The sequence below is a fragment of the Panthera tigris genome, chromosome C1 (genome assembly GCF_018350195.1).
Source record: "Panthera tigris isolate Pti1 chromosome C1, P.tigris_Pti1_mat1.1, whole genome shotgun sequence".
Lineage (NCBI taxonomy): Eukaryota > Metazoa > Chordata > Mammalia > Carnivora > Felidae > Panthera > Panthera tigris.
This window is the reverse complement of record NC_056667.1, coordinates 28,694,743-28,816,256: the sequence shown is the minus strand read 5'-3', so window position 1 is coordinate 28,816,256 and position 121,514 is coordinate 28,694,743. Positions and strand designations below refer to the sequence as shown.

The 121,514-nt window shown below is 48.3% G+C and overlaps 5 protein-coding genes across 12 annotated transcripts; 3 read left to right on the top strand and 2 right to left on the bottom strand.

The window, feature by feature from the left end:
• Window positions 1–13,349: 13,349 nt before the first annotated feature.
• On the top strand, window positions 13,350–38,905 carry GNL2 (G protein nucleolar 2). Its single transcript, XM_007092481.3, has 16 exons — window positions 13,350–13,543; window positions 15,388–15,472; window positions 16,457–16,551; window positions 18,306–18,445; window positions 21,018–21,202; window positions 24,946–25,012; window positions 25,874–26,032; window positions 26,809–26,922; window positions 30,813–30,941; window positions 31,689–31,793; window positions 32,580–32,738; window positions 32,951–33,064; window positions 36,232–36,680; window positions 37,009–37,085; window positions 37,901–37,986; window positions 38,661–38,905. Exons 1-16 carry the CDS (start codon window positions 13,480–13,482, stop codon window positions 38,811–38,813), a joined length of 2,181 nt encoding a protein of 726 aa, XP_007092543.2. The 5' UTR covers window positions 13,350–13,479; the 3' UTR covers window positions 38,814–38,905.
• Window positions 38,811–47,623, bottom strand: DNALI1 (dynein axonemal light intermediate chain 1). Of its 2 annotated transcripts, XM_042996619.1 has the most exons (7): window positions 47,444–47,623; window positions 46,748–46,893; window positions 44,311–44,480; window positions 42,950–43,128; window positions 42,451–42,615; window positions 40,481–40,556; window positions 38,811–39,582 (listed from the first exon to the last, which is right to left on the bottom strand). In XM_042996619.1, exons 1-6 carry the CDS (start codon window positions 47,522–47,524, stop codon window positions 40,521–40,523), a joined length of 777 nt encoding a protein of 258 aa, XP_042852553.1. In that variant the 5' UTR covers window positions 47,525–47,623; the 3' UTR covers window positions 38,811–39,582; window positions 40,481–40,520. The 2 variants fall into 2 exon arrangements, with proteins under 2 accessions (XP_042852553.1, XP_007099430.2); XM_007099368.3 differs by lacking the exon at window positions 38,811–39,582 and having other exon boundaries at window positions 40,442–40,556.
• Window positions 47,624–48,934: 1,311 nt separating this feature from the next.
• Window positions 48,935–58,760, top strand: SNIP1 (Smad nuclear interacting protein 1). Its single transcript, XM_042996617.1, has 4 exons — window positions 48,935–49,225; window positions 50,486–50,588; window positions 56,907–57,505; window positions 58,425–58,760. Exons 1-4 carry the CDS (start codon window positions 48,996–48,998, stop codon window positions 58,687–58,689), a joined length of 1,197 nt encoding a protein of 398 aa, XP_042852551.1. The 5' UTR covers window positions 48,935–48,995; the 3' UTR covers window positions 58,690–58,760.
• Window positions 58,761–65,976: 7,216 nt separating this feature from the next.
• MEAF6 (MYST/Esa1 associated factor 6) lies at window positions 65,977–99,595 on the top strand. Of its 7 annotated transcripts, XR_006221249.1 has the most exons (8): window positions 65,977–66,112; window positions 67,322–67,437; window positions 70,245–70,332; window positions 70,483–70,528; window positions 85,426–85,618; window positions 90,375–90,432; window positions 91,057–91,090; window positions 91,661–92,357. XR_006221249.1 is itself a non-coding variant. In XM_042996612.1 (7 exons), the coding sequence occupies exons 1-7, from the start codon at window positions 66,023–66,025 to the stop codon at window positions 99,314–99,316; spliced, it is 807 nt and encodes a 268-aa protein (XP_042852546.1). In that variant the 5' UTR covers window positions 65,977–66,022; the 3' UTR covers window positions 99,317–99,595. The 7 variants fall into 7 exon arrangements, 6 of the variants coding, with proteins under 6 accessions (XP_042852546.1, XP_042852547.1, XP_042852550.1 ...); XM_042996612.1 differs by lacking the exons at window positions 90,375–90,432; window positions 91,057–91,090; window positions 91,661–92,357 and adding exons at window positions 97,094–97,319; window positions 99,269–99,595; XM_042996613.1 differs by lacking the exon at window positions 90,375–90,432 and having other exon boundaries at window positions 91,661–92,543.
• A 1,031-nt stretch (window positions 99,596–100,626) lies between these two features.
• ZC3H12A (zinc finger CCCH-type containing 12A) lies at window positions 100,627–109,618 on the bottom strand. Its single transcript, XM_042996609.1, has 6 exons — window positions 109,486–109,618; window positions 108,187–108,658; window positions 103,644–103,783; window positions 102,925–103,159; window positions 102,374–102,480; window positions 100,627–102,195 (listed from the first exon to the last, which is right to left on the bottom strand). Exons 2-6 carry the CDS (start codon window positions 108,576–108,578, stop codon window positions 101,321–101,323), a joined length of 1,749 nt encoding a protein of 582 aa, XP_042852543.1. The 5' UTR covers window positions 108,579–108,658; window positions 109,486–109,618; the 3' UTR covers window positions 100,627–101,320.
• Window positions 109,619–121,514: the final 11,896 nt, after the last annotated feature.

Genomic DNA, 121,514 nt, shown 5'->3' with positions numbered 1-121,514 from the left:
CCAAGTGTCCACTGGCAGCCTAATGGGCCCCGGGCCCCGGACTCAGTGTTTGGTTTCCAGGGGGAGCCAGGCAGGGACCTTGCCCTCACAGAAGTAGAGGTTGGTAGGGGTGACAGTCATGGACCAAGGGATCCTTCCGATAAGTGTGTAATCACAAATGGGTGGAGTTGAGGCCAGGCAACCCCTGGCGCGTACACATAGCTATGAAAGTGAATTAAGGTGAATCGAAATAAGACTTTATCTCAGGGAAGCTTTTCAGAGAAGGTGGTATTTGAGTCAAGCTCTGGAGGGTGAGTAGGAGTTAAGACAGAGAAGGAATGGCGTTCTAGACCAGTGCTGTACGACAGAAATATCATATGAGCCACTGATGTCATTAAAAAGTTTTCTAGTGACCACGCTTAACGAGTAAAAAGAACGAAGTAACAGGCGAAGTTAATTTTAATGATGTCTTTTATTTAACCAAATAGATGCGAAAATGTTACCTCTTTAACATGTAATCAGCATAAAAATGATTAACAACATCTTTTACATTCTCTTTTTCAAACTAAGTCTTCACCACTCTGTGTATGTTTACACTGCACAGCGTATCTTAATTTGGGCACGGAATTCTCACCGGAAATACTTGATTTGTATTTAGATTTCAGAAAAATTGAAAAGTAGATTCGCATACTGAATTCCTGGTTCAGGAATAGTTAATGGTTTTCCAACTATTGAACTGAATATGTTTTAAATTTTAAATTGAATAATTAAAATTAGATAACAGTAACGATTCAGGTCTTCAGTTGTACCAGCCATGTTTCGAGGGCTCACTAGCTACATGCTACTGTGTTGGACAGCAGAATTATGTATAGGGGGCACTGTACATGCAAATGTCCTGTGGCAGAAAGGAGCGTGATGTTCAAGGGACTAAAAAAAAAAAAGCCAATGTAGCTGGAAGGCCTGGAGGGCAAGTGAGGTGAGAGGATTCCAGAAAGATCTCCCAGAGCTGGGTCTTTATTCTGAGAGCCAGGGGAAGCTGCTAAAGGATTTTAAGCAGCAGGCCAACATGCCCAGATTTGCATTTTGCAAAGATCCTGGAGGCTGTCGTGTACAAGACAGATTGGAGGGAAGCTGCCTAGGGGGCTGTTGCTGTCATCCAGGTGAGAGGTGTTGGAGACACGGACTAGAGGAAAGGGAGACATGTGGATAAAGTCAAAAGGCATTTGGAGAATAAAGTTGGCAGAGTTTGGTGATAAACTGGATGTGGAAGAGAGAAGAAAGGGAGAGGAGGCTTCAAGGACGAAGTTCCCATTTCTGTCTGGAACACTCACAGGTGAGACGGGGAACCCATGAGGAGGACCAGTTTGGGAGGAGAGGGTTTGGACCATGGTGAATGTCAGGTGCCTCTGAGACATCCCGGTGACCATGGCGAGTAGATGGTGTGTAAATGCAAATGCAGGTCTAGTGTGTCCGGGGCAAGTCTGAGCTGGAGCATAAACTGGTATAGAGCAGATAATTGAGGCTGTGGGTTTGGAAGAGGTCGAATAGAAAGAGAGCCAGGGGAGGAGCGCGCTCAGGACTCAGCTGTGTGGCCCTCACAAAGATCAGACAGTGGGGAATCAATCTTAGAGGACGCACAGCAGAAGCAGATGAGAAGGACCCAGGGAGCCAGCGAGCAGGAGAGAGATCACGGGGACCTAAAGTGCTCAGGGACCACGTAAAGGAGGACTGGAAATCAACCGTTGGACTTACAACACATGTGCCAATAGTCACCTCAGCGAGAGCCATTTGGAGGGGTCATGGGGGCAGAAATCGGTAGAGACGGTTCCTCCAGGAAGTTTACCCCAGAAAAGGGGAGAAGCAGGACAGGGGCTGGAAGGAGAGATGGGGATGGAGAGAGTCCTTTTTTTTTTTCTTTTTTTTTTTTTAAAGGTGGGAAAGACTTGAACATGTTTAAAACCCACTGGGAAGTGTCCAGTTGAGAAAGAGGTCGAATCCACAGGAGAGCAAAGGGGAAATGAGTAGTGGGAGACCCCTGGCGGAGAGCCAGCTCAACAGCCAGGAGAGGTGTGTGCAGGGGAGGGAAGGCTAGAGGTCTGGAAGGTGGGGGAATCTCAGGTGCGCGCACCTGACACCCTGCGGGATGGTCTCTCTGCCTCTGCCCCTGCCCCTCCCTGTTTCTCTGACAGTCCTCCTCTCTCCCTCTTTTTGTCCCCCTATCTTTCTCTGTTCCCACCTCAGCCCCTGATTCTAGTTGTGCACGCCGTTGTTTCTCTCTGTTCTTCTGTCTCTCTTCTGGGCACCAACCCTCAGCCCCGCCACGTCTTGGCTGCCTCTGGCTCTGATTGGTCCTGATCTCCCAGATCCCCTGGGTCCCCAATATGCAAAGCGTAGCCATGGATCAGCAGCCTCGGAGCTTGTTAGAAACGCGGAATCTCACGCCCCTCCCACACCTAGAGACCCTGAATCTGCCTTAGAGCCCCGAGTAATTCACGTGCATGTTAACTCACGGGCATGCGCGTTGCCTTCAGCGCGCCTCTAAACACCCAAGCAAAAAATCAGAATCTTAGCAAGATGGAACGATCTGAATCCTCCTGCATCTCCTGTGTCACCTTGGTGTTACTCTGAGACCTTCAGCTTCTCCGCATCCACTCCTTAGGCTGCTCCTGAAGCTCTAGGCCAACGAGGAAAGGACCGTGACGCGGGCTCCAGCGGGGCCTGAGTTTCCACACCTGCAGAATTACGGGTGGGAGGGAATTCTCCTGATACCAATAGGCCGGGCGCTTCTAGATATGACCTCTTCTTGAAAAGTTAGCCCCGCCTGGACCTACCCCTGTCTGTCTTACTCTATCCTTTAAAGACTAAGAATGTGGTTTTGAGCTGGTGGCGGGGTGTGGGTTCCACACGGTTGGGGAGGGGGCAGTGAGCTATGCATGGCCCTAGATGGAGCCCACCTGAGGCTGTGGACCATAAGGCTTGACCAAAAGGCACACCTGGTGATTTTCAGGCACACCGGAAAGAGGGAGTGTGGTTGAGATTCCTAACCCTACCCCCACCACCCCCACCCCCCCGTTTAGGCAAACACAGCTCATGATTTTTATGTGGCCATTATGTGCCCACATTGTCATGTGGGAAAGGTTAGTTTTTTCCTCCACAAGGTCGCAGATCTGCCCAGACTAATACATCTCTGTCACCTTACCCAGTGCCAGCGTGGGTATGTTTCAGACCAGGTCTCTAGAGAATGGATTTGTTTTCCACTTCAGGATGTTGAGTGATGGAGTTGTTTTCTGGATTTTTTAAAGTGGTTTTTCCCCCTCTCTGGTTGGTTTTGTTTGGTTTAGAAGGGCGGTGAGGGAATTTAGGAAAAGGGTCAATTTCCTGGGCCTTGATTCAAGCCCTTGACCCGGGCCCAGGCCTTTAGGTGCTTGATCTTGTTCTCTGGCTTCCCATAGCTGTAGTCAGACCAGACTTAAACGGACGACAGGTGGAAACCCCAGCGAAAGGTGTCAAAGGAAGGAGAAAACAGCCAGCAAGGACAGCTTCCATTTTGGAGGATTAAAGAGATTCGTTGCGAGGGGGGTTGGAGTACAGTCTGGCTGGTGAAAGCCAGAACAAAAGCCTCGTTATAGGGGAGTAGGGAAGATCTGAAGGTGAGATGCCTCCAGGGTTGCTGAGGCCGAGCATACCAGAGCTGGGTGCACCTGCTTTGGTGTGGTGTGCCTCCTGGCTCTCCCAAGGAAAAGAACCGACACAGGGTGAAGAATAAACAGGTTTTGGCTGGAGGCTTGCTTGAGGCTCCTTTAGCATCGCATAGACCCCGGGTGAGCAGCCACTGAAGGGGATGGGGGCAGAGCTACAAAACTCTGGTGCCCCCGTTTCTCCGGCACCTCGAGCCTGCCAGGTTGGTGGTGAGGATAAGGGACCCAGGCCTGGGGCTAGAGAAGGTGGCTTGGGTCCTACCCTAGAGCCCTTCCAGAACTTAAGTAGGAAATTGCGAAACAGAGCTACATTTTGAAAGAGAAAGTATGTGAAATATGGTTCCTCCCTCGCCTGTTCGCTCTCCCGGAGCTTGGTGCAGGGAGGTGGGTGAAATGGATTCCTGGCTAGACGCAGCCGGCTGCGGGAAAGAGGGCACAGCCAAGCCCCCAAGGGCCCCTCGGGCCAGGCCACCCCAGCTGCCAGCCTTTGATTATTGATTATTGTGATTGGGATGTACTTTTGCCATCTGTTGAGCATCAGCCTGGCCCGTGGAGAAGGCCAGCTCCTTGCTCTGGCCCAAAAGGCTGGCTTCTGAGGGCTCCCTCTGCAACCCAATACGTACCATGGGCTGCTGATTAAATACTTGGAATGTCTTCAGGTTGAGCGAGGCCTATCCATAAAATGGGAGGCATTTTGGCAGTTCCAAGGCCCCTGGCACCCAGTCTTGGCACTAGCCCGGCTGTCTTCTTCAAGGAGCTGGGGTGGGCTTCCCGCCAGCATGCTTCCCTGGGAAACATCGAAGTGAGTTAAAGTCAACAATGAGTTCATCTCCAAAAGGAATAAGCCGGCAGCCTTCAGGGCAGGGGAGCAGGAGGGGGGTGGGGACAGGGATTTGGGGGCAGCGGAGGGGGTTCCGTGATGCTGGAACAGCCAGACCAGATCCAAGCCTGTCAAACAAGCCGGCAGCTCAAGGAACAAAGAAAAGTGCTTTCCCAGGCCAGCCCTGGAAAGCTCACTTGGCAAAAAGGTGGTCACAATAAGGGTGTCACGATCCCGGGGGCCAGGGGAAGCGTCCTCTCAAGGATTGGGAGCTGGAGCAAGACACTGGCGTGGAAAGAGGCTGGTGGCGGTGGGGTGAGCGGATCCGTGAGCTCTGGCTCTGCTGGCCCCGGGCCTGCCCTGTGGCCACATGAGGATGGACGCTTGAGCAGTTGAACTCCACTGTCTCGCCTTGCAGGATCCAAGCAGGAAGATGTAGGTGTCAAGGCCAAGCAAAGAGCAGGCTCAGATTGCAGAAGCCGGCCACTTCATCTGGGCATCTCAATCACTACATTGATCTCTGAGGGCTTTGCATCCGGCCGGTGGTGCCTGATTTGAGCCAGTGTCTCCCTTCTTACCTCCTTACCGCCGGGGGGCATGCTGAAACCGCACCCTCAATCCGGCTGCCCTGGATTCACTTGATCCAACGCGCTGTGGGACTGGGGAGCCAGCGGCAGAGTAAAGCCCGAAGTGAGCCGCACTCTGGGACTGGGCTGAGGCCGGAGCCACCTCCCTTTGGGCACTGAGTGGAGTTGCGGCCTCCCTGGCCACCTCAAGGGCTGGGCTCCCAAAAGCCTGATGACGGCCCAGCAGCTGCTTGCTGAGATACATAGAACCCATCTGGTTCAGACTCCAAATCCGCCCTGGGGGCTGGGAGACCAGCAACACCTGCCTCGAATATAATACTTGGTCTTTCTCCCGGGGGCAGGACCATCGCCAGCGATAGACTGTGTTCGACATCTGCCCTCACATTTGTTCTACAAGGTACTTTATTGTACGAGGTATTTGCCTATCACGCATATTTATAATTCTTTTCCTGCCACCAAACCAACAGAATGTCCACAGACACTGCATCTCGATTTCTCACAAACACATTCTCATCAACATTCCCGTGGCTTGCCCTTCTCCTATTTCCTTCTTAAAAAACCCCAAAACCAAAAACCAACCTGCTTCATCCTTCTGGTCCTACTGATTCCTTTCCACGATGGCCGATTTGGATATTTTGACTCTCCCAAGAGCTTTTTGGGCCCTTCCTACCCTTTCTTTCTTTCTTTCTTTTTTTCTTTTTTTCTTTTTTTCTTTTTTTCTTTTTTTTGATATGCAGCCACAGTTTCTTCCCAGCCGTGGCTCGCCCGGTCTATATTTCCCCTGTATATTTGACCACTTGCATTTGTGTTTTGTTATGACAGCCTAGACGTTTGTTGAACGAATGCAAAAAAAGTGAATGAATGCGAAGGTCCCGCTTGAATGGGTTTGTTCTCACATTATTCCTGGAGATCATAATTATTGATAGTGACTACGCTCTTTTTTCCATCTGGGATGAAAAATGAGACCAGCGTCAAAGTTCGTCAGGACACTGAACCAAAAGCAACCTGACCTTGATCTTTTTGTCATGTGGCCACGACTGGTTGGGACAACCCAGCTTTCCAGTCATCTCTGGCCACTCCCATGCCCCCCTCCTGTCTACTCATCTACTCAGTGATGCCTGATAGAAACTATCTTTCCAGTTGGGGTGCCTTTGTGTGCCCGTTCTTTCCCCCTGAAATGCACTTCCCCCATGCTCTCATCTGTGGATCTTCTACTTACATTTCATGGTGAGACCAGATTATTGTGTGAAGAAGCTCCCCTTACTGCGAGTTATTCCCCTCTCCGTATGTCTACGCCTGTGCGCCTTTACCACACTGGTGTCTATGCCCCCAGCCATACACCAGCCCCTGAGAGCAGGGGGCTGCGGGATTCATTGTTGCAATTCCCTGTCCCCACCCACCTCCCACTAAGGTGTGGATGCTGCAGGAAGCATACTCATAATCACCGTGGCAAACATTTATGGAGTCCTGACACTACTCTCAGGCCTTTACTTGCATTGCCTCCCTTAATCCTCAACGCAGTCCTGGGAGGTGGACACTGTTATAATGCCCATCCTGCAGATGACGACACCGAGACAGGAATTGGGGAAGGTGTGTGACCCAAGGCACGCAGTTAATAAATGGTGGAGCCAGGATTGGAACTCAGGAAGTTTGGCTGCACTGCGGCCCCGCTGTGTGAAAACTCACATTTTTGCACGTGCTCTTCCTCACCTGTGGGCCAGGACTCCCAGCCTGTCCAGGTCTCATCTGTTTAGTAGGAAGAGGGATGGGATCCAGGGGCTAGATCACATGAGCTCCCACATAATGCCGGAGGGTCCTCACGGGCTCTCCACTCCAGCCCCTCACTGGTGTCTGTTGCTCATGAAGCTGCTCACAACTGCCTTATGACCGCATGGCTGCCACCAAGCGTGCCAGCGTCGGGTGCGGGGACTGCCTTGGGATGCTCTGCTCCTACAGCTGTACACCCCGAGATCAGCTGAAGATTCCAATGCACCAGGACCACTTTGGGCAAAGCTGAGAGTCACTTCTCTACCTGTGCTGTGCTTTGTCTCAAGGTCATCGAAGGTAGTCTCATAAAGACCCTGGGCAGAGGGGCTCTTTGGATTTCTGCCGGAAGCTTCATTCTCCTCAGGGCCCAGAAAAAACAAAAACAAAAACAAAAAATCCCAGGACTCTGCCAGGGGACTGACAGACCGGTGCTGCTCCCCTCAGATCTCCTTTCTCCTATCCAAGGCTCCCTCTGCTCCCTCGCCAGGAAGGTTAAACCTCTATAAAAGCTCCCTCCTAGTCCACTAAAGCATCAGCTATACTCAGGTGTGCATCTGACCCCCTCATTTGAATCCCCCAGGCAGAAAAAAACCAAAGGTACCTCCATATTGGGACAGGCAACGTTCACTCTCAGAGGACAATGGCAACTGACAGCCAGTTGTAGTCAGTTACATGCTTATTCAACGCACAGAACACGCACCAGAACCCTAGGACGGGGTGTGGGCGAGCTCTCTCTATAAACATCCATATAGCTACTCATCTCTGCCATTGCAGTGCAAAAGCAGACGTAGGGGCACCTGGGTGGCTCCGTCGGTGCGTCTGACTTCAGCTCAGGTCACGATCTCGCACCTCGTGAGTTCAAGCTCCGCATCGGGCTCGCTGCCATCAGCCTGTCAGCGCAGAGCCTGCTTCAGATCCTCTGTCCTCCTCTCTCTCTGCTCCTCCCCCACTTACACTCTCAAATAAATAAATAAATAAATAAATAAATGCAGTTGTAGATCATGTGTAAGCCAAGGCCGGAGCTGAAATTTACATTTCATGTATTCCTCAGATGTCACAAAACATTATTCTTACTTTGATTTTTTCCCACCATTTAAAAATGCAAATTCCTAGCTCACGGGCCATAGAAAAACAGGCGGCTGGCAGGATTTGGTGGGCAGGCTATAACAGTTTGCCTACCCCTGCCCTTGGAGATGAGCTGTTTGGGTTTGTTGCTGTTGTTTGTTTTATTTTATTTCATTCAAGAGAGAGAGAGGGCAGGAGCGGGGAGAGGGGCAGAGGGAGAGAGAGAGAGACTCTTAAGCAGGCTCCACGCTCAGCACGGAGCCCCACAGGAGGTTCCATCTCATGACCCGTGGGATCCCTTGACTGGGATCATGACCTGAGCCAAAATCAAGAGGGGGACACTCAACCGGCTGAACCACCCAGGTGTCCAGGGCGACTTGGTTTATGCCCGGTGCGCCAATGAGGTGGGACAGGATAGGGAGGGCACAGCAGAAACCTGAATCCCCAGGTCCTGGGCACAGGGTCCAGGCATCCTGGGGACTTGCCCAGCTCTGGCTGGAAGCCAAACACAACTCTAAAGTCTCTCAATGAGAGGAATTTAGAAGATTCCTCCAACCCGGTCGCACACTGAGTAGTCACAAGGATTGCTTTTCCCCTGAGATGAGGGGGTGGTAGACTTGTCATTTTTTCATCCAGACCCCAAAGTGACCTAAATCAAGATTTTGATCTGTTCTTCCTCTGCTACTTGAAACGGTATTCATCCTAACTTTCTTTTTTTTTTATTTAAAAAAAATTTTTTTTAACGTTTATTTATTTTTGAGACAGAGAGAGACAGAGCATGAGCAGGGGAGGGTCAGAGAGAGAGGGAGACACAGAATCTGAAACAGGCTCCCAGGCTCTGAGCTGTCAGCACAGAGCCCGACGCGGGGCTCAAATTCACGGACCGTGAGATCATGACCTGAGCCGAAGTCGGCCGCTTAACCGACTGAGCCACCCAGGCGCCCCCATCCTAACTTTCTTCTACACCTCAGCCTGAGTCTCCATGTTGGGGGTCAGATTTTGTTTCCAGTCTAGACTAGACCAGACAAGGGGACAAGAGGGATGCAGGAGACCAAGGGAAACCTTAGTGTCTTGCTGGGCAGACGCTTGCCTTTGGGCAAGACTGACCTTCTGACAGAGAGAGGCCCCCCCCCCCACCGGTTTCAGGAGTTGACTTTTCGGATTCTTTAACGTGACATTGTTCTTCTGCAAACAATCCAAGGGACACGGTTAACATTTCTAAAAACTGTTTTCCTAAGGAAAAGGGGGGAGGCCGGCAGGAGGAGAGGAGGTAAAGAATTACACAAAGATTTAGTCTAACGGCTTAAAAATCAAAAGGATCACTGGACAGATAAGACATCAAGTGTAATAGGAAACACACTGATCCTGGGGAGATGACTTAATACGGGCCCTTCAGTCTCTCTGGAGCTTAAACAATTATCTACGATTTGGAATTATGCTTTAAATTCCCACATCGGTGTGTGTTCTGGATGCATTTTTCGGGACGTAGCCAGCAATCTTGAGTTATCTAAACCAGGCTGAAAATTACAAGTCATTAATAGCCTTTCACGAAATTGCGTCTCAGATTTTTCCTAAGTGGGATACGCTGAGGGCCACAAGGATTCTGTGATAGGAAGGAGCAAACTGCTGCTAGTTATTTTTCTGAAGCCTAATCGAGGGATCTTTTTGAAGAGCTCCTTGTCTGGCAATAAGATGAATGCCAAGACCAATATAGACCATGTTTTTCCCACTTAGACGTGGTGATGAGATACATCATTCACGTGGAGAAATTTCTTGAGTTTCTCAGCTACTTTTCATAGCCATTCAGCCCACCGGCTTGCTATACCCTGGTCTCCAAACTTCCCAGGCATCTTCGACTGAAAACCGAGGGCAATTTGGCCCATCAAACTCCCAGTTAATACACCTTAGTTTTCCACTACTCCCTTATAAACGGTTGAGCTTAGGTGACCAAGGACTCTCTCCTGTTGTTTTGTGCAAAAGAAACAATACAACCAAAGTCTGAGCCTCTCTTCCGGGTGCTTCTCTGTTCTTCCAGGGTCCCAGAGCCTCTGCCTGGGGGTTAGTTAACTGTCTCACATCCGGCAGCCACCACCCAGGGGCCCAACCTTTGGCCTCAGCGGGCGGGGGGTCAATTCATCACCGCCTTGCCAGAGGAGAGACACAGGAGACTGAACGGAGAAGCCTCCTCTCTCAGTTCAACTGGGAAGGATAAACCAACAAGCTGGCACTAATTAAGAGCTAATGGCCTTACAGTGGAGCGTTGCCAAAGGATAACGACCCTCAGGCTACAGCATAAATATCAAGGCATTTGGGACAGAGCCAAGACATATATTTTCAGAGTACATTAGACACCGCTGCAGCCTTCCTTGCCCTGGCTCTGCAAGGAAAAAAAAAAAGGGGGGGATTTAAGGTAGGTGGGAAAGGAGTGGGGTTGAACTGGAGCTGCCTTCTGGTCAGCTGGTCAGAAAGCCCGGTGTGGGGGGGGAGCTTTTAGGAAAGAATTTGCTTTTTTGATCTCTAACTTTTGTGTGTACCACAATTACCAGCGGAGCTCGTTAAAATGTATATCCTGGGGGTATCCCCACCCGCAGGGGGTTTGGTTGCCGTAGCTCCCAGGTGAAGCCCGGGAGTCGGCATTTGTAATCAGTTTCCCCCTTGGTGATCCTCCGACCACACTCTGAAAAATGCTACTTTAGAAGCTGCCGCTACTGGCTCATTAGATCCCAGAGAGAAGGTTTTCACAGAATGAAGAAGGACGTGAGGTCGAGCAAGATTCTCGGCCTCCTGTGAAAACACCAAGCCAATCTTTCCTATCAGAACGTGGCACAAGACTGCTTCAGAGAGCTGGCGTGTCTCCAGCAGATTCCTATGTAGGGATCTTCTTATTCAGACCAACCTGTGGTCACTGGGAGCAAGATTCCAGGGAGTGAGGATCTAACCATGGGTCTGGAGGAAGAGAGAAAGCACCCATCTGCATCTTCTGTACGATGTCTGCAATGCTTTCATACACTGTAATTCATATGCTCGTACTGTAACCTTTCAGAGTCGTTAAATAAATACATCTGCTTAAAAGCTGAGGAATGATAGGCCTGGAGGTGCATCTTGCCTCCTTTGGTCACCACGACACGAGGAAGGGGGGGTGAAAAATAGTCACTGTACTACAATTTGCAGTGAGCAGGGCGGGCAAACCAGACCAATAACTTTGGCTTGACCTTCCTAGATCAAACGTCTTATCAGCTGGTCGAACTGAGGTTGGTTGTTGGGACCGGCAAATACTTGTGAAAGGATTGATGGATCAGATTATAAAAATAGATGGAAAGTTCCGACGATAAACGCAGCTGACTATGGGAACAGGAGAGAAACAACCCACCATATCATCTGGGAAAATGAAACTCCTTGGCAAGACTTCACAACAGCCTGATTCAAAATTTCATAATGAAATTATGTCTCTGATCAAAGCCTGAATGAGCTCATGGGCTGATTTTTGCCATTCGTGTTTATTCTGGTTTGAACCAAATTGAGGCATCAGAAACACATTATGCTAGTCTGTACTCCAGGAGTGGGCTATTGCACCGGCGTTTGGGGGAACAAAGGGACAGTGTGAGGAGAAAGGGGACATCTTTGGGTCCTCACTGGGCATGAAGTTGTTTCTGACTGGCTCTCAGAGACTCCTCCGGGACGCCATGTCCGGGTCAGGGTCTTTGTAGCAAAATTGTGTTTAATCTCATGATACATGTCCTTGGGGCAATAAAAGTGAATGTCAAGGAAGAGAAGGTATTTCCCCGCTGTAGTCCAGGACATGCGCTGTTTTTGCTCTAGAACGAATGTTTTTTGTGGCTTGTTTGTTTCAGACTCAGAGAAATAAAGACTCAATCATCCTACCCAAAGACTATTCACTTAGTACCAAGTTGTTTTTACCAAGTAAGCTACACCACAGGTGGGAATCCACCTTCCTCCTGCCTGGCCACCTCTTCTCTGGCTTCTCCTCAAGGCACAGTGAAAGATGGGCACTTCCTGACAACTTGAGGTGCCAAAAACAGAGGGAGGGCTTCTTGATTGAAACAAGGGCATCTACAGACGTTTCCATATTTTGGCGGTAGAAACAGCAACTGCTGGGTTTTCCTTACTCACCCTCAGGGCAAGAGGCATTCCCATCTGCTATTAACTAAATGTTTGTGTCCCCCTAAAATTCATCCATCATAGCTGTAATTTCCAACGTGATGGTGTTTGGAGGTGGGGCCCATGGGAGGTAATTAGCTGTCTGCAGGCTGGGGAGAGAGTTCTAGGAATATGACTCTGCTGACACTCTGACTTTGGACTTCCCAGCCTCCAGAACTGTGAGAAATGTTTGCTGTTTAAGGCACCCGGTCCATGGGTTTTTTGTTTTTGTTTTTGTTTTTGTTTTACAACAGGCTGAGCTAAAATACCATCTATCTATTCCCTCACTCAGTGAATACTTATTGACCCCTTACTGTGTATCAAGTGCTATTCAAAGTCTTGGAATTACAGTAGTGAACAGACCTACAAAGTCCCTGCTCTCAAGAAAATTACATTCTAGTTTTAGGGAAGCTCTGATAAACCTGTAAATATCATAATGTCAGCTAGTGATAAATGTCATGAAACAAGTAACACAGAATAACTGCAGAAGGGCGGGAGGCAGCTGATTTGGAAAGATCAGACAGGAAAGTTTTCTCTTAGTAGAAAGGATTGCCAGATAAAATCCCAGATGCCCAGTTAAATTAGAATTTCAGATAGACAGTGAATTTCTTTTTTTTTTTTAGTAAAAGCATGTACCAAATATTGCATGGCACATACACTAGGAATTATTGTTTATCTGAAATCCTAATTTAACTGGGTATCCTGTATTTTTATGTGCGGAAATCTTTCAAGCTTACCAGTAGGTGACATCTGAGCTAAGAACGGAATGACCTGAAGGAACTAGCTGTTCAAAGTTTCAAGGAAAGAGTGATTCAGGCGGAGGGATCCAGAGTGAATGTCAGAATAACCACTGGGAGGGAGGTACAAGTGAGGCTAGATAAATAGGCGGGGGCCAGATCGTGCAGAATTCTGTAGGGATGGCAAGGAGTCTTGAATTTCTTTCTCTCTTTAAGTGTGATGCGCTATTGGAATTTTAAGAAGGGTGACAAGGTCTGACTGCTATTTGGCTGCTGTTTGGTCAGCCACCTTTGGAAGGGTTAGAGGGCAACCTCAGAAGATAATTGAACTTAAGCTTGTGCCATTGGCCTGGGAAGTGAGGGTACCTAGGAGGCCGCCAGGGAGGAGCAGCTTGGCGGTTGCTAGGGAGCGAGAGGGGCGGGGCTCTACGCACCGCGAAGGCTAAGCGGCCGGGACGGGGGCGGAGCCAGGAGAGCGGCGGCGCGCGCCGTGCGTTCGCAGGAAGTCGTGCCGGGAAAGCGAAGGGCGCGAGCGGAAGTGACGTCGCCCGCGCCCACGTGGTCCAGCGTGGTTCCCGCGGGTCGTTTCGGCCGGACCTGGAAAGTTACGAGCTCGTTTACTCGACAGAGGCCGGACCTAGCGCTCCGGTGCCCGTCCCGTCGGCAAGATGGTGAAGCCCAAGTACAAAGGACGGAGCACCATCAACCCCTCCAAGGCCAGCACAAACCCTGGTACGGGCGGCGAGGCTCGCGGAGGGTGGAGCTTGGAGGAAGCTTGGTAGGGAGGGCTCTGAGGGGATCGAGGGGGAGGAGGGATACCCGGGTGGCAAATAACTTGGAGTGGCCTCGAGCCGAGTGGCTATTGGGGACGAGAAGGCAGAAGGTGGTTTTTTCATTCGCAGGCACTGAGGAGGGCTGACATCTTGCACGCCTCTCAGGGCCAGGTGCCACGCACCAGTTCTAAAGTCGGGGAAAGTGAACCCTTGGGCCTGGCAGCCATGGGGCACCTCCAGTTGTGAAATGCAGAGACCAGGAAGCTCTGAGTTGGAAAGGGCAGTTATCTCGACCTCCTCTTGTGTTCCTAGGTGGATCAGCCTCTCTCCCAATATGTTTCAGACTTGTATGATTAGGAGTTAATTGGATAGTCAGATTAAAAGTGGTGTAGGCCGACCCAGCTGGCATTTTACACTTGACCACACTTGCCTGCCACTCTGGCTTTGACCATTTAAATGAGAAAGGGATTGTACATTTGGCTGTTGGAGTCATCCTAACTGGTAAAGCGCACGGAAACACTGCAGGTGGACGGATAATGATCATTTCAATAAAGATGTTTTTGGAGATGTTTGTGCGCTTTGCTGAGCTTCCACTTGCGGGATGAACAAGATAGTCTTTGGGGGAGTCCCTTCCATTGGAGAGAGACAGAGCATGAGCAGAGGAGAGGTAGAGAGAGAGAGGGAGACACAGAATCCAAGGCAGGCTCCAGGCTCCAGGCTCCAGGCTCCGAGCTGTCAACATAGAGCCGAACACGGGGCTCGAACTCACCAGCTGTGAGATCATGACCTGAGCCGAAGTCGGACACCCAACCGACTGAGCCACCCAGGTGCCCGTAATAATCCTTTTTTTAAAATGTGGCTTAAAGTTTTTGATGACTTTAGTTGATGTTGAATGCTTTCCCTGGATTGCTGATAAATTATGCAATTTCTGTACCCTGGGATCTCAGAATGTCGGACCCAAAAGGCCCTTAGGGGTTACAATGTTGTAGGTGAGGAGCCAGGGCCAAAATTGGGGAAGTGGCTCATCACAGTTGGCAAAGTTGGTGAGTAGAGCCGTCAGCACTGGGATTTCAGCCTGTTTTCTACTGCCTCGCTTCAGGAGTAGGCAGGTGACTTGAAGACATCCCCAACGGGAAGAGCTAGGCCAGTATTAACATGCTTATTTGTCCTTCTCTCTCTGAGATGTAAGGCAAGATTTGCCACCTATGTTGCTGTTGATGAAACTAAACTCAAACATTAGGAAATTAAGAAACTGGTACATAAGGAATACTTAGGTATCAAAATATGTAGTCTCCGTGGTGCCTTGCATACAGCAGGCACTCCGTATTGGTTCCACAGAGGTAGGTGTCTTAGTAAGAGCACAGACAGTGGTCTAATGCTTTTGTTTAAATTCTGGCTCTGCCGTTTAGTAGCTGTGTGATCTTCGGCAAGGTGTCTGGCCACCTGTGCCTCAGTTTCTCAGCTTGCAGAATGAGGATAACGTGTCTCTCCTGATAGGGTTATTGCATGGATTACATGAGATGATGCCTGTACTGTGGATCATACAGTGCCACGATTAATGCTCACAATTATTAACTCTTATCAAACACAGTCATATTGAGGGTCAGAGGTTAGGTCAGCATTGTCATACCATGTAGCTTCCGGTGATCATAATTTTGTCGGGACGACGTAGGGGAGAGTAGATATTTTGCAGTGAGGCAGGGCAGCAGCTTGCCTACTTTGAGCTAGTTGGTATGTTTGAGGCAATGAGCATATTTAAACTTGGTTATCAAATAGCTTGCGGTCGACTTCTGTCTTCCCTAGATCGAGTACAGGGAGCAGGAGGCCAGAACATGAGGGACCGGGCCACAATCCGGCGCCTGAATATGTACAGGCAGAAGGAACGCAGGTGAGCATTGCACACTGCCATGCCCCCTCTCCCTTCGTGCCCCGGACTTGTAGCTGAGACCTCATAACCTATGACCTTCCCACACCTGCTTTCCCCAAATACCAGTAGTGTATTTTCAGATGTCATCTTATATGGGTGTTGTTATGATAAATTGTAAGGTTCCGGTTAAAGGCGTGGGTAGTGGGTGGTGAAACAGTGATTGTGTCACAAGACTGTAGGACACATCGAGGTTTTATTCCTCACAGCCTCGCCCTCCACGAATGGCACATGAAATCTCAAGTTACATATCCCTCAGCTAGAAATCTGGTTTTCTTTCACAAAGCATATAGGACTGTAGTTATGAAAGCAGCCAGAAAACTTGTTTTTTAATGCGAAACTTTAGATCACAACATTGTGGCACTTGGAAACTCATCACAACTGGGAGTTCTGCTGAGGCAGCCTCTACCACAGGGACTTGCTGACCATGGCATTTTGCTAGCTGGTCTTAATTTGTTTGGTAATTAGATTCTTCATCCATTCTGAAAGATGTGTTTAAAGCACAAATGTCAATGAACTTAATCTTCCTTAGTCACCTACTCTGCTGTTTGTTTTAAAATTTTGAGTTCCAGCATAAATCACCCTCCACTTAAAACTCGTTTAAACCGGCCTTCAAATAATTACCGCAGAAACTCAAGTATGTGGCGTTTTTTTTTTCCTTTTTAAAAAAAGCAAACAAACAGTAAACAGATTTTCAGACATCAGCGTTATTTGTTATTCATCCAGCAGAAATCATTACGTGCTCTGTTGCAAGAGGTTTAAATGGCTTTTGGACAATCTGTTTCAAATGTAGAAGTACTTTTTGTTTACTGAAATCTGTATTTCATGATCATTTAAAACCAGAAAAAGAAAAAAAGGTCCTTTTGATGGAAAGGGTATTCTGTAAACCAAGCTTTTCTGTTGCCTTTCTTCTGTCATCGACCAAAATCTGTTATTTCCTCAATTTAGGAACAGTCGTGGTAAAGTGATTAAGCCTCTGCAATATCAGTCAACCGTGGCTTCTGGCACGGTGGCAAGAGTGGAGCCAAATATTAAATGGTTTGGTGAGTACTGTCACTGTTCCCTGTCACTTTGTTCTACCGAATGTGCACTGTATGGAAAAAGGTAGGCCTAAAAGGGGTCTAAAAGGCAGAAGCTTTTGGGCGAGTAGTACTGTCAGGGGTTATAGGAGAAAGGGATGAGAAGTACCCGTAGTGGCAAAAGTGCTAAGAAAAGTAGTGGTGGCAGATTCCAGAAACAAGTTCTTCTTCTTTTTTTTTCCTCTTTTTTTTTTTTTTTTTTTTTTTTTTTTTTTTTGAGAGAGAGAAAGCGCCAGTGGGGGAGGGCCAGAGAGGGAGAGAGAATCCCAAGCAGGCTCTGCCCTGCTAGCACAGAGCCCACTGTGGGGCTTGAACCCACCAACCACGAGATCATGACCTGAGCTGAAGTCAGACGCTTCACCGGCCTAGCCACCCAGGCGGCCCCTCAACAAGTTCTTTGTGTAAAGAGCTCATTGTTCATTGTAAGTGAACCCTCTTAAACAGATAAGTCCGTCCTTGGTGACCTGCTTTCACAGAACCTGAGAGCTGTCATCTCGTCCTTTCCGGTGGCCCGGAGGGTGCCTTGCAGGTAATGCCTGTGCCTTTAACTCGAAGCACAAGTGCATTGGCTGGAAGCTCCTTTGAAACAGTTCTTCAGGGGCACCTACACTGGCCGTGAAAGGGTCTCTTGTTGGCCTTTCCCGGGAGCGAAGAGAGCGGAGTCAGGGCTTCTTGCTTTGGAAAGTCGGCCTCCAGTTGAGGCCGGGCTTTCTCTCAGTCCCTGCTAGGTGCGTGGGCACGTCAGGTCACACCCCATGGTTTGCTTGGTGTTTGACCTCTGCGCGTGGAGGCAGAGGACCACTACCTTTGAGTGTCTCTCACATCTTTTGAGGGGATACCCTCTAGGAAGCGGCAACACGGGAAGGTGTGCGAGAAAACGTTTTAGAGAGGTGTTTTAGCCTCTCTGGAGACTGTGACTCTAGGTCCAGACCATCTGGGTGTGAATCCTAATTCTGCCATTTTTGTGACCGTGGGCAAGTTATTAGGCTTCTCTGTTGGTTGACTTCCTTGTCTCTAAAATGGGGATAAAAATAGTCCCTATTTTCCTAGGGCTGCGGTGGGGATTAGGTGGGGGAAGACGTGGGCAGTGTAGCAGCCAGCGGCCCCTTAGCCCTCACCATCTTGAGTTCTGTATTTGTGCTGCCCATGCTGTTTCGTTGAATATGTGTTTCAGACTCCCTCACTTACAAGGAGTTCCCCAGCTAGTGTTATGTAGCTTTATTTTGTTCCCTTGCATGGATTTATTGGTGAACTCAATAGTCCCTTCAAACCCTCATAACCCTAAAGGCAGTAATTGTGACTCAGGTTCTGTGCTTCAAGATTCCCTTTGTATATGAGTACATCAGCTGTGATTGGCTCCAGATTGCTTTGCCAGATCTTGCAGGAAGTATAGGATAGTTGTCAAATCTCAGTTCCATTCAGTGATGTTGATTTTTCAGTTTCATCCAGTCAGGAAACTGGGCTTGGAAAACTCTTGAAACCCTTTGTGTGTGTGGTTGGTGGATTAGTTCATAGTGTATGAGTGCAGGAGAGGCAGTTTTTTTGTTTTATTCCCCCCTCCCCCCTTTTAAATTTGAAAATGGCTACATGGGACAGATGTATCGGATGTTTGGGCAAGCCAGGGTAACAGAGTCTTGCCTTTCCCTGTGTCTTTGGGAAGAAGGATGCAGAATCAAAAAGGAGTTGTTTATAAATGACAACATTCTTCCATAAAACAGGAAACACACGTGTGATTAAACAGTCGTCTTTACAAAAATTTCAAGAGGAAATGGGCACAGTTATGAAGGATCCGTACAAAGTTGTCATGAAGCAAAGCAAGCTACCCATGTCTCTTCTCCACGATCGGATCCAGCCTCACGTAAGTTGGAGGATGTCCCTGGCAATGGGATTTCATGGGCACACTCCACACCGATCCAGCTCTAACATGTTTGTCTTTTGTGTTTTTCCATAGGGAAGAGTGGCTTTAATGCAGTACTGATGAACTTTCTGAGACTTCTTTCATCTGTGTTAGGGCCTTACCTAGTATGAATGGCGTTGTGTCAGGAGGGCGCATTACCTGGTGGATCAGAGCGCAGGCTTGGGAGTCAGGTCCCACTTAGCCTTTGCTCTCCCCCTTCCTAGAGCCTTAGGTATCTCCATGGGCTTTCACTTCCCGGCTGTAAAGTCAAGAAAACCGACCTCCTTGGGTGACCAGATGAAGCATTTGGCATACAGTGAGGTCATAGCCCACTGCCGTTAATTAGAGCTGACTAGATCATGGCTATTACTAATACTAGTTGTATTTTGGGTTTTTTTGGGTAGGCAAACTGGTTTGAGTGGTAACTGCTTCACACTTTGGGGAAATGTAGAGTTAGGACTGGGTTGGTAGGAGGGAGGCCTTTGGTGCTATGTACTTTGGGCTTCTGTGAGACCCTTGGAATTCTTTCTAGTGAAGGAAAGGGTGCTGGGCAGATTGGTTCTTAACCACTGTGGTTGAAGGACAGTGAGGACTGAATCCTGCTTGAGTGGAATGAGTTTCACACAGAACCAAAGAAATGGCCTCATGTTTGCACGCTTTTACTTGCATCGAATATTAATTCTCAGAAATGTAGCCAGTACGTAAGCCTCAGTTCAAATGTACGGAGGGGAAGGAAACATTGACATGCATGCATGGATTAAACAGTTCAAAGCAAATTGTTTACTCGCAGAACAAAATAAAAACCAAGGCCTGGTTATTGCCTCAGGTTTTGTCAATTATGCTTTGTTTTATGACGGACTAGAAGAATGGCACCTATTAGTGGAATGACTGTTTTCTTTCAGGGAAACACATGAGTGTAATTCATGAACCACAGACAAGTTGCTCATTTCCCTTGTTCTCTTGGTCTGTTCTCCCTAAAGCCATCTTTTAACAAACTATTGAATCTTGTTTACGAGGAGAACAGAGAGGGCTTATTATGGATTTATTGCTTTGTTGCTCATTCCGGTTGTTCAGTGCTTCTAAAACTCGGTGCCAAGTATCTGATCTATAGAGTGAAGGATGGACAGCTGCACCAGTCAGCTGGTATTTTGATGCAGATAATACTCAAGAGTACGGGATGCCTTTACTGCTTTGGCCTTGAAAAACCTTCCCTGTTTTATTTTAGTGTGGTATCTACCGCTCCTTATAAAGTTTAATCCTAGGTCCCTGCACAGGGGAGTCCAATCAGATATGCTTTAACTTTTACACTGTCAGCTACATGTGCGTTATAATTACTATAATTCTGTAGCAGTCCAGCAAAAATACTGTCACTTATTTGTGTGCTTTGTTAAATACTGCTATAGCTGCATGATGCTCGTTAATATACGGGCACACACACACACACACACACACACACACATCTGTGTGTGTACTGTACTTGATAGGTTATTTATGAGCTTTCCAAGAATAACTTTGGTCACGGTTTTCCCGCTGACATCAGTACCTGGTTCCCCTGTAAAACTGAACTAAGAGAGGGGTTAGAGAATCTAAAAAAAATGACAACAGCTTAAGGATCTTTAGGAATTGGAGGGGGCGATCAAGGTCAGAAGCCATAGGGGCCGGTCCATCATCTGTGTTTAGTGGCTGGTGCTCACAGAGGAGCTTTGTACTGAGTGGCAGAGGGTGATTTTTTTTTTTTTTTGAGGCTATACTCTGCCGTCTGTTAACGTTCTGTTACGTGTTAGATCCTAACTCAAACTTCGACTTTTATCCTACTTCAAAAATTCCTATGCCCGTAACTCCTTTACAGGCACATCAAGTTCTAGTTAGTATCAGGTTCCTTTTATCACATCTAAACTATTACTTTGGACTTCTGCTAGATGTTTTTCATCTGAAGGCTTTCCATGTGCATTTAATAAAAACGTTACCTAAATTAGGAAAAATGTTATCTGAAACTAAAATGCATCTTACAAAACAAGCAATTCCTTTTGGCCACGAAAGAAGTGAACTTCCAAGAAAAAGTTGGCATTTACAGTTGGTTTAAAAAAGAACACAAATTTGAGTATAATTGTCCTTGACAAAATCTGTGAATTTGGCGAATTTTATGCACTTGTTTGAAAACTCAAAAAAGCAAAGAAAAGATAAGTTAATTTTTATCATTGTGGCCGTAATTACATATGACTCAAGTTTATGATAAATGAAATAAAGCAGAGTTTTTGGCAAGTCTTACACAACTATTCATATTTGCTTTGACTCTTTGTATTACTTTTGTATTTCTCTAAGGAGGCTTATAGAACTTTAGGATTGGGGAACAAGTGCTTTTGCTATTTAAGCATTTCAAATTTGAAACCAGGCTGCATCCCTGTTGTAGTTTTCGGTATGGGTTGAGCTTTGAAAAAACAAAAGCGGAAAGCCTTTCCTGGGTAGGTTTTAAACTTTCTGTTTTTGCTCAGTGCTTTCCTTAGCTTTACGCGAAACTCTGTTTTCTCTTTAGAACTCCAAGGTGCACATTCTTGACACCGAAAGCTTTGAAACTACATTCGGCCCTAAGTCACAGAGGAAGCGACCAAACTTATTTGCGAGTGATATGCAGTCTCTTCTAGAAAATGCAGAAATGTCCAGCGAGAGCTACGACCAGGGCAAGGATCGTGACCTGGTCACTGAAGACCCTGGGGTGAGGTACGGTTTGGGTGTCATCTGCTCTCATCATTTGCTCTTCTGCAGCAAAACTTTTTTTTTTAGTTTATTTGGAGACAGAAGATGCGCCAGGGGAGGGGCAGAGAGAGAGAGGGAGGGAGAGAATCCCTAGCAGGCTCTGCATTGTCAGCGCAGAGGCGGACTGGGGTTCCAACTCACAAACTGAGATCTGGCCTGAGCCAAAATCAAGAGTTGGACACTCAACAGACCACTCAGGTGCCCTGCAACAAAATATTTTTGTACCTTTATTTTACCTATATGAAGCTTGGTGCTTACCTCCTAGATAGTGATCTTCTTCCCTTACACTAGAAAAATTTGTGACGTTGGGGCCAGATGGAAAATAATTTCTGAGGTGGCTTGTTTTCTCTGGGTCTCTTTTTTTCATGATTGTTTTTTTCTTCATAATAATAGCAGTAGATTCTGTCGTAGACAATTTAGAATATACAGTTAAATTAGAAATGCAACAAAAACTAAGAACTCCTAGTCCCACTGACCATGTTATTAAATTGTTAAAATCATCAATGTCAGGGCTTCCTTAATCAGAGACTCTGGACCACTGGGGGTTCATGGATGGCCTTTGAATTTCCTGTGACCTTCTGAAGATAATGTGGAAAATGTATGTACATGCATAGAGGTGGCAGTGTTTTGTCATTTTTATGTTTGCGGAGGGGGAGGAGGATTGATACCTTTTGTCATATCATATTCTCATAGAGTTCATACCCAAAAAGTACCAAGAATTAGTCACTGTTAGATGTATCATTCTGGATCTTTTTTACACTCAGTTTTCATTTATAATACCTTAAGAGTGTTATTGGTTTTTTTTAATTTTTAATGTTTATTTTTGGGGGGAGACAGAGTGTGAGTGGGGGAGGGGCAGAGAGAGAGAGGAAGACACAGATCTGAAGCGGGCTCCAGGCTCAGAGCTGTCAACACAGAGCCCAACTTGGGGCTCGAACGCATGGACCGTGAGATCATGACCTGAGCTGACGTTGAACACTTAACCGACTGAGCCACCCAGGCACCCCCTTAAGAGTGTATTTTAACTTGCCCCCCCCCCTTTTTTTCCTTAATGTTTAAATGTTTTTTTACTTCTGAGAGAGAGACAGAGTGCAAGCAGGAAGGGGCAGAGAGAGAGGGAGACACAGAATCTGAAGCAGGCTCCAGGCTCTGAGCTGTCAGCACAGAGCCCGACACGAGGCTTGAACTCACAAACGGTGGGATCATGATCCAAGCCAAAGTCAGACACTCAACTGACTGAGCCACCCAGGTGCCCTGAACTTGCTTTTTATTTTAATATATTTTTATAAATTATTAAGAATAAATTTCCATTAAAAAAATAGATTTCCATGGTAGTACTCATCGACAGTTCCGCTGTGGAACATTTATGCTGTTTGTAGTTTTGCCCTGTGGTAAATAAGGCTAGGGTAAAGCATCCGTGTGACTAAATCTTTCTCCTTAATTATTCCTCTAAGATACATTCTTATGGGGGAAATGGCTGTGTCAGAGAGCATGGGTGTTTTTGACAGGCAGCTGCCCGGTGCCCTCCAGAAAGCGTTGCCGTGTCCCCTCTTCACTGCGCGTGAGTGTCCCAGATGCCTCAGCAAAGAGGTGCTGTTGCTCACCTGCACCAGGGCTGCCCCAGTGCGGTCGGCGGCCTGTTTTCTAACTGTGCATCTCCTGGAGAGCAAGTCAGGCCATCTGAGGCCAAGCAAAAGAGGTAGCGAGTTCATTTCTTCTTAGACGTATTTGGAGGGCGCCTAGGTGGCTCCTTAGGTTAAGCATCCAACTTCGGCTCAGGTCGTGATCTCACGGTTCGTGAGTTCGAGCCCCGCGTCGGGCTCTGTGCTGACAGCTCAGAGCCTGGAGCCTGCTTCAGATTCTTTGTCTCCCTCCTCTCCCTGCCCTCCCCCACTGGTGCTGTCTCTCTCTCAAAAATAAACAAACATTAAAATAAAAATAAGTATTTGGACTTTGTGTGCCTCTGCTGATGTGAATTTTTCCCCCTCCCAAAGGTGCAGTATATAATGGGGGGGGGAGAAAACTGGTTTTGTTTCCAAGACACTGGGTAAATATCTGTGAGGCTAGTGGATAAACAGATTCTCAGCCTTATCAGAAAAATTTCACTTCATATGGGAGTGTAGATTATGGTTCAGGTCTTGCCAAATCCTTTTCATAATCTTCTATGACATGTTGCCTAATTACAGTTGCTTTTTAAAATATTTGTTTTAATTTTTCCATATTTTTTATGTGTGATGTATGGTTTAAAATTTTTTAATTTTGTTTTTAATTGATATACCATTCTCTTTAAAAAATTTTTTTTAATGTTTATTTTTGAGAGAGCATGAGAGGGAGAGGGGCAGAGAGACAGGGAGACACAAAATCTGAAGCAGGCTCCAGGCTCGGAGCTGTCAGCACAGAGCGCCTGACGCGGGGCTCGAACTCATGAGTGGTGAGATCATGACCTGAGCTGAAATCAGATGCTCAACTGACTGAGCCCCATAAATTTTTAAATGTTTTAAATTTATTTATCATGGTAAGTGTACTCTTTAATCCCCTTCACCTATTTTTCCCATCCCCTGCCCCCCACCTCCCCTTTGGGTAACCATTGGTTCTCTTTAGTTAAAAGTCTGTTTCTTGGTTTGTTTCTCTCTTTTTTTTTTCTTTGTTAGTTTGTTTTGTTTCTTAAATTCCACATATGAGTGAGATCACATGGTATTTGTCTTTCTCTGACCGACTTATTTCACTTAGCGTTACACTCTCTAGCTCCATTTTTAATTTTTTGAAGAAACTCCATACTGTTTTTTTGGTTTTAGGTTTGAGAGCAAAGAGAGCGCAGTTATGGAAGGGCAGAGAGAGAGGGAAAGCGAGAGAATCCCAAGCAGACTCTGCACTGTTGGTACGGAGACCGACCAGGGCTCAGACTCACGAACCATGAGAACGTGACCTGGGCTGAAATCAGGAGTCAGATGCTTAACCGACTGAGCCACCCGGGCGCCCCCTCCATAGTGTTTTCCAAAGTGGCTGCACCAGTTTGCATTCCCTCCAGCAGTACGTGAAGGTTCCTTTTTATCCGCATCCCTGCCAACACCTGTTATTTCTTGAGTCACTTTATTTTAAATTTTACATTTTTTACTGTGGTAAACTGGACATACAATTTTATCTTTTCAGGCATTTTTAAGCCTGCAAGTCAGTGGCATTAAGTACGTTCACGTGGTTATGCAGCCGTCCCTGCTCCGGGTCTACTGCCAGAATCCTTTACATCATCCCAAACTGAAAGCCTTTACCCATTAAACAGTAACGTCCCCTCCCCTGCTCTCCCCGGTGCTTGGTGGCCACCATTCTACCTCTGTCTCTTAGGAGTCTGACTACCCTTGTGAGAGGTACTTGATAGTAAGTGCAGTCCTGCAGTGTGTGCCCTTTCGTGTCTGGCTTGTTTCATTACCAGAATGTCTCCAGGGTCATTCATGTTGTAGCCTGTGTTAGTACTTTATTCTTTTTCGTTCCTGAATAATACTCCATTATGTTTGCAACACATTTTTAAGTGCATTCATCCATCGATGGACATTTGGATTGGATATAATCACTTTTTAAATTAAATTTACTCTTGGTCCGTCTCCAAGTAGTTTTAGTGCCCTTTTCCCGTGGCACATGGCCGGCTCTTCCCTAAACATCCTCTTACTCTTTGTAGGGCTTCACTTGCTCACTTTGAGTGTTTTCTCATTTAGAAACGAAGCCCAAGAAGAGATATATAAAAAGGGACAGTCCAAGAGAATATGGGGTGAGCTCTATAAGGTAAGACTTGCAGTTCTTTCTCGTTGAGCGTTCCCCCTTGGCTTTCGTGATTTTCTATGAGAGAACTAATCTTGATGTATCGAAGATCTGTCAAATAAAGCACAAACTCCGCTGCCCGTTCTGTCCTCATTCCCTCACAAAAACGGGATAGGTGTGCCCACGTATGTACTGCCATTGTTCTCGATAACTGCATTCGATTTCTTTTTATTACTCACGTAATAGTAACAGCTGCCATACACAGACCTTACATTTATCGTATGTGGTGGAGCCGTGTGGGGATTTTTAAGTTTCGTAGTCCAGCCGGTCTCGTTTACAGGCAAGAACACAGGTCTAGAAAGATTGAATTCCTCACCCGGCTCACTCAGCTGGTTAGTGGGAGATTCTGTGTCCTGAGTCCTGGTCCAGCACTCTTCAGCTGGCTGAGTTTTATGTCCACATGCTAGAGATCAACCTTGGTGACAGAGGCTTTCAAGCACACTCCCATAATCCAACAGTAACATAACCGGAAAGCAGCACCCTAAAGGCAAACTAAATTTTTTAGGTTTTTGTACAATACACAAAAGCTGTGGCAGCGGAAACTTTTAGAAATCTGAGAAGTGAATGGTTCCATTCAATAATCGATAGTAATCACGAAGTAAGGTGGGTTTCACCTAAGTCAGTTTTCCTGTTTGAAATTCAACAAGTTTCTTACACTCACAGGATGGAGAAAGTTTTGAATTCTGATCACTGGGCATCAGGTTTGGCTACTCCTGTTTTGAAGTCCTCACTATTGCTTTCTTTTCCCTGGGTTCCCTTAGATGTCATCCCTCTCCCATTTCTCATTTCACTAAAGCAAATCACTTTTGCGTCTTTGAATTGCAGGTGATAGATTCCTCAGATGTTGTAGTTCAAGTTCTTGATGCTAGAGATCCGATGGGTACCCGTTCCCCTCACATTGAGACTTACTTGAAGAAGGAAAAACCCTGGAAGCACCTTATTTTTGTTCTTAACAAATGTGACCTTGTTCCAACCTGGGCAACAGTAAGTACGGCTGCTTATCCACTGCCAGACTGCCAGGCCGCTCAGCTCCTCGTAGGCTGAGTTCTCTGTAAATGAGTCAGTTTCACGGTTTTTAGGATTTGAGACAGTAAAGTATCACACTTCTCGCATAGTAGCCACGGAAGTGTTTTCACTGAAAACAGAAGCAAAATGTGCTTCACTGACAGGGGGCAGAGTTATCTCTTATCCCCTGATGGTTGGTGAAGGCACAGTTGCCAGTATCCCCTGGACGGATGATGAGGCCCCTTTGCATGGAGACAGCTGCCACAGCTGCTGGCCTGTCCCATATTATGTCACATCAATTGCATTTAGTCGCAACGAAGGCATTTTTGTAATTGTTCTGTCCGTGTTCGTAGACAAAAGACAAAGTGTTAACTTTCATTTAAAAAAAAACCCAAAAAACATTTGAGGCACCTGGGTGGCTCTGTCGGTTAAGCCTTCGATTTCGGCTCAGGTCATGATCTGGTGGTTCGTGAGTTCCAGCCCCGCATCGGGCTCTGTGCTGACAGCTCAGAGCCTGGAACCTGCTTCTGATTCCGTGTCTCCCTCTCTCGCTCAGCCCCTCCTCTGCTCACACTCTGTCTGTCTCTAATATAAACATTAAAAAAAACACACACACACACATTTTAAAGAATTACAGCTACCATTTCCTAGGACAGCTGTGTATTTGAAATGCAGTCTGTTACTCAAGCTCCGACTCTTCCTGTATTGTGAATAAACAGGTTACAACTCACCAGCATCTTCTCTCCCCACTTTAGAAACGTTGGGTTGCTGTCCTCTCCCAGGATTATCCGACACTTGCCTTCCATGCAAGTCTTACCAACCCCTTCGGCAAAGGAGCATTCATTCAGCTTCTCCGGCAGTTTGGAAAGGTACTGGGACCTGACCCATCTCCAGGAACATGTAGCTGCGGGGCTGTTAAAGCATTTGTCTTGCCAGCATGTGGCAGAGGGGTACCCACCTCACCTCCCCCATCATGCCCATGAGAAGTGTGTGTTCCTAGACGTATGTGTTCCTAACGTGTGTGTTCCAACGTAAAAATTCCTAGAGCCTCGGGGTTATAAGGGATTTTGGAAAATGTTTTCTGGCTCAACCATCGCCCCTATCTTTGACCGGCATTGCCTCCCTTTCTGCCGTGTCCCTGGCACCTGACGGTCCGTCTTCTGCTTGAGAACAGACCCCCTCCCCATGCTGTGTTCCCCATCCTGGGTTTGTGAGCCTACCATGCCACTTCTGCCCTCAGGCCTGTGCAGTTTCTGTCCCCTCTGCCTGCGGGGCATCCTGCCCGTCCCTGCTCCCGTGTCGTTCTCTGGGAAGCCCCGCAGCCAGGTCGCCCTTGTAGGTATTCTCAAAGCTTCACGTTCTGTACCTTCAATTTGGTGTTCGTGTGTTTAGTTCATTCTACCTTGGGTTCTGACAAAGTACATGTGTCCTTTGTCCCACCCTTCCCCGCTTCCCAGGAATGAACATGTCCGACCCGTGGCTGTTAGTTACCTTTAGTATTTTCTTCCGTATTTTTTATACATGCTTATTGTGATTCTATTTCTCGTCTCCTCCTGCCCTTCCACCTGCCGTTTTAGATATTTATATGTTAAGTCTCTGCTGTGGAAAATGAGGACTAAGTTTCTTATGGCTGTTCTGTCCCCACACGTACTCCCCTCTCTCCATTCTCCCTGCATCGCTCTACATCATCTGGCCAGATTGTTCTTTCCTTCAGCGTTTACGTGGTCATGACTGTACGATATCAGTCGCCACTGATCCACACAGCACTCTGAATGTAATTCCTCTCTGATGGAACCTTCTGTTTTCTCTGGCGTTAATTAGTTCTGTGTCATTTGTCACTAATGTGTCACCAGATCCTCTGCTAGAGTGGGAACTTGGAGAGTGTTCGGCCCCTCCCTTCCCATCGGGACCGGCTACAGAGCCTTCTTCCTGGGGTTCCCTTTCACTGCCACCCTGAGCATTTCATTGGGATCAAGGGATCCCACACAGGATCTTCTTTCTTGGTTTTTCGTCTTTCCTGGTTTACTCTTTCCTTTAAATAGAACATATTTTCCAAAAGCTTCTGGAGAAGGAGTGCTTAGAAGGAACATTTTTTGAGACCTTGCATTTCAGAAATACCTTTATTCTGTCCTCACACTGTTTCTCCTCAGAATGCCGAGGGCACCAGCGCATCGTCTTCTGGTGGCTTCTGTTGTGCTGTTGAGTAATGGGACCATTCCAACTCTTGGTCCTTTGTGGCTGGGAGCTCTTAAAAAAGAAACTCCTGTTTTAAAATTGCACATTGATGTGTTTTAAGGTGGGTCTTTTACTGTTCAGTGAGTTAGGTGTTGGATGGGACTTTGCCTGATGTTGTCCGGTATTATTTCTTGGAAATTCTCCCGCCCTCTACCCCATCAGCTCTTCTCTGGTTCAGGAATTGGGTGTGCTCTCTTGGTTTAATTCTTGAATCTTCTTTTCTTTATTTCAGTGCCTTTGTGATGTTTTGCTCTATTTTATGGGAAGTTTCTTTGACTTGATGATCTAGCTGTTCTGTCGCAAAATTTATTTTGCCTCTCACTTTTAAGAATTGCCCTGCCCCATTTTTGTTTCACAGATGAACTATTTTCTGTTTCTGAGAATGGTAACGATGGTGGTATTTTGAAATTTTCCTCTCTCTCTATATTAACTCTGTTTCCTGCCAGTTTGTGTTTTTCTGTCTGTAGTACTAGAGTCACACTTCACATGTCTGGTTATTTTTGCCTGTCTTCATATCTAAGGGTGAACCACTGAAGAAAAGTCTCGTAGGGGTTCCTGGATGGTTCAGTTAGTTAGTATCTGACTCTTGATCTCGGCTCAAAGTCATGATCTCACGGTTCGTGCAGTCTAGCCCTGTGTCGGACTCTGTGCTGACAGCGCAGAGCCTGCTTGGGATTCTCTTCCTTTGCCTCTGCCCCTCCCCTGCTTGCTCGCCTGCTCTCTCTCTCAAAAAAAAAAAAAAAGCCAAAAAAAACCCAACCAACCAATAGAAGTTTTATTCGGGGGGTAGACTATTGAATACTGGACTTCCCTGTCAGGTGACTAGGTAAAAAGCCAATATTTTGTCGGAGGGCACTCTAGATGTCAGTGTAAGTTTCCCCGTAAAGGAATCTTCGAGTCTCCAGCTCGGGGATGTATATAATCCCTTGGCTGCAGGGTTCGGGAGCTCAGTGGGAGTAGGGACCTGGGGGTCTCGTCAATATTTAGACTTTCATGGGGTGCCTTGGTGACTCAGTCAGTTGAGTGTTGACTTCAGCTCAATTTGTGATCTCTCAGTTTGTGGGTTTGAGCCCCAAGTTTGTGCTGTCAGCACAGAGCCCGCTTCAGAGCCTCTGTTCCCCACTCTCTCTGTGCCCCTCCCTCGCTCGTGTTGTCTCTCCCAAAAATAAACATTAAAAACATATATTTATTTATTTAGACTTTCATTTAATCACATTGGGAACACTTGCTTTCAGCTACTGTTATCCACAAGTCCAGGTTCCCTTTTAGGTCTAAGAATGCAACATTTTCAGAGATGTAGGGTTTCCAAAAAATCAGTATCTGGTAAGGTTCTGGGGCAGAGAACCTAGGTGCCCCTGGGGGGGAAGGCCGGGGTGGGGTGGTGTCACTGCTCTGCAGACTTCTCGCTAGTCTTGATTTCAGACCCCCTCAGTGGTAGCTGTCCTGCCCATACCCCATTTTGTGATTCTTTGGCAATATTTTTTCTGGGTTGTAAATTTTCCTAACTTTGTCACTTAGCTTTCATCTTTGTAGTGAGCCAGGTTGGGTACTACTTAGCTGGTAGTGATTTATTAACATTGTAGGTTTTTATTTATTTACTTATTTTTTTTTATTTTTTTAACGTTTATTCATTTTTGAGAGATAGAGACAGAACATGAGTGGGGAAGGGGCAGAGAGAGGGAGACAGAATCTGAAGCAGGCCCAGGCTTGGAGCTGTCAGCACAGAGCCTGATGCGGGGCTTGAACTCCCGAACTGCGAGATCACGACCTGAGCCGAAGTCGGACGCTCAACTGACTGAGCCACCCGGGTGCCCCTGTAGGTTTGTTTTTATTGTCTCATTTCCAGCTCATTCTTTTGTTTTATATGCCTGGTTCTGTACGTTCGTATATGTGCTCATTCCCACTGCTGTCATCCTAGTGGAGGTTGTGGCAGGAGCGAGGCCAGTGTGGACGTTGGGTCCGCCATCTTGAATTAGAAGTCCTCAACTAGCCTTAGGCAGTTGTTGAGTTCTGTCTCCTTGAGACTTTCACCCAGTGGTCTAACTTCTGAGGTTGTTTTTTGTTTTTTTTTTTTTTTAACTTCTGTCATTTATTTTTGGCAATGCAGATGCAAAATGTGCAGAGCAGAGGAGGGGTGGGTCATGGGATTGCCAGTTGGTGCCATCTGCCGAGGTTCTCTTCCCTTAAGACATTTTATCCGTGGATGATGTTCTAAATTGATGACTAACAAGTTCTTTCTTCCTTTGCTTCTCGACCTACATACTTTTAACCTTAAAACATTCAAGAACAATTGCACATGGACAACTTGAGGAAATGAGTCATGTCTGATTTATTAATAAGTGTATGTGTGCAGCCCACTCAGGCGATGTAGGTGGCGTGTGCCTAGGTTTTAGATCAAGTTCTAGTAACGCTTCTGCCTTATTTTCTTTATATTAGCAAAGTAACACAACCTGTTTTTCTCAAGGGATGTTCATGACCGTGTGTGTGTGTGTGTGTGTGTGGTGTGTATTCTCTTTTTGAACAGTTGCACACTGACAAGAAGCAGATCAGTGTCGGGTTCATTGGCTACCCAAATGTTGGCAAGAGCTCCGTGATAAACACATTGCGCTCCAAGAAAGTCTGCAGTGTGGCCCCCATTGCAGGCGAAACAAAGGTACGTCCGGCTTTAAGTGCCTTATTTACTTCTCCATATTGTATTTCCCTAGAGGGTGATTGTTTAGAGCATGGAGATTTCTACCTACTTCTCTTGAGTGAAGGCTACCATTGGGAGTTTGGTCTCCATATAATAGTTTGGAGTGTTACCAGAGTTGTCTCTGCCCATTTTGGTAAGACTGAGAGTAGTTTCTGGTTCGTATGGCACTGTGTGCCTTTGGCACGATGTGGGAAGTGCCGTTCACATTTAAGTCTCCTTTAAATGTTCACTCCAGCCTTTTTCTTTGATAAACAAAACTAACCCAAGAATATTTGGTGCAAGCGTTATGAAAGAAAACTCAGATGTTATGGTAGATTCTGGCAGTTTGGGGGACATACCCTGAGATGCAGAGTGAGGAGCAACGTGGTTCTCCCGAAAGGAGGAGGGGCCGGACAGTATTAGACTCCCAAGAGTACCTTGAAAAACCAGAGAAGGTTTACTGGATTATTATCACGCGATACCACACGGAGCTCCTGCCTCTGCCTTCATTTTAGACTCTTGGCTGGTGGAAGCTGTAGTCTGTACTTAGAGGAAGCACCTTGTGCGTGGCCCAAGTAGAGGAGACGCTTTATTGCTTCATCACTCAGCAGGTTGCTTCTCTTTGAGCCCTGACCCCACCCCTTTCTAGCTTGGTGAGCATCAGAGATTTGTGAAATCGGGCTCTTAAGTTTTGACCCAGGGAAGTCTCTGGCTTTTTACTGACTTCAGGTCTGGCAGTATATCACCTTGATGCGTCGGATATTCCTTATCGACTGTCCGGGTGTGGTTTATCCCTCCGAAGACTCAGAGACAGACATTGTGCTAAAAGGAGTGGTGAGTATTTTGGTCCTGACGGGCTCTTTGTTTGCCTTTTGGGGGAAGCATTCTGTGGGGAACACTGGATACCTTCGCGTTTCACTCGTTTGGAAGGCGGTTTGGGGTCAGCCTGTCTGACCAAACTTGAGGAACGTGATGCTCTGCAGGGCGGCCTCTCCATTCCGCTAAAGCCTGTTTGAGGAGTCAGTGGAGCCACGGGCATATCTGGTCAATGTCATCCCACAAAAGAGTTTGTAGTTTACACACAGGATCCAAAGGGAAGCAGGGCCTGTTTATGTTTAGTGATAATTCATCTTCGAGGGTTTATGGGTTGAGTCATTTTGGAACTCGGGCAGGCATTTCCTCACTTGTTTCTGAATATGACCAAAAACTTTAAATGGTTCCACTTGACCTTAACCAGTGCTGCTGGCTATACGTCCTGCGCGCATTCCTCCCCTCTTTGCTTAAACTATCGAATTCTCTTTGTGTCCTGGGATTGGCAGGCTTTTAACCATTTCTGTACGCGACTAGCATGAAACAGTCCAACTTTGAGCTGCTTGCGGAAGGAACCACACAGTTAGTTTGTGGTGAGCTGGGATTACAGCTGAGTGCCGGGCTCCCTGGCTGGACGCTGTGTGGTGGTGTTCCTTTCCCCTGACCACGTCTGGCCACCTCGGAGACCGGCCCCTGCCAGGCTCCCCTTGCATCGTGGTGTTGAAATCTATTTTCAGATACTGTTACAGATGTGAACTTCACTGCTTCCATATAAAGCTCGTAAGCCAGAAATTTCCTCTGAACATCTAGGTTCAAGTTGAAAAAATTAAGACTCCCGAAGACCACATTGGTGCTGTACTTGAACGGGCAAAGCCAGAATATATCAGCAAGACATACAAGATTGATTCTTGGGAGAATGCTGAGGACTTTCTCGAGAAGCTAGCTTTCCGGACTGGGAAGTTACTGAAGGTGAGCGAGGGTTTGTGAGACTTGAGACCAGGGCAGGTCACACGGCAGACATGTGTATGTGGCGAGGACCTTTTTTGTGGGTATGTGTGGTGGGAGCGGTCCGAAACTTGGCAGGCCGGTGGTGACGAGCACCTGGGGCGGCTGACGTGCCCCCACACCAGCAGGTGCTTTGGCCTGTGAATTTAATGGGGAGTCTTTCTGTGGCATTTCAGGGTGGAGAGCCAGACTTGCAGACTGTGGGTAAGATGGTTCTCAATGACTGGCAGAGGGGCCGGATTCCTTTCTTTGTCAAGCCGCCCAACGCAGAGCCCCCTGAAGCCTCCCAGGTAAGAACGGGGCAGACCTGCCTTTTGGAGAGCACGCTTCCTGCCCTAGGCGTGGTGCCTTGATTGCCTCCCTTTGTGGAGCGCCTTTTTCCTGTGTGGTCTGTCCGTGCCAGTGTCTCCCCTTCCATAGAGCCGTGGCTATGACCTTGTGGGGGGTGGCAGTGGGGGTGGGGGTGGCATTTGGAGACCAGGAAGCAGATGTGTGGTGGAAGTCCGAGGTTAAAATACCAGCCTTTGGGGCCTCGAACAAAGAGGGCTGTAACTATAAGTGCTTTTCCAATACTGGGTCTGTCCTTATGCTTGAGGAACAGGAACATTTCCAAGATTGACTCAACATTTGTGAGGCCCAACAATATGCCAGGCCCAGGGAATATAGGAATAAATAACTTTTTTGTCCTCAAGAAGCTGGTAATTAGGGGGAAAAGGAGAGTGGTACAGTTTATAGTCCGGGAAAGAAGTCTTAGATTTGGGGCCTCTGGGCTGAATTGAGAAGCTTCCTTCCTGTTGGATTTCCCTCCCCCTGGCAGTGGACCACCACAAGGCTCCAACCGTGGCCCTTTGCTTTTCTGTTTCTAGGCTCTTTTTCAGAGCTCTGCCAAGTCTTTTGAAGAGGGGGCTTTAAGTTTCACTTCCATGCTGATCTTTCGGGTTTGTGTAGCTTTGGTTCATTCCCTCTTACCTGAAATCCGTTCCGCGTTTCAGTTATTAGCTAGAAACTTCCAGTTGAATACTTTCTCCAGCATTTCAGCATCACCATACCTGAAACTGGTGTTAACTTTCTTCCTCTCCCCCTAAAGCCACCAAACAGCCAAAAATACCCAGTTCCTGGTTCACTCATTGATTGGTTCATTCAGCAAAAGCGTCCTGAGGATCTCCCGTGTGCTGGGCACTCTGCTGGGCACTGGCGGTATTGCAGTGAAACTAGAGGAGTCCCTGCCTATCGCACTTCTGTGTATACGGATGCCGGCAGAGGAGCTTGTGGTTTTTTCTGATACCAGGTGCATTTCGTTTGTCCGCACCAATTCTGCAGTGCTCTGACACCCGCTGGGTGTCCAGTAATTCAGTTCTGGCACTATCTCCGAGAGTTAGCACAGGCCCACAGGTCTAGGGTCCGGCCCCACAGGATGGTCCCCGCTTCAGAGGCCAGCTGCGGATGGGCTTCCCCAGCCACCCACACTTCTGTCCAGCCAGCTACAAATTCAGGGGTTCTCAGGTTTGGTAATGTGCTGAAACAACTCACAGAACTCAGAAAAGGGTTTGCTTACGATAGCCAATTTATTGTAGAGGACACAGCTCAGGAACAGGCAAATGGAGATGTATAGGGCCAGGAGTGGGGTTGTGGGTGGCCTGGAGTTCCCGTGGCCTTTCTGGGCATGGTGCCCTCCCAGCATATCAATCCATTCAGCCCAGAAGCTCCCCAGACCCCATCCTTCAGGGTGTTTTGTGGAGGTTCTGTTACGTAGGTCTGATTTTTTTTTTCTTTTAAATGTTTTATTTTTGAGACAGAGCGTGAGCAGTAGAGGGGCAGAGAGAGAGGGAGACACAGTATCCCAAGCAGGCTCCAGGCTCTGAGCTCTCAGCACAGAGCCCGACGTGGGGCTCGAACTCACAAGCCGTGAGATCGTGACCTGAGCCGAAGTCGGACGCTCAACCGACCGAACCACCCTGGCACCCCTACGTAGGCCTGATTAACTAAAGTATTGGCCATCAGTGATCAAACTCCATCTCTAGTCCTTTCATCAAGTGCTTGGTCCGTCTGGTGACCAGCCCCCATTCTGAAGCAAGGCCCCACCATGAGCATCTCATCAGATAAACTCTGGGGTGGTGGAGAGGGACTCGTTATGAATAACAAAAGACACCCTTCTGTACCCAGGAGATGCAGAGGGTTTTACAGTTCTGGTGCGAAGACCAAACATACGTTATGCTATAGGGACGGATAGTAAAGAGATAAATCCATTCCGTCGGGAGGTACTGGTGACTGTGAGGAGGACAGGACCAGGGAAGTGGGTTTGGGAGATGGGAGAGTGTTCTTGTACGTGGGGTGGCTGGGGGTGGCCTCTGAGGAAGTGGCCTTTTGGTGGAGCCCTTAACGGTAGGAGGCAGGAGCCTTGCGGGTATCTTGAGGGGAGAGGGGTGCGGGCAGAGGCTGCCCCCCACCCGGAGCACCTGAGTGGGAGCAAGTGTGCTGCGGTCGCGGAGTGGAGAGGTCGTGGGGCTGGACCCGGACCCACGTGGGCGAGGGCAGGGCGACGTGGTGGGAAGCCGCTGGACGGTCGTGAGTTCGCCAGCTGCTGGACGTGAGGGAGGAAGACGTCGGCAGAGTCTGCTCTGACCCTGTGTGCACACGGTGGGGCGATCTTGGACTCTTAGTGTCTGGTCGTTGAGTGTGTCAGATCATTAGTTCCCCCAGTCTGCAATTTTCTTCTTTTATTCTTCTTGGTAGTGGCTGACACTCCTTCAGAACGCAAACACTATACCCTTAGCTGAGGAAAAAGGTATAAAAACGTACCTGCGAATTTTGTATGCAACTTCCTGAATTTTCTGAATTCCTGACTTATTTAGCCCTTTGTGTAGCCACCCTTGCCTTCGGAAAAATCACTAAAGTTCCAGGAGTCTCCGTTGCAAGGTTAAAACGATACTACAAGCACGTAGCGCCGGGATAAAGCCTGGCACGAGCTTCTCCTTCACCTTTAATTACCTCAGACAGGCGTGTCCCCCGGCTCAGCCCCTCCCGGTCACACCTTTCCTCCCGGGGCCTGTCCCTGCACCCCGAGCAGCGCTCTGCTTTCGCTCTCGGGCGGTTGTGCGCCCCCCTCTTGTGCGTGCTTACCTCAGCACCCCCGTCCCTTGCCCTCCTCAGGTGGGGCGGAGGGAGTCGCACACTGTGGGGAATGGCTGATAGTGTGACTGGTTAAACACCCACAGTTGGCTCTTCCTTGGGCCCCGCAGCCGAGTCCCTCTGATCCTTTAGTGCCGGCTTCTGGGCTTGACGCACCGTGGCTCCCGGGGGATGAACGACACGACTCCATTGTGGGGTTTTCAGTACTTTCCTTAGTCCCGGGGAGAGGACTCGCTCGTTTGAGAGCCAGGTGTGAGGCCAGAAACGGTTTGCATTTTCTGATCCCGTCTCTCTCCCCCACCTGCACCCCGTTGTTTGGCCTCAACAGCTCCCATCCTCCTCGTCGTTGGAAGTCCCCACAGAAACAAGCCAGAAGAACCCAGAAGAGGAAATCACGGCAGCTGTAGGCGAAGCATCGGAGCCCGTCACTGAGAAGGAAAAAGAGAACAGTCGCTGTGACGCTGACTCGGAAATGCAGCAGATCCTGGCACGAGTTCGGCAGAACTTTGGCAAAATCAATGTCGTGCCTCAGTTTTCGGGGGATGACCTGGTCCCTTTGGAGATGTCGGATATTGACGAAGAGCTTGAGAGCTTTTCCGAAGGGGAGGAGGAGGCACAGGAGCTACCAGGAGACGAAGAGGAGGAGTCTTGCCCGGAGTCCCAGGAAGAACACGCGGAGAATGACACCAAGGCGGTTATTAAAGCCCTGGATGAGAAGATCGCTAAATATCAGAGATTTTTAAACAAAGCCAAAGCTAAGAAGTTTTCAGCAGTCAGGTAGCAGCCTCATCTCACCAATGGCGGTTTGCTCGTTCTTTTCTCAAACACTTGCCAGGCGTACTGGAGCCACGGCTCTATGGGGCGTGAAAGGGAGTTATTGCCATTTTTAAAAAGTGATCTGCAGGTTTTTAAGGTGCAGCTCCGTGAAGTGTGAGAAGCTTTAGTTCAGTCTTTGGCAGAGGCCCAGCGGCTTTGGGCAGGCTGGGGGTGGCAACCGTGCGCAGAAGGTGGTCCACAAGGTGGTCACAGCCCCCCGGGTGGGCACGTGATTTGGGCAGTCGAGGGGGCTGGCGGGCAGCTTTGTTACCTGGCTTTTCTGTTTCAGAATATCCAAGGGACTAAGTGAGAAGGTTTTTGCAAAATCTGAAGAGCAAGGAGCAGCTAAAGAAGTGGAAGATACAGGTAAAATAGTTCAACCACTGGCATGCGATTTGCGTCTTCAGAACTACGGGGAATCGAACTTTAATCTCTCTGTCCTCTCTCGTGCCGTCATCCACACAGATATTTATCGTAACTGGCACCATGTACTGTTTATGATACAGGTTGGATTATTCACTTTTTATTCTGCACATTTCTTGGGATTAATTTAGGAAGCTTCCTGTAAGAAGAGTACTTTAGTAACGTAGTCTAGGGGTGGGTCAGCAGATTTTCTGGGGGGAAGGGGGGTGGATCAGGTATTTATTCTTTACTCCGTTGGGAGTCAGAGCTTCTTACATCAGGAGTGCGTTTCTATGACATAAATGCCCATCCTGCCATGGCCCACCAGGACCCTCCTAGCCTGGCACCCTCCCGGCCTCACCCCACTTTGTTCTTTTTGTGTTTTTTTCCAGAATAGTTTTTTTTTTTTTTTTTTTTTTTTTAATATTTATTTATTTTTGAGAGAGACAGAGACAGAATGCGAGTGGGTTAGGGGCAGAGAGAGAGAGAGGGAGAGATACAGAATCCAAAGCAGGCTCCAGGCTCTGAGCCATCAGCACAGAGCCCGATGCGGGGCTCGAACTCATGGGCCGTGAGATCATGACCTGAGCCGAAGTCGGACGCTCAACTGACTGAACCACCCAGGCGCCCTGTCTCACCCCGCTTTGTGCTGTGCCCACCCACGCTCCATGCACACTGGTCTTCCAGCACGTCAAGCTCATTCCCACCCTAGGATTCACAGACACATTTTGAATAGAGAATTCCTGTCTGTTTTCTTTGTGCTCATGTATTGTTTCCAGTACCTACCAAAAAGGGAAGGAAGCGGAAGGCACAGAGGGAAGAGGACCGTTCAAATAAAACTCGCAGGATGCTTACATCTAAGGAAGTACGTGGTTTTGGTCTTGGTTTTGGTCTTAAACTTCACCCAGGTCTAGAAAGTAGAGAGGAGAAATCCATTTCCTAAGAGACGACGCTCTCTAAAAGTGATGGTCTGGAGCTGAATTCTAGGAACCCCAGTCCTAAGTGACCTAGTTGAGGTTAGACAGGATCAAGAGTTGGCCCACTGGATGAAGGTCCTTGAGTTCATGTCTTACGCTTTAGGAGTTCTCATCGCTGCTCTCAAACATGTAGACTGTCCTCTAGAAAGTCCTCTGGTTTTATGTGGCCCCTTGGTTTTCTGTGATGAGCAGAGCCGTTCAGGCCGACAGATCCCTGCCCTCTGTGAAGTTCAGTGTAGTAACTGGCTCTTCAGAGCTGGAGTGGGCCTTCTTGGGAAGGGAAGAGCTTGTTCCTGGAAGTGTTTACCCTTAGACCAGAGGGCCACTGGTCGGGAGCTCAGTAGGAAAGATTCCAGCATGGGCGACCCGACGACAGTCTGTAGAGCTGTCGCGGGTTGCAGTGGGAGGGCACACTTGGGTCTGGGAGGGGAGCCCTCCCTTGTGAGCGCTGTTTCCACTGGTTGGGAGAGCAGCATAGGAATGGGGCACAGAGGAACAGAGGGGCCTGTTCTGTGACTTCCGCGATTGATCAATTTGTCTTCTTTGCCATTTTTTTTTACAGCGGAGGCGAGCAGCGCGGCAGCAGCAACCCAGGAAAGTCGGCGTCCGCTACTATGAGACACACAACGTGAAAAACAGGAACAGGAACAAAAAGAAGACCAATGACTCAGAGGGACAGAAACACAGACACAAAAAATTCAAACATAAGCAGTAACATTTTAAAAGTTTATTAAATTATACAGAAATAGGCAATTAGAAACTGTGTTCATTTTCTTCATGCCCGGTTGGCATTTCTAAGGCCATGATGCTTTTGTTCTGAGGTTTGACAGTTGAAACCATTCACCAGTGCTGGTGAAAACAGTCTGTCCACCCCCAGGGCTTTCCGTGATGGGGTCCACTGGCACTTCTTGGTTCCTCCAGAGCGTAGCCATGTCCTGCGCGTCTGACGGAAACAGATGAGGTCTACAGAATGGAGAGCGGCATTTCTCTTACACTGGCAATTAGCAGTTTGAAACAGAAGCGTAAAAACGAGAAAATCTCAAGGATGTAATGTACACGGCCTAAGCTTTAAAATACGAAGAAGTGACAGCATCTTCAGTTGTCTGTCGCTGTGTCTGTTAGCTGGCCACATGACGTAGGTGCTTGACGTCCAAGGAGTCCTGGAACCAGCACACCTCAGCAGAGTTCTGTCTCGCGACGGTGACAGCCCAGCCAGGCTCTTATGGTGGGGTCTTAGAGTCCCCTCAGGGCACCTGGAGGAGGGTGAAAGCTGTGACTTCAGATCTGAGATTAGAGCTGCGTGGGGCATGTTTGGGAACACAGCTCTTCCGGTAGGAATGCGATTCTTCCAGGGAGCCTTGGAGCCTTCACTGGGATGATGTCGGGTCAAAGCTCCACTAAGGAGAGTCCTTCTTGGCTCCTTGGGAATGCAGCTTGAGGCATTCCAACCGAGTGGACACGTCAGTGCCTCCTTAGGTGTGTTCCTTGTGAAATTTAAATGAATGATGGAGTCATCTTGCTGCACTGGCCCACCCGGATTGCCCTAAATTAAAGCTTTGTTTCGCTAACTTCCTCTTCTGGGTTTACGGGCCTCCAAACTTTGGATTTAACTTACAAGGAATACTAAAGTGCAGTCTACACGCCATAGCCTGACCATTAATAATTAGAGCTGTATGTAAGGTCTGGGTACCTCTCCAGTTGTTAAACCCCAGCCAGTTAGGGGTGTAGGGTCAGGGGTTGGTTTTCTGCAGAATAAGATGAACAAATCGGCGGGCAGGGGCCGAGGTGCAGGCAGCTCACCGGGGACCCTGTGACTTGTATTTCTTCCCAGCAAACATTTACTTTCTCAGGGCGGGTTTGACTCCGCCTTTGGCGCCTCCTCAACTGGGCAAACTGGGGAAGTGGGCGTGGCGGGCTAGGTGGGCAGGGATAAAACAACATCATATAAACCCAAATCTCCAAAACGAGCCACTAGAACTGCACTGGGGTAGGGACGGTGAAAGACACCAAGTAAGGGAAAGACAGGCCCCAGAAGCCCAAGTTCGGGTCTAAGATGAATCGTGGACCAGGACCAGGGCAGGGAGGCAGCTTCATTTGGCTAGAAATAAGTGCCAGCGTGGAGCAGTGGCAGGAGGGCCGTTGCCTCGCCTGCGAGGGACGGGGCAGAAAGCCTGACTGCTCGGGTTGGCGAATCCCAAGGTTGGCCACGTACAGAGACTGTGCCACCTTCCGCTGCCCGGCCGAGAGCCTGGCTGCCAGACCTGGGTGTTCATGACACTGGGGCCATGTGTGACTTCTGACAAACGTGTGGGTGGTGATCAGGGGAGGGTATGGCTTGTTCACTCAGGAGACTAGCTTTTTTTTTTATTACAACGGGCTTACGATGGGGTAGCAGTGCTTGCTGAGGCCCATATGGAAATTATCACTTCTTTGGTGCAATAATGCCTTCCAGTTGGGCCTGAAAAACAAAAGCAAACTCCGTTAATTATTTGAAGTTTGCAGCCTAACAAATAGCTGAGAGGTGATAAAAGGCTCTGGGAAGAAGAATCCGACGCGGCCCCTCCAAGTGTTTTTCCCTTCATTCCCAATTCCATGTTTTCTAGATTAGCTGGTGTCTGGCTTGGCACACGGTCTTGCTACATTAGGAGAAACCGGAGCTGTCCTGGTTTCCATACAATAATGGCTCAGTGTAGAACATAAAGCATTGAAAAGGAAATTGAATAAAAGTTGTTGAAATAGTGGTTTCTCGTGGCTCAGATTTCAGGCCTGAGATGCTAAGTTAAACATTTGGCTCTCAGTTTTGGGATCCTGGGAGCTCTTGTGCTGGGACAAGAGGTTTGGGAAACAGCAATTTTTCAGCCACCGAGACAACTTGACACCCAATTAGAGAGAATTGCTACCAGTAAGTAGGGAGCTGTCCATCTTGTATGTAAAGCTCAAGGCGCTTGGGAGTTATATACTCTGCTCCTCCAGCAGCCGGTAACATAATTTACTATCATGGTGTGTGGACAGATCTTTAAGTAGGTCTATCCTGGGGACTGCAAACACTGCTTTATTTGCAGTGCAGCTTGGAGCCAATAAAAATAACTCACTTCTAAAGAGTCCTTCACCCAGGGGATGACAAGGTTGCTTGTAAATGTTAGAAAGATGCCAAGATATTCTGCTCTGCTCTGCTCTGGCTGCGGGTACTGTAGGGGGAACTGAAGAACTCGGGCTGGTGATCAAGGAACGTGGCAGATAAGGCACGCGGCTTCAGAGGCTGCTAAGTCAACAGATTCGTGGCCGGCTGTGAAGTGTCTAGCTTTTCTTGGTGAAACTCAGCAACGAGAGAATCTGTCATCCTGCACTAGCGGTTAATACAAGCCCTCTTTATCTCAAATGCCTGTCCTTGGTGTAGCCCCAAGAGGCCTGCCAATCGCAAGAATGTAAGCTTTCCATGAGACTAGGGAGGGGAGGGAGATCCACCCAGGGGCCCCTGCGGCCAGGGCCGTGGGAGACGGCCACTCAACAACAGGTCCCCTATCTAGAACAGTGGTGCGCAAACTTAGGCAAGCACCAGAATCACCTGCAGACCCGGCTAGGTTGTTGGGCCCGAACCCCCAAGTTTCTCGTTCAGTAGATCCGGAAGGGGCCCAATAATTGGTATTTCTCCAAGTTGCCGGGTGATGCTGCCGCTGCTCTGGGGGCACAGCCTTTGAGAACCTTTAGATCCCACGGAGAGCCCGGAGTTTGGGAGGCCTGGCCCCCATCTCAGCTCAGCTGGATAAAAGTAAACCACCGGCAAAGGGGCTTGGAGGAAAAATACCTACAGTTGAGTTCCTCTGACCACACACCCGGGCAGGGTTTCTGACTTCAAATGGTTCTTCTCCTTCCCTGCCGGCCCCAAATGCTGTGCCTCAGAGGGGGCTGCAGGTGGGACGGCACCCCCACAAAAGCCTGCTGAAGACATCCCTCCCACTCTAGGAAGGCTCCAGAATGCCAGCCGTAAAAGGAGAGAAGTTCCACTCTGCCATATCCACCTCTCCTGGACGCTGGGCAACTTTTCCAAGGGCAACAAAACCATCCACTTGGAGGGGCTGAGGAGCCAGGCTGAGGGGTCGTGGAAATTCAGAGCCCCCCTCCAGAGACAGAAGGGTGGAGAATCTGTGTAATGACTCCTCACCCTGCATCCCCCCGCGCCCCCCCCCCCGGCTTCCTTTAGTCCTTGGCAGTACATGTGGACAAGTATTCGGAGTCCCCTGCAGGAAACGGAGCCGTGGGGCCAGGGTGGGGGGTGGGGGGTGGGGGGGTAGGGGGAGTTTGGGGGAGGGGGCGGGCAGGAGCCCCTCCACCCAGGCCTGCACGGGGCTCACCTTCAGCTGCTGATTCGTCCGCTTGAGGAACTGAATCTCCTCATTGTGCTTCTTCTCCTCCACCTGTCTCCTCTCGCTCTCCCGCTTCTCGGTGGCCTCGCATTTGGCCTTCTGCTCGTTCACTTGCCTCTCCAGATCTTTCTTTTCCGTTTCCAATTCTGCAATCTGAGGACAGAACCTCCCGTCATCCTGGGACGTTGCCAAGAGGATGGGGCGGTGTGAGTGCCTGGGCCTCAGAGGGGACCTGGGACACAGCTGTCCAACCTGAGACGTGGCCCGGGTCTGTACTGCCACCCAGTGGGAGGTCAGTGACTGGCACGGCACAGCCAAGAGGAGCCAGCTCTGCCAGGACCAGGCTGAACCCCGGGGGGCGGGGGGGTGTCCTCTGAGGGGATGGCACCCTCGGTCGTCAGAATGTCGTCTGGAACGACAAGCATGTGACCCTGAGGTTGACAGAAGAGTCACAGAGGGCTGAAGCTCCAGGGTCAACCCCACTCACTTTCCTCTCCATGTCTGACTTCCCCTGTTCGGCCTGTAGCGCCTTCCTCATGCCAAAGGCCACGCTGCTCTCGTACAAGGTCTGGTAGGCGGCGATGGTCATGCGGATCTCGTCCCGGACTCGTAGCAACAGCAGTCCCCTCTCCGCACAGTTGATGGTCACCTCCCGGATCAGCTCATCTTCCAAAGCACACACACACCGAGGTCAGGAGGGCAGGCAGGAGGGAAGTGCACCACGTCTCCGGCTAACCACCCACCCTCCTGGGGAGGGTGCTAGCGTGTGTCCTCCTCACCTGGAGACAGAGGCCCCAGGAGCCCTGCCATACAGCCACTGCTCTGAACTTGGCACTTGGGGGCCCGGGACAGAGGGAGACGGGCGCCCCCAGGTTTGTTTGCGGCCGTGAGGCCCCTCTCTTCCACCCTCAGGCAAAACCTCCAGGGTACTAGTCATGGAAATTGGACTTTTCAGTTTGAAGGTGATGACTGCTTTATTTTTATTTTTTTTAATGTTTATTTTGGGAGGGGGACAGAGAGAGGCAGAGAGGATCCCACACTGACCGTGCGGAGCCTGCCATGGGGCTTGATCCCACGACCTGTGAGATCATGACCTCATGAGTTGGACCTCAAGACTCGGCACTCAAATGACTGAATCACCCAGGCGCCCCGTGACGTCTGCTTTCAAGCAGCAGGGAAATCCTGTGTGCCCTCTAGCTGGACGGGCTTGGGGCTGGAAACAGTAGGATTTAGAGCCTGCCCACCCATCTCTTCCATAAATGCCGACCTGGAGAGCAGACCGTAATCATACTCACACCGAAGGGAGCCTGCCAGCCCCTGCAGCTGCCTCCGGGTTTGGAGGCAGTCTGAACGTCAGAGTCCACAGGGGCCAGTGAGTTTGGTTGGGGGACAGCCATTTGACACGATCACTTAAATCGTTCGTGACTGTCAGTTAACAGTAAGTTACCCTGAAATATTTCCCCGGCCCAAGGGCTGGAATATTGGTCGATGGATATGAATCTAGCACGTTAGTTGTTCCGATTTTAAAAAATCAGCATATGCTTATTATAAAAATCTTTGAAAAGAAAAAGACTCAGAACGGAAGTTCTCATCTTACCTCCGAACATTTGCCGAGAGGTTAGGAACCGGGTTGTCAGGTCGGCGGGCAAAGAGCGGGAAGGAGGCGCGTTTGGCAGTTCCTGGGTGTGGGGCAGGTAGGGGGACACAAGACGACTCCGGGATGGGGTGGGCTTGCAGCTCAGGGACGCTCAGGGCTGGGGATTGTGCTCGAAGGGAAGGGGAGGGGGCGGCAGATGTGCGTCGGATCCCCCCCACCCCGGCCTCCACCGCGCACGCCACGCCACTCACCGAAGCACTGCGAGTACAGCTCCCTGCGCACGGGGCAGATGCCCGTCTCCCTGGCCTGTCGCTGCTGCAGCTTCCGGTCCAGCTGCTCCTGCAGGTGCACTACATCCATCCTGGTGCTGGGAGCGCTGGACACCTGCTGGATCCATAGCTGCGTGTCTTCCACCCACTCCCTGTGGCACAGACACGGCGAGGCTGAGCAGGCCCATCGACCACAGGGTCTTCGGGACACGAGCAGAGGTGGCCCTTTGAGCTCTCTGGCTGAGTGGGAGCGAGGGGGCAGCTCGGTCCCCAGCCCGCCGCAACCCTCTACCCCCCTCTCTTCCTTGAGGAGCGTATGGCTCCAGAGCCACACCCACTAAGCCATCTCCACGGGGCCCCTAGCTGTGGGCCAACTCTACCTTCCTACGTCTCCCCGTGAAAACATCACCTGTGTTCCAGATCTTAATCTAGCGGGTTGAGGACAGATTCATGGGCATTGTTGCTTGGTTGGAACAGAAGGCCCAGTGAGAATTCCCCCACTGACTTGTGGGGTGGGAGGCACAGGGCACCATGAACCTTGCCAGCCATGAACCACTGCCAGATGTGTGCAGTGGGGAGGTGTGTGCCTGAAGGTGTGCCTATGTGGCCCCCGCCCCCAGCCCCCACTATAGTAGACCTCGTGTCAGAGGCATGGCCAGGTTCCAGAACCACGAGGAGGGAGCCTGAGGGTAGAATCACTGTGGGGGGAGGATTTCCATTTACTTATTTATTTAAAAAATGTTTTTAAATGTTTATTTTTGAGAGAGAGAGAGAGAGAGAGTGCACGGGGGAGGGGCAGAGAGAGAGGGAGACACAGAATCCGAAGCAGGCTCCAGGCTCTAAGCTGGCGGCACAGAGCCCGATGTGGGGCTCGAACTCATGAACTGTGAGACCATGACCCGGGCCGAAGTCGGACACTTAACCGACTGAGCCACCCAGGCACCCCGAGGATTTCCATTTTATTGATGGGAAAGAACCACCTGAAAAATCACCCCTCCCTTCTTTGACTTCCATCTCAGACGAGACTGCAGTCTCTCTTTACATCACAACCTTCAAAACCGAACTGTCAACTGATTCCATAAGAATCATCAACAAAGCATGTCAGATAGTGATCAATGTGGCTGCGGGAGGAAGAAGCAGGTTAAGGGGATGGTGAAGAAGGCAGAAGGTGCTCTTTTACAAGGATCCGCAAGGAAGGCCCCCTTGAGGAAATCACAGTTGAGCAAGACCCGAGGAAAGAGACAAAGGGAATGAGGTGGACGTCAGGGGAAGAGTATCCTTAGCAGTAAGAACAGCAACCGTCAAGGCCCTGAGGGACGGTGTTTCAGAAGCAGTGAGCAGACACCCCTATGGCATTCGTACACTGAACAAGGAGAATAACAGGGGACGAGATCATGCCAGGGCTTCCGGGTCATTCTCAAGACTTTGGATTTTAGCCTGAGTCACATCGGAAACCAGTAAAGAGTTCCTGGTAGAAGACTGGCATGATCTGGCTTGTGATTTCGGGGCTGTTCGGAGGATACATCGTAGGGGCAAAGAGTGGAAGCAAGGTTTTCAGACAGGAGGCCACTGTAGGTGACAAACAGTGACTAGGAACAAGATGGTGGAAGCAGAGGCAGTGGGAAGTGGTTGGATTGGGGATGTCCGGTTTTTATTTAATTTTTTTTTTGTTTTTTTTTTTTTGTTTGTTTGTTTTTGATTCAGAGAGAGACAGAGCATGAACGGGGGAGGGTCAGAGAGAGAGGGAGACAGAATTGGAAGCAGGCTCCAGGCTCTGAGCTGTCAGCACAGAGCCCGACATGGGGCTCGAACTCATGGACCATGAGATCGTGACCTGAGCTGAAGTCAGACGCTCAACCGACGGAGCCACCCAGGCGCCCCTGGGGGGGGGGGGGATGTCCGTTTGAAGGCGGAGCCAAAACAAGTTGATGAAGGATAGGACGTGTGATGTGAGAGACCAAAAGGAATGCAAGGTGGCCTGAGCTACTAGTAGAAAGGAGAAGACTGGGGACGAGTAGGTGGGGAGAGGGACGCCTTGTGATTTCGTTTGGACATGCTGAAGGGTGAGATGTCTATGAGGCACCTTCATGAAGATAATGAGAAAGCAGTAGAACATATGGGTCTGGAGTTTCGAGGAAAGGACAGGGCTGGGGACAACACATTTGGGAGCCATCAGCATATAGATGGTATTTAAAGCCGCAGGCTTGGGTTAGAGCACTTGGGAAATGAGGATGGCAGAGAAGAGGTCCCCCCATCCTCCCAGGATCCAGCCATCTGCAAGCTCTAGGAGTTCTGGGATGCTGGGAGGAAATCCTGGCCAGGAACAGAGACAGGGTGCCTCTTCCTAAGTTGCGGAGCACTGGAATGCAAAACCTTGGCTTTCTGTCAGCCACCGCTCCCACTTTTTTTTGTTTTTTACCTTGGGGGCAGAATGGCATTCAAGATTTCTTCTGCCTGCTTCGTAGGATCTGGGACACAGGATGTTGAGGGAACCTTGGTCTTTGGGGGCTGTGGGACCGGACCCGAGGGTCCAGGCTGCTGGGGGCTGACTTTCAGCGGCCGTGCCTGAGAAGAGACAAGATAGGGCAGGAGGTCATTCAGGCACTGGAATCCACACATCCAAGCCCTCGGGGTTGCTCCAGGTCTACTCAACACCCCTCCCCTCTTCCCAGCTCACTTCCCCCATCTCTCCTCTGGTCAGAAGTTGTGTCTTAGCGGAAGGAAGCCATGAAGAGTCTTTGGTCCCACCCTGACCCAAGGCTTGTATCTCCTGGAACGACGTTTCTGGCAAGGGTGCTCAGCCCTCTGCTTTCACGCCTCTAGTGATGGAGCAGTCACCACCAGATCCGTTCTTGGACCAGGCTACTTATGAAAAAGGGTGAGCCCCATCCATCTCTTTGACTTCCTTTCTCATCCTAAATCTGCCCTCTGGGGTCCCCCATCTGGGTTTCTTGTTCCGCTCTCCCATCCTCCTTCCCCCATCCCAATTCCCTTCTCTTCCAGTTGCTGCAAACCTTATCCCCCGGGAGTCCCCCTCCTCAACGCCGGGACCTTTCTGTACCCGAGCTTCCAGGCTCCCCCGCCCCCTGAGACGCCCCCTGAGACCCCTCCTTACTTTGGGGCTCCGCTTCTCCGTGTTTCGGCTCACCAACACCGGGGTGTCATACTTGAGCAGAGAGTCCGCAGGGGGGATCATGGCGGCGACGGGGGTAGTAGTCCAGCGGCAGCCCCTCAAATATGCGCCTTGTTTGCCGTCTCCATGGAAACCTCCTCTCCCGGCCTCATGGCCTGGGCGGGGCCTCGGAGTGGGGCGGGGCCAGCAGCGCGCGAGTTTCCGAGCAGCCTTCCGGAAGAATTCTCCTTGTGCTTAGTTTGTCAGGCCTCCTGTTCAGCGAGTCGCCTTGATACTCTTGGAAGCAGGCAAAACAGGAGTTCAAGTTCCTGCGCTTCATCTTGCTCGCAAGTTGAATGAGGTGGCAGGTCACCCTCTCAGCCCCCCAATTTTGTCACCTGCAAAATGGGAGTCATGTGACTCCTGAGTGAAGGGTTCAGGAGATTTCCAGAGGAAGCCACCTAGTGGGCCCAAGTTTTATTTATTTATTTATTTATTTTTAAATATTTATTTCTGAGACAGAGAGAGAGCATGAGTGGGGAAGGGGCAGAGAGAGAGGGAGACACAGAATCAGAAGCAGGCTCCAGGCTCTGAGCTGTCAGCACAGAGCCCCACGCAGGGCTCGAACTCACAAACCGTGAGATCATGACCTGAGCCACCCAGGCGCCCCTAGTGGGGCCAAGTTTAAGAGACTCTTAAAAACAGAACAAACTGAGGGTTGATGGGGGTGGGTGATGAGTATTGAGGAGGGCATCTTTTGGGATGAGCTCTGGGTGTTGTATGGAAACCAATTTGACAATAAATTTCATATTAAAAAAACTAAAAAATAAAAATAAAAAAATAAATAAAAAAGTATTTCTTTTGCGGGGACCCCTGGATGGCTCAGTGAGTGGGGTGGAGCGTGTGACTTTTGATCGCGGGGTTGAGTTCGAGCCGCACCATTGGGTGTAGAGATTACTTGAAAAAAAATTTTTTTTAAGTATTTGTTTTTAACGAAATGGAGAAATGACAACATAACAGAAAGTCCAAGAACAGAGGGGTAAATACTAATGATTTGCCCACTGGCTGCCAGCTGCGACTGAATTTCCGTCTCTTTTTAAGTTCGTGTTTCCAAAGATAAACGTAATCACAGTTTGCGCACTATTTTTTATCCCGTTTCATTCGTTGAACAAGTCAGGGATTCCTCTGTCACAGTGTGTAAATAGCATTGAGAATGGCGACAGACCACCGATCGGCTGGCTAAACAGTTTCCTCCTGGTGGGCATTCAGATTGCCTCTGTGTTTAGTAATTACTAATAATGCCGCCACAAACAGCTTCGAGAGTAGTTTTTCTCCAGAAGTTTGCTTTTGACACCTTAAAACTCCCGCCAACGGGACCGGGCCCGTACAGCCCCGCCCTCCGCCGAAGAGTCGCGATCACGTGCTTAGCTCTCCGCCGCGAGGGTTTCTGGGAGAACACGGACCCGGAAGCGGAAGTCCAGGGGTCACCCGTCATTTCCTTTAGTGAGAGGAGCGCAACGGCTCTCGTTTTCCTTTGCTCGGCTGATATCTCAGCATGAAGGAGGTAAAGAGCGAGCGGGAGCGAGGGAGCCGACGGAGGCACCGCGACGGGGACATGGTGGCGGCGGCGGCGGTGGTGGTGAAGGTGAAGCAGGAGCGCCTCAGCCCGGAAGCCGTGCCTCCCGCCCACCGCCGCCCAGATTCCTCTGGCGGTAGCGCGTCCCCGCCGGCCGGCGAGCCGGGCCGCCCTGGTCACCGAGGGAACCGAGCCCGAGGAGGTAGCCGGTAAGTGGGAAGGCGCCCGGGACGGACTTGGGTCGGGCTCATTGAGAAAGGACAGGGCTAGCGTGAGAAACACACCTTGAATGCTGAGCGCAGCAGCTTGGATTTAGTCCTAAGGTGGTGGAAGTGACCCGGTCGTGCTTGTGCTAAAGAATGTTTACTCCGGTACGTGTCACTTGCGTTAAGCGCCTGATGCCTAATGGGCAGGATCCCCGCCCCGTCCTTCATCCCTGTGCCCAGCACGTGCCCGAGTACGGCCCAGCAGATAGCATTGATCAAGTTGAAATAAAAGATTTGCCCCATCTGTATACAAATGGAGTGCTGTCGTTGGCTTTCCACTGATCTGCCTCCAGATGTTTCCCGTCGAGAGCCTAAGCGACCTACCTGGTAGAGGTTTAGAAGAAAAATGGTCTCTTGATAGACCGTTGATTTATTCTTTCAACATAGTTTTTACTGCCTGTTAAAGACTGTCCTGGGTACTGGGGCCTCAAAGGTGAAGGAGATGGGCGGTGTCTCCCCTCGCGAAATTGATGTGCTCTCAACTTGAGACAAAGTAACAGAAAATAGTGTCAGTTAGTAACCAGTGTTAGGAAGAGGTTAAAACAGGAATGGGATAGAGCTTGAAGGCAAGTGAGAGAAGGCCTCTCTGAAAAGGTGCCATTTGAGTTGAGACCCAAATAAGAATAATCTAGCCTTGTAAGGATCCAGGCTGAGGAGACCCTACGTGCCACGAACCTGAAGCAGAATGAACGTGATTGTTCTAGAAATAGAAAAAAGAGCACAAACCGTCTGGTGATCAAGGAGAGCGTGGTGGGAGTGAGGTGGGAGAGGGAGGAGATAGAGCCAGCGGACTTGGTGACGGGTGGAGGTGATTGTTGGGGGTGGGGGTGGGGTGGGTAGGGAGCCGCTGGTGGTGACAGAAAAGAGAGTCAAGGGTGTCTTCTGGGTTTTTGGCTTGAGCAGGGTGCATGGTGGTGCCAGTTACTGAGATGGCAGAGACCGAGGGAGGAAAGGGTGTCGAGGGGTTGGGACGCAAGGATTGTGCTCTGTGAGGACGTTCAGCAGGCAGCTGTGTATGTGGGTCTGGAACGCCAGGAAGACGTCAAGGCTTGGAGAGTGGAGCCCCTGCCTCCTTTAGTGTGAAAAGCAGAGGCGTTCACAGATGTGCTGTTTGTGTTAGTAGGTAAGCTTGATACTTGAAGTGAATTTATATGGGGGAAGGGAAATTGAGATAAAACCCTGTGTGTGCCATGCTCTGAAAAGGTCCCCAGCCAAAAAGAAAAACAAGTCCTCAGGGAGAAGAAGCAAGTCTCCACGAAGTAAGAGAAGCCGAAGCCCTCACCACTCGACAGTCAAAGTGAAGCAGGTAAGTGCGTTGAGATGTTTTGCCTACTAGGTGCAAATCTAGAGCCTCTTCCCATCATAACTAAAGAGTGCTTTGTATGTGTTTTACCTGTACCTGTGATGGGCTTTTCTAGAAACTGGCTTTTTGTGCTTGTTTTCTGCTTGTTTATTAAGCTAAACTTTTTTGTTTTAAGATCCTTGTTGATTCACATTCAGTTGTAAAAAAGGAAACGCAGAGGTACTCTCTTTACCTTGTTACTCCCGCCGGCACCGGCACCGTCTTACAGAATTCGGGGACAGTATCACAAGGAGAATGCTGACGTCGCTGTAGTCAAGACGCGAAACATTTCCGTCACCACAACGACCCATCCTGTTGTCCTTTTATAGTCCCGCCCACATCCCTCCCACCCTTAGCCCTCAAGTCCCGGCAACTTCTCATCTGTTCTCCAGTTCTATAGTGTTGTCACTTCAAGAGCGTTATGTAAATGGAGTCATACGCATCACCTTTAGGGCTTGGCTCTTTTCACTCAGCACGGTTCTTCCGTTCAGGTTGTTGTATCTGTCGGTAGTTCGTTCCTCTTTATTGCTGAGTGACGCTCAGTGGTGTGGGTTTAACCATTTGCCCACTAAAGAACATCGGGGTTGTTTGCAGTTTGGGGCTGTTACATAGAAGGTTGTGATGGCACATTTGTGTACGGGTTTTTGTGTGGACATGTCTTCATTTCTCTGGGATCAATGCCCACGAGTGCAGTCGTTAGATTGTAAGGTCGTTGCCAGACCGTGTTCCGGAGTGTCTGGCTGCATTAGTTTGCTAGGGCTCCCATAACAAAACACCGCAGACTGGATGCTTGAAGCAACAGAAGTGAATTTTCTCATAGCTCTGGAGGCTAAAAGTCCCAAGTTCAAGGTGTCAGCAGGTTTGCTTTCTCCGGAGGCCTCTTTCCTTGGCTTGCAAATGGCTGCCTTCTTGGCTGTGTCCTCACGTGGGCTTTCCGTCGTGGGCTCATCCCTGGTGTCTCTCTTCGTGTAAGCATAGCAGTCATATTGGATTAGGGCTTTGCTGGCATTTTAACTTAACCATGTCTTTAAAGACCTTATCTCAAAAAAAAAAGAGAGAGAGAGAGAAAGAAAGAAAGAAAAGAAAGAAAGAAAGAAAGAAAGAAAGAAAGAAAGAAAGAAAGAAAGAAAGAATACAAGAAATTCCACAAAAATGGTTACATTCGGAGGATGGGGTTGGGACTCGACATGATGCATCTTGGGGGTACACGATTCAGTCCATGACCGTGGCCGTGCTGCTTCACGTTCCCACCGGTACTGTGCGTGACCCACTTTCTCTGCATCCTCCCTGCTGCATTCTCAGCACGTGGTGTTGAGGTGTTTTTGTTTCAGCCATTCCAGCAGCCGTATAACGATATCTCATTGCGATTTTAATTTGCATTTCCTTGATGGCTAACGATGCTGAACGTCGTTTCATGTGTTCATTTGTCATCTGTATATCCTGTCTGGTGAAACGTCCCTTCGTGGCTTTTGCCTGTTTTCTAGTTGGTATATTTGCTTCCTTACTGGTGAGTTATAGACTTCTTTGTATATTCTAGATACTAGGCCTTTTTGGGTATGTGATTGGCAAATACTTCCCTTCAGTCTTGTATCTTGTCTTTTTCTTCACACAGCAGGGTTTTTCTCAGAGCAAAAATGTTAAATTGTCATGAAGTTCAGCTTGTCAGCTTTTACTTTTTATGTTTTATGGATCGTGCTTTTGGCGTCATGTCTAAGAACTTTATGCCTCGCTCTGGATCCCGAAGACGTGTTTTTTTCCCTACAAGTTTTACATTTAAGTTCATGATTTGAGTTTGTTTTGATATAAGGTGCAAGGCTTGGGTTGAGGTTCATTTTTTGTCTTGCCGTCCTTGAATATCTTTTGTTCCTTAATCAGTTGGGGGTATGTGCATGGGTTTATTTCTGATTCTGTGTTCTGTTCCACTGATCTCTCTCATTCTGCCAATACCACACAGTCTTGATTATTGTCACTATATAGTAAGTTTTGAAATTGGGTAGATGGATTCCTCTTTGTTTCTTCTTCTTAAAAATGGCTTAGCTTTACTAGTTTCTTTGTCTTTCCGTATAAATTTTAGAACAATCTTGTCTGTGTCTAAAAAAAAATCTTGCTAGGATTTGGATAGAAATCACATGAAGCTGTATTTTGGGAAAAATTGGCTTTTTACTAGATTGACTCTTCCATGAACACTGTATGTGTCATTTGTTTGGATCTTTTTTTTTTTTTTTTAATTCTTTTAAAGTATGTATGTATGTATTTATTTTGAGAGAGAGCGCACGTATGCACGTGCACATGCACGAGTGGGGGTAGGGGAGAGAATCCCAAGCAGGCCCCACGCTCAGCACGGAGCCGGACTCAGGGCTCAATCTCACAAACTGAGATCGTGACCTAGGCCGAAACCAAGAGTCATGTGCTCAATGGACTGAGCCACCCAGGTGCCCCTATTTAGATCTTTGATTTATTTCTTCCGTGTTTATAATTTTCAGCATTCAAGTTCTACGTAAATTTTGTTAGATTACACAAAGTTTTTTCTTTGGTGGAGTGATGGTGAGTGATACTTTAAACTGCAGTCCACATGTTCTGTTCGTTGCTAATGTATAGAAATATAATGAGTTTTTGGGGTGCCTGTTTGGGATTCTCTCTCTCTGCCCCGCCCCCTGCTCACGTTGTGCTCTAGTGTTCTCTCTCTTTCTCAAAATAAATAAACTTGAAAAACATATATGTATAATTGATTTTTGTGTTTTTGTTATATCCTGTGACCTCATTGAACTCAACTTCTTTATTCCAGGAGGACTTTTTTGTAGATTCTTGGGGTTTTTTTTTTATATAGACCATCATATCTTCATATAGAGGCAGTTTTATTTGTTCCTTTACAGTCTGTATGTGTTTTATTTCCTTGTCTTGCCTTATTGCATTAGCTAGGACTTCCAGCACTATGTCGAATAAGAGTAGTGAGAGCAGACACCCTTGCTTTGCCCTCAATCTTGAGAGACAAGCATTCAGTCTTTTTAAAGAAATTCTGTTAACAGCATGCAATAGGCATTAATAAAATGTATTTTCGTGTTAATTTGACAGGCTGTGGGTCAGCTTTCTGCTACCTTAAAGATACAAGGCCAGGCAGCCTTGATGGTCTGCATATAAATTGATCAGGCCCTGCCCTAGCTGTCTCAGGATACAGCCACGAGAACCACACCACCCACACTAGGCCTGTCAAACCACTTGTACTTCTTCAGGTCTTTGTTTTTTTCAGTGCACAACTGGCAGCCCTTTACCTGTGGTTTCTAAATGAACATTTTACAATAAATCCTGAGACTTTTATTTATTTTTTATTGTTTTAATGTTTTTTATTTATTTTTGAGAGAAAGACAGAACGTGAGGGGGGAAGGGGTGGAGAGAGAGAGGGAGACAGAATCCGAAGCAGGCTCCAGGCTCTGAGCTGTCAGCACAGATCCTGACGTGGGGCTTGAACCCATGAACCGTGAGATCATGACCTGAGCCGAAGTAGGACACTCAACTGACTGAGCCACCCAGGTTCCCCAAATCCTGAGACTTTTAGAATGGAACTTTGCCGGGGCACCTGGGTGGCTCAGCCAGTTAAGCGTCCGACTTTGGCTCCTGTCACGATCTCAGAGCTCATGAGTTTGAGCCCGTGTTGGGCTCTGTGCTGACAGCTCAGAGCTGGAGCCTGCTTCTGATTCTGTGTCTCCATCTCTCTCTGCCCCTCCCCTGCTCATTCTCTCTCTCTCTCCCTCTCAAAAATACATAAAAACATTTAGAATGGAACTTTTCTGTGCTTATTGTTTTTGAAGTATCTTTATTTGCTTATCTGTGCTAACTTCCCTCCTGACCTTAAATTATCTCTTTAAAAGCTAATTTCTGTGTATTAATCAGCTGGAAACTTGGAAGTGACTTTCAAGCAAAAGGGCTTGACAGTTGAAACTCAGTGACTTTCACATGGGTTAATCCTAAGGAGGAAGGCACACAGCCTGTGACTTAGGCATGACTTGTGCTTGCAGGTATTCTTTTCTCCACCACTGAACGACCATTTAATAAATAAATTTATCGATTGCGTGCTCATTGTAAGAACACCCAAGTATGTAAAATGAAAGGTGAGAGTATGGCATATGTAATGTGTGGTTACTTCTCCTGTTATCCCCAATTGCAGCCCCCAACAGAAAAATCACCTGAGTCCCCAAAGGCAACCATTTTATTTCTTACTTATTTTATTTTCCTTTTTTAACTTTTTAAATGTTTATTTAGTTTTGAGAGAGAGGGACAGAGCGTGAGCTGGGGAAGGGCAGAGAGTGGGGGGGAGACACAGAATTGGAAGCAGATGCAAGGCTGTGAGCTGTTAGCACAGAGCCCAACATGGGGCTCAAACTCCCGAACTGTGAGATCATGACCTGAGCCAAAGTTGGCTGCTTAACTGACTGAGCTACCCAGGTGCCCCAGAAGCAACCATTTTAATAGTTTGATATTTATTCTTCAAGACTCCATTACTTTTTTTCTTTATGTTTTAGTATGTGTCTTAACTTGCAGTTGTTTGGGGGAGGGGCAGAGGGAGGGGCTTAGAGGATCCGAAGTGGGCTCTGTACAGACAGCAGAGAACCCGACATGGGGGCTTGAACTCATGAACCACGAGATCATGACTTAAGCTGAAGTCAGACACTCAGCTGACTGAGTCACCCAGGTGCTCCCATACAGTTTTTTGTTTTAATGTTTATTTTTGAGAGAGAGAGAGAGAGAGAGAGAGAGTGTGTGTGTGTGTGTGTGTGTGTGTGTTTGAGTGGGAGAGGGGCAGAGAGAGAGGGAGACACAGAACCCGAAGCAGGCTCCAAGCTCTGAGCTCTCAGCATAGAGCCCAGTGCGGGGCTCAAACCCATGGACTGCAAGTTCATGACCTGACCCGAAGTCGGACGAAGTTGGATCATGAACTGACTGAGCCACCCAGGCACCCCGCAGAATTTTTAATTAAAAAATGGAACCATATTATATATACCATACTGCTTATCAATAATTGAAATTTTAGTTATTTTGTATTATCTGGTTATGTAATTTGTCATATTTTTTTCTTTAGTTTTTGCTAATTTTGCTTGGTCTACACGTATTTGAAATGAAGACTGAGAATTAGTCATTGGAATAGTGCGTGTATACAGCCTTATGGGAATTAGAATTCACAGGAGGTGGGGGTGATGACCCAGAGTCTGTGGCTTGTTGTGACTCATTTAATCAGGGATAAAGGACATAATGAGATTAGTCCTGGCAAATGTACTCAAGGTAAGTGGTGGCGGCAAACTTGTGAATATCTTAAGGTAGGAGGGATAGGCATTGGAAACCCCCTCTTGATGCTTGTCTTGGAGGCTAAAAAGTCTCAAAAACCAGAGTCCTGCTCGGAGTAAGCAGGCCCACTCTTGAGAGTGGGCGGCCAGGAGAAGGCCTTGGGAGCCCGGGAGGCGGTGAGAACTCAGTGCTCAGGTGTACCTTTTTACCCTTTCCGGGTGGGGTAGCCTTGCTTATAGTGTGCGGGGCTCTGTCTTGAACTCTGATGCTTTGGTTATTAGTAAGGATAAGCTTATTATATTCATGTGTTCATTAGATACTTAATTGTTATGAAAAGACATGTTAATATCTTTTGCCTATTTTTTTCTGTTGAATTATTTGTGTTACTGATTTATTTTTTTTAATGCTATATTAATAGATGTTATATGTTGCAAACATTTTATATCAGGCTGATTTTCAATACTGAGTCTTTTTCAAGAAACCGTGGTATGTTTCTTCATTTTTTCAGGTTTTTAAAAACCATCTATCAGTAAATTTTTATAGGTTTCTTTTTACATGCCTTGCATATTTCTTAAGTGTATTCCTGAGTATTGAATATTTTTTATTATTGTTGAAATGAGATCTTTTAAAATTATAATTACTTTTTTTTTCATTTTTGACACAAGAGGAAACTATCTTTCTTTCTTCACATGTTTATCTTGTACGTGACTACTTAACTGTCTCTGTTAGCTGTATTTTCTGTATGTGCTTCCTTACAAGTTTGCCAATAGCTCCATTTATTTCTAGGGCTCTGAACTTGGGCTTGCAGTGTTAGAGCTGTAGTTGGTGACAGCATGGAAATAGTCTGTGTAGCCTTGCAAGGGAACATAACCACCGCTGCCCACCTTATTTCTGTGGGACATTTTGCTCTGAGTGCCAAAGTCCAAATCACAAATGACTTTTTGAATGCAGCTTGTTCACAGGTTGCGGGCTGCCTTTAATTTACTGGATCTTTTTGAATTTCAGGAACGCGAGGATCATCCCCGGAGAGGACGGGAAGATCGGCAGCACAGGGAACCATCAGGCCAGGAACACAGGCGAGCTAGGAACAGTGACCGTGACAGACACAGGGGCCATTCCCACCAGAGGAGAAGCTCTAATGAGAGGCCTGGGAGTGGGCAGGCTCAGGGACGGGACCGAGACATTCAGAACCTCCAGGCTCAGGACGCAGAGCGGGAGTTTTACAATGCCCGACGACGGGAGAATCGCCAGAAGAACGAAGTTAGTGCCGGCGGTAATGAGCCTCAGGAGTTGGCTCCCCGACCTGGTGGCAACAGTAAGGACAAAGAGGCGCCCGCTAAAGAAAAGCCAAGCTTTGAACTTTCTGGGGCACTTCTTGAGGATACCAACACTTTCCGGGGTGTCGTCATTAAATACAGTGAGCCCCCAGAAGCACGGATCCCCAAAAAACGGTGGCGCCTCTACCCCTTTAAAAATGATGAGGTGCTTCCCGTCATGTACATCCATCGGCAGAGCGCCTACCTCCTGGGCCGGCACCGCCGCATAGCGGACATCCCAATCGATCATCCCTCCTGCTCAAAGCAGCACGCGGTCTTTCAGTATCGGTGAGTGTTTGTAGGAAGAACCAGGAGTGTGGGTAGACGCCGACAGTGTCAGGATTACTAACATTTGTGTACACATGCTTGCGGCAGAATGCCACACTCCTCGGATCTAATCTTTGTCTTAGATTATGTGTGTGGCATCTGTGTTAGCCGCGTCTGTATTTGGCAGTTTGTGGAGTGCGTCTGTTACCGTTTGGTGCTCGTGACAATCCTGTGAGGAGGACAGGTCACACATCAATATCCCCATTTGACAGGTGTGAAGACTGAAGGTCAGCTTCGGAGTTAGCGCCCTTGACGCTGGAGTCAAAATGCACTGCTTTATTCCCGTTGGGACAGGAGATAAGACAGGTTGAAACATGGGTGAAAGAAGCATCGTGTTGATTATAAACAGCACAAAAGTGTTTCTTCTTTTTCTTTTCCTTTTTAAATTTTTTAACATTTATTTATTTTTGAGAGAGAGAGAGAAAACGAGCAGGGGAGGGGCAGAGAGGGAGACACAGAAACCGAAGCAGGCTCCAGGCTCTGAGCTATTGGCACAGAGCCTGACACAGGGCTCGAACCCATGGACCATGAGATCATGACCGGAGCCAAAGTCGGGTGCCCAACTGACTGAGCCACCCAGGCGCCCCTAAAAGTGTTTTTTATTAATCACAACAAGAGGTCTTGGATTCTGATGTTAAACTTTTGATCTGCTATGAATTTCCTGGTCCACTCCCTCAGCAACCAGTTCCCACCTTTTCTACTAAGTATATTTATTAACTTGCTCGTAATTTCAAAATCCAGGGCCATACCATTCCCTTGATTTCCTGGAGTTGACTCGAACTATGTTCAAGCCAGGTAATTGACATCCTGTGTTAGGAAAATACGGGAGGGCCTCGAGACGGGATTTTGCTCACAGGTTTCTCTCTTTTATCTCTGCTAGGCTTGTGGAATATACCCGTGCTGATGGTACAGTTGGCCGAAGGGTGAGGCCCTACATCATTGACCTTGGCTCAGGCAATGGAACATTCTTGAATAACAAGCGCATTGAGCCACAGAGATACTATGAACTAAAGGAAAAGGACGTACTTAAATTTGGGTTCAGCAGCAGAGAGTATGTCCTGCTTCACGAGTCCTCTGACACCTCCGAAGTAGACAGGAAAGAAGATGAGGATGACGAGGAGGAGGAGGAAGTATCTGACAGCTAGCAAACTAAGAACCAACCCAAACTCTGGAGAGACCTCTTCTTTCTTTGAAGGTTTTGGGATTGACTCAGAGAGTACAAGGGTGCTCTCTGTAATGCCTCTTATTGCCTTAAGTCTTTCCTCTGTTGCTGACCAGCCTATGTTCTAGTATAAGAAAACTGACCTATGTTCGGTTGAACTTTTTCCTGTGGCGCATCAGCCACTCGCCTATGGGCATTTGTTTTCAGAACAGTCTCACCAACACATCGTGTTTCAGTAGAAGCATTGTGGCTTTAGTTGGTGCTTCCAGAACTGCTGCCTAGGAGACTATAAACCCTTGGATAAAGGGGAACTGTGGCTTGTTCTCTTTGTACAGTTACTTTATTTATATAGCTGTTAAGCTTCGTGGACTGGGTTTGTTTTTGTTTTGGGGGCAACCCCCTGAACAGAGAATCTTACTAAGCTTTGGTTGTCACCAAAACAGCCTCCAGTATATACCAAAGCTTTGACCTGGTTGAGCTCTTGAGTCACAGAAGTTGATTTTTGCACTTCATTTTGGGGGGGAGGGGTGGGAATGTACCACATGACCTCATTATTGATTATTGGACTTGAACAGATGCTTTATGGAACCTGCTTCAGCATGGACTGTATAGGAAGGTCCTGGCTTCTGCCAGTGGGTGCTGATGTAATGTCACAAGAAGCTGAACTGGAGCATAGATCTGTTTCTTGTGAAGAGTTCTGATTTCTCCATAGAGCATGTACAGAACAATTTTGATCATCTGTTCAACTTTGCATTTTCATTCAAATGTTATCTCCTTCCTTCTTTGCAAAACAGTGTCAGTTTCGTAGCAGGGTCCTTGCTTTATTCTAACAACATATGTATATGTCTAAAGGAGGTTGTGTAGTTTACACATTTCATCTTTTCAAAAACTGTTCAGAGAGGTTGTATTTATCTTCCCAAGGCCAGAAAGCAAGGGAATTGCCCTGTTTCCTAATTTTCCACCAGAGGAATATGTGTAAGTAGCAGAGTCCTAACTACTTGCATATATCGTGTGTTTGTGCGTATGTGTGTATATATAACATTGCGTGTGAAAGAGCTGCATATTGATTTTCATATGGGAATGTTTTGTGACGTAAATGTAATACTACATTATAGGCAAAGGCCTCCCTGCATTTGAAGAGCAGGTTTTCATTTATATGTATTTTTGGGATAAAAAAATAACAATAATAAAATTTGTAAATACAGCCCCATTTCAAAAGGTTATCCTTTCCTAGCATAGAGGGCCTTGTGTTTATAGGGCCATTTGCAGCTACGGGAATCTTAGTATTTGCGAGGTAAAAATAGCTAGTTGCAGGGGCTGACTTGGGAGGGGCAGGGGTGACACCAGGAAGAGTGAACTTGGGACCAGCAGCAGCTCTGCAAGCCAGACCCTCACATGTCAGCGAGTGAGTGCTAGTCCTGTTGAAGCAGCAGTGTTTTCTGAATTAGCAGTGAAGGGGTTTTCCTTTCCAGAACAGTTCGTTGGGGCAGGTTATACATAGCAGGTCTTGCCCCAGTTGACCCCTGTCCCTGCTCTGTTGCCCTCAGGTGGTCACCTGGCGGGAGAAAGGAGCGGCAATGCAACTTGGTGCTGCCGTCTGCCTTCCTCTTTGAAAAGTATGATGTTGTTAGATTGTCTTCTTCACCATTGTTTTTCCGTTGAGGTCCCACCTACCCATGTGGACTTGGGGCTAAGTGCTGACTAGTGTGGAGGAGGGACAGCTGACTAACATTTATGCAAAAGAAAGGAGATGTTCCCTTTAAAGAGTGAATACGAAAGGAGGTCAGTTAGATGTAGGGAAGCTCTAACAACGAAAGAGCAGTTAGCATTCCCTCCGCCATGTGCTCCACCCTGGCCCCTGGCCACGGTAACTGCTACCTTCCCAACTTTCCTATCTGCCATAGACTCCTAATTGCACCTGTGCCCGTCTCAAAGGTAAGTTTTGTTTTGATGGATCCAAACTGATGGCTTTCTCTTGCTGGGATTAGGCAATAACCTGGCCTCCAGGGCCTCCTGTTCAGTTTGTGCTCCTACTACTGCTTCTAGGTAGCCTTGGGCTTCGCTGGAAACACCATCGTGCTGGGCAACATGATAGATGACCACTTTGCCTATGTTCTTCAAGAAGGGGTCCCAATTGTGAAGTAAACTTGCTTTAGCAGAGGAATAACTTCCTGCATTCAGAGATTCTTGATGCCAAATATCTGGGCATCCTTTTGAATTTTAATTCCTTTAAGCCTGGGTGGCTTAGTTGGTTGTCTGACTCTTGATTTTGGCTCTGATCATGATCCCAGGGTCATGGGCTTGAGCCCCACGTCAGGCTCCACACTCAGCGTGGAGCCTGCCTGGGATTTTCTCTCTCTCTCAATCTCTCTCTCTCCCACTGCCCCTCTCTCTTTCTGTCTCTCTCGAGAGACCCGGCCCATCTCTAAAACCAGATATCACCAGCGGACTTCTCATTTGAAGTTGACATAATCCTAAAGCTTTCCTCTTGCAACTTCTTTATTCTCCACCTGGGCTGCAAATCATCGCTGTCAAAATCAAGCCATCTGCAAAACAGCCCTTTGTTTCTGAGCCCCTCCCCTAAATCCTCTCTGATGATCTACAGTTCTGCTGTGGTATAGGACAGAATCTGCAGATTTTCCCCATCAAGCCTCTCCCTAGGCCCCTAGTTCCCTATTAGTACATGGACAAAGGACCCCTCGCTCGTTGAGTGCACCTGGTGATGTAGCTTTCAAATACTTTGATTGTAACCTGGTGATAAGTAAAAGAGTAATCAATTCAGATAACTGGAGTTGTATTCTTGTATGGAGTATGCCAGTATACAATAGAGCTTGATTTTAAAAGGCTTACAACTGAAATACAGATTTCAGGTTGATAATTATTTGATACGGTGCACAGATGGTTATATTTTTTAACATCCTCCCTTTGTGGAAATTAGTTGTGGTGTGGATGTGGGGAATGCGATGAGATGATGGCATGTTAGTGAAAGCCTAAGCGGGGCACACATACAGCACGCCAGCAGTGCCTGCTTGTGTGATGGCGTTCTGAGCCCACAACATTCCTGCGTTTGTGCGTTTGTACAGGTGAGAAGCCTGCTTGACTTAAATTAAAGCTTTGCAAGGTAAAGCTTCATCTGGTCTCTTGGGTAAAGTTTCCATTTATTGAATGGGAAACAGTTGAAAAAGACCGTTGATTTGCTCACATTTACTCCAAAGTTGAAGTGAGTTAATCCAACAAACAATTGCATAAGCATACTATGCTAACAGTTGGTTTACAATTGTGAGTTAGAAACGGCAGTCATTTGGAGGTGGGCTGTACCTTGTGTGAGACTTGGCATTTGAGGTGTGCCTTAGAGCACAGGTTGATTTGGAACCCAGTAGTAGAGGTTGGCATTGTTTCAGACTGAGCAGTCCAGGGGACAGCAGGACTGGAACGGAGTATGCAGAAGGAGTCCTGTAAAATGAACCTGTTTACCTGAAGTCCCACAGCCAGGCAGGGGTAGAGCTAGGATAAGAAATCACCTCCGTCCTGGTTCAGTGGTCATTTTCTCTAGACTGTTCCTCCTGCCTCCCTAACAGTGCTTAGTAGATGGATTTGGAAAAGACAACTGGTTTATTAGGCTGCTTGATACGTAGTGGGTTCAAAGATACCACAATGAATGAGCCTTTCAGGGGTAGAGAGTGGCTCAGGAAAATCTTAACCTCACCACGTCAGAGCTGCTCGGAAATCATCATGTTCATTCATAAAAATATACAGACATTCAATAATCAGGTGCCTAACAAGTGCCATGAGCCAATACTTCAATAAGGAGCACTTTCTATGTACAAGGCACAATTTTAACCATTTTCATAAGCATTAACACATACACTGACATCCTATAACCCTGTGATGCACGCTTGTGTTATCCTATTTTGCAGATGCAAAAACTGAAGCACAAAGAGGTTAAGGTCGCACTGGGATTCAAACCCAATCTGGTTCCAGGTGCCACACTCTTAGCCACTGTGATACACTGCCTTTTGAATAGTTGTGAAATGTATAAGGTCTGGCCATTGCAGAGCAACATAACCAGCAGCTACAGGCTACTACTAGATAGGAGAAGAATTGGGGATTGTGGAAGCATAGTGGAATGGGATTTAACAAAGCCCTGGGAGTCAGGGAGGTATGAGCAGTTAGCCAGAAGAGGTCAGTGGGGTTGAGGAGAGAAAGGAATATTTCTAGGCAGACAGACTGGCACTTAGAACTGCCTGAGGTGATAAACTAATGAGGTTTTGGAAGCATTCGAAGTTCAATAGGGGAAACAGATTTCTGGTGTCTGTTCATGATGAACTAACTTGTTTGTTTGTTTTTTAACTCTCCTGCTGCAAGAAGCCGAAACCTCTGGATAAAATATAAGCAAAAAAACTTCTGAAAGCATCCAAGAACGGACAAATTAGTAAAAATGTTTTCAGGCCGCAAGTGAAGAAAAACAAGAATCCAGGGAAAAATGGAGCACAGGTGCCTGGAAACCACATTTGATCTAAAGGCAAACCACATTTGATTTCAGCAAATCAGACCTTACCCTAGGTTGAATGGGACAGAATCAAAATCCAGAGCCCACATACGATGGATAGACTGTTAGAAGATGTTTCCCCCAAAAAGCTGGCATGCCAAAGGGCTATCCTTGTCACAGTAAAAGAGGTGATCAGAAATCAAATCCTCCCAGGGACTTGCAGCCTGAGAGCTCAGAAAAATTCAAGCCTTGAACTTGGTTTAAGATGACCCTGTACTATTGATGCCTTCCGGTGTATGATAGAAGAAATGAAATTACTTTTTGGAGGAAGGGATTTTTTTCTTTATCTCCCCTCCCGTTCTTTCCACACTCTTTTCCTACGGAGATAGAATTACTTTTTTAAAGCATAAAAGAAAAGGTACTGTAGGTGAGAACCAACAGGAATAACAAACTGGTTCTCAGAAGAGTTTAGATACTTGATTGAAGATACTATAAAATGTTCATGGTTACTGTTTTCAAAGAAACAAATGGTAACTTGCAAATTCAGGGAATAAGAAATGGCAAAAAGTGAAGTGGAAAACTTTTGAAAGACCAACCAAAACTTTTAGAAATGAGAAATACAATCTGGAAACCCATCAGTGGATGGCTTTAACAGAAGCTTCAGGGAGAATTAGTGAACCGGAAGATAGAAATTATCCAGGCATATAAATTTAACAAATCACATGGGCCAATATCTCAAACACTGTAAATTACCAAAATTCACCTGATAGGAAATAGAGCATCTGAATAGTCCTATAACTATTTAAGAAACGGAATTTATAATTTAAAAAGTTTCCAAAAAGAAAACTCCAGGCCTAGATGGTGATGGTTTCACTGAAGACATCTACCAAATTTGAAGAAGAATTAGGACCATTCTATACCATCTCTGCCAGAAATTAGCATATCAGGCAATACCTTCTTAACTCATTTAATGAGGACAGTATTACTTTGCTATTGAAGCCAGATAGGAGATACCAAAAAGGAAGAGAGAGAGGCAGAGAAAAAGAAAAAAAACCCTACAGACTATTATCCCATAAATTTAGCCATAAAAATCCTGGATATTTTATTAGCAAATTGAATCCAGCATACATAAAAAGAACTATACAACATGGCCAAGTGAGGTTTATTCCACGTATGCAAGACGGCTTCAACCTACAGAAATAAATCTATATAATCCACTATCCCAAGAGGCTAGAGGAAAAAAATCATGATCATGTCAACTGGACGTAGAAAAAAGCATTTGACAAAATTCAATACCCGTTCGTGATAAAACTATCGGTAAACCAGGAGTAGAGGGGGAACTGTCTCAATTTAATAAACAGCTTCTACAAAAATCCTACAGCTAATGTACTTAATGGTGAAAGACTGAATACTTTCCTCCTAAAATAGGGAATGAGTCAAGGATGTCCACTATGACCACTCTTACAACTGGAAGTCCTACCTAGCAAAGTAAGACAAGAAAAAGAAAAAGCATACAAATTGGGAAGGGAAAAATAAAAGCCCTTATTTGCTGATGAAATGATTGTCTATGTAAAAAATCCTAAGGAATCTACAATAAAACCCTCCTAGAATTAATAGGGGAGTCTGGCAAGATTTCAGGTTACAAGATCAACACACAAAAGAAATTATGCATAATGCAGCAGAGAAAAAAGATGGGGAAAAACACAGTGGGTTAACAAAAATAAAGGATTATTAGGTTTAATCCGAGTTCCAGAAGGAGAGGAAAATGAGGCAGAGGAATATCTGAAGAAAACAAGCTGAGAATTTCCCAGAACTAGTGGAAGATACCAATCCACACAGACTGTAGAAACCCAAAGACTCCCCCCCACCCCCCCCAAAATCCCATTCATGATAGTGAAATTGCAGAACCTTGAAAAATGGGGAGAGTGGAGGCTGGTGAAGTAAGCAAGGGCCAAAGGAAAACAAAGTTAACGATACAGGAATTAATGATAAAAACGAGTATTTGCATAATCGTTGTTACTTGCCGAGCCCCTACGTGAAGGGATTTACTTCTCCCGGCAAGGGTACTGGGTAGGTACTATTATTACCTCCATTTTACAGATGAGGGATTTTGACTAGCGAAATGTAGTTACTTGCCCCAAATGGCACAGCTATCAATGGTAGAGGCAGGATTCTGAACGAGGTAGTTCTGGCTTTGGCTTGTGATCTTAACCACTACCCAAACTGGTCTCTCTAAAGGGCAACAGGAAGCCATTGAAAGATTCTAACCAGGGGAGTGACACCACACCTGCTTTCCAAACACTGATCCCCTCCGCACCACTGTGGATAAAGATCAAAGAGAGCTAAGGGTGGAAAGAGGAGGCTGCGGGGATAATGGGGCCAAACACAGGGCCTGGACGAAGGCGAGGTGGCAGACAAAGCAAGTGAGCTGCTGGCTCTTCCGGAGGCGAGTCCTCAGGACTCGGGGTTTTGCACGGGAGAGGACAGCGACGATGGTATTCACGTTTCCCACTTGGGCAGTTCGGCGGACAGTGAAAGTCGTTCACTGAAGTGACCTGCCAGGAGTCTGGTTTTGGACAAAGTGAATTTGTGGTGTCTGTGACGCCCCGCCGGCCACCGAGGGGGTCCAGAGCGGCTAGGACCCAGAGCAAGGCCCACCGCCGTCTCGTCCAGGCGGGGCGCGCGCGAACCCGAGGCCCCCGACGCGGCGCGCCGCGCGGCTCCGGAAACCGCGCGCGCAGGCGCAGTGCGGCGCGGGCGCCCCCTGGCGGGCGGCGGCGCGCAGGGACCGCCCCCCGCCTGGCGCCGCCGCCCGCCTCAGCCCAACATGGCGATGCACAACAAGGCGGCGCCGCCGCAGATCCCGGACACCCGGCGGGAGCTGGCGGAGCTCGTGAAGCGGAAGCAGGAGCTGGCGGTGAGAGAGCGACAGCGGGGGCGCTCGGTGGGGGCCCCGCGCCTGCCGCCGCCTCCAGGGCCCCGCCCGATCGCTCCAGGCCGTTACTCCCCGGGCGCAACGCGGCGCCCGGGAGCCCGGCGGCCTGAGGCCGGCTGCGCGTTCTGCGGCCCGCCGGTGCCTCGGCTTCTCTGCTGCGCGGCTCGAGAGTCGGGAGCTGGGGCCGGGGGGCGGGGCAAGGAGCAGAGAGGGGGAGGGGGCCGGGACAGGCGGGGGCGTGGAGGCGGGAAGGCACCTGAGGATGGGGGGCTTCAGTGTGGGAGCTCGAGAAAGGTGTCTGTGAGCTTTGGGGTTGGGAGCGGTTGTGTCCTTGGCCTTTGCGGGGTGGGTGAGGGCGGCAGGTCCATGTTCTTTGAGGGCTGGTGTCGGGCGTGTCGGGGGGGGCCGTAGGAGACCGGTTCAGTCTTGCCAGTGGCTTGGAGGGGGTGGCGTAGAGGCGAGTGTGGGAGGGGGACACGGTCATCCAGTCTGGCCTTTGGAGGATGGAGGGGCGCATGTCCTTCTGAGGATTAGGAGATCCGTTGGATGGGGTTTTTGATGGGCATGGCTGTGATATTTTGGGGGAACATCCAGAAGCTGACAGGCGAGGGGAAGGGATTCAGCCCAGGGAATTGAGAACTGTGATATGCACCCCGGGTCCTATCCACCCTGGTGGCCACCCCCTCCCCCGTGTTTTGGCTTGGGCACGGGGGAGGGCCATCTCACCTGAAGCTACCCTTCCAGGTTTCCATGGCAACTGACAGCCCAGGGCCGGCCTTCTTTCTGAGCCCGCGGGGAGGGGAGCGAGTTGGCGCTGGAAGGCTCCTCACCCTTTCCTCTCTTCAGTAGCAATACCTTTGCGCGTGGGGGTGGAGACTGCCCGCGTTCTGCCTGAGCGGGGGTTCTTGACAACTGGGTTTCCATGAACCCTCTGAAGAATCTGCAAAATTTTGTGCATTTTTCTGGAGACAGGCTGTATCCCTTCCCTTCTGTTCTCCAAGGGTTCCAACAAGACAGGTCTAGATTGTCTTAATCTAAAACAGCTTTCCTCTCCCCATGTCATGTCTTTCCACCAGGGCTTAGCGTAATGGAGCTTGAGTGTCTAAGGCTAGTGTCCGAGGATTTGATTCTGTCGGGGTTAATGTTTGCATTTAAAAGGCATTATCCGTTTCCTTGTTTTTCCTCTCCCAGGAAACACTGGCAAACTTGGAAAGACAGATCTATGCTTTTGAAGGAAGCTACCTGGAAGACACTCAGATGTATGGCAATATTATTCGTGGCTGGGATCGGTACCTGACCAACCAAAAGTGAGTGTCAGAAGCCTGTGGTGTTTGTATGGTGCTCTAGTAATATATGCGTTTTGGGCTATATGTGTTCTTGGTAGCAACTTTGCAGGGAGGCAGTAGCAAAGTGCTGGTGTGGAAGGCAGTCTGGGGTTGAGCTTAGACTTTGGCTCACTGAGTAATTGTAGACAAATCCTACGTCTGGGAAATAGGGAAAACCTGCTAAGCTTTTTGAAAATTTTCAGATTTGAAATATTTCATTTTTTTTTTAATGCTTATTTTATTTACTTTTTTAACGTTTTTTTTATTTATTTTTGAGACAGAGACAGAGCATGAACGGGGGAGGGGCAGAGAGAGAGGGAGACACAGAATCGGAAGCAGGCTCCAGGCTCTGAGCCATCAGCCCAGAGCCCGACGCGGGGCTCGAACTCACGGACCGCGAGATCGTGACCTGAGCTGAAGTGGGACGCTCACCGACTGAGCCACCCAGGCGCCCCTAATGTTTATTTTTGAGACAGAGAGACAGATCGTGAGTGGGAGAAGGGCAGAGAGAGAGGGAGACACAGAATCGGAAGCAGGCTCCAGGCCCTGAGCTGTTAGCACAGAGCCCGACACGGGGCTTGAACTCACAAACCATGAGATCGTGACCTGAGCCGAAGTCGGATGCTTAACTGACTGAGCCACCCGGGCGCCCCGATTTGAAATATTTCAAATTGAAATAGAACTGTGCACACTTGATATCCTTCACCTTCATTCATCACTTGTTAACATGTTGCCACCTTTGCCTCTCTCTGTCTTTTTTTTCTGATGCGTGTAAACATACACAAACCTATATATACTTAAAAGTTTTAAAAGTCTTGATATAATTACAGGCACATGGGAAGTTGCAGAAATATTAGAGAGGTCCGTGTACTCTTCACCCACTTTTCCCCAATGGTTGGGTTTTATGTAACTACAGCACAATAGCAAAACCAGGAAATGGACATTGGTACAATGTGTATGTGTAATTCCGTCACTGTGTGTAGATTCCTCTAACCACCACTGCAGTCGAGATACAGAAGTATTTCATCGCTGGGAAGCTCTCCCTCCTGCTACCCCTTTATAGTTCTATCTTCCCTTTCCCCCATACTTTTTGTTGTTGTTAGCCATTCAAGTGGATATCATGACACTGTACCCCTAATTATGTCAGCAATTACCTCCTAAGAATATTTTTCTTACCTAACCACAGTTAACCACACATAGAAAATTAGCATTACATTAATAGTATCATCCCCTACAGCCTTTATTCACATTCTCCTAATTGTTCCCAGCATGCTTGGCTGCCCTTGTTTCGATCCAGGCAGTTTTCGTGTATTGTATTTGGCTGTTATGTCTCTTTAGTCTCTTGATAATAGGACAGTCTCCCACCCTTGTTAGTGGTGAAGTTGTTGTTGATGACACTGTCTTGCAGACTGTCCCAGTTCCAGATTTTTCTTTTCGTGACCTCATGAGGGAGCCTTTAGACGTTTCTGGCAAAAATGATTTGTGTGCCTCGTGTGTCATTTACCTCTGTTATATTGGGAGGCACATGATGTCAGATTGCCCCATTATTGGTACTGTTAAGTTTGAGCATCTGATTTCTCTGTTGTTAAAAATTCGTTTTTTCTTGGGGCGCCTGCGTGGCTCACTCAGTTGAGCGTCCGACTTCGGCTCAGGTCATGATCTCACAGCTTGTGGGTTCGAGCCCTGCGTCGGGCTCTGTGCTGACAGCTCGGAGCCTGGAGCCTGCTTCGGATTCTGTGTCTCCCTCTCTCTCTGCCCCTAACCCCTCACATTCTGTCTCTGTCTCTCAACAATAAATAAACATTAAAAAAAAATGTTTTTTTTTATTCATTTTTCTCTCTGTAATTCGTAAGTAGTTTGGAGGTTGCACTTGTACACAGTGTGAATATATTGCGATCCTCCACATTTTTATTCAGCAATGTTAGTATCTTTTGTTGATTTTTACTTGAATCACTTAACAGACTGCTGATTCTAATTTTATTCTTTGTGTACATGGCTTACTGGCATTTGGAAAGATGAATCTTCCCTTCTTATCTTCTCTCCCTTTCATTCTGTATCTCCAGACCTCTCTCTTTAGTATCACTACAGACCCATGGATTAAAAAAAAAAAAAAATCAGCGTATTGGAATCTAGTACTGTCACTTTTGCATTGTAGAGTCTTTTTTTTTTTTAGTATAAACTTATTGAAATATATACAGAGGATTGCACACATCATACATACACAGCTTAGTGACTTTTCACAAAGCAAACACACCCGCCATTATCCTCTTTGATGCTTAGTTTGTCCCAAACGCGGCCAGCGGGAACCTCCTCCTGCTGATGCCTTTGTCCTTTCGACATGACCCTATCAGTCCTTGAGCATTTTGGTTCTGTTCTGTCCCAATGTGGTGTCTCAGACTCACCTTTTCCTTATCCCAGAACTGATACCAGCCCTTTCTTTAAGGAACCCTGGTCTGTTCTTCAGTTTTTAAAAATTAAGCTTATCTGACAGAAACATTTCATATCACTCGTCTGTGCCGGTTGTTTCGAGTAAGTATTAAAGTAAATACATATTAAAATGAAAATGGTCGTGAACCAATGGAGCCTGTCCCGCGTTGGAAGCCATTGCTGTCCCTTCAGGCATTCAGGATAACGGACGTTTTGGTCCATCCACCTGGTGTGGAGGCGTTCCGTCCAGAGGCTGTCTCTCTTCTGTCTAAGAGAGACAATGAGAGAGAGAGAGTTCTTACACCTTACATCCAGGGCCGTCCTCCGCTTGCTGCTTACGAAGCTTCTTGTGTGTGTTTTAGAAACTCCAATAGCAAAAACGATCGAAGGAACCGGAAGTTTAAGGAAGCTGAGCGGCTCTTCAGTAAATCCTCAGTTACTTCAGCAGCTGTAAGTGAGGTGGGGGGACTCTTTTCTGTGGCCCATTGTTGAGGGAAACCTCAGTTAAATTCCTATGAGTTTTCCCTTTCCCTGCTGTCCGAGTGCTCTCCTGAGGGCTCTGATAATTTTTCTAGTAACGGGTGGTTTCTTGTCTTTTAGGCAGTGAGCGCGTTGGCAGGAGTTCAGGATCAGCTCATTGAAAAGAGTAAGTTTATTTATTTATTTTTTTACTGTTTTACTACTTTATTTTTAAGCTACAGGAGCCCTTGTATTTAACTCGTATCCAACTGTAGGTCTCAAGACTACATCTCTCATACTTTTGCCTCTCCTTTCTAGAAGATAAGCACCCTCTAGAGTCTCGTTAATCGTGTCCTTTTGTTTATTTGTTGGCCTGTTTGTTTTTTGAGGAAGAAACTATCATGTCCCTCCTGCCTCTTCTGTCATGCAGAGGGTGACTTCCCCTGCTCAAAGACACAAAGACAGGTCTTCCCCACTGCTAAGTGTTAGGGGAATTTTTTTTTTTTTTTTTAACTTAGAAAGAAAACCTTTTCTCATGGAAAATTTTGGATATATCTGATAAATCTCCATGTTCGCAATTTAATAATTCTTAGGAAAATCTGGTCGTGGGAACAGAATGTACCTGAGTGTTCTTAAATATAAAACAGAGAGTAGATAGTATTTACTTTGTAAAGACATTGTATCATGCTCCAAACATAAGCCATACAGTCTAATTCTCTGCTGATGTCAAGTGATAGGATATAGATGTATACATTCATCTTTCCAAGTCAGACTCGGTGTAGCTGTGTTGAACACTCTTCCTGTGCACTGAATCACTCCAAAGCATAACCTGCTTTTTGTACTATGGCTGTGTGCTTCTTTCAGATGATGTATCTTGTAGAATCTGGTTCTTGTGTCTGCACTGGGCCAGTGATTTGGAGGAGAAGGGATTTTGGTAGTTTGGGAATTAGAACTACACTGTGACTTTGATTATTACCTCTGGGTACAGATTTCTAAATATGTAGAAAATGCTAGAAAATGTCTGCGAGTCATTTCCACTCAGATTTTCAGGCTCAAACATTTTATCTAAGGTGGAACCGTTCTATTCCCTTCAAAACTTGTCTGCCCAGTTTTTTTCTGTTATAGTACTTCCGTTCCCCCTCATTCAAAACTCTGTAGGGATCTTTGACTCCTTTCTGCCATCCTCAACAATTATAGCAAGTCCTTTTGATTTTTCTCTTGCTATGGCTCAAATACGTTAAATCCTATTTCTTTTCAGTTAATGCCACTTCTAGGACATAGAGCTAGTGTTATCTGCTCTCTGAAGTCACAAGACTGGTTAAGGAACAGCCTGGACCCCACCGCTGTGAGCGGAGATGGAATGATTACTGACTGCTCAGTTTTCACAAGAGCCTACAATCCTCCTCCTGGCTTAGTGCGTAGCTCAGCATCTGGCCCTGTACTTCACTAGCCACACAAGTACACACCTAGGTACTCGTGAAGGAATGACGCTCAATGCCACTGCTTGCAGAAGCTTGGCTGAGACCAGCACTTACGTATTAAAGATTTTCGGAAACAGGTGCAGGCCTCCATTCCCCTGAGATCTTCCCCCTGGACCTGGGCCACGCCCCTGGGATAGATCCTGTTGGTCTTCCTTGGTCTTCCCTCTAAAGCTGCATTTGATGAATTACATTTTGGTCCCGTTAAATGTGCCACTGCATTTATTGTAATACGATGTTGCAGATGTTTATTACCGTTACTAATTATTATGTCTTTTAGGACTAGTTGTTTTCCCCGAACAACTATTTGGTTTTTAGTGAAAATCTGATGATGGACTTGATTTGTGTAGGCGCTAAAATGTTTTATTTTTTAATTTTTTTTAGCGTTTATTTATTTTTCAGAGAGGGAGACAGAGTGTAAGCAGGGGGAGGGGCAGAGAGAAGAGAGACAGAGAGACAGAGAGAGAGAGAGAGGGAGGGAGACACAGAATCGGAAGCAGGCTCCAGGCTCTGAGCTGTCAGCACAGAGCCCGATGCAGGGCTTGAACCCACAGACTGTGAGGTCATGACCTGAGCCAAAGTCAGACGTTTAACCGACTGAGCCACCCAGGCACCCCAGCTGCTAAAATGTTTAAAGCCAAATGTGTGGTTCTCCTCTAGAAAGCAAATCCAAACCTAGACCATGCATTCTGGGAATGAATCTTTACTACTGCATCCAGCTTATGGACGTCTTCTGTCCTTCTGTGTTTTACTCGTCTCATTTTAAATTTATTGTATGTGGGGCGCCTGGGTGGCTCAGTCGGTTAAGCGGCCGACTTCGGCTCAGGTCATGATCTCACGGTCCGTGAGTTTGAGCCCTGCGTCGGGCTCTGTGCTGACAGCTCAGAGCCTGGAGCCTGTTTCAGATTCTGTGTCTCCCTCTCTCTGACCCTCCCCCGTTCATGCTCTGTCTCTCTGTCTCAAAAATAAATAAACGTTAAAAAAAAAAAATTAAAAATAAATAAATAAATTTATTGTATGGATTTTATTATACGAATCTTGGTAAGCGGCTTTGGCTTCTTTTTGGAATAGGGAATTACATAAATACTGGAGTTCATCAATTCAAATGGTCAGAACCCCTTTAAAGTAATTCTGCTGTGTTCTGTCTCACCACCTGTCATTACCGTTTCCTCCTGCTATTTCTTTAAAAAAAATTTTTTTTTCATGTTTATTTTTTTTAAGAGAGAGAGAGAGACTGAGAGACAGAGCTCAAGTGGGGGAGGGGCGGGGAGAGAGGGAGACACAGAATCCGAAGCAGGCTCCAGGCTCCGAGCTGTCAGCACAGAGCCTGACGTGGGGCTTGAACTCACGAACCACGAGATCATGACCCGAGCCGAAGTTGGACACCTCACCGACTGAGCCACTGAGCACCCCTACTCCTGCTATTTCTTAAGAGTCTATTTCCATCTTGATTTTCTACAGTCAACTACAATGTGTCTAAGTATGAATTTCTTTTTAATTATCTGGCTTGGGTTTCGTTGAACTTCTTGTAGCTGTAGCTTGGTATTTTTCATCAGTTCTGGAAAATGCCCAGTATTCTTCAGATGATGCATTTGCTGCATGCTGTCTCCCCTCTCCTCTCCCACTCTACTTAACTGTATGTTAAACTTTCTCATTTTATCCTACATGGTCTTTTATTCGCTCCTCCGTGTCTTCTGTCTTTGTCTCTGGGCCGCCTGCCAGTTTACTAATTCTCCTTTCAGTTGAGTCTGACTTGCTGTTAAACCTTTCCTTGATTTTTTTTTTTTTAACGTTTATTTATTTTTGAGACAATGCGAGAGACAGAGTGCAAGCAGCGAGGGGCAGACAGAGGGAGACACAGAATGTGAAGCGGGCTCCAGGCTCCGAGCTGTCAGCCCAGAGCCCGATGCGGGGCTCGAACCCATGATCCGTGAGACCATGACCTGAGCCGAAGTCGGATGCTTAACCGACTGAGCCACTCAGGCGCCCCAACCTTTCCTTGATTTTTAAATTTTTTATTACATTTATAATTTCCAAAATTCCACTTAATTATTTCTAAAATCTGCTATGTAATTTTTCAGTAGCTTTCCCTGCAGTTATTTTTAAACTTGTCTTTTGTTTCTTTAAGCAGAGTAAGCCTGCTTGTTGTACAAGATTCTGTTTTTAATTCTGTACATTCTGTGTTTAATGTGTAATTCTGTGGGGGCGCCTGGGTGGCTCAGTCGGTTGAACGTTTGTTTGACTCTTGATTTTGGCTCAGGTCATGATCCCAGGGTCGTGGGATCGAGCCCCATGTTGGGCTCTGCACTGAGTGTGGAGCATGCCTAAGATTCTCTGTCTCTCCCCCTTCCGCCCCTGCCCCACTTGTGCGCGTGCATATTCTCTCTCAAAAATAAAACAATAATAACAATTTCAATCTGTGAAGTCTTTTTTAAAAATTTATTTTAACGTTTATTTATTTTTAAGAGAGAGAGAGAGAGAGATAGTGCAAGCAGGGGAGGGGCAGAGAGAGAGGGAGACACAGAATCTGAAGCAGGCTCCCGGCTCTCGGCTGTCAGCCCAGAGCCCAATGCGGGGCTCGAACTCACGGACCGTGAGATCATGCATGACCTGAGCCAAAGTCGGACTTTTAACCAGCTGAGTCACCCAGCCTCCCCAACCTGTGAAGTCTTTACAGACCTGTTTCTGTTGTAGTTTGCTTCCAAAGTCTAATTTCCCTGTGTGCTTATCTTTGACCGTGTACCGCTCACTGTAACTTAAACTATCTGTTGAGTAATTTGAGAGTGAGGATGAAGTTGTTATCTTCCAGAGATTTTATGTTTTCTTCTGATGGGTGGTTGGATCACTTTAAACCCAGTTGAAGGTCCCTGAAAGAGCCAGGTGATTCAAACCAAGCTTTCATTCCACGAGGGGAATGCTCTCCTTTGCCTTTTGCACTTCTTCCTTTGCATAGAAGCTCTCCAGTGTCTCCAGATTTCTGTGTAACAGATCTTGTGGAATGACTCTTGTGTTCTTGTTTTTTGATGGTGATGAACTGAACATTTTTTTCTGTCTTAGATTTTGAATTGCACATTCTTAGATCTCAAGGATTTTGGAGTTTTGTACTTTTGGCATTTTGTTTCCAAACCATTCTGAAAATTTTCTTTTAAAATGCATTACTTTTGGGCTTCCTGGGTGACTCGGTTGGTTAAGCATCGGACTCGTGATTTCTGCTTAGGTCACGATCTCACAGTTTGTGAGATCAATCCCCACACTGGGCTCTGCTCTGGCAGCGAGGAGCCTGCTTGGGAATTTCTCTTTCTGCCCCTCCCCCTCTTGTGTTCTCTCTCTCTCTCTCTTTCTCTCAAGATAAATAAACGTCTTAAAAAAAATGCATTCCTGTGGGGCGCCTGGCTGGCTCAGTTGTTTAAGCATCTGACTTCGGTTCAGGTCATGATCTTGTGGTTTGTGAGTTCTAATCCCGTGTCAGGCTCTGTGCTGACAGCTCAGAGGCCTGGAGCCTGCTTCAGGTTCTGTGCCTTCTGCTTTCTCTGCCCCTACCCCACTTGCACTGTCTCTCAAAAAAAAAATAAAGAAAGAAACATTAAAAAATAATAATAAAAATATGCATTGCTTTCTGCTTCCTTTGGCCTACCTACCCAAACTAGGATGATAGAGTGGATTAGCATGGTTCCCAAGGGGAATTTTAGGCAAATTAGTGAGGCGTTGTGTGTTTTTGTAAAAAGAATAAAGTAAAAGACAAGCAGGCAGATTTTATCCAGTTTCCTTTAAAGGATCAGCATAGTTGATACTGTTTTATCAGACTCTTCTGAAGCTTTCATCAAACCACATCTCCCCTGAGTGTTCTCATCATTCCAGTGGATAAGTAAAGGGCCGCATGAAGCATTATTTTGGGTATCTTTCTTGCCTCCTTTAAAGTTTTTGTGCTGAAAAGAAGTTAGTGCCTAGCACTATTCAGTAGGTGTTGTTGTTGTTGTTTTAATAAGTAAAGTGTCTCATTTGCAGGCTTATTACACTTAATCAAAATCTGGCATTCGTTTCTTTTTCTTTTCTTTTCTTTTTTTTTTTTTTGAGAAAGAGTGAGTAGGGGCAGAGAGAGAGAGAGAGAGAGAGAGAGAGAGAGAGAGAGAGAGAGAGAATCTCAAGCAGAGCTCCACGCTTAGCACAGAGCCTGAGGTGGGCCTCGATCCCACAACCCTGGGCTCATGACCTGAGCTGAAATCAAGAGTCATCTAGATGCTCAATCGACTGACCCACCCAGACACCCCCAAACCTGGCATTCTTTACTCTAAAAACGAGTTGCCTGGGGCGCCTGGGTGGCTCAGTTGGTTAAGCGTCCGACTTCGGCTCAGGTCATGATCTCACGGTCCGTGAGTTCGAGCCCCGCGTCGGGCTCTGTGCTGACCACTCAGAGCCTGGAGCCTGTTTTGGATTCTGTGTCTCCCTCTCTCTCTGACCCTCCCCATTCATGGTGTCTCTCTCTGTCTCAAAAATAAATAAACGTTAAAAAAAAAATTGAAAAAAAAAAACCAAAAAAACCCGAGTTGCCTTCTTCTGTGTCGGGGAGAAACAAACAGGTGTCTTTTCCTGGTGACAGCGCCACAGGGTTGCCTGACTGCTGCTGTACTTTGGGGTGCTGTAACCCAGCCCTTTTGGCCTCACTCCTCCCCTGCTTCCGGGAGCCCAAAAAAGACCATGATTCTTACTCTGTGGTTGCACTTGGTGTTTTAGCAGTGTTTAATCTAGTCTCCCTGGCTACAGTCCCTATTATAAACCATTTGTAGCCTGATAATCCTAAAACATGGGTTTATACAGAGAACTCAGTAAACATTCACTGTTCAATGTCACTTCTCTGTTTAGAAATGGCTCGATGACTTCTCCTTATGTCCTGGTAACAAGTATTTTATGCCAGATTGTCTACCGTGTTAGAATTTGACTTGCGTATTTATGGATCTCAAGGATATTGAGATTGGAACACTTATTGTGTTGCAGACACTATGCAAACCCTTGCATTATCTCATTTATTCTTTAAAGCTACTTCTTGGGGATGAGTACAGATTATAGACTCCTTGAAAGTAGGGAACATTGCTGGAGCTCCAGTGTCTGGTCCAATGCCTTGTCCATAAGAGATACTCAGTACAGAGAAGTGTCCTATTTTACAGATGAAGGAACAGGGTCTGAAAGATTCAGCAACAAGTCACATATCTTAACCATCACCTCATACTGTCTCCCTAGATCAGATCCCTAAATCTGACACTCATGGCTCTTTTTTTTTTCTTTGTTTAAGTTTATTTACTTATTTTGAGAGAGAGAGAGAGGCAGAGACAGAACCCCAAGCAGGCTCTGTGCTGTCAGTGCAGAGCCCAGTGTGGGGCTTGAACTCATGAACCATGAAATCATTCATAACGTGAGCCAGAGCCGAGAGTTGGGTACTTAACCGACTGAGACACCCAGGCGCCGCCCAGTCACGGCTCTTCACCTGTCTTTCCATTTCTCCTCTCAACCCTCAACGCGTCTGCTCAAGAGATACTTGATTCATTTGTCCAAAATGTACCTTATGTTTCCTCACCTCTGCACTTTTGCTTGTGCTATTTTTTGTACCTATTTTGGCTTCTCATTTTTCAAGGCCCAGTTTAAATTCCACCCCCTCAGTGAAGCTTTCCCTGAACAATCCGCTCTTTCTTCTCTGGCTCCCATGATACTTAATATCCAGATCAGTCCTTCGGGACATCTGTTACTCCCTGGGATGTTACCTCTTCAGAGAGGTAACACAGGTGGATTCTCCATTCATAGGGCTTTGATTTGATTTTCACTCTTTTGTATGTGTTTCCACACAGGTACTTATAGAATATGACCAACTGATCCATTTACCCAGTACTCCCGTAGCAACTGGTCCAAAATGAGTAAACAGTTGTTTTGCCCATTAATCTCCCTTTTTTTAGACAGAGCTTCACTTCTTTTTTGTCTTTTAAGTTTATTTTATTATTTATTTTGAGAGTGAAAGAGTTCAGGGGAGAGGCAGAGAGAGAGAGGAGAGAGAGACTCCCAAGCAGACTCTGCACTCACAGTGCAAAGCCCAGTGTGGGGCTCGAACCTACGAACCGTGAGATCATGACCTCAGCCATAAATAAGAGTCCGACGCTTAACTGACTGAGCCACCCAGGCGCCCCTATTAATGTCTTTTAATAGAATTGCAACATTGGCCAAATTTGCTCTAACTTGCCATTCTGTCTTGTCTCCCGCTTTTTGAGATAATCTTTCTCTCCCTGTGCCCAGCCCCTACTCAGTTAGTCCTGTGCTCCTTCTGTCATACAGCTGTGAGCCAAAGCTTTTATGACCTCATGGCCCAGCAACCCATTCCTGCCCTGGCCAGTGCCTTCGCCATTTGCAGTTTGAGAGATGGCATTTTTTACCTACATAAAAATAGGACTGGCTTTGGGAGAAGAAGGCTGTCCTAATCATCCTTCCCCATTTTAAACTCGTCTTTGTAGATTTCATTATATATATTTTTTTTAATTAGAAAAGTAATTTTTTCAGATTGTACTAAGTCAAACTGTTTAGAGGTGAATGAATGAATGAAATGAATGAATGAATGAAACAGGTTAATTACCTCATGCTCTACTTCACCCCCAACTTTCTGAGGTAATCAACGTTAACAGCTTAACACTATTCCTAACACATCTGGGACACACACACACACACACACACACACACACACACACACACATACACAGATGCAGACTCACAGGGTTGGGGATTTTTTTTTTAACTTGGAATTTTAACTATGTACATAAAGAGGATTTTTTTTTTTTTAAAGAAAAAATTGGCTCTCCCAGTGCATATTACCTGCTTTTTCCCTTAGCACATGCACCCCTGCAGGTTGAGTGTGCATAGAGCGAGACGGTAGAGTCGTGATGAAGAGCGTGGGCTTTGGAGCCAAACTGTCTTTGAGTGTGAATTCCGAATCTTCACCTTATGAGCTGTGTGACCTTGAGCAGCTTTCTTAACCTCTAGCCTCAATTCCCGTCTCTGTCAAATGGTCATCTTGGTTGTAGAGGTTTCTGTGAAGGTTGTAGATGTGATATATTTGAAGTGTGGAGGGAGTGCCTGGGTGGCTTGGTTAAGCGTCCCAGTTCTTGATGTCGGCTCAGGTCATGATCTCTCAGTCTGTGAGATCGAGCCCCATGTCGGACTCTGTGCTGACTCTTGTGGAGCCTACTTGGGATTCTCTCTCTCCTCTCTCTGCCCCTCCCCACCCCCTGCTTGCCGTCTCTCTCAAAAATAAATAAATAAAGATTAAAAAAAATTTTTTTTAAGTGTATAGAACAGTGCCTGGCTTATAGTAGGGACTGTGTTAGCTATTGTTATAATCTCACCATTCTTTTTATTTATTATTATTATTATTACTTTAATGTTTATTTATTTTGAAGGAGAGAGAGAGCATGAGCAGGGGAGGGGCAGAGAGAGAGGGAGACAGAGAATCTGAAGACGGAGAATCTAGACTGTCAGCACAGAGCCCAACGCGGGGCTCGAACTCACGAACCATGAGATCATGACCTGAGCTGAAACCAAGAGTCCGATACTTAATTGACTGAGCCACCCAGGCAACCCTCACATTCTTTTTAAAAGCTGAAAAATACCGGGTACCTCCTCTGTTGGTGAGAATTCACATTGTCTCCATTTTCCCCGCTAAACAAGGTTGCAGTAAACTTCCTTGTCCGCTTGCTTTTTTGTAATGGACTTTATTTCTACAGGATAGTGCCCCAAAAGTGGCACTACTGTGTCAAAGGGTGATTTTCGTGATATAGCACAGTTACTTTCTGTGGTGTGATGGGAAATATATATTTGGTGTTTGTCCCCTGTTCTGGCACACAGCTCCTAAAACCCTTGGAATCTCCAGAGCGATAAGAATGACTAGCAGGTGGGGTGCCTGGGTGGCTCAATAGGTTGAACATCCGACTTTGAATTTTGGCTCAGGTCGTGATCTCTCAGTTCATGGGATTGAGCCCCAAGTTGGGCTCTGTGCTGACAGCAGAGTCAGCAGGGGATTCTCTGTCTCCTTCCCTTTCTGTTCCTCTCCCACTTGCACATGTGTGCGTGCATTCTCTCTCTCTCTCTCTCTCTCTCTCTCTCTCTCTCTCTCAAATAAATAAATTTTTAAAAAAAGAATGACTAGCATGCAAAAGAAATGTTTTTTAATATTTATTTATTTATTTTTGAGAGAGAGAGAGACAGACAGAGCAGGGGAGGGGCAGGGAGAGAAACAGAGGCTCTGAAGTGGGCTCTGCACTGTTAGTGGAGAGCCTGATGTGGGGCTTGAACTCACAAACCTGTGAGATCGTGACCTGAGTTGAAGTTGGACACTTAACCGACTGAGCCACCCAGGTGCCCCCAAGAGAAATTTCTGTATGCTAATGAAGATGACTGATGGCTGGGGGCCCCTAGAGAGCTCCAGGATGGGGGCTTAGAACTTTAAGCTCTACCCCCAAACCTCTGAGAGAGGGGAGAGGAGAGGGGCTAGAGACTGAGTGAATCACCAGTGGCCAGTGACTTAATTAATCACGACTGCGTAATGAAATTTCCATTAAACCCCTAAACGGTGGAGCTTTTCTTGGTGAATGGCAGGGTGGTAGGCCCAGAAAAGGCATGGGTACCTTGCCCCGTGCGTCTCTTCTATTTTGCTGCTCCGGAGCTGTACCCCGTATAATAGACAACGTTAACAGTAAGTAAATCATGTTCCTGAGTTTGTGTGGCTACTGTAGCAAATTATGGAAGCTGAGGGAAGGGGTTTAGGGTACCCCTGATTTATAGCCGGTTGGTCAGAAGTATGGGAGGCCTGGGAGTTGGGACTGGTGTTTGAAGTGGGGCACTCTTATGGGATTGAGCCCTTAAGCTGTGGGTCTGCCCTAACTCTGGTAGTTAGTGTCAGAATGGAATCCAGTTGGTGTCTGGAGAATCGGGGAATGGGATTTTGGTTTTGGAAAACACCCTAGACTTTCCAAAAAGAGTGTCACCATTTACATTCCTAAAGGCATAGCTTAGGCCTGTTGTAGATATTGTTGGGTAAACTACGTGGAAAAGTGAGTACTTTATTTTATTTTATTTTATTTTTTTTAAGTTACATCCAAGTTAGCATATAGTGCAACAATGATTTCAGGAGTAGAGTCCTTAATGCCTCTTACTCATTTAGCCCATCCCCCCTCCCACAACCCCTCCAGTAACCTCTGTTTGTTCTCCATATTTAAGAGTCTCTTCTGTTTTGCCCCCTCCCTGTTTTTGTATTATTTTTGCTTCCCTTCCCTTATGTTCATCTGTTCTGAGTCTTAAAGTCCTCATATGAGTGAAGTCATGATATTTGTCTTTCTCTGACTAATTTCGCTTAGCATAATACCCTCTAGTTCCATCCACGTAGTTGCAAATGACAAGATTCCATTCTTTTTCATGGCCGAGTAATACTCCATCGTGTATGTGTGTGTGTGTATGTATGTATGTATATATATATATATATATATATATATATATATATATATACCACATCTTCTTTATCCATTCATCCGTTGGTGGATATTTGGGCTCTTTGCATACTTTGGCTATTGTTGATAGTGCTTCTATAAACATGGGGGTACATGTGTCCCTTCGAAACAGCACACCTGTATCCCGTGGATAAATGCCTAGTAGTGCAATTGCTGTGTCATAGGATAGTTGTATTTTTAATTTTTTGAGGAACCTCCATACTGTTTCCAGAGTGGCTGCACCAGCTTGCATTCCCACCAACAATGCAAAAGAGATCCTCTTTCTCCGCATCCTTGCCTACATCTGTTGTTGCCCGAGTTGTTAATGTTAGCCATTCTGACAGGTGTGAAGTGGTATCTCATTGTGGTTTTGATTTGTATTTCCCTGATGATGAGTGTTGAGCATCTTTTCATGTGTCAGTTGGCCATCTAGATGTCTTAAAAGTGAGTACTTTTCAACTCTTTATCAAAGTGAATTTTTGAATCTAGACCGGTAAAGACTGTAAAATGACAAACCCCTGCGTATCTAGCACATGGCCCCCAAATCATCAGAACGTGGTCAGCGCCGTGTTCACAGCCCCCGTACTCTCACTTCCACCCCCTGTGTTATACTGAAAATCCTAAACATCATACTATTTTTCTTGTATACATGTTTCATAGAGTTTTTTTTTAATTGTTGTAAGAACACTAAAAATGGGTTCCACAGATTTTTTTTTTTTTTTTTTTAAGTAGGCTCAACGCCTAACTTGGGACTTGAACTCCAGACCTGAGAGTAAGAGTCACATGCTCTACCAGCTGAGCCACACAGATTTTTAAGTGCCCGATACAGTATTGTTAACTACTGTGTTGTACAGCAGATCTCTTAGAGATTCTTCGTGTTGTCTGGCTGAAACTTTCCGCTCGCCATTTCTCCTTCCCCCTGGAGGCTGCCAGCATCCCGCTCTCTGCTTCTGGGAGTCTATTTTAGACCCCTCACCGAAATCGAATCATGCGGTGTTTGCCCTCCTGGGACTGGTTGACTTCAGTTAGCACGACGTCCTCCTAATTCATCAGCCTTGCAGCATATGTCAGGGTTTCCTTCTTTGTCTTAAGGCCAAATAATATATTCTGCTCTAGGTATATACCACATTTTCTTTATGCGTTCATCTGTTGATGGACCTGAAGGTTGTTTCCACACCTTGGGTAATGTGAATTAATGCTGCGGTCGACTTGGGAGTGCAGGTGTCTCTTCAAAATCCTGATTTCAGTTCTTTTGGTTAAGTGCCCAGAGGAAGGATTGCTGGATGATATGGTAGTTCTCTGTAAACGATAGGCTCTTAACACTGTAACCACACCAAGGAAAACAAACAAGCAAACCCAAAACAGAACGTGTATTAGTATTATGTTTCTTTTTAATGCTGAATAATATTGCATTGTATGGCTGTACCACATTTTATTTATGCGTTCGTCAGTTAATGGTCACTCGGCTGCTATTGAGTAACACTGCCGTGAATATCCATGACAAGGTTTGTGTGAGCCTGTTTTCGTTCACACGGGACTTGTGGGACTGCCAAACTTTCCAATGTGGCTGCACCATTTTCTCTTCCCATCAGCAGTGTATGAGGGTTCCAGTTTCTCCACATCCTCACCAACACTCGTTATTGTTTATCTTCCTAGTCTCTCTGTGGTTTTCATTTACATTTTCCTAATGGCTCATGACGTTGAGCATCTTTCCACGTGTTATTGACCACTGTGTATCTTCTTCTGAGAACTGCGTGCAGATCCTTTGCCGATTTTTTAATTTGGCTTTTTCTCTTTTCATTAGTGGGTTCTAAGAGTTCTTATATATATTCTGGATATGAGGCCTCATCAGATTTGGTATATGTGCTTGGCTGAAGAGCCAACGGGGCGAAGCTACCAACTGCGGGATTGTGACTGAATGCCTCTAAATCCAGTGCGGAGAGCCTCTTGTCCTGGGAAACAGGGTGCAGCCAGAAAGGGGCTGCTCCCTCGCCCGTCACACGATATATGTTCATGGAGAGCCTAGAGCTAAGCCATTTGTAGACAGCCCATTTGTGGGTTGGGGTTTCCTTCCCGGCAGAGCACCTCCCTCGCTGCAATCTACTGAAAGTCAGCCCTCGGCATAAGGGTTTGTAAACAGAAGTAGAAACAAACAAACAAAAAGGTCTTATCACATATATGAATCGCAAATATTTCTCCCTTTCTGTGAATTGTTTTTTTTTTTACTTTCTTGGGAATATTGCTTGCAGCTCAAGAGTTTTATATAATAAAACAGTATAGTTCAATTTACATTTTTTTTCCTTGTTATGCTTCCTTTTGTGGTCCTATCTGAGAAACCATTTGCCTAATCAAATGAGTTCTGAGAGTTTTAGTGTTTAGCCCTTACTTACATTTAAGCCTGTGATACATTTTGAGTTAATTTTCGTGTTTGGTGTGAGACAGGGCTCCAACTTCATTCTTTCCTTCGTGGACATCCACTTGTCCCAGCATTATTTATCAGAAAGACGACGCTTTCTTCGTTGAATTGTCTTGTCGCCCATGAAAATCATTGGACTGTAAATGTAAAAATGTTTGTAACTGGACTTTGAATTCTTTTGATCTGTAGGTCTCTTCTGAGGCCAGTGCCCCCACAGTCGTGGTTCCTGCAGTTTGAAGTTTGTTTGCTAATTTTTACGTGAAATGGGTTTTCCTGAACCTTAGAAGCACAGTTCAGCAGCACGCTTTCTCTGGCTTCCTGGTTGTAGGGCTCCCTCTTCTGTTGCTCTCATGAAGCGTTCAAAAGTAGGGTTTCATGATTTCTGAGATCTGGTTCCATTTCTCCCTTCCGCTCTTTTGGGACCATCCCTTTCTTTTCTTCTTATATCCATGGCCTACTCAATTTGAAATCCTTCCCAACAGTTTATAATACAAAGGTATAAAAAGAAGAAAACTGGGGTCTGGCTCTGCTGTCCACAAGACCCCTCTTGACAGTTTTTACAAACGGATAGTGTCCAAAAATTTTTAAAAAATTTAAAACAAGAAAACGTGTACATACTTAGGGTCCTTCAATAGCCGAGTAAAGTGAAAGTATTCTTCCATCCTCATCTGTTAAGGTCTCAAGAAATTCCTTTCAGGAAAAACCTAGGTATACATTTGCCAGAGTATACACAATTATTCTTAAAAGTATTTATTTATGGGGCACCCGGGTGGCTCAGTTGGGTAAATGTCCGACTCTTGATTTTGACTCAGGTCCTGATCTCACAGTTTGTCAGTTCGAGCCCTATATTGGGCTCTGTGCTGACACCATGGAGCCTGCTTGGGATTTCTCTCTCCCTCTCTCTCTGTCGCACGTGTGCGCGCGCGGTCTCTCTAAATAAATAAATAAATAAATAAATAAATAAATAAATAAATAAATGTTTTAAAGAGTATTTGTTTATGCAGAATGTTTTTTAATTTTTTATTTGCTATATAAAGGATGTTTTAAAATTGGGAATATGTGTCAGCTGAAGAATATTACCACTTTATTTATTTATTTATTTATAGAGTTATTTATTTTGAGAGAGAGAGAGACGTAGCTGGGGAGGGAGAGGGTGGGAGGGAGAAAGAATCCTCAGCAGGCTCCGCACTGTCAGCGCAGAGCCTGATACCAGAACCTGATGAGATCATGACCTGAGCTGAAACCAAGAGTTGGAGGCCTAACCGACTGAGCCACCCAGGCATCCCAAGCCCCCTTTCTTGATAGACAGGATTTCTGTACAGTTTGGGGAAGGAACCCAGGCTTCTTGTATAATTATTAATCCCATTTGTGGATTCTGTGTTTAAATAACTCCTGGTTGTATGGTCCCATCTCCCAGCAGTGCTTAGAAAGGCTGCTTTTGGTTACAGTGTCTCAGAAGACTTGTAGTTCAGGAACACTGGTAACTCTGATGCCTTGAAGGGTACATACCTTCTCTGTCTGCAAGTATTTTCCTGTCAGGTAAAATGTCTGGTCCTTGAGGATAGGAAATAGTCTCTTTTTCTGTGTATTAGTGCTCCGAGACCTCTCTCCTGGCTGCCGGACAGACTGCCTGAGGAATGCTGACCTTGCTTCTGGGACCTGTGTTTATTCCCTCCAGGGGAGCCGGGAAGCGGGACGGAAAGTGATACTTCTCCAGACTTCCACAATCAGGAAAATGAGCCCAGCCAGGAGGACCCTGAGGATCTGGATGGATCTGTGCAGGGAGTGAAGCCTCAGAAGGCTGCTTCTTCTACTTCCTCAGGGAGTCATCACAGCAGCCATAAAAAACGAAAGAATAAAAACCGGCACAGGTCAGTGGCAGGGGCCTCCCCTCCCCGCCCGCCCCTGCCCCCCCTGCCCACCCCCACCCCAACCCCCACCCCACCCCACCCCCCAGCCTCCGTGACCATTGCTGTTAAGGGTCTGTACCAGAGTGAGAATTCTTTGGGATTGGTGCCCTCTTTGTGTTGCAGATGGGGAGAGATTGCTTTGATCCAAGTGAAATAGAAGTTTTCTCCAGTGGAGGAATTGGTGGGCATTTAGAGTAACCATGAAGGAAGACATCCTTCCCACTGTTCTAGTGTAGAAGAATGGCATTCTATGAAAACTTTGTTTAATGCGGTGAATTTGGAATCCTTTTAGAAGGGCGAAAGGGGAAGTAGAAATGGAATGTGTGTAATAGTCTTTGGAAAATGCCGCTAGTACATGTTGGGAAGCTGGAAAAGTGGAGAAAGTCTTCTGCTCTTAATCCTGGTCCCTGCCTACAGTTATTCGCTCGTGGATGGAGAGAGCTGATCTGACATGCCTTTTTTCTCTTTAAATACAAGTTTTTTGGTTGCTTGTGATTTGTTATATATCTCTCTAATATGCTGATTTCAGATATCAGAGAGGAGTAATATAAAGTCTGTAAGATATGAGAGTGCCTTTCTAGCTAATGTATGTCCACTGTGTATGTGGGGTGGGGGTTATCTTTTGGTTTCTTTTGTTTTTACAGTGTGTAATGAGATAGGTATGACATCAGTGGACAGAGAGGTCAGGTGTCATCCAGAGAAGATTTTAGCATTCACTCTGCCTGGGACTATTAACTCAGATAATTGGAAATTAAACAGCTGTACTCAGAGAGGGTAATGGCATAGTTTCTAGAAGAATCTTGCCCTGACCTCAAACCTTCTTCTGGGAGGCATGAAAACCAGGTATCCACAGGCTGGCTTTTGTCCTGCTCCTCTTGGGAGCCTGCATATATGTGTGTGTGTGTATAGATAGATGGATAGATATGTGTGTGTGTGTGTGTGTGTGTGTATATATATATATATATACACACACACACACACACACATATATACACACATATATACATATATATGTGTGTGTGTGTATATATATATTTAATGTTTTTATTTATTTTTGAGAGAGACAGAGTGCGAGTAGGGGAAGGGCAGAGAGAGAGGGAGACACAGAATCTGAAGCAGCTCCAGGCTCTGAGCTGTCAGCACAGAGCCCGACGCGGGGCTGGAATTCATGGGATCATGACCTGAAGGGAAGTGGACCGCTTAACTGGCTGAACCACCCAGGCGCCCCAGGAGGCTGCACATTGAGAGGAAAGGGGAAGGGCAAGGAAGGGGCGGAGCTCCCTGTCCTCCAGTGTGCTTCTGGGCTGGCTTGTTCCACAGACGTGTAGGATGTTCCTTCACACGCACCCAAGGCATTCACGTTGTTAGCTTCGTGGTTATGGCACATGGGGATAATGTAGAATGAACTTAAACTGGTTTAAGCCTCCTAGGCATCAATAGATTCTTTAATTCTTCTAAAAATTTTTCTTGTCAATGGTGGTGGTGGTTTTTAGACTGCAGAAATAGTATTTCCTCCAAATGGTGACTCAAGACTGCTGCTCAGCACTTTCCTGCAAACCAAAAATCACTATGCCAATCTCGTAACTGCAGTAACAAATAGCAAAAATTGCTTATCTTTTTTTGTGTGTAGGTTATAGGCTATATAATCACTGTGGTAGGACTAATGCTAACTGATCACAAACAGTAGCAAGGAACCATAATCTTTTTTTTTAGAGAGCACGTGAGTGGGGGAGGGGTGGAACAAGGGGCAGGGGGAGAGAGAGTGAGAATCTTAAGCAGGCTCCACGCTCAGTGCAGAGCCTGATGCGGGGTGTGATCCCATGTCCCTGGGATCATGACCTGAGCAGAAATCAAGAGTCAGGCGCTCAACCAACTGAGCCACCCGGGCCGCCCCCCACCCCCCGAGGGAACCATACTCAAAATATTTTTTTAAATTGTCAAGATAATTGTCATGCTCTGTGTTGCTTTTATTAAATTTACTCCTCCAGTGTCATTTTAAAGTAATTACTCTTTTCCTATTTCACAGTGTCCTGAGTAGGGGGAACATTCCTTGAAAGTTTCTGGATGTTTCTTCCATTTGTGGTACAGTAGATAGCTACTGTTTATTATAGGTAATCCTTCCCTTTGAAAAAAAATTTTTTTTTAATGTTTTATTTATTTTTGAGACAGAGAGAGACAGAGCATGAGCAGGGGAGGGGCAGAGAGAGAGGGAGACACAGAATCCGAAGCAGGCTCCAGGCTCCGAGCTGTCAGCACAGAGCCTGACATGGGGCTTGAACTCACGAACCGTGAGATCATGACCTGAGCCGAAGTCGGACGCTTTACCGACTGGTGCCCCAATCCTTCCCTTTTTTTAATGCCATGATCAGCTGACCAATAAATGGAATTAAGCATGAACTTAACTTTCCTCCTGCAGGCTTCTAGTACTAGTAGATTTCCATAGAAAAAGCATTTCTTCCTGCCATTTTTATAAATACTAGGATTTATAAAGATCTTCGATGTTAGTTATTGCTTTCACAAATGACATTTTCTGTCTGGAAAGCTGGAGCCTTTTGTCACCCGCCTGGTGTGGTATCTGGCCAGCCTCCTCCCTTTGGCTGTAGGCGCTTACCTGCCCCAAGGGAGCAGAGTGGAGCTGATTTGCCTTCTTTCTGTGTAAACAGGTTCAGTGCACTGGAGTGGCATCTCAGTGGCCAGTTAAAGTTCTCAGATTCCTGTCATCTTTGGTCAGGAAGTGTCCAGACCCCTGACTGATGTCTCTCCTAAAGATCCCAGAGCCCTGACTGATGTCTCTCCTAGTGGGCATGGGGCTGGGGCTGGAGTGCTGTATTTGTACACATTTGAACGTTTGCACCCCGAACGGTATTTGTATCTCCCCCGCAATGTGCCACAACCCTCCCCCCCACCTATTTAGATGAAGTCAGTTGTAAATTATTTCAGCAAATGTCTGAGTACCCACTGTGTGCCAGGCCCTATTTAATATATTTTTTTTAACGTTTATTTATTTTTGAGACAGAGAGAGACAAAGCATGAACGGGGGAGGGTCAGAGAGAGGGAAACACAGAATCTGAAACAGGCTCCAGGCTCTGAGCTGTCAGCACAGAGCCCGACGCGGGGCTCGAACTCACGGACCACGAGATCATGACCTGGGCCGAAGTCGGCCGCTTAACCGACTGAGCCACCCAGGCGCCCCTGCCAGGCCCTATTTAGTGCTGAGTAAAGCAAAGTGGAAATAAATATGGAACTTGAGCAAAAAGGAATAACTTTTGGATTTGTCCTCCTTAGGAATATGAACATTTATCAAATAATGTTTAGCATTCACAAATGATCACCCTGTTCTGAATTCTTATATTTTACATGGTATCTGAACAATAAGTCCCAGCGGCTGTAAGGAAGAAAGTTGCAATAATAACTTACAGCTGTTCTTACAGGTCTTTACTAATATACAAAACCCTAGAATTCTTCCAGGTAGTTTGTGAAGTTTTCTTTAGGTGGGTACAGTCTACTTTAATTTGCGAACAAAATTAAGTTAGGCCGAGAGTTAGGTTGTTGATAGTTCCTGGTTGGTGCACCGTGTGCCCTTTCCCAGATGCCGTAAGTGACACGGTTGCATAAGGGATACCGAAGTTATGCTTTCTTCCAGCTTCACTCTTGCAAACATGGGCTAGGAGGAGAATACAGCATTTTGCATATTGTTCCAGCACCTACCTATGGTGTAAAAGGTGTTACAACAGCCAAGGAGCCGGTGTCATGCTCAGGGTTCATGTTTGCCTTGGAAGTCTGCCCGGACCGTGGTCTGTTAGCAGCGATGGCCTACACAGCCTCCTCCCCTTCACCATTCCCTTGCAGATCCCCGAGGCTTGGGGGCTTGGGGAGATCGGCTCTCCTTTGTTTTAGTAGGGGGGGGGGGCCGTCGGTTTGGGTGTTCGAAGTCCTGGCCCTGACAGGAACAGTTAGCTGTCATCGCCAGTTCAGGGGCAAAGTGACTTGCCTCTGCAGTTTCTGGAGCAGGCCTAGCACTGAGGTGATTCGTTTGACCCTGGGCCTCTAGGATGAATGCTGTAGAAAGAGGACCGTGTTCCCCAGACATGCCTCCAACATAGAACTTGAGTTCAAAGTTGCAAAATGCTTTCTTTTTAAAAAAATGTGTGATGTTTTTATCTCTTATGTTGGTCAAAGTATATTGTGCTGAATTGTTAGTACTGTCTTCGAAGCACCTTTCATTATATGACTAAACCCTTCTTTCTCTATTTCTTCTAATGCCCTATTTATATTCTTCATGACAATTAAATATTTTACAAGTTCTAACTCTGAGTCTGGCAGCTAATAGAGGGCCTGCAGTTACCTCGTTTCCTAATGAAATAACTTTTCCTTTCATAGTCTGCTCTGATACAAAATCCAGGAGGGAAGGGACTCTCCCAACCACAAAATCTTGGGTGCTTTGATGTTTGAAACTTTATCGCTTAAGATTCTGAAAGCTGATTTTGTTTCTACAAATCTTGCTAGGGTGGCTAATCGACTAATTTATTCAATTAGTATATTAATTTCTATTGCTTTCTTCCTTTCAAATGCTGCCCCTCAGCCCGTCTGGCATGTTTGATTATGACTTTGAGTAAGTTTGATTTGAATTAGTATTTGTGCTGTGTTGTTTAGTGTGTAGAGACCGATATGCCTTTTTGAGACCTTTCTAACCCATAGTTTATCTGTTTAATTGTAGGTATGTATATTAGGTTAGGCTGGGAAGTTTTTTTTAAAAACAGAAAAACGTGATGGAGGTAACATTTTATTTAATAACTTAAGCAAAATTAAGTAAACTTCACTCTTATGCATTTTAATTTCTTTAAAAGTAGATAACCTTTACTTTTAATTCACATTTAAATTGATTTTCTGGCTTTGCTTCGTAAGGAGATTAATAGTTTAAGATCTTGATATTTTGCTTCGGAAAGACCTAAAAATTGAAATTTGTTTAATTTCTTTTGTGTTTCCTGTCCAGAAATACAAACTCCTAGTCTCTTTCCTGTTCTTAATCATTATGTGTCTCAGTGATTATCAGTGATAGAGTTACAGAGCTAACACATTAACTGTAGAGCATGCCCTCTTAATCCAATCTCTTTAACGCCTAGTTTTGAATAGTTTTAAAATGATACGGCTTTCGTAACTGCTGTATATTTCTTTTTGTCATCTAAGTCTGCCTTGCGGCAAGAGTATCTGCTTATGTTTTTAAATACTTGCTCAATAATATCTGGGTAAACAACTAAATGTGACATAGTCTAATGAAGAATGTGGATTTTACTTAACCAAATAGTCTTTGTTATAGCTTGTGCCCTATGCAGTAGCTGATTCCTGGCCCCTTTTTCTGTAAATTAAAATGCAAATATCTTTTATCTTTTCTATCACAGGATTGATCTGAAGTTAAACAAAAAACCACGAGCTGTAAGTATCAGCCAGACCATTTCAGAGAGACTGGTGATTTTGTAGATGATTAGAACCATATGTTTGTCCTCAGAGCCCGAGTGCTCCTGCATGAGCGCGCGCGCTCTCTCTCTCTCTCTCTCGCTCTCTCTCTCTCGTCTCTCTTGTCTCTCTCGGGTTGCAGCTCTCATTTTGAAGGCCGGGGTGTCCATTTGGGCACACTTCAACTTGTAGGTGTTACTTTCTTTTGTATTTTGGGTAGAGAAAGTGGTCACACATTTTTCCTGAAGAAAAAGTCCTTTTGATTAAAGAATGAATTACTACTAGGATTTTTTTTTTTTTCTTTCTTTCTCTGATTGGTGAGCTCAGGGGGCCTGATAAGGGCAGCATTGATGTTTCGGTCCCTCTCTGGACTTGGAAGACAGGCCATTTTCAGATGTGAAGTGTTGTCTGTTACATTTGAAGTAGAATATTTGGCTACAGAGCAACCCCCTAGCAGGGTTCTTTATGGGTGAGGTTTTTTTTTTTCCCCCTAGGTTCAAACTGATGTTCTACTGAGAGTAAGTTGGGACTTTGTTTTTCTCTCTTTAGGACTATTAGAAGACTCATTAGTGCAGAAGCTTCCAGGCTATAGAGCCCTGCTTCCCTCCTCCGACCTCACAAAGATAAATATCCCTCACCTGAGTGTGCGGCCACCCACCTCTGCTTTCCCAGACCCAGTGCCTGTGACTCTGAATAGTTTGTTCTGAACCGTGGTGACAAGTCATTTCTGTAAGACCACATTGGATCATTTACTTTGTGTCATTTTTGGTAACAGAACAGCAAGAAGACCAAGACGTGGTTACAATTCCAGCAAGTTGCTAACTGTGCGTTTTTCCCTTCTTGGAATGAGTGTCTCCCCCCCTCCACCCCCCCCCCCCCAAACTGGCTGGCACCAGCTTCTTCGTCTGTGATACCCATCGAGACATGTTCTCCGGTTTTGTTTTATGCTGAAAGTAGAACATAGGTCACATTTCAGAGGGAGGCTGTAAATATCTGGCATTTTCCTATTTTGTTTGTGTTTTATTATTTTTCTATTGTTTTTACCATCTTCTTTTCTTTTGGGACTTTTTGTAATGCCATTGTACAGCTCATACCTTCCTGCTGGCATATCTGATCGTCCGCTTCGCGCAGTTGCCACTATTTTTAACAGAGAATGATCTGGTTTACCATAAATAAGATGGGAAACGCGGCTCTGTGTTTTTTTTTTTTGCAGGGGAAAGGTAAAGAGTGTTTATTTAATAATTACCTATCTTAAATCTTTCTGCGTTGGAAGCAGTTTCATGTTCAAGGAACAGGAAAAGCTGAAAGACCTAAGTTTAAATCAATCCTTTTAAAATATTTTTATTCTTTTATATAAATAAAATTTCACAGGTGTTGACTTCTCATGCTTTACTTTTAAACCTGAGATTGTTTTTTCACTTATTTTATTTATTCATATCATGCCTGATGGAAATTTCTTTCATTCTCCATTTTTCTCTCTTTGCTGGTATCTGCCTGATTAAACATTGCTCTAAAAATCATTAAGGCATATGGAAAGGCTCTCAGTTGCACCCAAAGCCAGTAACGTATGGAGTTCTTGAGCAGAGTGAAAGATAGGATCCGCGAGAGCCAGCGATGCCCGGCAGACCCCCTTCCTCACCGGGCCGGCCGGGCTGAGGATCTTGCCGATTTGTTGAACTGTCACCTGCCTCTTGAGTGGTGCTCTACCTCGGCTGCTCACTGGAATCACCTGGAGAGCTTAAAGACCTACCGATGCCTGGGCCCTCCCCCCACCAGAGACTCTGACTGGGGTGCAGTCTAGTTTTGGGGATTTCCTTCCAAAGAGTTCCTGGGATTCTGATAAGAAGCCAGGTTGCGAACCACTGCATTAGGAGTGTTTGATTGAAATCCTATGTTGCGAATCAGTCTGTGGGATAAGATTTGGGGCCCCACCTTTCCTTTGATGCTGTTTAGTCATAGTCCTTGATTTATGCCCATATCTTTGTTAGAAAAAATATGTTCCATTGTGATAATATTGGTAGAGCTGAATACGGATGGCATCTGTTATCAGAATGAGTCTACCTTGTCGGATGTGCAAATGCTTTCAGTCTTGTTCTCAAATAAACTTTTTTTTTTTTTTTTTGACTCTGTGGCTAATTAGATGTCTTTGGCTATGTCTTTGGTAAGAGGACTCCGGTGTCTGCATTTTTAAGAAAATAGTTTCTTATATTTAGATTGTTCCTTAAAAAAAGAAAGAAACAACTGTAAAACTGAAAACGATGGGAACCAGAAGCTTTCTCTGTCCTTCTTTGTCAGTTTCTCCCTTTCCCGGAAGAGAGGAGTGGGGGTTCCGACAGTTTCCATGATCCCAAGGAAAAGCACACAGCAAACCTGAAAATATTTCTGACTTTCTGACATTTGCTGGAGGTCTAGTTGGATTGCACTTAAAAAGATGTATTATTTAAAAGCATACTTGGGGCGCCTGGGTGGCCCAGTCGGTTAGGCCTCTGGCTTCGGCTCAGGTCATGATCTCACAGTTTGTGGGTTCGAGCCCCGCATCAGGCTCTGTGCTGACAGCTCAGAGCCTGGAGCCTGCTTCGGATTCTGTGCCTCCCTCTATCTCTCTTCCCCTCTACTCGCCCTCTCTCTCTTTCTCTCAAAAATAAATCAACAGTTAAAATTAAAAAAAAAAAAAAGTAAATAAATAAAAGCATACCCCTGTATGTGAATACACATGTGTATGTATAATCATGGTTAGAAGTAGGCTGCTTGCTTTATACTTCTTTTCTCTATAAAGTTTTAATCATTGATTAGGGGACCTGCCAGTTGTCCTGAAAGCTGGCCACAGACCAAAGATATTTACATCCTGAGAGACTGCTTGTGTCTTTAGATTGGGGAGGTTTAGGAAAGAAACCCAAGAGATCCTGCTTACCGTGCTTGTGATGTTTGTAACTTTGCTTATTAACTAAGTTTGTCCACAAACATCCACTGGGCCGATGACCTCGGAACCGGAACAGCTGCCAGGAGCCCTGAGAGGGGCTTCCTTCCGGACAGGTCTTCACCAGGTTACTTGGGTTTGGAATGGTATTTTGCTTTAGGCCTTTAGGCTTCTCATGTCCACATCGGGAAGAGATTGTCCTTCGCTCCTTTTGGTAGTTATGAGACATTTTAAAACACCCAGGCACTTGGTAGTTGTATTTTGTGTCTTCTCCTGGAAGGGAGGTGTCTGTACAGAGCTCCCTAGGGAGTCTCGAGTATGCTCTTCCAGGGGCTGAGGAAATAGTTTGTTGAAACTCAAAATGTTCTCGGGGCGCCTGGGTGGCTCAGTCGGTTGAGCGTCGGACTTCAGCTCAGGTCATGATCTCACAGTTCGTGAGTTCGAGCCCCATGTCAGGCTCTGTGCTGACAGCTTGGAGCTTGGATCCTGCTTCAGATTCTGTGCCTCCCTCTCTCTCTGCCCCAACCCACTCGCATTCTATCTCTTTCTCTCTCAAAAACAAATAAACATTAAAAAAATTAAAAAAAAAAAAAAAAACAACTCAAAATGTTCTCAATAGCATCTGACCCTACAAAGTTGAAGATGGAGAGCAGGGACAACCCACCAAGTGAAAGATCGGAAGCTCTTCTGGGGGAGGGGCCGAGGGAAGCGCCATAAGTTCGGATCCGGCCCGTACAAGCTGAGCGTAGGTTTTTCAGAGCTGCTGTATGTGTCTAGGGTGCCTTTCCAGTGCTTGCACAAATTGAGCCTTGGGGTGCTCTAGAATACTCTGTTAAGTAGTCTATAGAGAGTATTGTCGATATCTCAACCTGTGCGGTGAATAAGGGCATTGAAATAAATATTAAAATGGCCAAACTTTGAAAGGAGTAAATACGCTGTTTTGAAACACGCTGTGACCTAGTTGTTCTGCTTTTATTCCTGACTGCTCTGCCCCTCAGCCTCACTCCAAATGACTGAGGCATTAATTACTACATGTAGAAGTTCACCTCTGAAGCCCGACTCCAGGGCCACTGCCCTGGCGCAGTGTGGAGAGAGAGAGAGCGGCTTTGTGCTTCTTTGTACACAGTGACTTCTCCCAGATTGGTGTCCTCCTCAGTGCCTGGGGAAGATGGTGTGCGTGGAAGATGCGGAGAGAGTCGGAAGCAATTGGGATTCTCATTCCTGTGTTGATGTCAACGTGCTCGTGTCTGAATTTCTAAATGGGAAGCTTCATGATTTGAAACCGTTTTCACTTGGCTCAAAAACTGCTTCTGCAGGGGCGCCTGGGTCGGCTCAGTCGGTTGGGCGGCTGACTTCAGCTCAGGTCGTGATCTTGGGGTTCGTCGGTTCGAGCCGCACATCAGGCTCTGTGCTGACAGCTGGGAGCCTGGAGCCTGCTTCGGATCCTGTGTCTCCCTCTCTCTCCCTCCTCCCCCACTTGCACTCTTTCTCCCTCTCTCAAAAATAAATAAAACGTTGAAAAAAGTTAAGAAAAAAGAAACTGCTTCTGCAGAGTAAAGGTTCTCACTGCTAAGACAGCCGGTGGTATGGATTCTGATCCCCACTTCAGTTCAGGGTGGTGGTCCCCAGGAAGGAGGGTTTGGAGGATGGCTCATGGCAGGTGGGAAGAACATATTGGGCCTTCGATTTGTATCCATTTTCTGGCTCAGCCTGTTTTGGTTCTCTGAATGTGTTGTGATACAGTCTCCGTAAATACTCATTAGTACATGTAGATAATTCATAAATGTTCAGTTGAACCGCAAGCAGTCGCTGACATTCAACCGTTTTGATCTTCAGAATGGGCAGTTGTCATGTTTTAACAACACGCACACGTTGTGCTCTAAGTGTTGACTGTTCGTGTACTAGAATAAACTTTAGAGGACCCCCCCCCCGCCCCGCCCAGGCCAAAATAACCCTCTTCAGATCCCCACCCCCACCCCCATAACTTACTTCTGTACCTTCCTCAGGCTTTAAAATATTTCATTTGAATAAGTAACACATGCAAACGACATACATTCAAATAGGGCTGGAGTAGGGTCAAGGAAAAAAGTCAGCCCACCTGTCCCTCAGCGACTAGTTGTCCTTCCCAGAGGCAGTTCATTGCGTGTCCTCCCAAAGGAGTTTATTCGCACACACGCATGTGGCTTTTACAAAAATGGTGGCATACGTTTTTGATCTAGTAATCCAGCTTGGAAAGTGTTCTGTAAATGCAGCCGCCTCACTTCTGTCGGCTACTTCACATTCCTTTATATGCTTACACCAAAATTTATGTAACCGGTCTTCTGATGGCATGAATGCTCTTTTCCTTCTTTTGCCATTTCGGGCAGTATCATGGCGCCTTCGGCTTTGCAAACAGGATTCTTAGCAGTGGGATTGCTGAGCTGTAGAGAATGTACCAAGGGGTTAAAACACGGATCTCACTGTGATTTTTATCGCCCCAATCACTTTTGAAATGTGAATGCTTTGTTTTTCTCCCTTTCCTTATTCCTCCAGTTCCTGAGGATTTTTCTTGGGTTATTTGTTACCCATAGGAGTTGGAATTTTCTGGAGCTTCCCGTTTTGTAGGAGGCGTGACCGTGACGTCTGGTGCCGCTTTGCCAGGTGGAGCTGCAGACGCCATTAAGAATTCCCATTTTGGGGGCACCTGGCTGGCTTAGTTGGTAGAACTGACTTTCGATCTCAGGGTCATGAGTTCAAGCACCGCATTGGGCGTAGAGCTTACATTAAAAAAAAAAAAAAAAAAAAAAAAAAAAAAAAGAGGGGCACCTGGGTGGCTCAGTCAGTTGAGCGTCTAACTTCAGGTCATGATCTCACGGTTCGTGAGTTCGAGCCTCACATCTGGCTCACTGCTGTCTGTCAGCGCAGAGCCCGCTTAGGATCCTCTGTCCCCCTCTCTCTGCCCCTCCCCCACTTGCGTTCTCCCAAAAATAAGTGTTACCAAAAAAAAAAAAAGTATTAAAAAAAAAAGAATTCCCATTTTTGCCTTAGCACTCTCCATATTATTCTCTTTAAATTCTTGTTTTCAGATCCTATTGGAGATGCTTGTCTCTTGGCATTTCGTTCAGGCCAGTGCTGGTGGCTGTGAAGGCTGAGCCGCCCCCTGCTGCACAGACAGTCATACCAGGAGGTGCCAGCAGGTGGCAGGCAGAGCACCATAAGCACCCCTGGCCTTCAGTGGGGCTCTTCTCTGGACAGCAGCCAGAATCTGAGCTGCTGGACCCTTCCCAGACCCAGCAACATGTCGGAGTCAGTGTGGGTTCCTATGGGTGGCCTGATCCTTTTCTTCCACCTTTGCAGCCATTTCTTACATGGGCAGACAACTTGAGATGGCCAGCAGCTGCCTTGAGAAGGGCTCCAGGAAGCCACATCCTAGGAGGACAGCCTGAGGCCTCCTCCCCATCCAGGAACTAGCTGGAAGGATTTACATATCCTGGCCTGGGATGGCTTGAGTTTCCTTAATTGCAGGGCTTTCCTTCCTGTCTTTTTCAGCCAAATCTCCCACACCCTTCCCTTGAACAAGGAGGTCCCCTGAACAGGCACTTACTCACTGCTCTTAACTCCACCCACTCTGCTCTGGTCTAGGGGAAGAAAATGAGCCAGAGATTTGAGAAGCCCCAGAGAAAGAGTGCTAGGATCCTGAGACCGCCTTGTTTGGGGGCAGGAGCCCCCAGGGGACCAGGAGCCCCCAGGGGACCAGCCGGGCCTGGGGTTTGGGCTGGTGGCTCCACCACCCTCCCCACACCCACCTCCCAGATTTGTGTTTCACTGGGTCCCAGTTTCTCTGATGGAGGCCTGCCCACCCCCTCCTTCTGGGCCGGGGGCCCTGCCCTTCTCTGTAGGGGAGGGGACATGAGGGAAGGAAGTGGCAACTGCATGGTCAGCAGTGGCCTCTTCTCAGCCACTGCCCCACGCCACCCTGAGGGAGACCAACAATGTTCGAGGTGCTAGCAGTCTCGGGGTGGGTGGCCTGGGAGAACCAGCTACTCCCCTGGAGCCTCAGAGCCCTCCTGCTCCTGGCTGAAGTTCCCCAGCTCTTCGGAGACCACTGGGTGTTCCTCAGGCTAACAAAGTGGGATGGGGACAGAGTGGGCAGGGACTCTCATCCGTTGGGGGCCAGGTCATTCTCTGCCAGGGAGGCCAAGGTTTCTGGAGTCACCCTGTGCCCCCAGCAGGATTAACCCGCATTGAGACAGCTGGCAAGGAGACTCAGGGCCTGGCCCCAGCTGGTAAGAGCCCCAGGGTGAGGTGGGGGATGTGTGGGAGGGGGTTCGGGAAGGGCTGGCAGGAGGCCATGCACCGGGAGCTCCCCAGGATCATTTCCCAACAGGGCAAGGATTTGCATACTCACTGGTTTCCCCACCAGCTTCTCAGCTTCTAGAACCAGGAAGGCAGAGGAGGAAAGGGCATGCGGGCAGCCACCTGAGTCTGATCCTCTCCACGCCTCGGTGGCTTGAACTTCTGTCTCAGGATCAGTTCCTGCCCTGGCACCCTCTCCTTCCCACGAGCCTGTGGGAACCTTACAACTCTTTTGTGAGGCAAGCCAGGGAGCTGAGGGAAGTGAGCGGCCCAGGGCCACACGGCCAGGACTTTTCCCTCTCAGGCTGGCACCACACCAACTGAGGTATCCTCTTGTCAGTCTAGAGAGATGCAGGGATCCTTGTGTCCCTTTTACAGGTGGGAACACTGAGGCCTTGTGAGGAAAGGTGCCTCAGCGGGCAGGGCAGGAGGTGGTGCGGAGCTTTGCAGTGACAGCCCAAGTCATGGGAAAGATACATCCTGGGCATCGGGCCTGGCTGCCAGATTGAGAAAGAGGCCCTGGACAGAGCAGCTCCAAGCCCCGGATGGCTGGCACAGCCAAGCTGGGTGCAGGTGCAGGCCGTCAGGACCCTGGACTGACTCAACCCTCGCCGGAGCCCAGACTCGGCTGGCACCTGCCTCATGGGCTCTGCTGTCCTTGTTGGTGCCGGTCAACGAGCCAGCAGGGCCAGGCACAGCCTCTAGACATTAGCCACCCCCGGTCTAGCCCCGTTGCCTGCTGCCGCTGGCCTGTAGGACCCTTCCCCCATCCCTCAAAACACAAGCAGCAGCTTCCTGTTCCATACAAAGCAACAGAGGCCCATAAAAAAGCCTTTTATCTGGAATACAGTCCTTGATGGGAAGAAAGTATTTTATAAATAAGGCAATGACATTTCTTTGTGCAGATAAAACCTTGGAAGGAGGCTGGAAGCAATGGGCACGGGGCGCCTTGAAGAGCAGGTGTGGAGGCTTCGAGATAATGTTTGCTGAGTTCCTTCCCACCTTGCGCCTGGGTTCCTGCCCAGTGCAGGCTTCTAAAGAATGTTCAGGGTGAAGAACGAAGCGGGGGCCTAATGTGCAGGGAGATCGCCAGTGTGGCATTTTCCTCAACTTGCCGCACAGCTGTTCTGTGCTAGAACAGTTTCTAAAAAAAATACAGATACTATAAAAGCTTCATAAACAATAAGTACAAATTAGGTGAGATGTTCAAATATAGAATTATTAAAACTGTATTTTTCCATTTTGCCCTGTTGATGGTGTTTGGGGATCATTTGACAGCCCCACTTTTCACTTAAATATTTAACATTCCGGGCGCCTGGGTGGTTCAGTCGGTTAAGCGTCCAACTTCAGCTCAGGTCGTGATGTCACGGCCTGTGGGTTCCAGCCCACATCGGGGCTCTCTGCTGACAGCTCAGAGCCCAGAGCCTGTTTCAGATTCTGTGTCTCTTTCTCTGCCCCTCCTCCGCTGGCGCTCTCACTCTCTCAAAAATAAACATTAAAAATTTTTTAAAAACATAAAATATTTAACATTTATATCTCATTTATCCATCTGGGGGAAAAAAAAAAGAAAAAATTCATATATTCCTGGCTGACTTCCTTCTCGGGGCAGATAAGAAGGTTGAAATGGTGAGGTGAACACAGCCCACAGAGAACGACGCCGGAGGCTCTTTAATGAGCACTTACTATGTGCCAGGCGTTGGGTCACGCACTCAACAAGCATGCTCTTGTGTACCCCCTACAATCCTGTAAGGTGGGTACATTATCACCACTTCGCAGATGAGGAAATGGGAGACCCAGAGTGGGGTGGTCACTTGCCCCAGGTGACATAATTGGGGTGGCAGAGCCAGTTCTTGAGTTTAGGACCAGGACCCCTAACCTCCCGCTTGGAGGTTAGCCTGGCACCGCCTCTCCAGGCTGCCCCCCAGGCGCCCCCTGCTCCGCTGTGCAGCTCGGCCCCTAGAACACCGCAGTGTCTGGGAAGATGGTGCCTGAGCCGAGCACCCAAGTGCTTCCCCACCCCCTTCTCTCCCAAACTCTCCTGGAAGCCCTATTCTCAGCCAGATAGTTTTCTGCCCTCGGCTCCGGTCCCAGGACGGAAAAGGGGAACAGCCCGATCCTGCCTGTGTCGCCCCACCGCCTTCTCTCAGTAAAGGAAGCCTCCGCCCCCGGGGGCTGAGCACTTTGGTGCCCACCTGCCGACCTCTCGACCTCTCGTTGCCCAAAGGCCGGCTCAACCCCCGGGTACAACAAAGACCAGCATCTCTTAAAGGGGCTCACATTGTACTTTATTGACGTGTTAAGGGAGCGCAAGGACTTCCACTTAAAGTAGTTAACATGACACCTGTACAACACCAATACGTGTCCCCACCCTCGGGGAAGGGTGAGAGGACTCAGTATAGAAGGAAGGGAAGAGGGGGTAGGGACAGAGGGCCCTTGGCCCGCTCCCCCCACCCCACCCCCCGCGGGGGCAAGGGCGCTGCAAACAGAGTGGGTCAGAAGGTGGGTTATTAAGAAGCATCTTGCTTACTAACATGAGGCCTGGTGCCCTGCGAGAGCACTGATGAGGCCTCATTGGCGTACAGGAGGGGCCCTTGGAGGGCAGGCACACAGTGCCTAACTAGCCAGCCGAGGCCGGCATCCCAGGGGTGGGGCGGAGGTGGGGGGTCGTGCGCAGGGCCCCCAGCCCAGGCCTCTGCTCCCCACCACCTCCCTCCCCGCCCTCTGAGAGAAAGGAGGGTTTGGGCTTCAGCCACGGACTGACGCCTTTAAGGCGGCGTCTCCTTAAACTACAGATACAATGTGCATCAACAGGGTGATCGTTCCTGCCCCACTCGGCAGCCGGCTCCAGGTGCCGGGTGGGCCAGGACCAATCCTACAGTATCTTTGGTTTGTGGGTTCCCTTCCCTACTTTACTCCTCCCTCTGTCCAGCCTTAGGGCTGGCAGCCGCACGGCTGGGTCACTCGCTGGGGTGCCCGGGCTGGTAAGAAAGGATCTCAGCAGCCAGCCGCTGGGGGTCCAGGAGCTGAGGGAAGCGCCCCATCACGGCCTCCACCAGGTGCGGGGGAAACACCCCGCACAGCTTGATGTACACACTGGCTCGCTCCTTGGCTAGGCTCCCAGCCCCGGCCCACGGGCCCCGGTCGGCCCCTGGGCCTGGCACCTGCCGCTCCGGCAGGACTGGGGTGGGTGGGGGCAGCTGGTACGGCTCAGACCAATACTCTCGGGGTGGAAAGGCAGCTGGCGGCGGGGCATAGTCAGCAGGGACACTGAAGTGGCCGGCACCCACGGCCCGTCCAAAGGTAGGGAAGGCTGGAGTGGCCGGGAGCTCGGCCCCGTAGGGGCCGTAGCCAGCATAAGGGCCCCGAGGTGGGCCGGGTTCTCCAGGGCCTCCTCCTCGGACCCCCCACAGTTCTGACATCTGGCTCTCCAGGGAGCCGATGCCTGAGTCCAGGCACTCTTGGGAGTTGTATGGGAGAGAATCCAGCGTCTGTGGGAACCAGTCTGCGGGCCCAAAGCTGCTGCCGCTGCGCCCGCTAGGTGGGAGGCTCCTGCCCGCTGGGGCGAAGGTCTGTGTCAGACCCTCTCGGTGCGGCCCTGGCGATGCCCGGGCTCCCAGCTTCTTCCCATCTAGGCTGCCCTGCTCATGCTCTGCCGGCAGAGAGCCGGGCTGGGATGAAGGTGAAGGCCGCCGGCCACTCTTCTCTTTGCTCGGGGCCCTAGGGAGTGAGAGGAGGGCACTGGCACGGAGCTCATCAGCCACAGAGCGCTGGGGGCGGCTGGGCCGCTCTGGGTGGAAGAACCGGCATTTGATCCCATAGGTGCATTTCCTCCCTGGAAGAAAATGAGGGGGTGTCTAAGCAAGGGGTTCCAGAACCAGGGCTGGGAGGGGGAAAGGTGGGGCACAGGAAACGTGGGGCTGGGTGGGCTCGGAGAGGAAGCACTCGGGGGCCCAGGCTGCCTTGGATGAGAGAGGAAGGGGAAGGAGTGAGGGGGCAGCTGGGTCTCTTACCATAGGGACACGGCTGCTTCCGGTGCTCGGCTGTGAGTGGCTTCTTCCGCAGGAAGTTGTCCAGGCTTGGCCCGTGACGGCCCAAGGGGTCATCGGGGGGCATGAACCTGCAGGGTAGGTGGGAGAGCAGCTCCGGAAACTGCTGTTCGTCCTGCAGGACACCTCTGGGCCCAGGGCGGGAATGCCCCAAGGGAGGGGAGGAGGACCCCGCCAGGGCAGTTCTCTTGCTGGGCACTCCCTGAGGGCATGGGGAGGCCAGCAACCTGAAAATCTGAAACTAAGGCTGCATCCATCCGCCAGCCTCTGGCCAGAGAGCGAGTGCTGGGAACCACTGACCAGATCCTATCACAGAAGCTTCGGCAACTCCACATTCAGATCCCCTGGCCTAGCCTGGCCCCTTTTACCTGGTGGTGAGTCCCCTGCACTCACTCCCAAAGCTGCCTGGATATAAGGCCGCGGCCCTAGCAGAGCTCCCCGCAGCAAAGCCCCGTGCCAGAGGACACGTCTGGCTTCTCCCCCGGGACCCCGGGGCCCGGGAGCCAGGAACGTACTTGTCGTTGACGAAGGAGTACATGAGCAACCGCTCCTCGATGAAGCGCTTCCACTCCTGCCGCTCGCCCTGGAGGTCCCGGTACGTGTCATTGGAGACCACGACGCCGTCGGACTCAAAAGCCAGCTTCACGATGAAGCGGTCGTCATAGCACACCACGCGCTTGCCGCCCACCCGGCGCGACGGGGTGAACACCAGGATCTTCTTCTTCTCCAGTTCCCGCAGGATGTGCTGGTCTGGGAGGCAGTGGCAGCACAGGTCAGAGCCCCATCTGGACCCAGAGCCTCTGGGTGGCCAGGCACAGGAGCTCCGAACTCCAGGTACACCACGGCAGGCAGGGGCAGAGGACAGCAGAAGCCAGGAAAACAAATGCTGGTCCTTGGGGCGTCTGGGTGGCTCAGTCGGTTAAGCACCCGACTTTGGTTCGGTCACGATCTCACAGTTGGTGAGTTCGAGCCCTGCGTTGGGCTCTCTGCTGTCAGTGCAGAGCCCGGAACCCGCTTGGGATCCTCTGTCCCCGATCTCAGTGCCCCTCCCCGCCCCCCTCACTCATGCTCACTTCCTCTCTCAAAAATAAACAAACAGTAAAAACAAAAACAAAAACAAACCAAGCTGGTCCCTGCTTGAGGCCCAGAAGTGGTCAGTCACACCCAAACCATCTCCCTGGGGAAAAAGCCCGGCTGGGGCAGTGCGCCCCCCCCACCCAGAGGTGCCACTCACCTGTGATGGGCACGTCAGGTCGAGGCTGCTCCTTCCTCCAGGATGGTACAAATACCGTAATGTCTGTGTGGCCCCGCTCCAGAAACCAGTTCACCGCCAGGAGGATGCCCCGGCAGGAGAACACCTCCTTATTCCCGTGGCTGGGAAGAAGAAGGGGCACAGGGTCAGCCCTGGAGGGTGGCTGGCCTGCCATCCCGAGCCGCAGGCAGGAGGGCGTGGCTCTGCGGGCCCCTGCCCTGGGCTCAGCTCACTGCCCTCTGGCCCAAAGCCTGCATTCCCTGCTGGTTCCCACAGCGTCCGGGATGGCCAGACCGGGGACTTTCCCTGAAGTTCCATCTCCCGACAGTGAGGAGACGCCCAGGAATCTGGCGGCACCCGCTTCCCATGTGGGGGAGGGTCAGGCCGCTTGCAACACACCTGGGGGTGGGGGAAAGGCTCTGGCAGCCTTCTGGTTCCCGCCCCACCCGGGGGTGCTGGGACCACGGGGACGTAGATGCACACAGGCACACTGAGTCACCACCCCTCCCTCGGCCGCTGGGCGGTGCTGCGGGTGGGGGTGGGAAGGGACGAGCCCCAGCTAACTGAAGAGAAACCAGATTGTTCTGGATTAAACATGGATTAAAGTTCAGCCCTACACAAGCCCCAGGGGCTGGGACTCAGGAGGGCGAAGGGGAAGGAGCCAGGATCCATTGTCCAACACAGGCCGGCAGTGACAGAGTGGGAGAGGCCACTGAGGAGCCTTTCAGTCTGAAAGTGAAAGGGCATTGCTTTTCCTCCCAAGACTACCAATTCCCCCAAACGCCCAGACCCGGACCGCCCTGTCCTTTCCTCACCCTTCTGGGGAGGGCATGACCTGAGGCAGAAAGACAGTCAGGAAGACACCAGGGGACTCTCTCTGTTAGCAGGGGAGCTGGAGATGGGACACTCCCTGCTGTGGTCTGATGACTGGATTTCACCCCGTCCAAATGTGGCTGGATCCAGAAGCCAGCCCTGAGGGGCTGCTAGCTTGCTCTGGCTCAGTTTCCGTATCTGTAAAATGGGCCTGGTAGCCTGCAGCCTCTGTAAGAAGGGCCCATGTCAGCAGCATAACTTTCCTGTTTGCTTGAGGCCAGAGACAGTCCAGCAAAGTGGAGGCTTCCTGGGAGGATAAGAGGAGGCCAGGGGACCCCCCAGGGAACCCTGGGTGTTGTAGAAGGGCTCTAGGCCCAGGCTGGGGGCGCTGGACGGGACCAGCTGCAGCTCCCTCCTCAACAGCCCCTGCCCCTCATTCACCCCTCCGTGAACAGCTCTCAGTCTCTTATGCTTGGTGAAATTAAACAGAATAAACGTTACACAAAGGAGGCAAGGCCACAGCCAACCACATCCTGTGGGTAGTTTTGGGGTGGGTGATAGCCCCACGAGAAGATAGAGAGGCAGGTGGGGCAGCTGCAGGGCACGGAGGCTGTCTGGGGGATAGGCTGGGGCTCCCGGGTCTGAAGGTCTCCATAAATCGTAGGGGGGCAAAGTCCAGCTGAAGGCAGCGCTCATCCCTGCCAGGTGGCGGGGCCTCCCCACTGTCCACCAGGCTTCTTTACAATAAAAAGTTCACATTTACTGAGGGCTGTGAGCCAGGCTCTAACCAAAGTGCTTAACACTGAATTGTCAGCAAGCCTCTGAGGAGGGTGCTATCATCAAAGGCCCCTTTGCCCTTCATTCAGATGAGAAGACGGGTCTACAGAGCACAGAAGTTGTGGCAATGGTGAAACAGAGACGCGAGCCCCAGGCCTGTGCTCATAACCACCACGGGTGCTGATGCTCAGACAGGTACAAAGTACCAGCCCTGGCCTTGGGGCAGATGGCGGTCAGCGGGCACCAAGCTCCCATTGGGGGCCAGATGAGCCCCGCACCTTCTGTCTTCATCCTTAACAAAGCCACAATGAAGGAAAGCCAGGCTCTGCGACTCACCCAAGGTTCCCTAGCTGGTGGTAGGAGACAGAACTTGAACCCACATCTGGGGCTACTGGCTTGCTGTTCTAGTCCCTTAACAGCAAGACCTGAAGTTTATCTAGCAGAAGGGAAAGCCCTCAAATTTGAGTCTGAACAAAGCGCTAAGAGGTAGGGGCAGGCTGGGAACAAGAGACAAGAGTGCAGCGGGCAAACTCCTGCTCTTTGGGACCCGTGTGAAACGGCACTGCCTCGGAGAAGCCTCCCTGACCTTCCAGTATGGCTCAGGTCCCTGGTTTGTCTTCATGATGCCCCTCCCTGGGCCTTCTGCTGTCTCCGCATTGGGAACGTGATCATCCCCTGGCTCGGCTCCCTGGCTCAGGTAAGCAGTCAGCACATGCACCCACTGACCTGCTTCTGTACACACGTATGTACGTGCATATGGCCCATCCGAGGCCAGCATCTGCCAGCCCTAGGACTTCATGCGATGCCACAGCTTTCAAGGACAGAGTACTGCCTCTGGGCATCAAAAGCCTGAGCTGGGGACAAGTCTGCCTGCAGCTGTCCTAGCCCCGAAAGCACTCCTGAGGCAGGTAGGGAGAGCCTTGCTCTTGGCAGGAGTAGAGCCCATGATGTAGTCCCTCAAGTCAAGCCAGGCCAGGAGTGCCTCCCTAGAGCTAACTTTAGTCCCTCTTGTTGCAATGGAGGAAGCTGTGCTGGCACAGGAAAACCAGACATCCTCCCTCCCCCACCGCAGTCCCATTCGCCCAGAAGGTGAGGGAACTGGCTAAGATGTGTGAGGATGTAGGGACTCCGGCTCAGCTGCTCCCACCCTAGGATAGAGGGCAGGGCTAGGCCAGGCTACCCAGGTAAAGAGATCTGCCCGGGCTGGGCCCAGCTACAAGAGAAAAATTCCCTTAGAAGGAAACAGAGGTGAATTTCCCCACGATTTGCATACGGTGGGGGCTGGTCTGTCTGCCCTTGGGGGCGAGGGCGGCAGGGCAGGAACCCAGTAGCACTGAGACAGGAAGTTTGAGGCAGGAATTCCCCTCCTGCTACAGCCCCAGCTCAGAAACCCCCAAGGCGGTGCCTCTCCGGCCCAGCTCCCCTCGGGGCCACCCCCCTCCTCCCGCCCAGGCCCCTCCTCCTCCTGCCTGGATACAAACACACACAGCACATGGCTGCCCCTGGGGAGGGAGGGGGTGGGAAGACAGTCCTTGGCAGGCAGCCTTAGCTTGGTGCAGCCCACCCAAGCCTCCAGGGGAAGAAGTCACAGACCTATGCAGCTCCTCGCCCAGCCACAGGCTGCTGGAGCCTGAGAAGGGACCCCTAATGCTCAAAGCACAGACTGTAACCAGCTGCCGCTAGCCGTGTGGCAGCCAGCTCTACCCAACCTCCCACCTAGGCTCAGCCCATTTCCCAGACGGGAAGACTGATCCAAAGGTGGCTAGAACAGGCCACCTGCATCCGTACTGAGCTGGGCCAGGACCAGCCCTACAGCTGACTTGGCCCAGCTGGGCCGGGAGTGGGAGGGGCTCTGGGTACTGAAGCCTTAGGCAGCCCACCTGGGAGACCCCTCTGGCACCAAAGAGCCCTCTCCAGGCCCCACCCTGAGTCTGGGGTCTCCCTCTCCACGCCCATTGGAACTTTTCCTGGTGAACGATCCACCCAGCCCTGACTCAGCAACCACTTTGGAAGGACCGGGAGAAAGCAGGGCCAGAGGGAGCAGCCTGGATTGAAAGCAGGCTTGTGCTCCGTGGGGTCAGTGACAGCCGTGGCCCCTGGCTTCACCTGCCCCCATTCCCTGTGACAGTCTTCATGGAGAGGGGACTGTTACTGGGATGGAGTCCTGGCTTTGGCCCTGGGGCCCAGGTGCCTCATTTGCAGCAGAGGCAACCCAAGTCACAGCTGACCTGCCCACACCCCCCATGTAAGCCAGATCCTTGAGGTCACTCTTGGTCACAGCGACAAAGGCCTCAGTACCTGGGCCTGCTTCCTTGGGGGTCCAGGTCTGGGACAACAAGGCCTCAGAGGCCCCAGACCCTAAGTAACAGCAGTAAGAACAACTACAGCTTACTGAGCTTCCGTCTCTCTCCAGGCTCTGTGCCGCCCCTCCTCACAAATGTCACCTGAGCAGGGGTTGGCTGGGTCTTACTAATGAGCAGAGAAAGCTCACGGACATCAAGTGACTGGCTCCTACACGGAGGAGCTGGCCCCACACTCTACTCTCCTTACACCAAGCTGCCTGATGTCACAAGAGAGGAACTGAGATTGAGTGCTGGCCTTCAGGGAGAGACGTAGTGCATAAGGTGGACTCCAGAGACAGAAGGGCTTAAGTTCGAATCCTTGCTCTACCACTTACCAATACTGAGCCCATGAGCACGTCTTTGAGCCTCTGTTCTCATCCCTAAAACATTCCTAACAGACCCACTTCCAAGACGCCATAAGGATTAAGGGAGTCTCTTGGCACATCGTAGAGCCTCAGTTAAAGGCCTTCCCTTCCTCTAGATGGGTCTGTGAAAACAGGTCACACTCCTTCCTGAAGGCCTCTTTACCACAGGTGTAGAGAGCCACATTCCCAGCCACAGGCCCTGGTCTTAGCCCCAGAAATGACACGTACCTCATGGCCACATTGCTCCCATCGATGACCACAGGCCTCAGGTCACTGCCCTCCTTGTTCTCCTCTGGGGGCGAGGGCTCCAGGGTGGGAGCCTTGGGGGTGCCCCCACCCCGGGGGACCAGGGGGAGCTGAGCAGAGGGGTCCGGGGAAGCCTGGCGCTCCCGCTCGGCTGCTGACCCATGTTTGACCAGCTCGCCCAGCACCGTGTTGGTGTCGGCCTGCACCCCCAGTTTCTGCAGGACACTGTGGATCTCAGCAGATGAGTAGCCTAGCTTCCGAAAGAAATCAACCTTCATCTGTAGTTCCACAGCCGATGCCTCCTCAGTGCTGGGCTCCTGATCCGGCCTGGGAGTACCTTGGCAGCTACGACTGTCAAGTTCCCACAGACTCATGGTGGGGCTGGCTTCCTGAGTGGACCTCTTTCCACCTGCCACTCACAGCTCACACCGATGGAAAGCACCTGTCACAGCTCCTGTAGTACAACCACAAGAATTAAAGATGGGAGTGGCTCTCTCTCCTACCCCTCTCCAGCCCCTACCCCACCCAACAGGTTGAGACCACACTGACTGGTGGCAACGGGCAAAGCCGGCCGCACGTGTCACCTCTCCTACCCTCTCTTTAGAAGTCATCATTCCCAGTATATACAGGATGAAGCTGAGCCACAGACTTCAAGAACTTGCTTAAGGTCATCCAGCTGTTAGCTGGTGGCGCAAGGACTTGAACTTACGCTGTCTGACTCCACTTCCTACCCCGCCCCTAGTCCCGTGGCAACCCAGGGGAGCCAGAAGTCCTGGGAGGCCTCGGAGGACGTCGCCGCGCCCCCACAGCTGCGGGGCGGGGCTCTCTGATGGAAACCCGGGGTTGGAAGGCGCTGGCGGGGGGGAGGGGGTACCGGGGGCTTCCCCGCTGAGGTCAGCGCCTCCGCCCGCCCCGCGCTCGGAGCCCAGGCCGAGGAGGCGCAGGGCCCGCGGCCGGACTCCCCGGCCGGGGGGGGGGGGGGAAGTTTCCGAGGCGACCCACTGGCGAGAAAAGTTGCTGGGAAACTCTGGTTGGCCGCCGGGCGCGGGTGACGCGGAGGCTGTCGCGGCCCCGAGCTCCGCGGCCCCTCGGCCTCCCTCCGGACCTCAGCCCCCCTCCCCGAGGCTCCCCCCAACTTGGGCTAAGTTAGAGGGGTTCCCGGGGACCGGCGAAATCGGAGAGACCCGCCCCACGTCCCTCCCCTCCGGACCGGCCGGAGCCCTCCCCGCGCCGCCCACCCGCCCCCGGGGTCCGCGCCCCCCGCCCCGCCACGCGCCTCACCCCGCCGAGCGCCAGCCGCGACCCGCGGCGTCTCCATGGGGCCGAGTCCTGGGGGCGAGGCCGGTGGCGCCTTTATACGGAGAAGGCAGGTGGCGTTCGGCACCGTGACGCGGAAGCCGGGCAGGGGAGGCGGCTGCCGGCCCGGGCGGCAGGGGGCGGAGCGGCCACCGCCCCTTCCTGCTCCGCCCCCGCGGCGCCCCGCCCCGGCCTCCGGCCCCGCCCCCGCAGCCGGTGCGCGCCAGCCGGCCGGGCCCGAAGGGGGGCGGGGACGCGGGACGCCGCACGCAGGACGCGGCACGGGGCCCCCGCGGCGCCGACGTCCGCGGGACCGGAGCGCACAGCCCGCCGGCGTCCGGGAGGCGTGGGCCGAGCCAGGTGCGCGCGGACTCACCGGAGTGCGCACAGCGATGCGAGGGCCGGTACAGGTACAGCCACGCACGTTCAGACCTAGGAGCGCCCGACAAGTCCGCCCCGACCGACCGCGGGACAGTCACGGTCGCGCTGAGTGAATCAGGTACACAGAGGTTGGTGTACACAGCGTTGGAGGTAGGTCCATAATTGCAAAGACAGGCACCTTTCAGACTGAGACAGGGACAGTCAACAGGCACACCGTGACTGGAGCAGGTACACAGCGGTGGGGTCGTGGTGAGGACACTTAGCAGGATAGAAAAGTACAACCAGGAAGTACACAGTGACCGAGGCGGAAAACCAGGCAAAGAGGTACGTTTACACCAATCACCATGTGAGCTGTCACAGAATAGTCTCTCACGGCTCACGGATGCCACCCACCCCCACCGTGAGAACGCTTTTAGGTTCCCAGGTCAACCAGTCAGGGTCTCTTACTGGAGCACTTTCCACTATTAACCCATGGGCTTAGAGGAGGAAAACAGATTGCTATGCCTATTTTACCCTGGAGAAGTTCAGAAAAGGTCTAATTGCCCCGTTTGGAAAGGATTGGAACTAGGGCTAGGAGCTCCCATTCCAGGGCCCCGGGCGTCATCTTTGCCACTTTCGAAATTACCAGTGACATAGGGCAGTGGGGAGACTCGAGAGAGGATGGGACCTGACACCTGCCCTGCAGTGTGTGTGTGTGTGTGTGTGTGTGTGTGTGTGTGTGTGTGTGAACAAAGGGAACACAGAACCCACAAGCTGGAGGACAAAGCCTCAGCAGTGCCACCAGCTTACTTTGAAGATGGGGAAACTGAGGCTTAGGGAGCCAAAGCACTCAAAACTGAGAGCTTACTGTGCCAATACTTTACTCACATTTTCTCTGCCCTATCAGAGAGGCCTGCATTCTAGAAGGTAGGTATTAGTGTTATATACAGAAAATTTTATTGTAAAAGACACCATGTGCAGTTTAACGGCTAATAATAATTACAATCAAGCATCCATGTGTTCGCTAGCTAATTTAAAAACTAGACCCCCCCCCAAATAAATAAATAAAATAAAATAAAAACTAGACCCACACCAGTACCTTTGAGACCTTCCACATGCATCCGGTGCAGCCTCCCTCCCATCCTGAAGGACCACTTTCCCGATTTTTTTTTTTTTAATGTTTATTTATTTTTGAGACAGAGGGAGACAGAGCATGAGTGGGGGAGGGGCAGAGAGAGAGGGAGACACAGAATCTGAAACAGGCTCCCGGCTCTGAGCTGTCAGCACAGAGCCCGATGCGGGGCCCGAACCCACAAACCGTGAGATCATGACCTGAGCCGAAGTCGGATGCTTAACCGACTGAGCCACCCAGGCGCCCCTCCCGAATTTTGCTTTAATTGTGCTAATTGTTTCCTTGGTTTTCTCTTAGTTCTGCCACCTTTGTATAAATCCCTAAATAATATATCGAGTTTTCCTTTTTTGTGTACAAATGGAATCATTCTGTGATTATGTGATTCCCCTCTTTCACACAGCATTGAAGTTGGTTTTTATGTAAGATTTTATTTTTTTAAGTAATCTCTATACCCAACATGGGGCTGGAATCCACACCCTTGAGATCGAGAGTGTCATGCTCTACCCACTGAACCAGCCAGACACTCACAACATAGCATTTTTTTTTAACTGTTTGGAAAGAGAGTGCAAGTGGGGGAGAGGGGCAGAAGGGGAGGGAGGGAGAGAGAGAGAGAGAGAGAGAGAGAGAGAGAGAAAGAGAATCTCAAGCAGGCTCAGTGTGGAGCCCAAGGCAGGACTCCATCCATCCCACCACTCTGGGATCATGACCTGAGCTGAAATCAAGAGTCGGACACACAACCAACTGAGCCACCCAGGCACCCAGAGCATTGTTTTTTAAATTTTTTTTTTTTAACATTTATTTATTTTTGAGACACAGAGAGACAGAGCATGAACGGGGGAGGGACAGAGAGAGAGGGAGACACAGAATCGGAGGCAGGCTCCAGGCTCTGAGCCATCAGCCCAGAGCCAGACGCGGGGCTCGAACTCACGGACCACGAGATCATGACCTGAGCTGAAGGCGGACGCTTAACCGACTGAGCCACCCAAGCGCCCCTAGCATTGTTTTTTAAAATACATTTCTGTTGGAGCTCCTGGGTGGCTCAGTCGGTTAAGTGTCTGGTTAAGCGTCCGACTTCGGTTCAGGTCATGATCTCACTGCTTGTGAGTTCAAGCCCTGCGTCGGGCTCTGTGCTGTCAGGACTCTGTGCTGACGGCTTGGAGCCTGGAGCCTGCTTCAGATTCGGTGTCTCTGTCTTTCTCTGCCCCCTCCCCCCCCCCAAATAAATAAACATTAAAAAAAAATACATTTCTATTGCCTATATACCTATGACTTATTTATTTTACGATTGAATAATATTCCATTTTAGGAATATACCACTAGTCGTTAATCCATTCTGTTTTTGGATGTTATTTCTAGGATTCGTTATTTATTTGTTTATATAGCTGTTGCAGGGAGTGGGCTTTGGACATTGCTGTGCATGGCTTTAATGCACTTGCAGAGCTGAGGAAACAAAAAACTCAGAGATTCAGAAAAGACACGTCACTTGCCCAGGGTCACACAGCTCTCTTTGAGGCAGCGAGCCTCCAGTGCCTGCTGGTTTTAGGAGGCCACAGAAGACTCAGGGCCCAGGTGGAGGGAGCGTGCATTTGTACCCGGTCCCTGAAGCTGTTCCCCTGGGCTTGCCTGACCTTGCCTACCCAAGTCCCTGTTTTGTTGCCCATCAACTTTAAAGATCCCAAAGTGTTCCCTCCTATGCCCCCCATGCACAACCCCAGGGGCTGGCCACCAGCCAAGGAGAGAGGGAAAACGAGGCCACTGGGGCCCACAGCTGGTCTCAGCTGTTCCACTGAGCGTTGTGTATGCTGTGGCCGTAATCTTAATTTTTTAAATTAAAAACATTTTTTAATGTTTTATTATGTTTTCTTTTTTATATACATTTTTTAATGCTTATTTATTTTTTTTTTAATTTTTTTTTTCAACGTTTTTTATTTATTTTTGGGACAGAGAGAGACAGAGCATGAACGGGGGAGGGGCAGAGAGAGAGGGAGACACAGAATCGGAAACAGGCTCCAGGCTCCGAGCCATCAGCCCGGAGCCCGACGCGGGGCTCGAACTCACGGACCGCGAGATCGTGACCTGGCTGAAGTCGGACGCTTAACCGACTGTGCCACCCAGGCGCCCCAATGCTTATTTATTTTTGAGAGAGAGAGAGAGAGAGAGAGAGAGAGAGAGAGAGAGAGAGAGAGAGACAGAATCCGAAGCAGGCTCCAGGCCTCTGAGCTGTCAGCACAGAGCCCGATATGGAGCTCGAACTCGTGAACCATGAAATCATGCCCTGAGCCATAGTCGGATCCTCAACCGACTGAGCCACCCAGGTGCCCCTGTACCCCTAATCTTCACAGCAGCCCTTTTATAGGTAAGAAAAACTCAGTGACATTCAGCGTTTATTCATTGTAGTAAGTACCTGTAAGATAGTAAAAATATTAAGAAACAAGTCCAGGTTAACAACCGTCATGATGATAAGTCAACCACAACAATAATGCCTCACATTTATGGACTACTCTCTAGGCCACGGGCCCTGTGCCAGCCCTTTACATCTGCCTCTTCCTTGGCTGGGAGTGCCCTCCCCTCCTTCCCTCCGGACTGCTGCCTGGCCAATTCCATTCATCTTTTTGATGATGTCACCTCCTCTGTGAGGCCTGCCTGAGACTCTTCAAATGCTACTTTCCTTCCTCCCCAGGGCTCCCCCAGCACTGGGCCTGTGTCCCTACCTGCGGTATTGATTGCCTGCCTGGGACCTCCTCTGGGAGGTCCAGCGCTGGGCCAGTTGTAGCCGGCAGGACCGGGTGATGAGTCACGCAGCTAGCTATGTCCCCTCCCAAAGCGAGCCGTGAGCTGAAGTCTCGCCCTCTTCCGGCTCATGAAAGCTGCTCTTTCCTGAGAAGCTGACTCTTCTGCAGAACCCAGGGCTGCTCCGGGGAACCCCTGCTCCACTTACGGCTGGATTTTGCAAACCTTGGCCCTAATTCCCAGGAACACTCTGGATGTAATGGTGCCCTGCCCACATTTGTCTGTCTTGGTGGCTGGGCTTGCCAGCTTCCTTCCTGGAGCCTGCCTGCACCTGGCCAGCCTGGGTGAGGTCTGCAGAGGTCCAGGACTGCTTATCCCCTTGGCGGGGGATGGGGGACCTGGAGAGAGAAAGGATCCAGGAATTACCTTGGCCTTTGATAGCTCCTCTGGGCAGCTCAGACTGGGGAGGACCCAGGAGCTAGGTCACCTGTGTAGGAAGGGTGACCCAAGCTTTAGCAGAACACAGAGGTTAAATTCATCAAGGACTCCTGGAAATGGAGAGAAGATGACAGGTCCCTCCCCTGTTTCTATGCTCCTAGTATACTTTTTTAAGTTATTTATGTACATATGTATGTATGTATGTATGTATGTATGTATGAGAAAGAGCAGAGGAGGGGCAGAGAGAGGGAGAGAGAGAATCCCAAGCGAGCTCTATGCTGTCAGTGCAGAGCCGGACTCTGAGGCAGGGCTTGATCCCATGAACCGTGAGATCATGACCTGAGCTGATATCAAGAGTTGGATGCTGAACCGACTGAGCCACGCAGGTGGCCCAAGTTATTCACATATTTATTTTAAGTAGTCTCTACATGGGGCTTGAACTCACGACTCCGAGATCAAGAGTCACATGCTCCTCTGACTGAGCCAGCCAGGCACCCCATCTCCTAGTATATTGTAAAAAGACATCACAGTAGGGCTGCAAAAAAAATTAAGGTGTGTTTTAAGCAGTAATTGAACAAGATAACTTTTTTTCATCATGTATTCAAATGCAGTGCGATGTATTTGGACCACTGACAAGATAATAATTGCAGAATTAGTTAAAAAAATTTTTTTTAATGTTTTTATTTTGCTTTTGAGAGAGAGACAGAGTGAGAGCAGGAGAGGGGCAGAGAGAGAGGGAGACACAGAATCTGAAGCAGGCTCCAGGCTCTGAACTATCAGTGCAGAGCCCGACATGGGGCTTGAACTCACAGGCTGCGAGATCGTCACCTGAGCCGAAGTTGGACGCCCAACCGACTGAGCCACCCAGGCGCCCCCCAATTTTTTTTAATGTTTATTTATTTTTGAGAGGGACAGCACAAGCAAGGGAGGAGCAGAGAGAGAGAATCTCAAGCGGGCTCCACACTGTCGGCCTAGAGCACGACGCGGGGCTCGAACTCACAACTGTGAGATCATGACCTGAGATGAGGTCGGACACTTCACTGACTGAACCACCCAGGCGCCCCATGGAGGATTCGTTTTAAAAATATACTATTTCTTTGGAGCAATGGCTGATTGTTGGGCTGGGAGAGGGAAAAGGTGAGCCTGGAACATCTGGAGGCACCAGAATTGGAAAGTACTCAAAACACAAAAGAATGAGTTGTGTCAGAGGGACCCAGGAGCCCAATCACTCCAGTGGCCCAAATTGCAAATGTTAGAGCAATAAAAGAAATAACAGAGAGAGTATTGGATTATTACCCAAAAGTATAGAATACACATCCATGAGTCCACACTGGTAGAAATAAATTATTGAATAGATAGCTAACTGGGAAAGAAGAAATACATTTTCCTTCCCAAAGAATTCCAACTAATCTATGTAGATTCTCCCCTCCAGGAGATGGAACCTAGTTACCCCTCCCCTTCCCTTGACCGTGCACTGGACATTCGACTAGTTTCTCAACTACAGAGCGGAAAATGGGAAAATAGTAACTTTGCAATGGAGAATGCTGGCCGACACCACCTTGGCCAAGTGATCAAGGTTAACGTCACCAGCAGTGAGTGGACTGGATGTTGTGTACTCCTGATATCATGTGATGAGAAGGGCATGTCACTTCTGTGGTTTTCTTCCCCCGAACCCATGACTCTGGAGAACACCTCTGACGGACGCCAGTTGAAGGACATTTTATAAAACACTTGACCAGGACTCCTCAAAACAGGGTTATAAAAAGCATGGAAAGACAGAAACAGTCACAGACCAGAGAACGCTAGGAAATGTGCTGACTGGATACAATATAGTTGCCTGGGTAGGTTCCTGGATCAGACAGAGTGTTAATGGAAAAGCTGGTTAAGTCCAAATAAGGTCTGGACTTGAGCAACAGAGATGTACCAGAATTGTTTTGTTTTAAGGTTTTGTTTTGTTTTTTTTAAGTTTATTTATTTTTTGAGAGAGAGAGAGAGCACGTGAGCAGGGGAGAGCCAGAGAGAAGGAATCCCAAGCAGGCTCGGCACCATCAGCAGGGAGCCCAAAGTGGGGCTCAAACTCACAAACTCCGTGAGATCATGACCTGAGCCAAACTCAAGAGCTGGATGCTCCACCGACTGAGCTACCCAGGTGCCCCTGTAATATTTTTTAAAAAATATTTTTAACTAATCTCTACGCCCAACGTGGGGCTCGAACTCACAACCCCGAGATCAAGTGTTCCATGCTCTACCGACTGAACCAGCCAGGCACCCCAATGTTGTTTTGTTTTAGCTTTCACAAACATGCCACTGAGGTGTGAGACGATAATATTAGGAAAACTGACACTGGGTAAGGGGTATATGGGAACTCTACACTCTTTGCAGCTCTTCTGTAAATCTCACATTAATTACAAAAATAAAAAGTTTATTTTAAAAAATCCCTGTATATATAACTTCATGGGCCTTATAGGTGGTGTATTTTGGCAAGGAGGCTGATGTCTTTTTTCATTTCTTTTTGTTTGTTTATTTTTGAGAGAGAGAGAGAGAGAGAGCGCGCGCGCAAGTTGGGGAGGGGCAGAGAGAGAGGGGGACAGAGGATCCAAAGCAGGAAGTAGGCTCCATGCTGACAGCAGCAAGCAGCCCCATGAAGGGCTTGAATTCACAAACTGAGTCAAGAGATCATGGCCTGAGCTGAAGTCCCACGCTCAACTGACTGACACCCTGGCGCCCCTGTGTTTGTTCGTTTCTATGGGTTTGTATATATACTGTGCCTGAGTGTAATTCCATTTGGAGATAGCATCCAAAGTCCACACTTGGGGCCTTTGGTCTATGGGGCCCTGGCCAGATGGCCTTCCTGCCTCCCCTCCTCCCTAGACCGCCCCCCGCTCGGTTACCCCTGTTCCCTCTTTTCTGAACCGTGAATGCTCACATTCTGCATGGTTAGAGCTGGAAAGCCCCAGAGAGACTGACTAGCCTGGAGCCCTTGTTTTATGGATGAGGAGATTGACAGGGAAAGGGACTTGCCCCCAGCCGCACAGCAAGTTAATTTGGGCAAAGCTGAGAAGGGGACTGGCCAGGCTTTCTCCATCCCAGGCACCCCTGGCCTCATTCGCCACAGACCCACACGAGTGCTCGGAAGTACCGGTGACTCACTTAGGGACTAGGTCCGGGGAGTGCCTAACACCAAGGAATGGTTGAATCTCAAGTGTCTGTTAAAGGGGGTGGGTGCGGCGGAAGTTTTCTCCACCGTGCACCCCCTTAACCAGCGAACCCCACCTGGTTTTGAAGATCCAAGAAGACATGGGATCTGAAGGTGGGCAGAAGGCTGAGTCGGCCTGCCCCTGCCCCAGAGCTGCACTGAAGGCGACAGAAAGAATTCTGTAAAGCCCTATGGGGTCAGGTCCCCAGTTTCGGGTTGAACACTCCTATTCTGTACTGGGGGAGAGGCGTCTGGATGGATCAGTCAGTTAAGCCCTTGACTTCGGCTCGAGTCTGTGGGTTCAAGCCCTATGTCGAGCTCTGTGCTGACAGCTCGGAGCGTGGAGCCTGCTTCAGATTTTGTGTCTGGCTCTCTGCCCCTCCTCCACTCACACTCTGTTTCTCTCTCTGTCTCAAAGAAAGAAAGAAACATTAAAAAAATTTTTCTATAGTGGCAGACACAACTTTGCTGATCTCGGAGCTGCCAGAGAGGCCCCTGGGCTTCCCTAGGATCTGGAGGGCAGGGGCTGGGCCAAGGCGACCTTGCTGCTGAGAGTGTGCTGGGGTGGATGCTCACATCTCTGTCCTGGGAAGGGAAGGGGTCTGTCCCTGTCCCTGGGCCCCCACTGCCCCCCACACTGTGTTCCCACACTTAATTGTAATGGTCTGGGGCGTCACTGTCTCCCCACCTGACTGTGGCTCCCTGGGACACGATTTGGCCCAGATGTTGGTAAATGCATGGTGAGTCAATGGACGAGTGAGCCCCAGTGGTTCCAGGGATGTTTGGCCGTGGGCATCTCTGTCGTACCCTGTTTGCCCAGTGCAGCTCATCAGTGTTACCTTGTGTCTGAACAGGGCAGTCGTAGGCCTGGGGACGGGAGAGCTGGAGGTTCACCTGGGGTCCCCAACTGAGCCATTTGTGAAGGCTCAGATGGGGACGGAGAACTGGAAGCTGGACACGGGTGAACTTGCATCTAGGCCAGGTCTAACCACAGAGTAGGGAGCTTGCTGCTAGCTGGGCTGACGTCAGCTCACATGGTTAGGTGGCCGCCCACAGACGGGGTTGCCATCTCGACCCAACTCACAAGATCCCAGAGGTCACTAGTGAGTAGCTCACATGCCACTCGGAAGTGGCGATGGGCCGTCTGAGGTCTCACTGACTGCTAAACATTTAGCAGGAAACCTGCTCGTAGGCTCCACAGCACCCTTGCCTGATTCCCCTGCTAACAGTACTGGGAATTTCCCAGCCATGTGATATGGCCGGAAATGACCCCATTCCAAGGGCGGGGCCTAACTGGCTTAAGCAAGTCAGAATAATCTCATCCTCCAGGCTATAGCAATTGGTCAGGAAAAGGCACATGACCCAAATCAGGCCAATCAGGGTAAACTGAGTCTCAATTCTGGGTCTTGTCTTTGAGCTAACTGGGAAGCAAGCTGTCTGATTTTTGCCAATCACAAATGAGTAAAGCAGGTAGTGCCGGGAGCTTCTGGAAGCCACCCTGTGACACATCAGAGGAGGCAGAGCCAAGAGACTGGAAGAACGTAGGTCCTTGGTAACAGCTGCTGGATCAAGCCTTGCCTGAAGCCATTACCAGTTCTAGGCCTTTCGGCTATATAAGCACATAATTCTTCCAACTGAAAATATCCTTTATTATGGTGGCAACAATCACTTAATAATTATTAAGCTTGTCATAACTACCTAAATATAGCTTAGGGGATAAAATCTTATACAATATGAGGTCTGTGGGGGATGTCTGGAAATAATAAAACAGACTCTTAGTGGTGAAAAGGCTAGCAAGCTGCTGATCTAGTTCAAAGTCTGCTGTTTGGCACCTGGTAAGACCCAGAGAAGTCATAAGATTTGCTTGAGGTTTTATAGCTGCTCAGTAGGGCCTCCTGGCGCTCAGTCCACTAATTCTTGATGTTTAATGACGATAATTGGGGTGCTTGAATTTCTCTGCATTTTCTGTGAAATCATCACTACCTGTTTTTCTCTCTTGTCGGTTTTTCCACGAGGCAGAGAAAGAATGGCAATAGGGCCTCTTCATTTTGCAAATAGGGAGGCAGAGGCCCAGAGACGCTTAAAGATTTGCTAAGATCACACAGAAAAGTCTGGAGGCCAAATGACCTGCATGTCACTTAAAGTTCAGCTCCCTCCACCTCTGCCTCCATTAGGGTAGCAGTAAAGATTAGGGGCATGGCGGGGGTGGGGGGGCCTTCTTCTGGCCTTTCTTCTTAGTTGCCAAGTGATTACAGAGGACTTTGAGTTGTACAAGCCAAGGAAGTGATTGCAGGCCCTGGCAGATGGTCCTTCCCCACAGCCTTAGGAAGACCAAAGGTATGAGGCTTAGAGAAAACTTAGGCCAGCGCCTCCAAAAGGGAGGAGGTCAACCTAGAGAGAGAGGAAGCTGTATGTATGAGAGTCTGGCCTCACAATCCATGTGGCCCCAGCTCTCACACCTAGCCTCCCCTACCCAAAAGGCTTTCTGCCTCCGCAACGTTTTCAGTAGTCATGGGATTGATATGCACAGCTGCACAGGTGGTGCACTGCACAATTTGGCTTATAATCCGAATGGCGCTCCCTGGAGTTGTGCATTTCACAGCATGCACAACCATACACGGTGAGCCTAGGTTTCAATTCTCAACATGTTTGAACCCTTGAACTGGTTTCATAGCAATAAATGACCTTGAAAACACTTTTTTGAATAAAAAATTCATTTCATCTTTTTCACAAGATAGAGAAGATATTTGGAGAAAATTCATTTTATTTTACATTAGTCTGATCCCAAAGACTGTATTAAAAAGGTCATATAGGGGCACCTGGGGGGCTTAGTTGGTTAAGCATCCGGTTGTGGTCATGATCTTGAAGTTCATGGGTTCGAGCCCTGTATCAGGCTCTGTGCTGACAGCTTGGAGCCTGGAGCCTGCTTCAGATTTTGTGTCTCCCTCTCTCTCTGCCCCTCCCCAGCTCAGGCTCTGTCTCTCTCTCAAAAATAAATATTTTTTAAAAGTTCATATCAATTAAGATTTCTTTTTTAAAAAAATTTTTTAATGTGTATTTATTTTTAAAGGAGAGAGAGCATGAGCGGGGGGAGAGACAGAGAGAAGGAGACAAAGAATCCAAAGAACACTCCAGGCTCTGAGCTATCAGAGGGCCCAGGCGCCCCCAATTATGATTTCTTATTGCGTTAAAGTGACTTTTGACCCTTTTCTATTTAGTAAGTAATGCCCACTGTTAAAAGAATTTAAATTAATTTTATGAAGAAAAGTAAGACTTATAGACAAATGAATTAAACATATTTTGTCACACTTGGTTTGAGGACTGAATATATGCTGAAATTATCCTCATAGACAGAAATTTACATGCTGAATTAAAAAAATAGATATACTCTGCTTTCACTACATGTGCGTTTAGAATTCTTGCATTCTGTGCCTCATTTCTGTGATTTATTTAGTTATTTTAAAAACAAATTTTGTGCTTTGATTCTAAAAGAAGAGATAAGAGAAGAGATATGATCTCCTCAAATAACCCATTTCAGGGACGAATAGCTGTTATTTCCAAAAGATGAAAAGCTAAAATGGCTATATTTTCTCTTCTTAGTGTGTTTTTTTTGAAGTACTAAAGCCATTTTGACATTACACATAAGATTTTTTTTTCCCCGAACAGGTAATACATAATGTAAAAGGTTCAAAAGGTACACGTGTGTTTATAGTAGAGCCAAAGCCTCCTTTTCTTGGTCCTTAAAGTGATTTGGTTCTCTAAGAACAACAGAAGTTAGCAGCTTCTTATATATCTTCATAGACAGCATCAATGCATCTACAAGCAAATATTTGTGCATATACCGTATATCCTGCTAGCTTTCTCGGTATTTTTACAGAAACGAGGCCCCCTCTACAACCAACAGCACCTTGCTTTTGCTCACTTCATAATAAACCTTTGAGATAATTCCAACATGTTATGCTGCCTCATTACTGAAAAACATTCAGCTGAAAACTATTACGTTTGTAGGGGTGTCTCATAATTTGTTAGGCAGTTTTTGGCAGACATCTAGGCGTTCCTAATCGTTAGCGATTACAAATACTGCAGTGTGGACCCCCGTCTGCTCAGCACTTTGCTTCTGTGCAAGTATATAGCGGGATAAATTCATCTTGTTGCAGG

Excerpts from the sequence above, each read along its gene's own strand:
- DNALI1 (XM_042996619.1), bottom strand. The coding sequence starts at position 47,524 with ATGATCCCCCCTGCGGACTCTCTGCTCAAGTATGACACCCCGGTGTTG. Across the intron at positions 46,894-47,443 it reads CGGAGAAGCGGAGCCCCAAA|GCACGGCCGCTGAAAGTCAG; the intron begins GTAAGGAGGGGT and ends GTCTCTTCTCAG. Across the intron at positions 42,616-42,949 it reads AGTCAGACATGGAGAGGAAA|ATTGCAGAATTGGAAACGGA; the intron begins GTGAGTGGGGTT and ends TTCTGTCCTCAG.
- SNIP1 (XM_042996617.1), top strand. The coding sequence starts at position 48,996 with ATGAAGGAGGTAAAGAGCGAGCGGGAGCGAGGGAGCCGACGGAGGCAC. Across the intron at positions 49,226-50,485 it reads CGAGCCCGAGGAGGTAGCCG|GTCCCCAGCCAAAAAGAAAA; the intron begins GTAAGTGGGAAG and ends TGCTCTGAAAAG. Across the intron at positions 50,589-56,906 it reads CGACAGTCAAAGTGAAGCAG|GAACGCGAGGATCATCCCCG; the intron begins GTAAGTGCGTTG and ends TTTGAATTTCAG.
- MEAF6 (XM_042996610.1), top strand. The coding sequence starts at position 66,023 with ATGGCGATGCACAACAAGGCGGCGCCGCCGCAGATCCCGGACACCCGG. Across the intron at positions 67,438-70,244 it reads CGGTACCTGACCAACCAAAA|AAACTCCAATAGCAAAAACG; the intron begins GTGAGTGTCAGA and ends TGTGTGTTTTAG. Across the intron at positions 70,333-70,482 it reads CCTCAGTTACTTCAGCAGCT|GCAGTGAGCGCGTTGGCAGG; the intron begins GTAAGTGAGGTG and ends CTTGTCTTTTAG.
- ZC3H12A (XM_042996609.1), bottom strand. The coding sequence starts at position 108,578 with ATGAGTCTGTGGGAACTTGACAGTCGTAGCTGCCAAGGTACTCCCAGG. Across the intron at positions 103,160-103,643 it reads ACCTGACGTGCCCATCACAG|ACCAGCACATCCTGCGGGAA; the intron begins GTGAGTGGCACC and ends ACTGCCTCCCAG. Across the intron at positions 102,481-102,924 it reads TACTCCTTCGTCAACGACAA|GTTCATGCCCCCCGATGACC; the intron begins GTACGTTCCTGG and ends CCTACCCTGCAG.
- GNL2 (XM_007092481.3), top strand. The coding sequence starts at position 13,480 with ATGGTGAAGCCCAAGTACAAAGGACGGAGCACCATCAACCCCTCCAAG. Across the intron at positions 21,203-24,945 it reads ACTGAAGACCCTGGGGTGAG|AAACGAAGCCCAAGAAGAGA; the intron begins GTACGGTTTGGG and ends TTTCTCATTTAG. Across the intron at positions 30,942-31,688 it reads CCATTGCAGGCGAAACAAAG|GTCTGGCAGTATATCACCTT; the intron begins GTACGTCCGGCT and ends TACTGACTTCAG.